The sequence below is a fragment of the Mustela erminea genome, chromosome 6 (genome assembly GCF_009829155.1).
Source record: "Mustela erminea isolate mMusErm1 chromosome 6, mMusErm1.Pri, whole genome shotgun sequence".
In the NCBI taxonomy this organism is placed as follows: domain Eukaryota; kingdom Metazoa; phylum Chordata; class Mammalia; order Carnivora; family Mustelidae; genus Mustela; species Mustela erminea.
The window spans coordinates 17,233,241-17,376,762 of record NC_045619.1 but is presented as its reverse complement, the minus strand read 5'-3'; the positions used below and the strand labels follow the sequence as shown (position 1 = coordinate 17,376,762).

The 143,522-nt window shown below is 42.4% G+C and overlaps 3 protein-coding genes across 3 annotated transcripts; all 3 read left to right on the top strand.

Moving 5' to 3' along the window:
• The first annotated feature begins 20,850 nt into the window (after positions 1-20,850).
• Positions 20,851-62,688, top strand: LOC116592908 (thioredoxin reductase 1, cytoplasmic-like). Its single transcript, XM_032346540.1, has 4 exons — positions 20,851-21,060; positions 52,008-52,180; positions 58,411-58,471; positions 62,486-62,688. The coding sequence occupies exons 1-4, from the start codon at positions 20,970-20,972 to the stop codon at positions 62,497-62,499; spliced, it is 339 nt and encodes a 112-aa protein (XP_032202431.1). The 5' UTR covers positions 20,851-20,969; the 3' UTR covers positions 62,500-62,688.
• A 16,680-nt stretch (positions 62,689-79,368) lies between these two features.
• On the top strand, positions 79,369-143,082 carry LOC116592906 (thioredoxin reductase 1, cytoplasmic). The gene is made up of 15 exons (XM_032346538.1): positions 79,369-79,700; positions 80,967-81,076; positions 99,719-99,841; positions 101,270-101,342; positions 103,522-103,641; positions 108,804-108,946; positions 109,323-109,438; positions 111,387-111,612; positions 116,114-116,206; positions 116,753-116,829; positions 118,970-119,126; positions 124,244-124,351; positions 127,240-127,335; positions 130,904-131,038; positions 141,420-143,082. The coding sequence occupies exons 3-15, from the start codon at positions 99,755-99,757 to the stop codon at positions 141,480-141,482; spliced, it is 1,494 nt and encodes a 497-aa protein (XP_032202429.1). The 5' UTR covers positions 79,369-79,700; positions 80,967-81,076; positions 99,719-99,754; the 3' UTR covers positions 141,483-143,082.
• EID3 (EP300 interacting inhibitor of differentiation 3) lies at positions 89,864-92,460 on the top strand. The gene has a single exon (XM_032346539.1). It carries the CDS (start codon positions 91,193-91,195, stop codon positions 92,300-92,302), a length of 1,110 nt encoding a protein of 369 aa, XP_032202430.1. The 5' UTR covers positions 89,864-91,192; the 3' UTR covers positions 92,303-92,460.
• Positions 143,083-143,522: the final 440 nt, after the last annotated feature.

Genomic DNA, 143,522 nt, shown 5'->3' with positions numbered 1-143,522 from the left:
TTTGTTTCCATCTCTATGATTTATAATCTGTAATCTTGAGCAAGTAATTTAACATCTTCAAGTCTTTATTATTAAAAAGTTGAAAGTAATTCTCGAGTTGGAAAAAAGAAGGACAAGAAACATGAAAGAGATACGGGTTTCTCTTATGTCCTGAAAGGCAAATTATTTCCTATCTGTAAAGATTTAGAAACATATGTGTTAGATTATACTACTTGAGGTTTGGTATAGTTTGGGTATTTTAAAGAACTGGGAAAATGCAGTCCTTCTTCAGGCACATTAAAGAAAGTCACAGTGATTTCTTTTTAACAAGTTGAATAGTGTTCTGTTTCCTCTCAACTAGTTTGTTGTTTAGAATGATGAAGTAATATATTTCCCCAAAAGTTATGATGTTTGATTATGACGTTGCGTGGCTATTTGTTTTAGATTGATTGATTGATGTAAATTCAATTTAAGTAACATATAGTGTATTATTAGTTTCAGAGGTAGAATTTAGTGATTCATCTGTTACATATAATACCCAATGTACATTACATCAAATATCCTCCTTAAGGTCCATCACCCACTTACCCCACCCTCCCCCACACCTCCCCCCCAGTAACCCTCGGTTTGTTTCCTATGATTAAGAGTCTCTTATGGTTTGTCTCCCTCTCTGTTTTCATCTTATATATCCTACCCTTTGCCTATGTTCATCTGTTTTGTTTCTTAAATTCCACATATGAGTGAAATCATATGATATTTGTCTTTCTCTGACTTACTTTGCTTAGCCTAATACCCTTATCCACACCACTGCAAATGGCAAGATTTCATTCTTTTTGATGGCTGCATAGTATTCCTGTGTGTGTGTGTGTGTGTGTGTGTGTGACTTCTTCTTTATCCATTTATCTTTCGATGGACATCTGGGCTCTTTCCAAATTTGGGCTATTGTTGATAATGCTGCTATAAACATTGGGGTGGTTGTATGGTTATTTTGAGAATGATCAATTCAGTTCTAGTTATTCATATACTTATATCTAATCTTGGTTCTTAATCATTTAAGACTGAATCAAAGCCCACTCTCTTAATATCACTTTGAGTTGCCTGCTAAGAATACTGGTAAGTGGGAGAACCATCATTAAGTAGTAGATTAAGGTTTGGGTATTTTCTGAGAGCTACTGGAAGTTGGAGGGATGAAGTGGTCTTTAGAATCTAGGAAGTAACCTAAGAATTACAATCCACCCCCAACTTGTGGTGAGATCTTAGGAGTCATTTACCTTTGAGGCTTTTTTGTTTTGTTTTGTTTTAATTAAGGTTATTTATTTATTTGACAGAAACACAGTGAGAGAGGGAACACCAACAGGAGGAGTGGGAGAGAGAGAAGCAGGCTTCCCGCTGAGCGGAGAGCCCAACTCAGGACTCAATCCCAGGACTCTGGGATCATGACCTGAGCTGAAGGCAGATGTTTAACCAACTGAGCCACCCAGGCCCTCCTACCTTTGTGGCTTTTGTTCCTTGTTTACAAAACAAAAATAATTAAGCTTTTTGAAGATTATACCCTATCAGTTATCCATTGCTGCATTAAAAAAAAAAATTACCCTAAAATGTAGTGGCTTATGACAATAATCCTTTAATTTGGTCAGAGTTTCTTTGGGTTAGGAGTTTGGACTGAATGCAGCTAGATAGATGTTCTGAGCTAGGTAGTTTTTCTGCAGGGTTCCTCTGAGGTCACTCATGTAACTTGGCCGAGGGCTGATTGACCTAGGAGACTCTGTGGGAATTCTAATCTCTGCTCTTTAATTTCCAGGAAATGAGCTTAGGCTTCCTCACATGCCATTCTCTGAGAACAAGAGAAGAGAGAGTAAACCCAGGGGTCAAGCACTGTATCACGCCTCCCAATGTCCATTGGTCAAAGCAAGTCACACGGCCATACCAAACACCAGCGTGGGAGGGGTCTACTCAAAAGGTTGACTACAGGAAAACCTCACGGAGTGGGAGACACTGTTGTAGCCATCTACCACCGGAACATCCCATAAATCAATCAGCAGATATGAAGAGGCGTACTGTAAAGTTTGAAATACCAAGTGAGTTACAGTCATAAACCCTTGAGGGCAAAACAAGTGTTGTTACTCAGGGTGCATTTAAATCTGCAAGATACTTGGGGGAAAGAGGGCTTTGTGGACTCAAAATGAAGTTTACCAATATATCAAGATTTGTCTTATTTCTTTTTTTTAAACACTTATATATATTTTTAAATTTATTTGATGGACAGAAATCACAAATAGGCAGAGAGGCAGGCAGAAAGGAGGAAGCAGGCTTCCTGCTGAGCAGAGAGCCTAATGCTGGGCTCCATCCCAGGACCCTGGGATCATGACCTAACCTGAAGGCAGAGGCTTTAACCCACTGAGCCACCCAGGCACTCCCAAATTTGTCTTATTTCAAAAATGCCCTCGCCTGGGAACCTGGGTGGCTCAGTTGGTTAAGCAGCTGCCTTTGCTTCAGGTCATGATCCTGGAGTTCCAGTTTCAAGTCCCGCATCGGGCTTCCTGCTTGGTGGGGAGTCTGCTGCTCCCTCTGACCCTCTCCCTTCTCATGCGTGCTCTCTCTCTCTCCCTCCCTCTCTCTCTCTCCCTCTCTCTCTCTCCAATAATGAAGAAAAAAAGAAAAAAGAAAAAAGAAAAGCAATGCCCTCACCAGATAAGGGAGCTGTGAACCATGACACATAGAGCCCAGCTTCCGTTTGGGTCCTCATCCCGGGACGTCCTCTGCTCCCTAACTCTCCATGCACCCAGAACCAACTGCCTCCAAACACTTCACACAGTTTGCCAATTTCAGTTATGCACGCATTTGTTTGTTGTCCTTCTCCCCCAGGACAGTACGTAGAAAGCTCCGTGATGACAGGATCGATGTCTGTTTCATCCCCCAGCTTATACCCAGAGTCCAGCACAGAAACTGGCACAGAATAGCAGCCTCATAAATATTTGTTGAGAAGTGAATGAAATGAAAAGCTGCACTTACACAACAAGCACCTCCTGATGTTGTTTCTCAGCGACAGGCATCTTCCATCCTGAGAACACAATGAACTTTGTCTCTTACCGATGATTCATTCGATCGATAATTTGCCAGGGGAGGGCACCAGCTCCTTGCTTCAAACTCTTGTCTCCACATACCTCTTCTGTAAATCAGTTCTTCCCTGAACTGTGGCAGAACCACATCCTGTGGATTCTATCTGAGCTCTGCCTCTGGAACCCCACATTTCCTTCTACTGCTGCCTTAGGGGTCTTTGTTACTTCTTGCCGGGATTCCCAGCCTGGATTTCTAACTGGGCTCCTTGCCAACAGTCTTGCCCAATTCTGCCCCACCTCCCCCTCCGCTGCCAGGGAGATCATCACCAAAATATTTGAAAAACGAATTCTAGGGTTAAAGACCTCCCCAGCTCTCTAGAGATAAGATGTTCAAACATTTTGGCATGAGGTTTGAGTCTCCCATTGGTGTCCCCCTCCCAGCTGGTCTCCCAAGGCTCCTACCCCGCCATGCAGCCTCTATCCAGCCATAGGGAAGGTTCCAGTACGGAATGAACTTGCCTCTCTTGCTGCAAGGCCGTAATTTGATGCTGGGCATCTCCTTTACCTGACCTGTCTTGACTGGGCCCTGTGCAGCCAGAAATCTCCCTCCTGACTCAAAACGTCCTTCTCCCAGAGCCGGTTCAATCTCCATTGTTCCTATCTCTATTAAAATCCTCCTCTTAATGTGTCTCAAGTCCAAGGTCACAGCTCCTGCTGCTGTTTCTGCAAGGGAGGGGCATTGTTGGAAGAGATGAAGGAAGGGAGGAGGAAGAAAAAATTGGGTCGCACAGTTGACACTCATCCCTGAGTTCCTTCCACCCCTCTCTTCCACGAAGTTGCTCTGAAAGGCATTTTGTGGAAATTATCTCTTGTGTTTTTCTGCCTGACATCCCTTCTCTCTCTAGAAATGGCATTCTTTGGGGGGAGGGGGAGCTTGCTTTCTTTCGCTCTTTCTTTCTTTCTCTTATTATGTTCAATTAGCCAACATCTAGTACATCAGTAGTTTGTTTTTAGTTTATTTTTTATTGTGTTATGTTAGTCACCACACATCATTAGTTTTTGATGCAGTGTTCCAAGATTCATTGTTTATGCACCACACCCAGTGCTCCATGCAATATGTACCCTCCTTAATACCCACCACCGGGCTCACCCATTCCCCCATCCCCTTCCCCTCTAAAACCCTCAGTTTGTTTCTCAGAGTCCACCTTTTCTCATGGTTCATCTCCCCCTGCCAATTTCCGCCCCCTTCACTTTTCCTTTCCTTTTTCTAATGGCCTCTGTGTTATTCCTTATAGTCTAACAGCATTAGTTTTTGATGTAGTTTTTTTAAAAATTTTATTTATTTATTTGACAAAGAGAGAGAGATCACAAGCAGGCAGAGACAGAGGAGGAAGCAGGCTCCCCACCGAGCAGAGAGCCCGATGTGGGGCTCGATCCCAGGACCCTGGGACCATGACCCGAGCCGAAGGCAGAGGCTTAACCCACTGAGCCACCCAGGCACCTTGATGTAGTTTTGATGTAGTGTTCAATTCTTTACTTGCATACAACACCCAGTGCTCATCACAAAATGGAAATGGCATTCTTCTTCCATGGGAAAATCTGCCCTGTGTGGTTTGAGTGGCTTTGATCATAGCCACCTCCCAAGGAACTCCATGTCGTTGGACATAATGAATGGAAAATTGGGCACATGACCCAAACGATACCATTCAAAATCCTCCTTGAGACATTTTTGCCAAAGAAATCTGGGGAGATGCTCTTTTTTCTGAGGATGCTAAGCTGATAGGATTTAAGTCTGGGCTTCTAGTGATCATTATGATCTTCAGTAGAGAAGACCTATTTAAGAGAAAGGGAGTCCTGATGACATCACTTGAGCTCCTGGATCAAGCTGTGCCTGAGGCCAAATGACTTTCCTTTCCATGACTCAATAAATTGTCTTTTCATTTTAATCTAGTTAGTTTGGAGTTTCTTCCAATTGCATCATAAGGGGTCCCCAACTACTATACTTCTAAAACAAAAAAATGCTTCATTATTATCTCAGGTTTACTCAGAGGAAGTGTGAATTAGACATGAAAACTAAGACCCTGGCCTCACAGCAAAGGGTAGGAAACCTGACTGAGGCAGAATCTTTGGGTGAGGAAACTGCAACTCTCTGGACCTTCTTGAGTCAGGCTGTCACAGAGCAGCCTTATTCTTGTCTTGATATGTGGCAAGGAAATTGCCAGAAATCAGGCAAACCCATTTCCAAATATAAATACCAAAATGCATTCCTCTGGCCAAGATAAGCTCTTTGGTGGAGTTCTCTTTTGCATCACTAACACCTTAATTATTACTGTTGTTACAAATGTTATGTGTGCAGCTATTTCAAAGAGCTGGATTAAGAAGCCTGGAGCTCATTTTCCAAGTACTAAAGCCAGGGGCAATTGCACTCCCCAGTCCCAAGAATTTCAGTGAACCACTGAGTTCATTCTTACGTATGCCCAGACAAAAATCTAAAATGAACACTTACTTTCTAGATCTTTCTGTTAAAGCCCATCTCAAGCACAAAAGGTGTTTCATGGCTACCGAATAGAAATAAAATGAATGTTGAGAAAAGCCACACACATTTTGGGAAGCCAGTTGGTATTTAAGGAAGATCAAAGGAGAGAAGCCCAAGAAATGATGGAACTTTAAAATCTCTTTCTATATAGGACTTCAAAGGACATTTTTTTAAGTGGAGAATTTCTCTATTTAGAGGTTTTTAGGGCAAAGCAAAATTATGGACCATTTTGGGAAAAGGGAAATTGTTAAAAAAAAAAAAAAAAAGCAGGACTGACAAGAATAAACCAGTAGGAAAAAAATCTGTTTTTAAACCATTATTGACAGTTCAAAAAAGGCCAGTGAACCCATACGGTGATGCTGAGAAAGGAGCATGGGTGAAATGTCTGTGAGAATAAAATCAGCTGGACCCTCTCACTGAGTGTCAACTTCGGGACAAGTTAAGTTCAGAACAACTTGTCTAAAAGGATCCATGAGAAGCTGTCATTAGAAATGTGTGTCCAGGAGTGCCTGGATGGCTCAGTGGATTAAAGCCTCTGCCTTTAGCTCAGGTCATGATCTCAAGGTCCTGGGATCGAGCCCCGCATCAGGCTCTCTGCTCAGCGGGGAACCTGCTTCCTCCTCTCCTCTTTGCCTGCCTCTCTGCCTACTTGTAATCTCTGTCTGTCAAATAAATAAATAAGATTAAAAAAAAAAAAGAAATGTGTGTCCAGGGGGCACCTGGGTGGCTCAGTTGCTTAAGATTTTTGACTTGGGTTATGATCAGACTCTTGATTTTGGCTTGGGTTATGATCTCAAGGTCGTGGAATTGAGCGCTGTATGGGGCTCTTTGTTGAGCTTGGAGCCTGCCTGAGATTCTTTCTCTCCTTCTCCCTGTAGCCTGCCCCCCCACCCAACCCTCCAGTGCTCGTGCATGCTTGTGCGTACTCTCTCTCTCTTAAAAGAAAAAAAAAAGGAAAGAAAGATATGTCCAGGAGGTCTGGAGAGAGACAATGTGGCCTGCTCATTGACCTTCCTTTCTTTTTCTCTGTAGCACCTTGAAATCACTGCAGAGTCCAAGTAAATAGCACATTTATTTCTTCTTACATTTACTTACTCATTTGAGAAGTGTTATTTCTGTTGCGGATGAGGCATTGACGAGCAGGCTTGCGTGACTCGGTGGGGAACAGAAGGAGCTGGACCGTAGAGCTCCTGTCTCCACTCCCCACTCCTCACCACCTCTGACCTGGACTAGTCGACAACTGTTTATGACACAGGCATGTTTTGCCGGGCCCCGGGAAACCACAGAACCTGTCATTCCCCTTTGGCGTCATGGTGGCAGTGAGGCAGGAGTTGATCCCTACAGAAGCCTAATAGGACCCCTCAGGACGACGCTGCAGGAAAAGGCTAAGATACAGCAATAGCACATGCTTAGGGAGTAGCCGAAGTCTGCATCAGAACAAGGGGTCTGGCATGTGGGCACCACTGTCCTCTCTTTGAAGGACTGAACACGTGTGCTTTCTCTTTCAGATCAGGAACTACCAACGTGTGCGCTTGACATCTTAGAATCAACGTCCAAACTGGATATGGAGTCTGGCTTCTTCTTCTTCTTCTTCTTCTTCTTCTTTTTATTTTAGTTATTTATTTGAGAGAGTGAGTGAGAGAGAGGACAAGCTGGGGGAGGGGCGGAGGGAGAGGGAGGAGCAGATTTCCCGCTGAGCAAGGAGCCCACCACCGCCACCATGGGACTCGATCCCGGGACTCTGGGATCATGACCTGAACTGAACGCAGGCGCTTAACTGACTGAGCTACCCAGGCGCACCTCCCCCCTTTGAAAAAAATAATAATATGCTATGTATATGGCTACCTGCTGTGCTCTGGCTTTATTGTACTTAAAGACTATTTTGGAGAACTGCATATCACTGCATAAGAGCTTGCTTGTTCTCCTTATGGGGTCTTAGCCTTCCATTTCATGGATATGTCATAATTTATTTAACCCATCCCCGCTTGCTGGATGCTATACACCGAGTGTTTGTGTATCCCTCCCCCGCCCCAAATTCACATGTTAAATCCTGATGCCCAACTGTGATGGTCAGGAGGTGGGCCTTTGGGAGGTGATTAGGCCATGAGGGCCGAGCCTCCATGAATGGCATTAGTGCCCTCATAAAAGAGACCCCAGAGCTCCCTTGCCCCCTTCACCCGGTGAGGGCACAGCGAGAAGATGGCTCTCTATGAACCAGAAAGCAGACCTACACCAGACACCAAATTTGCTGGCCCCCTGATCTGGAACTTCCAGCCCTCAGAAATGTGAAAAATGAATTTACATTGTTTATAAACTGCCCAGGCTCTGGTGTTTTGCCACAGAAGCCCCAACAGGATGAAGACACTGGACATTTAGATTGTTTCTAATCTTGTGTTACCAAAAAACTCATTACCACTTTGCACCTGTGGGACCAAACCTACAGGACATGAGTTTTAGGGACACACTAGGCAAAAAGCCATGAAACCCCCAGGCAGGTGGAGCTGGGGGGAGGGTGGTTTCTAAGCTGCAGAGCTCAGTGCTGGTAGTGAGCGGCCAGGGGAGCCGGGAAAGCAACAAACCATGCCCAGGTAGGGATGGCGACTCGATGCACAGAGATGCTGGAGACAGGGCGGCCTCAGAGACTCCATTCTAAGGAGGTAATTTACATATTGAAAAACCTTTATGCGCTGTCTTGGTTGGCTTGGGCCAAACAAAATACCCCAGGCTGGGTGGTTTAAACAGAAACTAATTTCCTTATAGCTCTGGAGGCTGGAGTTCTGAGGTCAGGGTGCCAGCAATCAATTTTCTGGTGAGGACCCCGTTCCTGGCTTGTAGATAGTTGGCCCTCTCACTGCGGGCTCACGTGGCCCAGAAAGAGACAGACACAGGGAGAGAGGTTGGTTGAGGGATCTACGGTGTCTAGAAAGGCACTAATCCCATGAGAGTCTCACCCTCAATTACCTCCCCAAAGCCCCATCTCCAAGTACAATCCCATTGGTGTGCGATCAACAGGTGAGTTTTGGCGTCTACAATCATTCAGCCCAAAACATGTACAAAGCTGCTTATGTAACCCAAATGTCTAGCAAAACGGACCTGGCTAAGCGCATCGTGGGGATTGCCCTGAAATGGAAGATCATGTAGCCATCGAAAACCCAATTTCCAAAAAAATTGATGGCTTAGATTTATCAGTTAATGTTCGTTGGTTGTCTTTGGCCCATTTAAGTAAGAGAGGACTTGTGGAAAGATGTTGGTGGGCTGAGGCCACCCCAAAGCAGACGAAGCTAGAGACCCGGGTGGAAAGAGGGCAGGAATAAAGAAGTTTCCAGAGTCATGGGCAGCAGGGGTTTACCTGCCCAATGGTCTGGTAACAGGAGCGGCTTCTGAAAGCTTTGACATGGCAACAAATAACCTGAGAATATTCCTTCCCTCCTTGTCTGCGTCCCTGGGATACTCCAGTCTGCAGGGCAAGACACCAAATTGCTCTTAGTGCTTGTCACCGGGAGGTGCAATAGGGCTGCTTTTTTCTTCTTCCGCTTTTCCGTGTTGTCCACTTTTTTCTAACGCACAAAATCCCTACTTATTTATCTTTAAATAGCTGTGTGAACAGTTTAAGTGCACTGCTTCCAGGGAAAAATACAATTTAGCACTGGCCCTAGGGAACACCTCGAGGGGGCTTTCTGGAAAGCTAATGCTGCTTCTTTTTCTTCTTCTTCATGGTCCTCATGAGGCAACCAAAGACTTTACCTTTTCTTCCACTGACCTGCCACTTTCTCTCTACCAAACCTGCTCTCAAAAAGTGGTATGATGTCAGTTACCCTCAGGAAATTCAATAGGAATGACATTTACAATAACAATCAAACCAGCTGCCCCTTACTTCTAAGGACTGAATTGTGTGCCCTCCACCCCCCCCCAACCCCGCCCCCCCCCCCCCCCCCCCCCCCCCCGCTATTCACTCCATGAAGCTCCAGCCCCCTATGTGACAGGGTGATATCCTAATCTGGCAGGATTGCTGGCTTTCTAAGAAAAGGAAGTGAGATCTTTCTCTCCCTGTCTATCTGCCTCCCCCTCTTTCTGTCCCTCTCTCTCCCTCCCTCTGCCCCCCTCCTCTCTCTCTCTCTCTGTCTCTGCTTCTGTCTCCCTCTCTCCCTACACCCAGAGAAAGGCCATATGAGCAGAGTGAGAGGCGGTCCTCTAGCTCCAGAATCTAGCCCTGCTGGCATCCTGATCTCTCGCTTTCGGCCTCCAGATCTATGAGAATGTAAATTTCTGTTGTTAAAGCCGTCCATTTTATGTTATTTTTTATGGCAGCCCAAGCAGACTAATATACTTACTATATTCTATTCTAAGCGTTTACATGTGTTAATTATTCAGTCTCATAAACACCCTAGGAAGTAAGTGCTGTTATTATTACCCGCATTCTTCAAATGAGGAAAATTGATGCCCGGAGATACCACAAAGCTCACCTTGCAGTGAGCTACAGTCAACACAGCCCATCCTTGCCGGCACAGGACTGAGGATCTGAGACAGAGAAATAGAACCAAATAGGTAGGATGTGTATGTGCGTGTATGTATGTGTGTGTGTAATATATGTGTGTATGCATATATAGATAAATACATATATGTATTTATATGGAGTGAAAGAGAGAGAGAGAGATTTAAGAATTTATAAAGACTTGGCTTATGCAGTTATAAAGGCCGGCAAGTCCAAAATCAGCAGTGTGGGCCGGTGGGCTCAAGACCTAGGAGAGCTGATAATGCAGATGAAGTTCAAAAGTTTTGTAAAATGAAAAAAAAGTCCTGGAGATGGACGAGGGTGATAGCTGCCCAGCAATGTGGATGTATTTAATGCCACTGAATTGTAAATGTTATGTGCATTTTACTATAATTAAAAATAAATTTAAAAAATAAAAAAAAAAAGAACCTTCAATGATCTCACTATTTCTGTGGGTCAGAAATTTAGGAGCAGCTTAGCTAGATGGTTCTGGCTCAGGGCCTCATAAAGTTGTAGTTGGATGTTGGCTGGGGTCATAGTCATCTGAACATCCAAAGGCTTAACTGGGGCTGGAGGGTCTGTTTCCAAGATGGCTCCTCCCATGGCTGTTGGTTGGAGGTCTTCGTTCCATTCCAGTTGTTGGCAGGAAGCCTAAATTTCTCAGCACATGGATCTTTCCTCAGGGCTGCTTGAGTGTTCTCAAAACATGGCAGCTGGCATCCCCTGGAACAAGTCAAGTTGGTGGCGGGAGGGCGGGGAGAGCCTCATATCTTTTATGATCTAGCCACACACCCATCATGATGACACAAGTTCATTTTTTATGCAACATTTTCTTTGTTAGAAGTGAGTCACTGAGTCTAGCTCATACTCAGGGCAGGTATATTAGTCTGCACCTTTCAGAGGGACTAGTATTCAAGAATTTGTAGACATGTTTTAAAAACACTCTAGCATTTGAACTTACATAGGAACAATTTCTAATAAAAACTACTTAATTTTTCCAAGCTTCTGTTTGCCCAAATGACCAGAAGAGTGGTGTATGTGACTGACCTGGTCTGGGTTTCCTTGAACGTCATGGTGTGGTTTCTTCCACCACAAAGAAGGATTCTGTTTTCAGAAGGAAGGACAAGGTGATGCCCGCCCATCAGTTGTGTCCAGGTGCTGGCTGCCCACATCATTGTGGTATCAGCAAGTGTCAACATGAACACACTCGAGCAGAGGCATTGCCCTTTGTTGTGTCCGACTTAGTTGGAAACGAGTCTCAGCATGTTTTCACTTGAACTGTTTTCTCAATTTTTTAAAAATTGCGGTGAAATACACATAACAAACTTCGCTATTTTAACCATTTTCTAGAAAGGATTTTATGTATTGATTTGAGACAGAGTGTGAGAAAGAGAGCATGTGCAGCGGAGGGGCAGAGAATCCTCCAGCAGACTCCAAGCTGTGCACAGAGCCTGACCTGGGGCTCAATCCCAGGACCCCAAGATCATGACCTGAGCTAAAGGCAGATGCTTAACTGACAGAGCCACGCAGGTGCTCCAATTTTAACTATTTTTTAAAGCGTACATTTCAGTGCCTTAAGCGTGTTTACATTGTTGCACAACCCGCAGCATCCATCCATCCATGGAACTCATCTTCCCAGACTGAAATTCTGTATCCACAGAGCAGTACCTCCCCATCTCCATCTCCCTGCTGCGCCTCCTAACCACCCTTCTGCCCCATGTCTCTATGAGTTTGTCTACTGTAGATACTTCCTGTAGGTGGAATCCTACTGTATTTGACCTTCTAGGACTGGCTTATTTCACCTGTCATAGTGTCCTCAGTGTTCATCCATGTTGTACCAGGTGTCAGAATTTTCTTCCTTTTTGAGCCAATAATAGTCCCCATATGTATGTACCACATTGTGTTTATTCCGCCGTCCAGGAAAGAACACGGTTGTCTCCACCATCTGGCCATTGTGAATCGTGCTGTAATGAACATAAGTGTAGAGTCTCAGCATTATATCCGTAATTCCCTCAGAGCAATCAAAGACTTTGTTCTAGAATCTAGATCTGGGGCTTGAAGAGTTGCAGTCACGTCAGGAGAAGGACACACTGGTGTCCCGGCAGAAGACGTGGGTTGAGCTCATGGCTTGGCCACGTATCAGCTACATGGTCTCGGAACCTCAGGGCTTCTGGGAAGCTCGGATGAAATAATAAAAATGAAGTAGCTGGAAAGACAGATAAAGAGGGAGGCAGAAACAACAATTGTGGGGCTGCTGAAGTCCTTTTCCCAGCTCCTGGCTTCCTCTGTTCCTGAAGATTCCTCGGGATGGTATTCTTCAGAGGGCACACAGGGCTGGTTTTATATAGAAGCTAGTCACAGGAGCATCTTTCCTTGGGACACCTGGGTCCAGAAGCTCAGAGCTGAAAGCCCACTTTAATGAAATAGAGATCCAATCTGTTCCCAAAATGGTAGGACTTTGGTTATCCTTAATCCTTAGTATTCTTTCAGACTAATCTGATTCCCCCCACCCCCAGAAGCTGACAGATTTGCAATAACATTGACACTAATTCCTCATTTGCCAACACAGGAAAACTCCTTTCCCACCTTAGCAGCTGTGCCCTGATCATAAATGTGAAGATTCTTTCTGGAAGGAACCACAAGAACCTAACTGTAGTTGCCTTGAAGCAGGAAGATTTGGGGCTTGGGCTAATATGAAAGAGAGCCTATGTTTTAGTGTAAACTTTTCTGAAAATTTTCAGGGGAAAATATTATATTGTGTTTTATTTTAAAAAATAAAACCCCTCTTGGGCGCCTGGGTGGCTCAGTGTGTTGAGCCTCTGCCTTCAGGTCATGATCTCAGGGTCCTGGGATCGAGCCTGGCATCAGGCTCTCTGCTCAGCGGGGAGCCTGCTTCTCTCCCTCTCTCTGCCTGCCTCTCTGCCTACTTGTGATCTCTCTCTCTGTGAAAAAAAATAAATAAAATCTTTTAAAAAATAAAATAAAAACTCTCTTCTTGAAGTGAGAACAGATAACTAACCATGTGTACAGTCAACTCTCAGTCATGGGGGCAGGGGGAGATGAAAATGGCGGAGGTGCTTGACTCAAAAATGAAAACCAGCCCAAAGAAAATTATAAAGCAGATGAAGTTGCTTTAGAGGTAACAATGTGCAAGATCTGTCAACAAACAAGGTGGGAATCAGGTAGAATTGGGAGTAAATTCTAGTTTTGCCACTTTGTAGCGGAGTAACCTGTCTGCAGGATTCAAGTTTCAGCTCCCTCTTGCACAAAGTGCCCATCTGTTATTACTAATGTTGTAGGGGTATTTGGTGTTTCCTCTCAGGAGAAGTTTGAAGAACACAGCTCCGAAAGGAAGACAGGAAGTTTCACCTGTCTGTTGCGAGTCGATGATCACTCTGTGGGTTCACTTGTATTTAATCTTCATAGTTATCATGCCAGGTAGACACTAGGATCATTCTCATTTAATAGAGAGGGTGGAAGCTCAGAGAAGGTCAGTAACTTGCTCAAAATCACACAGCCAAGAGTGACAGAGCAAGGTTTGAATGTGGGTCTGTCCCATAACAAAGCCCAGTTCTCTGCTCTGCTCACCTGGACTTCAACCCCCAGGACAGGCACTGTGGGAACTTTTTAAGGCAAGGAGCAATCCTGAGGAGGAGCAATTTGTAGCCACATCCCCCAACACCCTGCCCCAGGTAGGTTTTTTTTTTTTTTTTTTAAATTTTAAGATTTTATTTATTTATTTGACAGAGATCACAAGTAGGCAGAGAGGCAGGCAGAGAGAGAGGGGGAAGCAGGCTCCCTGCTGAGCAGAGAGCCCGATGCAGGGCTCAACCCCAAGACCCCAAGAGCAGAGCACTGAGCCACCCAGGTGCCCCTCCAGGTAGTTTTTGAGCCTACGTTTCCGTCAATAGCAAAACCAGCACACCTGGGCACCTGCGTGGCTCAGTAGGTTAAGCCTCTGCCTTGGGCTCAGGTCATGATCCCAAGGTCCTGGAATCGAGCCCCACATTAGCTCTCTGCTCAGCAGGGAGCCTGTTTCCCCCTCTCTCGCTGCCTGCCTCTTTGCCTACTTGTGATCCCTCTGTCAAATAAATAAAATCTTTACAAAAAATTAAAAATAAAAACAACTTTAAAAAAACAAGCAAACAAACAAACAAACAAAAAACCAGCATGCCTTTTTATCTCACCTGTCTTTTATCTTATCTGGCATACTTAGTTAATTGTCTTGGGTGAGCAGACAATCCTATGAGTGGGTGACCCACTGTTATGATCACCTTTCAAATGAACCATGTTTCTGTGTGTGACTGAAGCAAAACGTTCTAATAGTAGAGAAATTGAATTTAGGAAAATTGCTTTAAAATGTAAATTTTTTGCTAATCTGAACAACTGGAAAACTAAAAAAATTAGAATTTCTTTTTTAAGATTTTATTTATTTATTTGACAGACAGAGATCACAAGTAGACAGAGAGGCAGGCAGAGGCAGAGGGAGGCAGGCTTCCTGCTGAGCAGAGAGCCCGAAGGCAGAGGCTTAACCCACTGAGCCACCCAGGCGACCCTAGAATGTTTTTAAATGTATAATTGATGACTGATGATACGTTTTTCAATGCATAATTGACAGTGGGTGTTATATTATTTTCACATTAATTCTCTTAGACACGAGAGCCATGTACTGGGGACAAGAGAGGTAAATCAGACAAAGACCCAACTCCACACATTCACCCTGGTGTAGGGAAAATGGTGTGGGTGGGGTTGGGGTGGGCGACCCGGGCACCAGAGGTAGGGCTGGGAGCTGCAGAGGGACTTAGAGATTTTGCCACAGAGGGAGTAGAACCTGGTAGTGACCCCTAGCTGTGGGACCAGGAACAGGCTGGAGGGCAAGCCAGACAAGGCACACAGAGATAACTAGAAAAGGGAATCCCTCTCCTGGATGAGGAATGGACGAATGGACTGCATTCCAACACCTGGAGATTTAATTAATCAAATAATTGTAAAACCCTAATTGTTGGGACTTTAAGATTCTGTTCGTAAACTCTATTTATGGAGTGGCCCTCTGAGGGGGACTGATGGTTTAAAGTAAATGAACTGTTCTGACTTTGATGGGACAGCAGCGTTGACATCGGGCATCCCATAATGAAAATTACAAATATGGTAGCAGCGAGGGGATGAGGAAAAGTGAACATCCATAAATTATTATCCTGTAGTACAGAGATGATGCCCTGAGCACAGCAGGGGCTCCGTAAGTACTTTCTGTAGGAATGAATGACTACTGCCCCAAGATCACCAATTGGTAATCATGTTGATGTTCCTTCTTTCCGTCAGCAAATATTTAGTGATTGCCTTGCTAGAGCCAGATGCTGCTCTGGGTACCAAAAAAAAAAAAAGAGATGAAATTCCTCCCCTTGAGTTTACATCTTTTTGAGGGAGGCAGACAATAAACGAGATGATTAAGTAAAATGCATAGAATGTACTATATTAGTGTTACACAAGAATACTTTATGTCATATTATTCTCTTTCCTGTTATATTATTAAATGGTGATACTTTCTTTCTTTCTTTTATTAGAGAGAGAGAGCATGAGCAGGGACGGGCAGAGGGAAAGGAAAGGAGAGAATCTCGAGCAGGCTCCACGCTCAATGTGAAACCCAGTATGGGGGCTCCGTCTCACAACCCTGAAATCATGACCTGAGCCGAAACCAACTGAGCCAACCAGGCGCCTCCTATGGTGACAATTTCTGAGAAGAAAGTTGAGGCCTGGAAGAGGGAAAGGAGGTGTTGGGGTCAGCGGCAGAGCAAGGGGTACAAGAAAAAGGAAGTTTATGGCCAGGGAAGTCTTCACGGAGAAGGTGCGTTTGAAGTTCTGGGGAAGGCAGGGGAGCGAGCCACGTGGGTATGTGCGGGGAGCGTGGTTCCAGCAGAAGGAACAGCCAGGGCAAAGTCTTCAGATGGGAGCGGGCGTGGCGTATTTCAGGGAAAGAAGAAAACCAGTGTGGTCCGAGGGAGTGAGCAATGAGAAGGGCAGGAAGGGAGGTCATGTGTTGGGGATGCCTCACAAAGGACCTTTTAGGCTGCTTTCACTCTGAAGAGACTGGGAGCCACAGCAGTTTCTAACCTGAATGATTTTAAACTGAATGACATGATTTTTTCAAAAAGGATTTTTATTTATTTATTTGACAGAGAGAGATCACAAGTAGGCAGAGAGAGAGAGGGGAGGAAGCAGGCTCCCAGCAAAGCAGAGAGCCCCCATGAGGGACTTGATCCCAGGACCCTGGGATCATGACCTGGGCAGAAGGCTGAGGCTTAACCCACTGAGCCACCCAGGCACCCTGAATGACATGATTTTAACACGATGCTTCTGGTTGGCCTGTTGCAATAGCAGGAGGAGGGGGTGGGGCAGGGCAGAAGCTGGGGGACCATTAGGAGGCTGTTGTGATAATCCAGATGAGACGTAATCAATTTTTGGATTTTTAAAAATACCTTGACAAAAAATATTTTTAAAAACCTTTTTATTATGAGAAATTACAAACATACAAATCAGAGGCAATGTGGAGGGAATCCCCACATTCCCATCAGCCAGCTTCAACCATGCACACCTGACCAACGGTGTTTTATCTACTTGCTATCCAATACACTAGATTATTTCATTTGAGTGACTCTTTAAAAAATATTTTATTTATTTATTTAGAGTGCACACTCGAGCAGGGGGAGGGGCAGAGGGAGAAGGAACGAGAGAGAATCTCCAGCAGGCACCATGCTGACTGTGGAGCATGACTTGGGGTGCGATCTCACGACCCTGAGATCATGACCTGATCTGGAATCAAGAGGATCTGGAGGCTAAACAGACTGAGCCGCCCAGGCACCCCATGCCTGGGATTATTTTAAAGAAAACCCCAGATATATAATTTCAGTTGTAAATATTTCAGAGTATATCTCTAAAAGATAAGAACTTTTGAAAAAATTGCTACAATAACAGAATCACAGTTAAAACACTGACAGTATGTAAATACCTAGTCTGTATTTTATACACATAAAGGTTTTTACAACTGATTTGTTCAAATAGGGATGCAAAGTCTACATGCGCCTCATACTAAAATATACATAACATGAGAAATTTACCATTTGGAACACTTTAAAGTGTACAGTTTGGTGTTATGAAGTACATTCACATTGTTGGGTAACCATTGTCCATCTCCAGAACTTTATCATCTTCCCAAACTGATACTTTGTCTCCATTAAACACTAACTCCGCCTCCCATGGCCCCTGGCAACCACCACCCTACTCTGTCTTTATGAGTTTGACTCCTCTTAATACCTCACATAGCCTAAGTTTCTCAGAAATGATCATTTATCACTTTTTCCTTTTCTTCTTTTGTCATTATTTGCTGATGGAATCAGTACATTGTGGATATTGCTGATCACATCATCTGTATGCATTTAACTTGTTCCTTTGTCCTTGGTTTCCTATAAACTGGTAGTTAGAGGGATTTTTTGTTTGTTCTTTGGGGAGAGTTGTTTGTTTATTTGTTTTGAAATAATCACTTGAAGGTAGAATGGACAGGCTTTTCTGGCAAACTGAACGTGGTGTATGTGAGAAAGGGGTCCAGGATAACAGCAAGGGGCTCAATCCAAGCTCCTGGAAGAACGGAGTTGCCTTTTTTGAGCAGGGAAGACCAAACGACATACAGGTTTGGGGAGGGGAGCATGTCTTTGGACACTTTAGGTTTGAGAGGTTTATTAGACACTCAGGTGCATCTCGATGATAGTAAAGGCAGGAGATGTGAACTTGGCAGATGGCCCGGGACACTGTGGACCTCTGGATGAGGTCATGGAGGGAGCAAATGCAGATTGGGGATGGGGGAGAAGGGCAGACGAAGTTTAAGGACCAAGCCGGGGGCACTTACATACCAAGTACCAGGGAGATTGGGAAGGAACCAGCAAAGAAGACCCACAGGGGGAGTCAGAAAGAGGAGGAAATGGGAGAGCATGGTATCCTAGAAGCCACCTCTTCCCAAGGAGAGCAATGATAAATGGGGGTCACATGGGATGGGCAGGTCAGATAAGCCGAGGACTGAACATTGACTATTACTGGGTGAAAGAGAGACGCCCTTTCTTTTGATGTGCTTTGAACAGACCATATATAATTAAATCAAGACTCAAAACATCTTCCAAAGATGAGTCCTTCCATGTATAGTGATTAGTGGATTGCAGTGTCACAATGATTACATAAGCTAGTGGTTAAGAGCAGAGAGGCCTTGGAATAAGGAGACTTGGGTTTGTACATCAGGCTCTGGGAATCTGGCCAATTAACCCACCAGCCTCAGGATTCTTGCTGTAAAACTTGAATAATGATCGTCCCTGCCACATAGGGCTCCTGTGTAGAAAACACGAGATGATTTGAGAAAAGCTGTAAGCAGGTGCCCAGCTCCTCTTCAGTGTCCAACAAATTGTTGATATATGGTAAGATGACGCGGGCAAGCACATGACTCTCAGCTACCTTTGCCTAGCTATTAAAAAAAAAAAAAAAAGAAAAGCCATCATCTTCGTTTAATGTGTGCTTTAAATAGGGAAAAAGAAAAGACACCACAATTGAGATTTTGCTGACAAAATATGTAGTTATTTTAGCAATAAGTTGAACAGCATGTTAAAAAATATATATATCTGAAATAATCGTTCCAGCCAAAGGAATTACAGACCTGGCTCACAGAGGTAGGGAACTTTGCCTTTAAAAGTTCCTGCCTAACTTTAAAAGTTAGATTACTTACCATCCTAACAGATTGCAAATGCCTTGATGAGACTGTTCAACTTCACCTTGGCTTTGTGCGGTGTCTATGTTTAAAAGGTTTTTGTTCAGCCTTCGCTTTCTGTATTTAAGCAAATAAACACCCAAATGCTCTTCCAAGAGCATTTGACTCTGGGTTGCTCCCAAGAAAAGCAGGAATAAAATTGCCCACAAATTCAGATGAAAACAGAGGCCTGCCTCACAGCCACACATCTGGTGACCAGACAAGGTCACTAAATCTCAGCTGAGATGGAAGTTCCTCAAGAGCAGGAAACTTGCTTTAGACACCCTGTAACCCTAGAACACAGCCGGATGTGGGCTGGATGCTTCACATATGTTAATTTATCCAAAGAAGGAAAAACCAAGCATTGCCTGAGAACAGTGACCCCATCTGATGGGGCACAATGTGGCTTGGGTGTTAAAAATCACTCTTGGGTAGCATGGAGGTTTCATTCCCGACTGGTGGGAGTACACATGGGGACCCCCATTTTGAAAAGCAACCACCCAGGAGCCCTTCACCATAGTCTTATTCCTAACATTTAAAAATAAGAAACAAATCAAATGTCTATCAATAGAAGACAAGGTAAGCCTAATATAGTAGCTCTAGTGAGAGGACTTTTTAAAAAGATTTTATTTATTTATTTTACACGGAGAGAGAGACAATGAGTGAGAGGGAACACAAGCATGGGGAGTCGGAGAGGGAGAAGCAGGCTTCCCGCTGAGCAGGGAGCCCAATGTGGGGCTTGATCCCAGGACTCTGGGATCCTGACCTGAGCTGAAGGCAGGCACTTAACCGACTGAGCCACCCAGGTACCCCTTGGGATAATGTTCCCTTCCTCTTCACCTCAATATTCAATTCCTACAGTGTCCCAGTCACTGTTCTAAGCTTTTAGGACACACAAAAGGGAAACAAAATGCCAAGATGTTATTCTGGTGGGAGGAGGGACGTGAGAGCAGGAGACAGAAAACAGGGTAAGTTAGAAGCTCTTAGTGCCGCATAAAAGGAAAGAGTATGGTATGTAGTGCAGGAGAGGTGAGGATGGGGTGAGCAAGCTTCTGTTTAAAATAAAATGATCAGGGGTACCTTGGTGGCTCAGTCAGTTGAGTGACGGACTCTTGACTTCCCTTCTGGTCACGATCTCAGGGTCAAGATCGAGCCAGGGGTGGGCTAGGTGCTCAGCCAGGAGTCTGCTTGAGAGTCTCTCTCTCCCTCATGGGCACTCTCTCTCTCTCAAGAAACAAATTCTTCGGAGTAAAATGGTCATTGTCACTCTAATCCACTGGCAAAGCCTGAGATAAGAGTGGGAGCCAGCAAGTTATCTGCAGGGCTTACAGGACTATGAACAGAAAATGCTAGTATGAAGTGAAAACCTGGGTGCAAAACTCGGAATTGAGGGCAGAAAAACTGGAAAGAAATAGTATATGCGGCAACAGTAATTTGGAAGATAAGACGGTGGAGAATGCCTTTTCCCCACTTCTTTCCACTTTACATTTTCCTACTTATCTTTAGCAAGCGTATTTTATTTTATTTATTTTTTTTAAAGATTTTATTCATTTATTTGACAGGCAGAGATCACAAGTAGGCAGAGAGGCAGGCAGAGAGAGGAGGCAGCAGGCTCCCTGCTAAGCAGAGAACCCGATGCCGGGCTTGATCTCAGGCCCCTGGAATCATGACCTGAGCAGAAGGCAGAGGCTTTCACCCACTGAACCAACCAGGTGCCCCTAGTGAGTGTAATTTTTTAAAAAAATATTTTATTTATTTATTTATTTGAGAGAGAGACAGTGAGAGAGAGTATGAGCGAGAAGGTCAGAGAGAGAAGTAGACTCACCGTGGAGCTGGGAGCCCGATGTGGGACTCGATCCTGCGATTCCAGGATCATGACCTGAGCTGGAAGCAGTCGCTTAACCAACTGAACCACCCACGCACCCTAGTGAGTGTAATTTAATGTGAAAAAAATCCACCTGCTTGAAAGAGGAGGCGTGGGCGTCAGGGCGTGGCCGCCCGCCGCCCCGCCTCCCTCGCCCCGCCCACCGCCCCGCCATCCCGCCAACCGCCGGCAGGGGGCGCGCGGCCCCCGCTCGGCTGCGGCGTCGGTCCGCCGGGAACTCCCACCCGGCCCTGCGCGCCATGGGCTGCGGGAAGAGCAAGAAGTTGAAGGCGGCCGCCCGCTCGCGTTCGGAAGTCAGCAGCCGCAGCCGCCCTGGCATCCCATCGCCAGGTACGAGCGAGGGCAAAGGCACGGCCCCAGAGCGCGGGGCCGGGCGGGCCTGGGGCGTGCGGTGACCGGGAAGCGCCCTCCGGACGGGCTGCGTCGCCCCCGGAGCCCCAGGCCTCGGCCGACGCGCGCCACGCGGGGGAGCCGAGAGGCGCCGGGGGTGCCCCGCGGCCTGCGCCGAGCGGCCTCCCCAAGTTTGCCCCGCGAAGGGGCGGCCCGGCCGGTATCTTTCTGAGAGGTAGGCGGCGGAAGGAGGAGCGTGCCGGCCGCAGGACCTGCCCGAAGACGCCCGGCTCCGGAGCGAGCGAGCCCGGAGGCGGTTTTGGTCGCGGGCTGCTGCTGCGCCCTTGTTCCAAGCACCGTGTCTCGTCCGCGAAGTCCCCTTCACCTCTCAAGGAGCCGGGACCCCGGGGGGCAGGGGGACGGACACCAAGAGCAAAGGAGCTTAGGCGCCGAGAGGCAACTTGGGCCTTTGTAACGGGAGATTCGGACTTGCTAGGTCTTGGGAGGGGCGCGCGTCCCCCCGTTGCCCAGACACACCCTCCGCCTTCAAGACTCCTCAGATCCTCCTGTCCTCCCGCGTCTTCTCTCCCTCGAGTCTTTCCCCCTCCCGAGTCTTAGGCACATTCCAACAGCGCCCGCCCACGCTGTCCTTTCAGTGCCTCCGGCGGGAAAGGCGCTTGTATTTTCTCCACGTGGCAGGAATGGCGATAATGGCTAACGGTTACCAACTCTGTCTCCAGCACTCCCCAGCACTCCCCACGGATCGTCTCGTTTCCCTTCACCCACACCACTAGAAGTTAGGCGTATCCTAACCCCGACTTTGCAGTTGAAGCGGCTAAGGCACAAGACGACGACGATGAAACGTGCCCAAAGTTGGGCGGCACTAAGTGGTAGAACTGGGAGGGATGCCCGCCGCTGTTGATCCAAACCCCAGATCGTAATCTTGATACCGCCCCCCTCCTCACCCCCTGGATCTACACGCGTTGAAAGCGGGACCCAGAAAAGTAACTTGCCCAAGAGATGGACTTGTTAAATGCTGAAGGACCAATCCGTGTCTTTCCGTGGGTTACAATTTAGTTACAAGGCAGCATATGGCGAAGGGCTTAGAGGAATGGTAAAAAAGCAGCCAAGTGGGGAAGGCAATTAACTCCCTTGGAAGAGTTGGATTTGGCAGGGGCGTCTGAGCGGGGAGCAGCGGATAAAACCATCGTGGAGACAGAGCGCATATCCTGCTGGAATTGAGGACGTGCCGTGGGGGGGGGGGGGCGTGGAGGGAGAAGGGGCAGAAGATTGGGTGGAGGCAGCCCCTGCTCCAGACCAAGCAGCTCCTTTGTGGCAGTCACTTGAGTTTTGTTTTCATCCACACAATGGAATTTGAGTCTGTGTGTCCCAAATTTTCCTTTCCTTTTCCACCTTCAGGATTTTTCCAGTGTCCATGTGCTATCATTTATTTACTATTTACATCCACTTAAAAGAGTACTTTTGGGTTGAAATATACTGTACAGGCAGAAAAGAGCAGTTGCCGTAATACAGCTTTATAACCGACCGTCCCTGTGCAGCCAGCACCCAGCTAAAGAAACATTTCCTGTACCCCAAAAGCCCCCTCATGCCTCTTACTCTCATACCAAGGGCAACCACTAGGATTTCTAAAAGCATAAAAGTTCACCTGTTCAACATTTATTTTTGAAATAAATTAAGCACTGTTTTAAGCATTAATCTATGAAAAGTACTGCTTTGTTCTAGATATTTTCTATCTACACACAGATATGCCTCCTACTGAAATTAAAAAATTTTTTTCATATATCACCCATAAACACTCTAGAAGCTATCTTCCTTGAGTACCACCAATGATCTGCACACCAAATTTAGTGACATGCTGAACCACATTTTCTTAAGTTCCCTCCAAATGTGAAGTTACATGGTTAGGTTTCAAGGAACTGACTTCCTAAATGAGCAGCCAGATTCTAATGTGAAGTTTCTGACAATCTGGGTCAAGTTGTAATGATGAAGAATGTCTTGATTAAATGACTCTTCAACCCAGCATTTATTACTTATCAGTTACTAACAACTCAGGAGTGAGCAAGGCATGATCTCAGCCCTTGAACATACAGTCTCGTGGACAGCGAAAGCACGGAAAACGCTGTGTCATCATGTGTAATCAAAAAGACGTATGGGTACAAGATGCTGGCAGAGAATGGTAGTGCTTAGAGTTTATATTCCTGCCATGACACATATTCCATTCTATTTTAATTAACTTGTAAACATTTATTTTTCCTGCCGGATTTGTGAGAGTTAGGAATACGTTTTGTTCATTATCTTATCTGCCACAGTCCTTGACACACTGCCTTACAGATGGTTGGGACTCGGTAAGTGTATCCATATGGTCCATATGGCAAAGGACAACTTTTTGTAAGCAAGAAAGTTTCCAAAAGCCAGTGTTACTAACATTGACTGGTGTCCCAAGCACACTGCGGAGGTGCACACATGAGTTGTGTCTTTCTGCAATGTCAGCTTTATTCAGTCATAAAGCAGGCTTAACAATTATAAAGCAGGTTCAGGATTCCAAGCTCAATAACATGTCACGATATGATAAACTTGGCCTCTCACAGGGCACACAACAAACAAGATAACAGAATGGGTAGAAGTTAACAAACCAAATGTGAAGTCCGCCTGCGGGCGCAAGCCTTCTCCCGGCCAGGTCCGCTCTCACACTTAGTGCTTACGAGGTAAGCCGTGAAGGAGATCAATCAGGCAGAGCCTTGGGTGCCTTCTTATTTTTTTATTTTTTTTTAAGATTTTATTTATTTATTTGACAGAGAGAGATCACAGGTAGGTAGAGAGGCTGGCAGAGAGAGAGAGAGAGAGAGAAGCAGGCTCCCTGCCGAGCAGAGAGCCCCACGTGGGACTCGATCCCAGGACCCTGAGATCATGACCTGAGCAGAAGGCAGCGGCTTAACCCACTGAGCCACCCAGGCGCCCCCTTGGGTGCCTTTTTAAAGTCAGATGTAGAGGGGTCACGTCTGAGGAGTCTGACAGTTTGCTGCAAAAATCCTCCCTTTTTAGAGTGATTTAATCAGTTTGGGCCCCTGCGGACCTCCTCTGCTTCTGCTTGTTACCAGTTCTGGGGTGTCAGCTGCTACTGGTCTCAGTGCTATCTCTTAGCTGCAGTACCCTTAAGTACTTGGGTCATCACTTGACACAGGCCCCTGCTTGACGTGAGTGACTCCATTTTGCTCTCCACAGCCAGCTTCTCCAGTGAGGCGAGGAGACAGTGTTTGTTAGTGTGTATCCTAAGACCACCTGCAAGAGAATTAATTACTTAAAGGGTGGGTATGTGTAGGTTAAAAGTTTGTTTTCCTGACCTCCATCCCAGACCCACTAAATCAGGTCTCCGGGTATTGGGCCAGGAATCGCCATGTTTGATGCTGCAGGTGGTTTGAACTAAGGTCTGAGAACACGGGAGTGAGGTGTCTGAGCCAGAGTGAACCCACCTTTTCCTGGGGAGAGGCTCCTGTCCTCAGGGGTGGGGTTGAGGTTTGAGTGGAGGATGTAATAAGAGAAAATTGAAATCTGTGGTCATCCTGATTGACATGCTAGGAATACGCAGTTAGAAGATAATATTGCATAATTTGCTAGATAATTCAAGGGAAAACTTGCTCTTAGCCCACATTAGCCTGATAATTTAAATAAAAGTCTTTGGTCATTGTTTGAATCTTCACACTTGAAAGTTCACCTCTTTGTATTAATGTTTTCTGAGTAATTAAAGCTTTTAAAATTGTCTTTCTTTTTAAAAAGTGTATTTTGGATTTGCAGTTGGATTAGGCCCTTGAAAGAAGGGACTAACATGTAAGGTTTTGGGGGGGGGTTAACCTTCATACAGTATCACTGAACATTTCATGAATGCTCCTTATAACCTGTTTTTAAGTTCTGAACTTTACTTTGCTGGTAGAAACTAGTCTACTGTTGGGTCCCCCCAAAATTGGGTACCCCAAAAATGGGTCCGTGATTAAAGGAGCGAGACTGATACAAAGCAAAGGTCAAGCAAAGCTTTATTTTGCGCCAAGCATCAGGAATCAGACCGACCGTCAAACAGACCGGTCAGGGCCGCCCCTACAGAGAGGATGACCCCCTCCCCCAACTTTCCAGACTAACTTTTATAGAGCAAAGGCCATGTGTTTGGGCCTGGCCACACACAGGTGGCCAATGATTGTAACACACACAGGAAACTCCACAGTGATGCTAGGTGACCAATTGAATTACAATTTACCCTAGTAGACATTTGATTCAGCCTATCACACCTTCGTTAGGATTGGCGCCAAAAGGCTCCCAAAGGGTGGGGGCCCATACTTCTTGGTAGCTAGGAGACAGTATGTGCCCCCACTGACTGAATGTCTCCACCTGTCCTGACCCACCCTTGTATTTGGACTTTGTTATGTGGGACTGGTTTCCCGGATTTGCTTTTAAATAAATTCCCCTGGGCGGGGGTCAAGGTCAATTTAAGCTTTACAGCAAAATGGCAGTTCAACTGGGGTGGGGCTGCTCTGGCTGAATAGGCCCTTACACTACACCTGGGTGGCTCAGTCAGTTAAACATCTGCCTTCAGCTCAGGTCATAATCCCAGGGTCCTGGGATCCAGTCCTGTGTCCATAGGGCCTCTTGCTCAGCAGGAACATTGCTTCTCTTTCTGTCTGCCCCTCCCCCTGCTTGTGCGCGCGCTCTCTCTCTCTCTCCCTCTCTCTCTCACACACACACGCACACACATAAATAAATAAAATCTTAATAAAAAAGAAACTAGTGTACATTGTACCGCAGTACATCGCTATCATGAATCTCTCTTTGAGATTCATGAAATGTAATGAAATGTAATGTTTTCATGTAATGAAAACCAGTTTGTTACCTGTTGGTCTAAATGACATGGTTTTAGCTCTGAACTGTCAGGTGTGTTGAGAATGACTTAAAAATGTGCTACCAACTTTCGGTCAATATTTAAAAGTTATTTTTTGGTCACAATTGAATATGCGTGTGTAAGGTACGTATACACAGACCCATACACTTCAGATGTCAGTGTCTACTGGATGAAAAGCTGAGCTGAGCAGGTGGTGAGATGTGGGCTAGACTGAGGATCAGCTTTCAAGGAGAAGAATGAGCAGGCCACCGTTGTGGGATTAAAGGTTTACGTTCACTGCAAGGACAGGCAGGTAACAATAGAGAGCAGAGGAGACTGGCATGAACAGGGGACAGAATGTGCTCAAAGGGGCCCAGCTCTCCTTTGTGGGGTGGGAGGATGACTCTCAGGTTGCCAGAACTTCAGATTTTTTTCCAGAGAAACTAGAAATCCATATTTATGTATTGTTTTTGTGACTTCTTCCCATTCGTAAATGTCAGCAATAATTCAGTCAAATAAAACACTGAGGGCCAAACAAGATCGGGTCGCAGGTCATTATGGTCTGAGAATCTGTAGTGTGAAGCTGGCATACATCAAGGAAAAAAAGGAGGGGGCCTTTTGAATGTGTGGAGAAGTAGCCAGGGCAGAACACAGCTTTTCGTACATAGCAACACAACGCAGAGAATGACTGAATGAACAATGTAATGACCGAAGTATGACTTTTCAAAAAGTTAAAAACATGATTCTTGCAAAAAATAAGATGAACATACATAAAAAATTTATTAAACAATGTATGAAGGAATCAGTAGGTGGTAAAGCTACTGATTTGAAGGAAAAACCAAGGAATAGAGACTCAATCAGTAAAAGAATTTATGAATTGAATTTCCTAGGAGTTCCAAAACTGGTTAATGTCCTACAGGGCAACAAAACTATCACCTCTGGTATTACTGGACAGATGCATATAAGTTATCATAAAACGCCCCTGGGGGCACCCGGCTGGCTTAGTGGGTAGAGCATGTGACTCTTGATCTCACGGTTGTGAGTTTGAGCCCACACTGGGTGTAGAGATTACTTAAAAATAATATCTTTAGGGCACCTGGGTGGCTCAGTAGGTTAAAGCCTCTGCCTTCAGCTCAGAGTCCTGGAATCAAGCCTGGCATGGGCTCTCTGCTCAGCAGGGAGCCTGCTTCCTCCTCTCTCTCTGACTGCCTCGCCACCTACTTGTGATCTCTGTCTGTCAAATAAATAAATAAAATCTTTAAAAAAATAAACAACATAACTTCAGTGTCTGGACACTAATGAAATAGTAAATAACAAAGTCAAGAACAGGTACATTCTCTTAAAGGACTGAATGATCCTTCAGTGGGCTAGTTAAACAATGTCCCAGTATGACATTGAAATGCCATTGTCGTCCTCTTCGTATTTCCAAGTCTTGGATACTTTTTTTCTTTTTCTTTCTTTTTTGTTTTTTTTTTTAAGATTTTATTTATTTATTTGACAGAGAGAGATACAGCGAGAGAGGGAACACAAGCAGGGGAGGTGGGAGAGGGAGAAGCAGCCGAGCAGGGGTCCCGATGTGGGGCTCCATCCCCGGACCCTGAGATCATGACCTGAGCCAAAGGCAGACACTTAACTACTGAGCCACCCAGGCGCCCCTTGGGTACTTTTTCTTAAGATTGTGGATATTATACCATAGCTATGATTACTGTGGAGTTACCGCTCACTTACTTTATGGTATTTTAAGCCGCTCATTTCTCCCTCCTCAATGGGCTGCCCAAATTCAACTAACTTTTCAGCTATGTGCCGCAGCCTGCAAAAAAGCCCGCACTGGGAGCATAGTGAGCACTTGCGCCCCTGTCTCTCCAGTTAACGTTTGTTTCATCGAGTGCTTTATCACAAGGATTATCTCTGAAGTGGATACCGCGCGCTTGGTTATGGTGTTTGCTTTAGGTTTATTGAAGTAATTGTATGCATTTGACGAATGGCTAGGGTTGGGTTTTTTTTTCTTTTCTTTTCTTTTATGTATGCTGTGAGATCAAAGAAGAAATTGGGGTGGGGGTAGTAGAAGGAACTAGAACTTGGTAAGCGGCTCTCTATCCCATCCGGTTTAGTCGGAAATATAATGCTGGGCTAAGCAGTCTTGATGTTGGGAGAGCAGGAAGCGAGGTTTCCTTGTACCTGTTTGTAGCAGGGTTCCATGGGATCTTTCTGGGTGTGCTTTGATCTGCTAGACTGGTGGTATGATGCTCAGGGTTTGATCTGGCTGATCTGGCTGGAAAACGGGGTTGGGGTGTCCAGGCCAGCGTGGAACGAGACAGAAGCCGAACAGGGATCTGGTCCTCAGCCGGCAGAGGAATAGCAGGAATAGCTCTCTGGTATCACTAAGAGGCAGCTGAGGGTAGGGATGGCAAGGAGGGAGGAGAAAGCTCGGGCCATGTGTGTCTGGCAGCTGGTTTTCAGGCACAACTACCGAAACACACTTGCTGAAGAATGCTAATTGTATTTATTAAAGCAACACAACAAAACAAAGTTAAATCAACATCTTTGGCTCTGGGTGTGGGTGGACTAGTATGGAAAGGAGAGGGAGAAGATTCTTTTTTATTTTTTTTTTTTAAGATTTTATTTATTTATTTATTTGGCAGACAGAGATCACAAGTAGACAGTGAGGCAGTCAGAGAGAGAGGAGGAAGCAGACTCCCTGCTGAGCAGAGCCGAGAGCCAGATGCGGGCTCAATCCCAGGACTCCAGGATCAAGTCCTGAGCCGAAGGCAGAGGCTTTCACCCATTGAATCACCCAGGCGCCCCAGAAGATTCTTTTTTTTAGGATTGATTTATTTTTACTTTATTTATAAAAGACTTTATTTATTTTTTTGACACAGAGACAGCAAGAGAGGCAATACAAGCATGGGGAGTGGGAGAGGGAGAAGCAGGTTTCCCACTGAGCAGGGAGCTGGTTTCGGGGCTCAATCCCAGGACTCTGGGATCATGACCCAAGCCGAAGGCAGACGCCTAACAACTGAGCCAACCCAGGCGCCCCTGATTTATTTTTAGAGAGAAATAGCACATGAACCGGGGAGGGGGGTTCTGGAGCCAATTCCTCCGCTGAGTGGGGAGCCTGATGCAGGGCTTGATCCCATAATACAAGAGATGATAACCTGCGCTGAAACTAAGAGTCGGATGCTCAACTGACTGAGCCACCCAGGTGCCCCAGGAAGGGATACATTTTTAAAAAAATTGTGTGTCAAAAAAAAGTTGTATGTCAAATCTTTTCCTTTTTCATAGGTACTGATTAATAATAATTCTTACCAGATTAGACCAATGCTGGAACTCCTAGTGAAGTTTCTTTTAAGAACAAAAGACCTTTGACAGGGTAGGCCTCTTTTAAGCCCTTCTCTCTTGCATTTGGGTCTTTTTTTTTTTTTTTTTTTTTTTTTTTTTTTCCTGTTCCCTGACCTTGCCAAGCTCCCTTATTCATCTGTTCTTGAACATTTGGTTTTCTGCCTGGAATACTCTCCCATCAAGACCCATTCCAAATGACAATTCTGTGATTCCCCAAGTAGAGTTAGTGTTGCCCTTTGTGGTCTCCTATGGCCCTTTCCATTCCTGTTCTCGGACATCTGGTGCATTGTTTAGTGTGTTCTACGAGACTGACTTCCCAGGGCAAGGAAGTCTTGCTCAGAGTTGAAGTCCCTGTTTGGGATGGTGTATCATGGCACATAGTAGATGCTCAATAAATGCTTGAATGAAGTGAGACAAGTTATTCCCTTCTATCTGATATTTTCCTCCTTCCTTCCTTCCTTCCTTCTTGAGGGAGAGGGAGAGAGAGCCCATGCACCCGTACAAACATGGGAGGAGCAGAGGGAGAGGGAGAGAGAGAATCTTAAGCAAGCTCCATGCTAAGAATGGAGCCTAAGGCAGAGCTTGGTCTCATGACCCCGAGGTCATGACCTGAGCAGAAACCAAGAGTTGGATGTCTAACCAACTAAGCCAACCAGGCACCCTAACTGTCTGATTTTTCTATCCCAGTAACAGTCAACCCAGGACCATCTTTTTTTTCCCTTGGAAACTTCTTTTATCTAATTCTCTTTTCCCAACTCTTTGGAATCCTACAAATGGGACATCTCAGGCAGGTAGAATTACCAATGTCATGTCCACAAGATCAATTGTGTCCCTGGAGTATAACCTTGAACTGATTGGAAGAACTTGATATAAAACAACTTGGCTTCCAAGGTGGGTCTACAGTTTAGTCACCATCATTACAATGATGGTGTATTTGAGGGCTGCTTATTGAGAGTATGGCTCCACAAGTCACTTGAGGGGCAATGGGAAGAGAATTAGAGTCAAGAAGACAAAGTTCTAGTTCTTCTTGTACCATCAAGTAGCTGTATGATCTTAGAGAAGTTCCATAGCATTTCTGGGCCTTGATTTCCTTTCTAAAATGAAGTCCTTTCCAGTTCCAATATTCTGCCTATCTGTCTCCCAGGAACGTTAATCATCGAGTCCCCAAATACATAGGAAAGGTAATAATTCCAAATAAAAATACCTAGCATTTTATAGGATTCCACAATAGACAAGGTAATTTCACATGTATTATCTAAGACTTGTCTTTTTTCCGGTCTTGGCTGCTAGAATGCATGCCTGAATAACTACTAAGATTTTAACTCATTCACTTCATTTTATGTGGGCAAGTCAGTAACTTCTGACATAGCAGGAAAGAACTTGCTTTAAAGTAATAAATACACTAAGATCCAAATAATGTCTTCATTGCATTTTTAAAAGATTGGAGGAGAGGAGTGTGCATAAATTCAAGTATATTTCTGGAACCCATTCTCTGAAAGGAACGATCCTTAAATTCATGTCCCTCTTCTACATAGTAAGATCTCTGTTGAGTCTTGTTGTTGTGTTTTTTGTTTTTTGTATTTTAAAGATTTTATTTATTTATTTGACAGAGACACAGCGAGAGAGGGAGCACAAGCAGGGGGAGTGGGAGAGGAAGAAGCAGGCTTCCCACTGAGCAGGGAACCTGATGCGGGCTGTCCTTTTGTGGACACAGCCAACCCCCACTTCTAATTTCTGAGAACCACTATCTGTTCTCCATCAATATAGTTTTGCATTTTTAGGAATGCCATTTAAAGGATGCCTTCGGATTAGAAGCATCTTTTTTTTTTTTTTAAAGATTTTATTTATTTATTTGACAGAGAGAAATCACAAGTAGATGGAGAGGCAGGCAGAGAGAGAGAGAGAGAGGGAAGCAGGCTCCCTGCCGAACAGAGAGCCCGATGCGGGACTCGATCCCAGGACCCTGAGATCATGACCTGAGCCGAAGGCAGCGGCCCAATCCACTGAGCCACCCAGGCACCCCTTTAGGAATGTCATTTAAATAGAATTACACAATAGGAAACCTTTTGAGATTTTTTTCCCCACATGGTATAATGCCTTAGAGGTTCATCCAATTTGCTGTGTGCAACTACAGTTTATTCCAGTTTATTGCATTTTTTAAAAATATTTTATTTATTTATTGACAGACAGAGATTACAAGTAGGCAGAGAGGCAGGCAGAGAGAGGAGGAAGCAGGCTCCCTGCTTAGCAGAGAGCCCGATGTGGGGCTTGATCCCAGGCCCCTGGGATCATGACCCGAGCTGAAGGCAGAGGCTTTAACCCACTGAGCCACCCAGGCACCCTCATTTTATTGCATTTATTAACGTTGTGTGAATGTACCATAATTTACCTTTCATTCATTGAAGGTTATTTCGGTTGTTTTCATTTTTAAATTATAAATAAAACTACTATAAATATTTGTAAAATTGTTTTTAAAACTTGAGATATAACTAGCATACCATAAAAATCACGTTTAAAATTACATAGTTCAGTGTGCAACCATGTAATAATTTTCACTACCCTCAGAAGAAACCCTGTACCCATTGCCAGTAAATACTAGCCACCCCCACCCTACCAGCCCTGTCAACCGCCAGTCTACCTTCTGCCTCTATAGATTTGCATCTTCTGACATTTCAAAGAAACTGCATCATGTACTGTATATTCTTTTGTGACTGGCTTCTTTCACTTAGTATTTTTCAAGCTTTATCATGCTATAGCATGTTATCAGTACTTCATCTCCTTTTGTTGCCAAATAATACTCCCTTGTAGGATACACCACATTTTATTTATTCATCAGTTGATGGACACTTGGGTTGTTTTTACTTTTTAGCAGTTATGTATAATGCTGCTATAAACATTGTCAAGTTTTGTGGGGGCACGTTTTCTTTTTGGGGGGTTATATACTTAAAATTTGAATTGCTGAATCATAAGATAACTGCATTTAACTTTTGGAACAATTGCCAAGCTGTTTTCCAAAGGGTCCACACCATTTTACATTCTCACCAGTGATGTATGAGAGCTCCAAATTCTCCACATCGTTGCTAACACTTGTTATTATCTGGCTTTTTTATTATAGCTATGCAAGTGGTTGTGAAGTGGCAGCTCACTGTGGTTTTGATCTGCATTTCCCTAATGACTAGATGTTGAATATCATTTTATGTGCTTATCGATTATTTATATATCTTCTTTGAAACAATTTCTATTCAAACCCTCTTCCCATTTTGTGATGGGCTATTTGTCTTCTTATTGCTGAGTTCCAAGAGTTTTTTTTTTTTAAGATTTTATTTATTTATTTGACAGAGAGAAATCACAAGTAGATGGAGAGGCAGGCAGAGAGAGAGAGAGGGAAGCAGGCTCCCTGCTGAGCAGAGAGCCCGACGTGGGACTCGATCCCAGGACCCTGAGATCATGACCTGAGCCGAAGGCAGCGGCTTAACCCACTGAGCCACCCAGGCGCCCCAAGAGTTTTTTTTTTTTTTAATGTATTTTAGATACAAGTCCCATATCAGATATTTGATTTACAAATATTTTCTCCTATTCTGGAGGTTGTTTTTTTAATTACTCAATGGTATCTTTTGAAGCAGAAAACTTTTAAAATTTTGATAAAGCCCAATGTGTTATTTTCTTTTGTTGCTTGTGCTTTTGATGTTGTATCTAAGAAACCACCCAAGGTCACAAAGATTTACTATCATGTTTATTCCTAAGAGCCTTATAGTTTTGTAAAAAAAAAAGAGTGACTTACTTATTTAGAGAGAGCCCAAGTGAGAAGAGCAAAGGGAGAGGGAGAGAGAATCTCAAGCAGAGTCCACACTAAGGGTGGAGCCCGACACAGGGCTCAGTCTCACGACCCTGGACCATAACCTGAGCTGAAACCAAGAGTTGAGCTGTTAGCACCTGGGTGGCTCAGTCCTTAAGTGTCTGCCTTCAGCTCAGGTCATGATCCCAGGGTCCTGGGATTAAGTCCCACGTAGGGCTTTCTGCTCAATGGGAAGCCTGCTTCTCCCTCTCCCACTCCCCCTGCTTGTGTCACCCCTGCTCTGCCAAATTAAAAGAAAAAAAAAAAAAGATTTGGGCACTTAACCATCTATGCCACCCAGGTGCCCCAAGATTTTTATAGTTTTAAGTCTTATATTGTATGAGATATCTTGAGTTAATTTTTTATGTATGGTATGAGGAAAGGGTCCAAGTTCATTCTTTTGTATGTGGATATCGAGTTATGTCAATGCCATTTGCTGAAAAGACAACTCTTTCCCCATTGGATTGTCTTGACACCCTTGTCCAAGATCAATACAATAGTTTATTTCTGGAATCTCAATTCTATTGCATTGATCTGTATGTAGACGTATGCTAGTCTCACACTATCTTGATTACTATTGATTTATAGTGAGTTTTGAAATTAGGGAAATTAGAGAGTGTGAGTACCACTTTGTTCTTTTTCAAGTTTGTTTTGGCATTTCTGGTTCCCTTGTACTTCCATATGAATTTTAGTATCAGCTTGTCAATTTCTACAAAAAGACATCTAGGATGTTGATAAGGACTGCATTGAGTCTATATACTGCCATCTTAACAATGCTAAGTCTTACAGTGAACTTGAGATGTGTTTCATTTAGTTAGTTCTTTAAATTCTTTCAGTGATGTTTTATACTTTTCAAAGTGCAGGTTTTGCACTCTTATTAAACTTTTAACTAAGTAGTTTATTCTTTTTGAGGTTGTTGTAAATGGAAAAAAATGCTTGCCTAATTTCATTTTCAGGTTGTTCATATATAAGAATATAATTGATTTTCCTGTTTCAAGTTTATATCTTACAACCTTGCAGAACTTGCTTATTTATTCTGAGAGGGGTGTGTGTGTGTGTGTGTGTGTGTGTGTGTGTGTTTGTTTTCCTGAGGATTTTCTACATAGAGGGTTGTATTATCTGTGACTATAGATAGTCTTATTCTTTCTTTTCAACTTGGATACTTTTTATTTCTTTGCCTAATTGCCCTGGCTATAACTCCGAGTACAGTGTTGAATAGAAGTGACGGCGATCATCCTTATCTTGTTCCTGATACTGGGGGAAAGCATTCCATCTTTCACCATTAAGTATGATGTTAGCTGTGTTTTTTCATAGGTGGCCTTTATCAGGTTGAGAAAGTTTCTTTCTATGCTTAGTGTATTGAGTATTTTTTTAATCATGAAAGGTTATTAGATTTTGTCAAATGTTTTTCCTGCATCTATTGAAATGATCATGGGGTTTTTGTCTTTTATTCTATTAATATAAGGTTACATCAACTGATATTTTTCATATGTTAAATCAACCTGTGCAAAGTTAATACTGGGATAAATGCCACTTGGTCATTGATAAATAATTATTTCTATGTTGCTGGATTTGTTTTGCTAATATTTTGTGGAGGATTTTTGTGTTGATAGGGAATATTGTTCTTTGTTTTTCTTTTCATGTAATGTCCTTTTTTGGTTTTCAGGGTAATAGCGGTCTCATACATTGAGTTGGGAAGTGTTCCTTCCTTTTCTGTTTTTTTGGAAGTTTATGACAATTTGGTATTAATTCTCCTCTGGATGTTTGTTAGATTCACTAATGAGGGATGCCTGGGTGGTTCAGTTGGTTAAGCATCCATATTCGGCTCAGATCATAATCCCAGCGTCCTGGGATGGAGTCCTGCATTGGGCTCCTTGCTCAGCAGGGAGCCTGCTTCTCCCTCTCTCTCTCTGCCTGAGGCTTCCCCTGCTTCTGCACTCTTACTCTCTCTCTCTCACTCTCTCAAATAAATAAATAAAATATTGAAAAGATATTTGATGGGGCACCTGGGAGGCTGAAATGGTTGAGTCTCTGCCTTCCATTCAGGTCATGACTTCAGGATCCTGGAATCAAGTCGCTTATCAGGCTCCCTGCTTAGTGGAGAGTCTGCCTCTCCCCCAGCTCATGCTGTCTCTTGTGCTCTCTCTTCCTCTCTCAAATAAATAAATACAATCTTAAAAGAAAAAAAAATTCACTAATGAAGTAATCTGAGCCTAGGCTTTTCTTTGTGGAAAGATTTCTTTCTTTCTTTCTTTCTTTCTTAAATATTTATTTATTTGACAGACAGAGATCACAAGTAGGCAGGGGAGCGGGGAGCAGGCTCCCTGTTGAGCAGAGAGCTGGATGTGGGGCTCCATCCCAGGTCCTGAGATCATGACCCAAGCTGAAGGCAGAGGCTTTAACCCACTGAGCCACCCAGGTGCCCCAATGTGGAAAGATTTCTTGATTATTGACTCAACTCTTCACTTGTTATAGGTCTATTCAGATTTGCATTTCTTCTTGAGTCAGTTTGGGTAACACAACTTTCTAGGACTTTGTCTATTTCATGAAGATATGTTGGCATACAATTGATCGTAGGTTTTTTTTAAAAAAAATTAACATATAATATATTATTAGCCCGAGGGGTACAGGTCTGTGAATTGCCAGGCTTACACACTTCACAGCAGTCCCTATAGCACATACCCTCCCCAATGTCCATAACCCAGCCACCCTCTCCCTATCCCCCTCCCCCGGCAACCCTCAGTTTGTCTTGTGAAGTTAACAGTATCTTATGGTTTGTCTCCCTCCTGATCCCATCTTGTTTCATTTTTTCCTTCCCTAACCCCCCAACCCCCTACTTTGCCTCTCAAATTCCTCAAATCAGGGAGATCATAAGATAATTGTCTTTCTCTGTTTGACTTATTTCGCTCAGCATAATATCCTCTAGTTCCATCCACATTGTTGCAAATGGCAAATTTCATTTCTTTTGATGGCTGCATAGTATTCCATAGTATAGGTATACCACATCTCCTTTATCCATTCGTCTGCTGATGGACATCTAGGTTCTTTCCATAGTTTGGCTATTGTGGACATTGCTGCTATAAACATTCAGGTGCACGTGCCCCTTCGGATCACTACAATTGTATCTTTAGGGTAAATACCCAGTAGTGCTATTGCTGGGTCATAGGGTAGCTCTATTTTCAACTTTTTGAGGAACCTCCGTGCTGTTTTCCAGAGTGGCTGCAACAGCTTGCATTCCCACCAACAGTGTAGGAGGGTTCCCCTTTCTCGGCATCCTCGCCAGCATCTGTCATTTCCTGACTTGTTAATTTTAGTCATTCTGACTGGCGTGAGGTGATATCTCATTGTGGTTTTGATTTGTATTTCCCTGATGCCGAGTGATGTGGAGCACTTTTTTCATGTGTCTGTTGGCCATCTGGATGTCTTCTTTGCAGAAATATCTGTTCATGTCCTCTGCCCATTTTTTGATTGGATTATTTGTTCTTTGGGTGTTGAGTTTGGTATGTTCTTTATAGATTGTGGATACTAGCCCTTTATCTGATATGTTGTTTGCAAATATCTTTTCCCATTCTTGTCAGTTCTCTTTGATTTTGTTGACTGTTTCCTTTGCTGTACAAAAGCTTTTGATCTTGATGAAGTCCCAGTAGTTCATTTTTGCCCTTGCTTCTCTTGCCTTTCCTAATATTTCTAGGAAGAAGTTGCTGCAGCTGAGGTCAAAGAGGTTGCTGCCTGTGTTCTCCTCAAGGATTTTGATAGGTTCCTTTCTCATGTTGAGGTCTCTCCTCCATTTTGAGTCTATTTTTGTGCATGGTGTAAGGAAATTGTCCAGTTTCATTTTTGTGCATGTGGCTGTCCAATTTTCCCAACACCATTTGTTGAAGAGACTGTCTTTTTTCCATTGGATATTCTTTCCTGCTTTATGAAGCATTAGTTGAACAAAACAAAATGAAACAAAACAAAACAAAACATTAGTTGAACATAGAGTTGAGGGTCTATTTCCGGGCTCTCTATTCAGTCCCATTGATCTATGTGTCTGTTTTTGTGCTATAACCATACTGTCTTGATGATGATAAGACATCATCATTATAAGATTGTTCCCTATTATTGTTCCCTATAAATTTTAGGATTCTTTGTTCCATCTCTTTGAAAAACATTGAGGGTATTTTGATAGGGATTGCATTAAATGTGTAGATAGCTTTAGGTAGCATAGACATTTTCACAATATTTGTTCTTCTAATCCATGAGCATGGAACATTTTCCCATTTCTTTGTGTCTTTCTTAATTTCTTTCATGAGTGCTTTATAGTTTTCTGAGCATGGATTCTTTGCCTCTTTGGTTAGGTTTATTCCTAGGTATCTTGTGGTTTTGGGTGAAATTGTAAATGGGATTAACTCCTGAATTTTTCTTTCTTCTGTCTTATTGTTGGTGTATAAAAATGCAACTGATTTCTGTGCATTGGTTTTATATCCTGACACTTTACTGAATTCCTGTACAAGTTCTAGCAGATGTGGAGTGGAGTCTTTTGGGTTTTCCACATGAAGTATCATATTGTCTTCAAAGAATGATAGTTTGACTTCTTCTTTGCCAATTTGGATACCTTTAATTTCTTTCTGTTGTCTGATTGCTGAGGCTAGGACTTCTAGTACTATGTTGAATAGCAGTGGTGATAATGGACATCCCTGCTCTGTTCCTGACCTTATGGAAAAGCTCTCAGTTTTTCTCCATCAAGAATTATACTTGCTGTGGGTTTTTCATAGATGGCTTTGATGATATTGAGGTATGTACCCTCTATCCCTACACTTTGAAGAGTTTTGATCAAGAAAGGATGCTGTCAAATGCTTTTTGGATCTTCTTTGTCAAATGCTTTTTCAGCATCTATTGAGAGTATCATATGGTTCTTGTTCTTTCTTTTATTAATGTATTATATCACATTGATTGTTTGTGGATGTTGAACCAACCTTGCAGTCCTGGAATAAATCCCACTAGGTCGTGGTAAATAATCCTTTTAATGTACTGTTGAATCCTATTGGCTAGTATTTTGGTGAGAATTTTCACATCTGTGTTCATCAAGGATATTGGCCTGTAATTATCTTTTTTTGATGGGGTCTTTGTCTGGTTTTGGGATCAAGGTAATGCTGGCCTCATAAAATGAGTTTGAAGTTTTCCTTCCATTTCTATTTTTTGGAACAGTTTCAGGAGAATAGGTATTAATTCTTCTTAAATGTTTGGTAGAATTCCCCTGGGAAGCTGTCTGGCCCTGGGCTCTTGTTTGTTGGGAGATTTTTGGTGACTTCTTCAATCTCCTTACTGGTTATGGATCTGTTCAGGCTTTCTGTTTCTTCCTGGTTCAGGTTCGGCGTTTATAAGTCTCTAGGAATGCATCCATTTCTTCCAGATTGTCAAATTTGCTGGTGTATAGTTGCTCATAATATGTTCTTATAATTGTTTTTATTTCTTTGGTGTTGGTTGTGATCTTTCCTCTTTCATTTGTGATTTTATTTATTTGGGTCCTTTTTCTTTTCTTTTTGATAAGTCTGGCCAGGGGGTTATCAATCTTATTAATTCTTTCAAAGAACCGGCTCCTACTTTTGTTGATTTGTTCTACTGTTTTTTTGGTTTCTATTTCATTGACTTCTGCTCTGATCTTTATTATTTCTCTTCTCCTTCTGGGTTTAGGCTTTCTTTCTTGTTCTTTCTCCAGCTCCCTTAGGTGTAGGGTTAGGTTGTGTATTTGAGACCTTTCTTGTTTCTGGAGAAAGGCTTGTATCACTATATATTTTCCTCTCAGGACTGCCTTTGCTGTGTCCCACAAATTTTGAACAGTTGTGTTGTCATTATCATTTGTTTCCATGAATTTGTTCAATTCTTCTTTAATTTCCTTGTTGACCCATTCATTCTTCAGTAGAATGCCCTTTAGCATCCATGTATTTGGGTTCTTTCCAACTTTCCTCTTGTGATTGAGTTCTAGCTTCAGAGCACTGTGGTTTGAAAATATGCAGGAAATGATCCCAATCTCTGCGTATCGGTTGAGACCTGATTTGTGACCCAGGATGTGATCTATTCTGGAGACTGTTCCATGTGCACTAGAGAAGAATGTGTATTCTGTTGCTTTGGGATGGAATGTTCTGAATATATCTGTGATGTTCTTCTAGTCCAGTGTGTCATTTAAGGCCCTTATTTCCTTGTTGATCTTTTGCTTGGATGATCTGTCCATTTTAGTGAGGAGGGTGTTAAAGTCCCCTACTATTGTTGTATTATTGACAATGTGTTTCTTTGATTTTTTTGTTAATTGGTTTATATAGTTGGCTGCTCCCATGTTAGGGGCATAGAAATTTAAAACTGTTAGATTTTCTTGTTGGAAAGACCCTTTGAATATGATATAGTGTCCTTCCTCCTCTCTTATTATAGTCTTTGGTTTAAAATCTAATTGATCTGCTATAAGGATTGCCACATGTGCTTTCTTTTGGTGTCTATTAGCATGGTAAATTGTTTTCCACCCCCTCACTTTAAATCTAGAGGTGTCTTTGGGTCTAAAATGAGTATTTATAGACAGCATATTGATGGATTTTTTTTTTTTTTATCCATTCTGATACCCTGTGTTTTTTGATTGGGGCATTTAGCCCATTAACATTCATAGTAACTATTGAAAGAAATGAATTTAGTTTCATTGTATTGCCTTTAAGGTGACTGTTACTTTATATTGTCTCTATTCCTTTCTGGTCTACTACTTTTAGGCTCTCTCTTTGCTTAGAGGACCACTTTCAATATTTCCTGTAGGGCTGGTTTGGTGTTTACAAATTCTTTTAGTTTTTGTTTGTCCTGGAAGCTTTTCATCTCTCCTTCTATTTTCAGTGATAATATTCTTGGCTGCATGTTTTTCTCATTTAGTGCTTTGAATATATTCATGCCAGTTCTCCCTGGCCTGCCAGGTCTCTGTGGATAAGTCTGCTGCCAATCTAATATTTTTACCATTGTATGTTACAGGCTTCTTGTCCCAGGCTGCTTTCAGGATTTTATCTTTATCACTAAGACTTGTAAGTTTTACTATATTAGATGATGGGGTGTGGACCTATTTTTGATTTTGAGGGGGGTTCTCTGTGCTTCCTGGATTTTGATGCTTGTTCCCTTTGCCATATTAGGGAAATTCTCTACAATAATTCACTCCAATATACCTTCTGCCTCTCTCTGTCTTTCTTCTTCTTCTGGGATCTCAATTATTCTAATATTGTTTTGTCTTATGGTATCACTTATCTCTCGAATTCTCCCCTCGTAGTCCAGTAGTTGTTTGTCTCTCTTTTGCTCAATGTCTTTATTCTCTGTCATTTGGCCCTCTATATCACTAATTCTCTCTTCTGCCTCATTTATCCTGGCAGTAAGAGCCTCCATTTTTTATTGCACCTCATTAATAGCTTTTTAAAATTTCATCTTGGTTAGATTTTAGTTCCTTTATTTCTCCAGAAAGGGCTTTTGTTTCTCCAGACAGGGTTTCTCTAATATCTTCCATGCCTTTTTCGAGCCCAGCTAGAACCTAAAGAATCATCATTCTGAACTCTAGACCTGACATTACCAATGTCCATGTTGATTAGGTCCCTAGCCTTCAGTACTGCCTCTTGTTCTTTTTTTTTGTGGTGAGTTTTTGTGCCTTGTCATTTTATCCAGATAAGAACATATGAACAAGAGAATAAAATACTATAAGGGTGGCAGACTCCAGAAAAATGTATGCTAACCAAATCAGAAGAGACCCCAAATCAGGGGGAGAAGGAAGGGGGTAAAAAGAAGTTAAGGGGCGCCTGGGTGGCTCAGTGGGTTAAAGCCTCTGCCTTCGGCTCGGGTCATTATCCCAGGGTCCTGGGATCGAGCCCCGCATCCGGCTCTCTGCTCAGCCGGGAGTCTGCTTCCCTTCCTCTCTCTCTGCCTGCCTCTCCGCCTACTTGTGATCTCTCTCTGTCAAATAAATAAATAAAATCTTTAAAAAAAAAAAAAAAAGAAGTTAAAAAAAATTTTTTTAATTTAAAAAATACATGTTTATTAGACTGGTGAATAGAACAGAGCCACCCACTTGATTTTGGGTATATTTTGGTCTCTTAGAAGAAACTACCTCCCAACATTTTAGAAAAAGAAAAACTTATATATATACAATAATAAGGATAAACATGATGAAGGGATGAAATATGACTGTAAGGATAAAAATTTTTTAAAATTCTAAAAAAGTAATTGATAAGATAAATTGGTTGGAAAAAGAAAGAAAATGAAAGTAGAGAGGATTTGCTAAGGTTAGATACTAGAACAAAGCCCTGTGCTAGATTTAGGGTATATTTTGATCTATTAGAAGAAATTGTATCCCAGAAATTTTTTAGAAGACAAAACCCTATATGTATACAAAAATTAAAGTTAGATACAATGAAGGATAAAATATGATTATAATAATGAATGTTTAAAAAATTTTTTTAAAGAAAGGTATTATTAAGAAAAAATAGTTAAAAATGTTAAAAGAGGAAATAGGAAAAGTTAAAAAAATTAGAATAAGAAAAAAATAAAATTAAAAAAATTTAATTAACTTAGTCTTATTAACAAGACTAAATAACCATGGGGAGAAAGCCATGAATTCCATGCTTTGCTTTCCCCTCGTATGGAATGATCATTGTTTTTTTTGTTTGTTTGTTTTTGTTGTTTTGTTTTTTAAGACCATTAATATGGTAGATTACACTGATTGAATTTTTAATATTAGATCAGCCTTGTACCCCTAGGATAAATGCCATTAGCTCATGACATATATTTTTTTTATATGTTGCTGGACTTAATTTGCCATTATTTTGTTGAGGAATTTTGTATCTTTGTTTATGAGGGATATTGGTCAATATTTTTCTTAACTTGTAATATCCTTATCTAATTTGGGTATCAGGGTAATACTGGCCTCATAAAATGAGTCGGAAAATAATTCTTCCTCTTGTATTTTCTGGACAAGATTGTTTAGATTAGTAGAGTGTCTTTTATTAATTTTTTTGTCCTCCTGGTATGCTTTGATGTGTGTGTGTGTGTGTGTGTGTGTGTGTGTGTATACATGTGAAAATGTTGCTGAATCAGAGGGAATACTAAATATATCTGCTTTCTGTAGTTTTCTCTTAAGCTCTGGGGTTAGAAAAAAATCTGCTTAAATAGAATACAACCTTATCTCTTGTTTCTAAACCTTTTTGAGGGAATTGGAAAGATTGAGACAGTCTTTTTCAAAATCCTAGTGTTGGTCACATTGACTGGACATTTATGATTACATCATTCATTGTCTGTTTTAACACTCATTAGGTAACAAAGAATATGGAAAATGCAAAATATTTTCTATATAAATGTTTGAAGCATGTTTATTGGAATTATGAGAATTAATGTGGAATTAATGTAGAATTAAGCTACTAGTGTAGCTGAGAGCTTTTTAGCTAGCTCTTACGTGGAATTTAGTAGGAGTGTGTGTGTGCGTGCACATACATGCATGTGAGGGATCAGTTGTGTCATTCTCCGCAGATTCTTCTTATATTTTAATGACTGTAATTCATATTTCCTAGTGGGTATGTTATACAATCAAAGGTAGCATCAATATTTTTGTTCACAAAGGGCGTATTTGCCCAAGTTTGGTATGTATCTAGACCATCTCGTATCACAGCTGAAGAAATTGAAATCCAGAAGGCATTATTAAATCAAAGATATATCTCTCAAGTCATTGAAGATCATTTTTTAAAAGAACATATTAAGGAAGACTTCTCAATTTTATTCTTTCATGCAACATCTTTTATGTTTTTACACTTCTGATTTTTAAAAATTTTACAGTATTTCCTTTAAAATGATTTTCTTACTAATAGCATCCATATGAAATTTAACAACTAGGTAAAAGGAAGTTGGATTTTCTTCTTCTTCCATTTGGTCCTTTAGAGGGCCTGCTAAGATCCCTGTAGTAGATCCTAACCCTGACAGGATAATCTCAGGGCTGAGTGATCCAGTAAGTAAGACTCATCTCACTCCTATCCCACAGGAAGAGTCAGTTTCCAGTGACAACACACTTGAGCTTCTGGCATATTTTTTCCCACCATAAATCATTCCAGAATCTAGTCCTTTAGGGAAGAGATAATTTCCTTTCAAATGTGTATTCTCAGGCTCATATAGCTATGGGATCTTGGACATGGCCTATAATCACATTAGCGTACAACTGTGGGGTAAGGCAAGTGGGAAATTCTTAGTAGGTAGGACTCTCAACACAACCCAGGTTTAATTTGAACCTTCCAGTGAGACTCCTCTGAAGGAGATAAAGAAGAAGAGCTATCATCAGGATGTTGTAGGCCTGTTTGCAGTAGCTTGCCTAGAACATAGTAAGTACTTCACATGACAAGTTCTTTGTGAGAACTAAAAATCCCTCTGAGGCTTAAAAAAGCATCCTAGGGTTTTGCTTTAATTTGTCAAATAAATAGCACTAAAAACTAAGATGTATTTATCATATTCATATGATATATATGAATATATCATATATGTATGATATTTATATCATATATATGAATATATAATAGCATCAGAGAAGTCATCATCATGTCTTATTAAGGAGTCTTTAGTCTTCCTTATGTTCTCATGTTTTATTTTTCTAGCATGTCTCATACCCTGTAGACTTTAAAAAGCACCCATAATTTTCTTGCCTTCTCACTTTATAGATCATGTCATGCTTCCCCATTAAAGCTTCCCCACTCTTAGGTTTTTTATGGAATAACTTGTTATTTCATGGAGTCTTGTTAGACCCAAGTGTGATAATATTCTGTGTATCTTGTGGGTTGAATAAAATACTGTTAATATTGTCAATTTGTTAAAAGATATCTAAGAGTAGTGGTGTGTTTGCAAAACTCTTGAGCCAAATAAAAAGTTGAAGAGCTCTAGGATTTGTAGAAATCCTTGATTTCTTCTGACGTCTTACAGTCCAGATGCTTTTAACTGCAGGCAACAGGGTAGAGACACGCATGTGACATCTACAAACCAGAAAGTGATGACAGCAGGCAGAGTGGAGCGCTATAAAAATTTTATCATCGCATTTGAAGGGCTCATGTTGCTTATTAATGGTAGAAATTCAAGTTCTAACAAGTGGCAGTTTTAGTCTGTGTTTAACTTTGCCATTTTGCTTTCTTTTGCTGGGTTCCTCTTTGCTTTCCCCCTTGTTTGTCTGCTCTGACATTTATGAGCTACTTCTCTCATCTCTTGACAGCCTTGACCTGGGCTCTCAGAAGTGTAAGCAGTCCACTCCAGTAGTGATCTGCTGCTGGGGTTTTTTGTCCTTATAACCAGAGCATAGAAAGGCAGGCTTCTGGAACCTCAAGCAATGGGTAAGGATCCAGAAAGGGGGGGAATGTTGAATCTGTTTGTTCTTTAGTAGGAGTCAAGCCCTCCTCCTCCTCCTGCTCCTCCTCCTCCTCCTGCTCCTCCCCCTTCTCCCCTCTCCCCTTCCTCTCCCTCGTCTTTCTCCTCCCTCTCCTCCTCCTCTTCCTCCTCCTCCTTCCCCTTTCTCCTCCTCTTCCTCTGGCTACATTTAATTTAAGTGGTATGGAATTAGAACCAGCGACAACAACAAAAGCATCTTAAAAGGTTTTTTGTATTTTTTTTTTTTTTAAAGAGAAGCCTAGATTGAAGAACCACCGCCTCTAATTAGCTTTGGAGGCTTTGGAAGAGAAGCAAATTGTGTTCACTTCATTTAGTTTTAAGAGAAGATTTTTTTTTCCCCCTTTTTTTGGTCCTAGATAAAAAATTTAGCTTCTATGGAAACTATACTTTTCTTTTTTTCTTCCTTTCAAATTTTTCAGAATATCAAGGTTGGTCATTTTCCAACTTTTGGTCTTGGTGTACCCCTTCACATTATCAAAGATGCCAACAGTGAAAAAGGCAAATATATCTTATTATTCTGAAAGTAGTATTGACCTCAGGAATTCCAGAGGTATGCCTGCCACATCTTGAGGGCCACTGGTCAAGGAGATGTTTATGTTGCCTGCGCAAAGGAAATCAAGAAATCAGTTTCAGAGACTCCTTATTAGCTACAGATTGATGCACCCAAAGTAGGCTAACTTAGAACTTCCCGACTTTTCCAAACTCAAACCAGCCATATGCAAAGACATGACGGAAGGTTATAGAATGAAGATGAATGAGCCAGACTTTCCCCACAAATCTGAACAGGAATATACTGTTGTGGGCTCTGTAGAAGAGCTTTGAAGTCTATTAGTCCAGCAATTCCCTCAGTAAACAGAAAGGTTGAAAGACTAATATAATGAATAGCCTTATTCTTGTCTTAAGATTCACATTTTGCTACATTTGTTTTATTTTTCTTCCTTACATCCTCTTTTCTCTCCCAATCTCTCTGTCTCTCTCTCTACACACACACACACACACACACACACACACACACACACACACTCACTTTATCCTGAATCATTTGAAATAAATTATAGACATCATGACTTTCAGCCCTAAGAATTTCGGTACGTGTCTCCTAACAACAAATACTTTTCCACATGAACCAGGTGGACTGGACACAATAATTCCATCCTCTGTAAGTTCTTATGAAAGTTTACTCAGTTGTGGGGTACCGGCTGACTCAGTCCATGGAGCATGCATGTGACTCTTGATCTTGAGGATGTGAGTTGGAGGCTTAAGTTAAGGATCATATATTGTAATTTGTGGCCAATTATTATGTCTTGCAAAAAAATTGTTTAGGTTTGAGAAATACAAGAAAGGAAAAGTCATGCATAATTCTATCATGCCCATGTAACTTCTCTGACCATATTGCATATCCCTTTTCAGGATTCCTGTATACGAAGTTTCACATAATTATAAAACTGTGGTACAGAGGATTTGGTATTCTGTTTCCTTGCATATAACATGCTAAACCATTTCCATATTGTTTTGAATCTTGCACAGAATAGAACCATTAGAATTACTGAAGAACAAGAAAGCTACTATAATTTAGCCATTCTCCTAATGTCGGACATGTGTTGTTTTCCAATTTTTTACTATAATCGATGATGCTGTGTTGGTAATATGTAGATAAAAAGAGTGGATTGAGGGTGCCTGGGTGGCTCTGTCGGTTAAGCTTCTGCCTTTGGCTCAGGTCATGATGTCAGGGTCCTGGAATGGAGTCCCTCATCAGGCTCCCTGCTCAGTGGAGAGTCTGCTTCTCCCTTTGCCCCTCCTCACTTGTGTTCTCTCTCTCTCTCGCCCCCCCAAAATAAATAAATAAAATCTTAAAAAAAAAAAAAGAAAAAGTAGATTGAGGATGGGAATAGAAAGGGGTAAAGGAGCCTGGAGAGTAGGAATACAATCTGTTTGCAATTTAGCCTTTGGAGAGAGAAAGGCAGCAGAGACAAGATATAACTTTGTCCCTGTCCTAGGAAGGTGATATGCCTATTCAGGAGGCAGGGAGTGGAGAATGTCGATAAGGTCCCTGGCCTATTTTGTTCTGTTGAATTTCACAGGAAGTTAACATGATTATTTCTAAAGATATAGAACTCATATTGAAAAGAGATTTGGGGATTTTCCCATTAACTAGATGATGCTAATTATATTAATACAAATTACTAGATGCTTTTCCTAGGAGAAGATGACGAGGTGAAGGTCATTTTTATAAATATACAGTTTTCTTTGTTTAATTTTTTTGTTTTTAAGATAAATTCATATAATAATCCTTGGTTAAGGGGCACCTGGGTGGCTCAGTGGGTTAAAGCCTCTGCCTTCGGCTCAGGCCATGATCTCAGGGTTCTGGGATCGAGCCCCGCATAGGGCTCTCTGCTTGGCAGGGAGCCTGCTTCTTCCCTTCTCTCTCTGCCTGCCTCTCTGCCTACTTGTGGTCTCTGTCTGTCAAATAAATAAATAAAATCTTAAAAATAAATAAGTAAATAAATAAATAATAATCCTTGGTTAAAAGGTATGGCTATTTCAGTGGTTTTTGATCCACACTGTCAAATTGTTTTCAAGAAGAACAGTAATAGCTTTTACACCCCCTTATGCTCATGGATTGGCTTCAGTGTCCATTTACCAGCACTGGGAGTTTCCATTTATATTATAACAGAAATGATACATCATTGCTTTAATTGGCATTTCTGATTTTGAAAGAAGAGTAAAATAGACATTTTATTCTAGTTTTGCTCTTTTCTTTCTAATGAATTGGTTGTTCCTATTCTTTATTCACTTTATCATCTGTGTCTTGCTGTTTCTTTACCAATTGTCTTGAGTTCTTTTTGTTCTTTAGTTCTTTTTTTAAAATGTAGGTCATGATCTCAGGGTCCTGGGATCAAGTCCCGCATCGGGCTCTCTGCTCAGCAGGGAGCCTGCTTCCCTCTCTCTCTGCCTGCCTCTCCATCTACTTGTGATTTCTCTCTGTCAAATAAATAAATAAAATCTTAAAAAAAAATGTAGGTATTTTTTCTTAAAGATTTTGTTTATTTATTTGATAGAGAGAGACACAGTGAGAGAGGGAACACAAGCAGGGAAAGTGGGAGAGGGAGAAGCAGGCTTCCCACTGAGCAGGGAGCCCGATGTGGGGCTTGATCCCAGGACCCTGGAATCATGACCTGAGCCGAAGGCAGACGCTTAACAACTGAGCCACCCAGGCACCCCATATGTAGGTATTTTCTTTAGGCTGTTCTTTTGCCTTAAAAAAATTATTATTATTACTACTATTATTTTGCAATATAATTTGTTGCTCTTTTCCTTTGTATTTATTTCTAAGTTTAGGAAGTTATCACCTCATTAGAGATCTGGTAACAAGTCCATTTCACATGCTTTATTATATAGTAAGAGATAAGTGAAAATATTTTTTTCCAAATTTGCAAGCCATCATTACTATGCTACTTTAATTTTTTGGTGGGGGCGTGGGATGGAGGGAGAGGAAGAGAGAGAATCCCATGTAGGCTTCATGTCCAGGGCAGAGCCTGACACAGGGCTCGATCTCATGACCCTGAGATCATGACCTGAGCATAAATCAAGAGTAGGATGCTTAATCAGCTGAGCTACCCAGATGATCCATTACCATACTATTTTTAAAAATATGGGTTTTTTTTCCTTTATTGCTTTGTTTGATGTCTTTTTATCATAAATTCTCTTATATTTGTCTATTTTGGGGCTCTCCAGTATCTTCCATTGACTTACATAATTTTTATGAGTGTTAAGTATGGAGCACTTTTATTATTAACTTTTGGTATGAGTTTTTACAAGGGGACAGTAGGTATTTCATTGACCCAAACATTAGGAACTGATCTTAGGCATAAGATTTGGGGCAAAATAAAGAAACTCATAATTAGAACTTTATCTGAGTTTTTCCGACCACATGGTTATGTGCTGTTCTTGTCACATTTCCTTAATATATTTCTTTGGATGCTGATTCAAATTTTATTTCAAAACGAGGGGAAACATTTAAAAATAAAATTTGCCATTTTGTTAGAGGCAGAGTTTAAGGAGAAGTTCTAATGATTTTGATTAGTGGGGCAATCTTTTATATATCTATTCATTTGTTTATTTTTCATTTATTTTGGGTGAAGAGTCTCTCCCCAGTAATACTGCTGCTCTTTTTGATAACAGAAGATACCCCTTTCCCTGTAATGGCCTTGATTTCTGTGCTCCGTGTGCTGGTAGCTATCTGAGCTTAATAGGTGGGTGATGACCTTAGCAGAGATGTTATGTAAGGAATTGTCACCTTCCTTTAGAGTCAGTCATCCCATGAAGTCAGAGGAGTCAGTAAGACATAATGGAATCAAGAGGCTTGTGTGGCAGCCCTGACTCTGACACCAATTAATTACCTGTCTGGAGCTCAGTTTCCTCATTAGTTGAATGAATATGTTGGCCTACTGACCCCCAGTTTCTTTCCCTCGCTGCAATTCTGCGATTCTCTTTCCATGCACTGTTACCACTAAGAATCCTCATTTCCATGTTGTCTTCTAAAATAAGCAACATGGAAAAGAGAATATGAAAACCAGAGTTTAATTTAAAAACTTCGAAGTGTCATTGGTGAGGCTGGAGGGTATTGGTGAAGCTTTTGGGTAGCTGGTATGAAAGGTCCGGTATGGTCTGGAACATTCTGCAGCAAATACCAAGCCCCATTGCTCTTTTGGGATCCTATAATTAATTGGCATAGATTTTAGTTTTTCTTTAAGATGTTCCCATTCTTCATATTAGATATGGGCATTTCTTTTTTTTTTTAAGATTTTATTTATTTATTTGACAGAGAGAGATCACAAGTAGACGGAGAAGTAGGCAGAGAGAGAGAGAGAGAGAAGCAGGCCCCCTGCTGAGCAGAGAGCCTGATGCGGGACTCCATCCCAGGACCCTGAAATCATGACCGAGCCAAAGGCAGTGGCTTAACCCACTGAGCCACCCAGGCGCCCTGATATGGGCATTTCTATATCCCTTTTTACTTTACCTATATTTCAGGTATTAGTAATATTTGAATGTTTAGCATATGAAAAAGTAGTCACTTACTTTTTGACCCTGCCTTGACCATGTATAGTAGGGGTTAGTTTTAAAAAATTTATAATTAACTAGCTTAAAAATACTTTCTATAGGGCCACCTGGGTGGCTCAGTTGGTTAAGCCACTTCTTTCAGCTCAGGTCATGATTCCAGTGTTCTGGGATGAGCCCCCCATCAGGCTCCCTGCCCAGCAAGAAGCCTGATTCTCCGTCCCTCTCGGCCTGCTGCTCCACATGCTTGTGCTGCCATTCTCTCTGCGTCAAAATAAATTCAAAAAATTAATTAAAAAAAGGAACTTTTACAATTTAGCAGTAAAAAGACAAATAGCGAATTAAAAATGGGAAGAGGATCTGAACAGACATTTCTCCAAAGAAGATATATATACAAATAATCAATAAGCACATGAGAAGTTGCTCAGCATTATTGGCCATTAGAGGAGCACACATCAAACTACAGTGAGACACTATCCACTAGGAGACTAGAATCAAAAAGCAGATCATAAGTGTTGGCAAGGATGTGGAGAAATGGGGGCCCTCATACACTGCTGGTAGGAATGTAGAATGGTGTTGATGCTTTGGAAAACAGTTAGGTTGTTCCTCAGAAGATATAGCATTTTCCGATTCTACTCCTAGGTATTCACTCAAAAGCATTAAAAATAGGTATTTAAAACACAAACCTGTGCACAAATGTTCCTAGCAGCTCTGTTCACAAAAGCCAAAAAGTGGAAACAGCCCAAATAGGAAACAACCCAAAGGTCTATCAACTGATGAACACATTTAAAAATGTGTTATATTCATACAGTGGATTATTTTCTGGCAATAAAAAAGACATGAAGCACTGATACATGCTATAGCACAGATTAACCTTAAAAAATATAATGCTAAGTGAAAGAACTCAGTTACAGAAGACTGCATATTGTATGACTCCATAAATAAAGGGAGTGGTTGCCTAGATGTAGGGAAGGGGGAAGGGCTGGCTGGGGGAAAATGGGGGCCAACTTCTAATGGCCGAAGGGCTTCTTTTTGGGGTGATGAAAATGTAAATTTGATAGTGGTGATGGTTGCACAACTCTGACTAAAAACCATTGAATTGTATATTCTCCATTTCCATTTTAAAAAGGAAAAGATTTTATTTATTTATTTCTTTGAGAGAGAGAGCACAAGTGGGGGAGTGGCGGGGGCCATGAGAGAAGCAGGCTGCCCATAGAGCAGGGAGTCTGACACAGGGCTTGATCCCAGGACCCTGGGCTCATGACCTGAGCCAAAGGCAGATAGATTCTTAACCGACTGAGCCACCTTGGTGCCCCTCCATTGGTGAATTTTATGGCATATGAATTATAAGTCGTAAAGCTGTTTTAAAAAAATATATATGGGTTCTAGAGAATTAGAATGTACATTTGAACCCAGTTCTATCACTTACTGTAAGCTGTGCAACCTTGGAGAAGTTGCTTCACCTCTCTGAGTCTGTTTCCTTATTTGCAAAAGAGGGATGATGGTAGCAGTGTTTGTATAATGATATCCTTGTAAAGATTAAATGAGATGATGCATACAAATATTAACTCCCGTCTAGTTCTGAGTAAACATTAGTATCAACTATGCAGATGATGAGGAGGTTGAGGAAGAATGGGTAGGTCTTAGACAAGCAGAAAAAAGAGGAAATAACTTGTGGAGCAGGTAATAAGGGTAGGATTGAGCTGGCTTTGTTTGTGGCCCTGGAGAAGATAGCTAGTTTAAAATATTTACAAGCCAGAGGTAGCAATCTCTGTGGTTTTGGCTGGTGATGATGCCCAGGACAATAGTGATGTCATGTGGGGTAACATACCACTGAGCTGGGTCACATTTGTTATGGGGCCAGATTCAGCTGCAGAAAAATCTTGGAGAGGAAAGCAGAATCTGAAGAAAGTTGTTTTTTAAAATCTTGCTGTGCCTGTGGCCTGAAGAGCCTGTGTCTGCTTGTCCAGAAGTTCACTGGAGAAAAAGGAGTAAGCCTTGGCTTGATTGCCCAATCCTGTATCTCTGGGAAGGGTTGTGTGAGAAGCGGGGGCAGTCTCTGACCTCTGGCCCCTCTGCATTTAAACCATGGGTAGGGTGGGGTGGAGGAATGTGTGGCCCTTGGTGGCAGAACCTGTGACTTAGTCTCTTACTTCAGGGAGGTTCAGGCTCCTGCTGTCATTTTCAGGGCCCCTGAGAACTGACCTTGAATGAAGCAAAAACAAATTGGAGATGCCCAAAGCATTGCCAGGAGTCTGCAGTCAGATGACAGAACTTCATCTGTAATCCATTTTTGAGTCCTTCCTCAGACTTCTTATTTTGGTGGTTGGGGCTAAAATTGTAAGGCTTGCCGAGTGAATCTAATATTAGGGAATGCGTCATCATGTTTTCCTTTCTGATAATTACCGTCTTTGCTTCCATTACTTCTAGCTAAGGATCATCTCCCTAGTCAACCCTTGCCAGCAAACCCAGCCACTGGTGTGAGTGGCCCCTCAGGGTCCAGCGGCCCAGGCGTCTCGGACCCCAGAGCCCGGCTTAGGGCCTATATAGACAGCCACCCTGTAGTCATCTTCAGCAAGTCCACGTGCAAGCGCTGTGCTGAGGTAAGGCTTCAGCCTCCAGGGGCGGGGACACATTGTTGGCTTCCAGAAAGTCAAGACTTCTGAGCTCTGCTATAAGCAGTTGGATTTCACCTGAGGAAGGGGTTTGTGTGGGTGTAAATTTCTTCAGAGTCTTTAGAGAGTGATGCTTTGAGAACAAAATGTTGCTTGAGTAATCTTCTCCTGAGCTTTTGTAAAACACTAGATGTTTTCTCAAGTTCAGGCAGATTAGGGTGGGCGAGCTCCCAAAGCAGTTGATTGGCTGCTCTTTCAGGCACTTCTATAGAGAGTATTTTCTGAGCAGCTGTTACTTAAGGTACTCCTAAATTTTGATAAGTACCTCTTCATGCTCATTATGGGAAAAATGACTTCCCAAAGAAAAAACTGTGCTTTCCACTGGGTTCTTAGTCTTAGATTTTCTGAGAGGAAAGGTCAGTGATCACAGCTATGGAGAGGGGTGGTTTAGTCCACCCGATTTCACCACAGAATGATGTGGAGAATTGAAAGACAAACCTGATCAGGTGCTTTATGGGAAGGTTGAGGATGTTTGAATGTCACTGAAGCTTAGCTTTAAATTTTACTCAGGGTAGCTCTAGGACTAGACATGTGGATTCTTAAGTCAACATAACTGGCCTTCAGTCAGGGTTCACCTATGTAGGGTAATTTATTAAGTTCAATTTTCTCTCAGTTTCTTGACTGATTTTGCAGCTCTCAGAGAGATTGACCTCAGAAGACTTTTATTCTGGAAGGGTTACGCAGAGACATGCTTCTTAGACTCTGTGTGTGCGTATGTGTGTGTATGTTCCCTTGTTCTTTTTAAGATTTTTAAAAAAATGTTTTTATTTGACAGAGAGAGAGAGATCACAAGTAGGCAGAGAGGCAGGCAGAGAGATAGGGGGAAGCAGGGTCGACCACGACCCAAGCCAAAGGCAGATGCTCAACCCTCTGAGCCACCCAGGCGCCCCTCCCTGGTTCTAAATAAGGAAAATTGGAAGGTGGGCAAGCAGTGGAAACACTGAAAGTAGGCAGAAATTTTCATCTTTGTTTCTTTGTTTCTTTCTTTTTTTTTTTTTTTAAAGATTTTTATTTATTTATTTGACAGAGAGAGATCACAAGTAGGCAGAGAGTTAGGCAGAGAGAGAAGGGGAAGCAGGCTCCCCGCTGAGCAGAGAGCCCGATGCAGGGCTCGATCCCAGGACCCTGGGATCATCTTTGTTTCTCACCCAACATATAGTCTGCTTCATCCCTGTCAAAGCCATCATGGAGCCTTTTGTTCAGGACATTATGTTGGGAACAGGGTTGCTAAGAGGTAGGAGACACCAGTCCCATCCCCAGGAGGTTTAGTCAAACTGAGAAGGCAGACCTTTGGCTTAAAAAGAAAAATGATCGGGGCGCCTGGGTGGCTCAGTGGGTTAAAGCCTCTGCCTTCGGCTCAGGTCATGATCCCAGGGTCCTGGGATCGAGCCCTGCATCGGGCTGTCTGCTCCTCGGAGAGCCTGCTTCCTCCTCTCTCTCTCTGCCTGCCTCTCTGCCTACTTGTGATCTCTGTCTGTTAAATGAATGAATGGAATCTTTAAAAAAAAAAAAAAAATGATCAGGAGCACCTGGTGGCTCAGTCAGTTCATGGTTCAGGTCATGATCTCTGGGTCCTGGGATAGAGCCCCAAGTTGGGCTCTGCCCTCAGTGGGGAGTCTGTTTCTCCCTCTCCCTCTGCCTCACTCCCTGCCTGTGTTCTATCTCTCTCACATAAATAAATCTTTTTAAAAAAAAGAAAAATGACCTAAGGTAACCCATGCTAAATTCTAAGTAATTAGCATCAGCAGTAAACATTAGAGAATTTGGAAGAGGGTTGGGTATTAGAAATCCACTGCAGGGGTGCCTGGGTGGCTCAGTCGTTAAACGTCTGCCTTCCGCTCATGTTATGATCCCAGGGTCCTGGATCAAGCCCCACATCAGGCTCCTTGCTCAGCAGGGAGTCTGCTTCCTCCTCTGCCTGCTGCTCCCCCTCCTTATGCTTTCTCTCTCTTGCTGTCTCTCTCTCTGTCAAATCAATCAATCAATCTTTAAAAAAAAAAAAAAGAAAAAGAAAAAGAAAAACACTGAATAATTCTTGGCCTCTGGGAGCTTCATTATATAGCCCTAGTGGTCTTTTAAGGCTCTTCTCCCTCATTTGTGTAATCTGTAAAATGAAGGGCTTGGACTGGTTGACCATTGAGATTCCTTTTAGTTCTGAAATCATGGAGTTGTCTAGTCATTTCTGTTTCCAAATAATGGTGAGGAGCCTGAACTCAAAGTCAGAGTTTCGACCTTGTCATGTGAACTTGGTTAAGTTTTTTACCAGTTGTGTCTCAGTTTTACCTGTTATGTCTCATTTTACCTGTTGTGTCTCAGTTTTCTCATAAAATGTGGTTAATAATACACATATCTCGTAAGTTTGTCATGACGATCACATTAGCTAATATTTATAGAAGCCACAGAACATGCCTGGCACATAGTCAATGCTCCCTAATGGTTTTTTTTTTTTTAATTAAAGAACTCCCTGCCCTTCCTGTTTCCCTATCAGGACTTCACACGTTGGATGGTGATCTTCCTTCATCAGTACTGAGCCTCAGTCGAGTGGAAATCAACAGATATCTCACTCTAGTCCCAGTATAGTTATTCCTATTAAAAAGTGGCTGGTTTGTTTGTTTGTTTGTTTCTTTCTTTCTTTCTTTCTTTTTTTTCTAAACTAACCTCTCCCTTCGAAACTCTGTGGACATGGTGGTATAATGGAGGGAACATTCGCAGCTGCAAGGGCTCAGATCTTTTCTGTAAATCCGTTTTCTCAACAATAAGGTTGACAATGCCGCCTTTACTGCTATACTTGGTAATACACAGCTTCCTCAAGCTGTGTATTACCAAAGAATTTCAGGTCTTTGTGAAAGCACGTGGAAGCCTCCAGTGTAGGCTTGTGTTAGGAGCCACCATTGAGAGCCTACTATATGCCAGGTGGTGTTTGGTCAATCTCCTCATTTTTAAAAAAAATATTTATTTATTTTTATTAATTTTTAATTAAATAAATTAATTTTAATTTAAATTTAATAAATAAATTTTTATTTATTTGAGAGAGAGAGGGAGATTGCGTGCACGTGTGTGTATGTGTGTGTGTGTGTGTGTGTTGGGCCGGCAGGGAGAGGCAGCAGGACCGGGAAAGAGAGAATCTCAAGCAGACTCTGAGCGGATGTCTCCTTGACATTCAGATCTCCGAATGGAGCCTGACACGGGACTCCATCTCCTGACCCTGAGATCATGACCTGAGCTGAAATCAAGAGTAGGACTCTTAACCAGCTGAGCTACCCAGGTGCTCCAACATTGCTAAAGAATTGGAAAACTGCAGTTTTGACTCTGCTGTAGGCCTGAAGTGAAGGACAGGGCCAGCGTGGTCAAGATTGCTAGTGGTGGCCGGCAGTTTCAATGCTTGCTTTCTGCGGTCTCCTATCTCTTTGACTTGTAGTCGCTCTTATTTCTCTTATCTTCTCCCTGAATTCAACTAACTTCTTCATTTCCTGACTCTCCTCCCTGACTCTAAAAAGGCAAAGCGTTTTTTTTTTTTTCCCCCTCAATTAAGTATACTCTAGGAATGATGAACATTTCCTGTAAAATTTGTGGTAGGTATTTGCATATCTGTTGTATTAAAATGTATATTAATTCTGGAAACTTTATTTAATGTCATTATCTGAGTAATTCCTGGGTGTGCCGGGTCTTTTGGACAAATATCCCCTGGTTTTACCTTGACAAATACCAGTTCTTAAGCTTTGCTGAATAGGTAATATATAAGCTGTTTTCAGATTTGTGCCAATTAATATGGAAATTAACTTTCAATGTCTTTGGCTGTGAAGGATGGTGAAGTGTCTCTTCTGGTAAAAATAGTGATTTTCTTCTGTGAGGGTACAACTTACAGACTTGACTGTTCATGGTTTTTTATTTTATTTTAATTTTTAATTTTATTATTTTTAAAAACTACCTTGAAGTAGCATTTCCCCAGGTTACTTCCTTCAGTTTTGATCTTATCTTTTAACAGTTGTGATGTGAGTAAATCAGGATGGAGAAACTTCATTTTTATATCTGTACTTGGCCTGATGAATTTATATTTCTCTCTGGGATGAGTAATATAATTTGCATTGATTCAAGCTGGGAAATGCCCACAAAGAAATGAGCTTCTACGTAAGTTAGTTTCCTGTTTGTTGCATAACACATTACAGTGTGTGATTTGCTGCATCCTGCTGTGAAGACTGGGTTTTTTTTTTTTTTTTATTTTTTTTTAAAAGATTTTATTTATTTATTTGACAGAGAGAAATTACAAGTACACTGAGAGGCAGGCAGAGAGAGAGAGAAGGAAGCAGGCTCCCCGCTGAGCAGAGAGCCCGATGCGGGACTCGATCCCAGGACCCTGAGACCATGACCTGAGCCGAAGGCAGCGGCTTAACCCACTGAGCCACCCAGGCGCCCGAAGACTGGGTTTTAAAATGCAAAGACAACTTTCTACCTTTTCAGAAAATGTGATTATTTGTTTCTTACAGGTTTTGAATGGGAAGTTAGAAGTAGGAAGTTGGAATTAGCAAATGACGTCTCATATAGCTTATGGGTTGCCTGACACCCAGATCCACTGCCATTTCCCCATAGTGTGTGTATGTTACAGGCAACATTGACCATCCTCTGTTTTTATCAATTAGAATATTCTGGAAACCGGTGCTAATGAAATTTAATACAGATCTTTAATCTTGTACTGTGGAGCAGTATGAAAGTTTCATCAGAGCTAAAATTACCTACCAAAGAGTTTCTTGAAGTGGGGTCACGTGTATTCTAGAATCTAGAGCTGATATTTTCTACATTTCACATATTGTCAAATTTTGATACTTTCAGGAGCTGTTTTTAGGATTACTCTCTAAATCTGGGAAACTTGTTTTTTGTAACAAACTGCAAATGGTTTATTTCTAAAATTAAGTGGCTGAGGAAGCCTTAAGACTCCATGATTTTATATGTGTTTGAACTTTTTTTATTTTTAGTCTTAGGAAATGAGCATTGGAAGATGAGTTGACTTTTGTCCAGATGGTCTCCCAGCTGTAGCTTTCCCTGCCCTTTCCTTAAAGTCCTTCTTACTCACCCCATCACTCTTCAAAAGGATTCTTATCTTTTTAACTGTATGTTGCCGGGGAGCTAAATTCCGACCGGGGCACAGATATTGCTCAGTGAATATAAGAGGAGGGCCCCCAGAGCGGTGTGAATGAATCTATTTTCCCATTTTTATCAAAATCTTGTCTTTGGCCCTATACAATTGATAGAAATCTTTTAATCTACCGTTTTAATAGTTAAATTAGAATGGGAAAAGAACACATTCTCCGATTGTTAATTTTTGTGAACTCCAGGCTATAGTTCTGAACTTTTTCCTTTTATTGTAGAAGCTGGAGGAAATGTGGGTCTTAGCTGTCCTAAGGCATTAATGACAGGCTATTGTGTCTTACATATAAATGTCATTTTAAAGTTTTTTTTCTAATCAATAATTTATGTGTTATTTAGTGGTGCAAATTTGGCAAAAGTAACTCTTATCCTTTCAGTAAATTTTTTTTTACAATTTTTGTGTAATCTTGGGGTGCCTGGGTGGCTCAGTTGGTTAAGCGTCTGCCTTGGGCTCAAGTCATGACCCCAACGTCCTGGGATTGAGTCTCACATTGGACTTCTTGCCTAGGGGAGGTGCCTGCTTCTCCCCCCGCCTGCCACTCCCCCTGCTTATGCTCTCTCTAACACATAAATAAAATCTTTAAAAAAATAAGTTGTGTGATCTTGAATGTATGACTTTTGTTGATTTGTTGGTTGAGGTTTTTTACTCAGCTAAAAAATAAATAATACTACTGTAGAATATAGTTTTTTTCTTAGAGTTTCCACATATGTTTTGGAAATATTACATATTCCAGTGCCTTTGAAAACATGGTTAGTATTAATCCCATTTATAGTGGGGTAGACGGAGTCACTAAACAGTCAAAATGTATTTTATGAAGCTATATAGGTGAATCATTGAACATAGAGTAGAACCAACAGACTTCAGATACCTATTAATTATCATTACTGTCGACAGGGAGAGTCTTGTGGGTTGTTTAAAAATGGGCTGGTAAGTTTGCAAAGGAAAAGCTGATGAAAGAGGAAAGTAAAAAGCTGGAGAGAAGGCTTAAAAAAAATTCTCCCCCTTGTTTTTCCAGGTGAAGAAGTTATTTAAGTCGATGTGTGTTCCTTATTTTTTGCTCGAACTTGATCAAGCAGGTAAGATTCTGCTTAATATGTGAATTATATCTGCTGACTATACATTTTATTTAATCTACTTTGGGTTTTTTTGTGAGTTTTTTTTTTTTTTTTTGGTGAGATTTTTATTGTTTAGTGAGCTTTTTCCTCTTTTTGACCCTTCGGCGGGGCCATTCCCTGGGACTAATGATCATATGTGGCTTTAGTCTACCTCGTTTATAGCCTTGTTAGGAGCTTCCTGTTGTTGAAATTATTCTTCCTATAAGCCTTGAGTCTAGTTACAGTATTTGCTGCCTTCATAATAACTTTATTATTTTTGTAAATTTGCCACCTTTCTGGTAAGTCATACCAAATAGTATTTGAAAGTAAAAGAGAAGAGACTTGGCTAGAAAGATATGGTAATTGGGATAGAAAGCTCATTTCTAGGGTCAGGAAGAAGGAGGTAGTTGTGGGTCAGGAAACTCTTATTTGATGCTTCTAAAGGCATGTTCCTGAGCGTAGAGAGTCAGGTAATAGCTGCCACCTATTGAGGGCCGGTGGTTCCTAGAGACTGTGCTGGGCTTGTATGCAAAGCCCTTAATCCTCACCAGAACTCTGCAAGGAACTTATCCCCATTTTACAGATGAGGAAATTGAGTTCCAGGAAAATCAAATTTCCTAAAGTCATGTAAGTAGTGGATCTGTAGTTTGGACCCAGGCTTGTTTAATTCCAAAGTCTGCGTTCTTCCTATAATACTGTGCTATCTCCCCTAGCATGACATCATGAACTTCCTGTTTCTCTGTCAAGGAATGTTCTTGCTCCCAACACTCCATAGTATATGGAAGGAAAGCCCAATAACTAAAATTTCACCTGGGCCTAAAAGTAGGCTTTTAAAAATGTATGTTTTCCTGGGAGAGGTTAAGTCAACTTGCAGCTTGGTGTGAATCAGAAAACTCGCAACAAGCTAATTAAACTAACAAGATAAAGCAAATGAACGTATCTGTTAAGGATGGGAGAATGACAGGACGTAATAATGGAAGAGTTTGGGCACTACAGAGGTACCAGGTGCTTTGGGGGCATGAGTAAGAAGGCAAAGACTATGACCAAAGTGCCAAAAGTGGATGGGAGACCAGGAAAGGTGAGTGTCGTCTACTCTGACGTTTTAACTCTTGGCAACACTAATCAGACCGGAAGCTCTTTCCCTTTACTGTGGAAGTGGCTGTGGATCTGCAGATCTCAGCTGAGAGCTCCCACTCACCCCTTGGTGAAGTCCTAGCTAAGAAAACCTGAAGTATGTGAGCTGGGATAGGTTTGACCCAAACCAGCTTCTGTAGCTGAAAGTGGGGAGCCTCTGGCGTCCTCTTTGTCCTCACTTGCTGCTTCTTCCCCCCAAAAAGCTGTCTTCTGTCTCATGCTTACTTAGAGGTTGGACTCAAGGCTAATAGGAAGAGCTTGTAGGAACAGATCAGGATTTATAGAGGAAGGTAGTGGTTCTCAAAACGTCTGCACACCCCTGGGCGGGGGGCTGCAACTTTTTGGGGGGTCCTCAAACTCAAAACTGTTATCTGATAATGTTTAAGATGTTATTTACTGTTTTGACATTTCCACTGATGGTGCGAAAGCAGTTGTGGGCAAAATTCCCAAGGCTTAGTGTGAACCAAACTAGGGGTGCCAGATGGTGCTAGGTTATATTATAGTCTTCACCATCAAGCTGATAAAAAAAGAAAATAGCGATTTTACCTAAGATTATTCTGGAGGCAGAAGTAAAATCATTACCTTTATTAAGTCTCGACCCTTTGAGTGTACATCTTTTCATATTCTGTGTGATGAGAAATTGCACATCAAGTATTTTTGTTGCATGAAGCACGATGGTTCTCTCAAGGAAAAGTTAATATAGTTAATAGTTTGCTTTGCAAACTGAACTAGCTACTTTTCTCATGGATACCATATATACTTGGAAGAATGAGTGACAGTCAGATTATTCAAATGATTTGGATTATTCAGACTTTGGTATCTGGCAGACATTTCCCCTCAAATGAACATAGCAAGTCTGTCACTTCAAGGAAAACTACTGACAGTGTTCGTTGCCCATGATAAAATTTGAGCTTTCAGGTGAAAATAAGAATTTTGGAAGTTGTACCTGGCATGTGAGCTCAATAGTTTTTCAGTACTTAAAGATTTTTCTGATGAGGCTGGATATAATATTTATGAATGTAATTTTTTGATGTTGTGGATTAAAATATGTCAATGTTTGAAAGATCTGTATAACTCAGGAAATGCATATTTTCTGAATGATCAATGTATGATCTTACAAAGTTGTTCATGGGTAAAAGAGCCATTCAAAGTAGAAGATAGACCACATGTGACAGAGTATGAAAAGCTCATTGATGTGGTTTCAGATTCTACATTGCAGCTTACCTTAATCAGCTATTACTTGTGGAGTTTTGGTGTAGTATCAAGAAATATCTGCAGTTACCTGAAAATATACTACTAAGTATTTCTCCTTTTTCCAACTACTTATGTTTGTGAGAATGGGTTTTTTTCATATACTTCTACTAAAACAACATATATTGCAATATATTGAATGCACAAGCAGATATGGGAATCTGTCTTCTATTGGGGCATGTGGGTGGCTCAGTGGGTTAAAACCTCTGCCTTCAGCTCCGGTCATGATCCCAGGGTCCTGGGATCGAGCCCCGCAGTGGGCTTTCTGCTCCGTGGGGAGCCTGCTTCCTTTCCTCTCTGTCTGCCTCCCTCTCTGCCTACTTGGGATCTCTGTCTGTCAAATAAATAAATAAATAAATCTTTAAAAAAAAACCCAAAACAAAAAAAAAAGCCAAAAAATTGCAAAAATGTAAAATAGTGCTAACCTTCTCATTACTTTTTTTTGTCTTAGAAAATATAGTTATTTTTAATTAAAGCATGTTATTTATGTTAACACATAATGGGTTTACTATTATTAATTTTAAGAGGATAAAAATATTTCTAAGATGTCTCAGTTTTAATTTTTAATGTGTATTAATATTAATAGCTATAACCCATATAAAAAAATTCTTTGGGGTCCTCAATAATTATTTAAGAGTGTAAAGGGGTACCGACACCAGAAGTTTGACATCTTGAGAGTCAAGGCAAGTAGGAAGTGTGAGTGTTACTCTAAGTACTTTGGGGGCAGCTGGCTGGCTCAGTGGGAAGAGTGTGCAACTCTGCACCTCAGATTGTGAGTTCAAGCCCGATGTTGGGTGTAGAGAGTGCTTAAAAAAAAAAAACAAAACTTTAAAAAAATCTGAGAAATTTGGATTCTGTGTGATTTACCGGTCTCCAGCACTGGAGGCTTACTGTACAACATGTGCTGGGCCTCAGCCAGTCACACAGGAGAGATGCGGGATCAGGGATGAGGTAGGTAGTGACGTCTGCAGGCAGCTCGTCATTACAGAGCTGGAATTGCTGCTGCGGTCTCTACCTGCTGGTTTTTGTTTTTGTTTTTGTTTTTTTAATTTTAATTTTATTTTATTTTATTATTATTATTTTTTTTCTACCTGCTGGCTTTGTCAATGAACAGCCCCTTACTGTTTCGGCCTGGCTCCACGGAGAATGCTCCACAGGCATTACTTTGTCACCAGTCTTGGCTACCGAATCTCCCCAGTGCTTGGATCTTGGTAGGTTCTCATGGAGCCAGAGCGTCATTTGGTAGGTGGGGGTGTTCGGGATAGAGTCAAGCGGGTGCATTTTTTCATCCAGCGTGTTTACTGAGTACTTGCTGAGTGCTAGGCTCAGTATGAAGCATGGGAAAGAGAGTAGGGAACTGTGCTCTTGTGAAGTGAGACTCGCCATCCCCCGCCCCCCCAGAAAATCCCTGTCCTCTTCTTCTAGAGCTGAGCATCTGTGGCGGCCGGCCGGTGCAGCGGGCCACCTGACTGCACTGGTAAGGGAGCGGCCGCGCACGGAGTTCCCTGGGGCAGTAGTATCTTAAGGAAAGGAGGGAATCTGTGCTGCCAGGAACCTCCCCTCTCACCCTGACAGTTTCTTCTTCCTTATTTTGGGCTGTACTTGGACCAGTCTCTATACATTAAGGTTATTATTTGAGAACAACCGTCAAGATCAACTCAGATCAACCAGGACTGGTATTGGAGAGAAGAGCGCTGCACCCGAAGGCATGGCCTTAGAATCTGTGCGTGGGCAGCGGTAATGGGCACGCACGCCCTCCTCCCTGCGCCAGAGGCTTATGCGTGTCCTGGTCCTTAATCTTCAGAATACCATCAGGGAGGTAGGTAGTGATGTCACCTTCTTATGATGAGGAAACAAAATGTGGAAAAGTATTCATGCAGAGGGAGGTTGGCTCGCTAGTGAGCCCACGGGTAATTCCTGATGCCTCCCCTCGGTGTCCTCTGATTACCTCCTCAGAGGCTTTCATGACTCACCCGATCTGCCTCATGTGTGATGTTCGTGGTATTGATACTATGATGGCTGTTCCTGTTTGGGCCCGTGGCTTCTTGTGCCCGGAGGTGGTGCTAGCTACCGCCGTGCTAGCTGCACCTCAGGTAGCCCTGTGGAAGGGCCATCACTCACAGAGCTCATTGGTCTAGGAAGCCTCACTCTTGGCTTTGATCTTGAGAAACGGACAACAGCGGTGTAGTCATCTTCATTTGGTCGGGTAGCTGCTTGCCGCTCTTCAGCTGTCCATGTGGAAAACAGATACGAGGTCGGAGAGGACTCGTGTGACCATTGCCAGAAGTGTATCTGGATGCCATATGTCACTCACTGGCTTGGGGGTGCTGGTGGGTGTCAGCTTGTCCCCAGCTTGCTTACAGAGGGCACGGCTTTAATGCCTTCAGCAAGAGGAACAGGAACTGGCCTTAACTTACTCACATTTAAAGTTATAGTGATGAGCATTTTTTAAAAATGCCTGTTTCACATCTCTCTGACTTAATCCTCACAATGACCTTGTGAGCTTGCCGAATGCAATTCTGCTTTTTAAGCAAGGAAGCAGATACTCAGCATTTTAGTAACTTGCTCGGTGTTGCTGGGCCAAGCCCAGGTCTGTCTGGTTCCCTAGCTGCCTCTTCAGGGACCGCTTTCTTTAAACAAACAAAACCCCCTCACATTCTGAAGTACCCTAGGCCAGCTCAGGGCTCAGCACATGGGTATCGATGTATATTCATGTGGCAGGTGTGTTTGGGGCACCTATTTATGGGCTAAGCACTGGTAGAAGCAAAAAGATAAAGAAGGCACAGCCTCGTTCTTTAAGGTCATTCTGTTTGTTGGCATCTGCCTCCCTTCTAATTTCAGTGTGATCTGGTACCCGGAGAGGCTGCAGGATCACAGAGTACTTGTGATCGCATGTTGCACAGGTGTTTTCCTGATAGAACAAAGTGGTGAGTAAGGAATTCACAGCTATAAACAAAACAAATCAGAGAACGTCCCGGCTTGTTCACTTAAAGCGACTCTAGTGAGCAGTGCCCGGCAGGGAGAATGATGAGAGACAAAAGTGGAAAAGTAAAGAGGCTTTATGCTACAGAAGTGGGGGTCTGTGGGAGATGGCTCTGTTTATTTCGATGAATGAGGCTCAAAATGTTCTTTAAACACTTGGACTTTGCCCGCAAAAATGTTCATTTTAGAGATTATGTAGAGTGCAAGAAAATGAAACACAAAAACCACATATAGTTACATCCAGAAAAGAACCACTATTAATATTTTTGTATGCCTTTTATGTAGCCTGTGTTCTGTTTTGTTACTTTAAGATATTTTGTATGTTATGAGATGTTCTTAATATTTTTCTCGGTTGCTGTAAAATATTCCATATAATATTTTTATTTAGCTATCCCTCTTTGGTGGACAAAGTCTTTGCCAGTGTTTTGCTATTATGGAATAATAGGTTAGAAATATTTTTCTTTGTACCTAAATTTTTTGTTGTATTTAAAATTCTTTTTTGTAGGATAGATTACTAGAATTGATACCTGGTTCAGAGTATTAACACTTCTAAATTTCTAAATCCTTTCACAATGAGTTTTCCCATACTTACTGAGTATTAAGAAATAAGAGGTTTTTATAAAAAAAATTATCGTTTGTCAATCTGAGAGGTTAAAAAAAAGTCTTTATTTTAATTTGTATTTCTTTGATTATTAATGAGGCAGTTTTTTCTATATGTTGTAGCACATTTTCTGAGTTTTATTTCATTATCTGAATTGTGTATTCATGTTCATCATGGAATAATAATAGTAACAGGAACCCCCCTTATTTAAAAGATTCATTTATTTATTTATTAGAGCACACGCACAAGCAGGGGGAGTGGCAGGCAGAGGGAGAAGCAGTCTCCTCGCCTGATGCAGGCCCAGGACCCTGGGATCATGACCTAAGCTGAAGGCAGACACTTAACCAACTGAGCCACCCAGGCGTCCCTCTGTGAATCTTTTTTTTAAAATTTTATTTATTTATTTGACAGAGAGAGAGATCACAAGCAGGCAGAGAGGCAGGCAGAGAGAGAGAGGAGGAAGCAGACTTCCTGCTGAGCAGAGAGCCCAATGTGGGACTCGATCCCAGGACCCTGGGATCACGACCTGAGCCGAAGGCAGATGCTTTAACCCACTGAGCCACCCAGGTGCCCCTCTGTGAATCTTTTTTAAAGGATACATATTACACGAGTTAGGGGCACCTGGGTGCCACAGTCGGTTGAGCATCTGCCTTCTGCTGGGGTCATGATCCCGGGGATCAAGGGATCGAGCCTTGTGTCAGGCTCCCTTCTTGGCAGGGGGCCTACTTCTCTCTCTCCCTCTGCCTGATGCTCTGCCTACTTGTGCTCTCTCTGTCAAATAAATAAATAAAATCTTAAAAAATATATATTACATGAGTTAGCAACTACTACTAAGCAGTGACTGTGTGCCAAGAACAGTGCTAGGCATTTTACATACATCCTCATTAGATTCCCCACTTTACAGGTGAGGAAGCAAAGGCTCAGAGAGGCAGAGTCCTCCACCTGTGGTGCCTATGACTAGCGACCTACAATGGATAATGAACCCATGAAAGGTGGACTCTTATAATTTATGTGTAAGAGGAGGCCCTCCAACATTTGTTCCAAGAACGAAAAGAATCAACAGTTCACTAGAATGTATATCTGGCAGTTAAAGAGAGCTTTATCTTGCTTCATAAAAAGTTTAATATAATCTGGCTTTTTTGGAACACCTGGGTGGCTCAGTCGGTTAATCTTCTGCCTTCAGCTCAGGTCATGATTCCAAGGTCCTGGAATCGAGTCCTGAGTTGGAATCCCTGCTGAGCAGGAAACCTGCTTCTCCCTCTGTCTGCCTCTCCCCCACTTGTACTCTCTTTCTCTCTCGGACAAATGAATAAAGAAAATCTTTTTAAAAAATTATAAATCTTGGGGCGCCTGGGTGGTTCAGTGGGTTAAGCCACTGCCTTCGGCTCGGGTCGTGATCTCAGGATCCTGGGATCAAGTCCCGTGTTGGGCTTTCTGCTCAGCGGGGAGCCTGCTTCCCTCTCTCTCTCTCTGTCTGCCTCTCCATCTACTTGTGATTTCTCTCTGTCAAATAAATAAATAAAATCTTAAAAAAAATTATAAATCTAGCTTTTTCATATGCAAGTACATTGGGAAGAAGATATTAATTAAACACTATGTTAGATGCATTATATACATTATCCTGTTTATTTTTTATTTTTCTAAATTTATTTTTATTGAAGTAAAATTTTTTTTTAAAGATTTATTTATTTATTTATTTGACAGAGAGATCACAAGTAGACAGAGAGGCAGGCAGAGAGAGAGAGAGAGAGAGAGAGAGAAGCAGGCTCCCTGCTGAGCAGAGAGCCTGACATGGGACTCGATCCCAGGACCCCGAGATCATGACCTGAGCTGAAGGCAGCGGCTTAACCCACTGAGCCACCCAGGCGCCCCATATTGAAGTAAAATTAATTGAAGTGTTATATTAGTGTCAAGTGTGCAATATAATTATTCAACAATTCTATACATTACTCAGTACAGTTTTAATCCCCTTCATCTTCATTTCATCCATCCCCCCCTCTTCTCTTTGGCAACTACCAGTCTGTTCTCTGTACTTAAGAGGCAAACATTATCCTATTTGATCCTTCCAACTGAAACAGAGGGACAGCATTATCCCACCTAGCATGGATTTGAACCTAGGTCTGAGTGATACCAAAATATATTTTCTACTTTTTACTTAAGAGAAACCCTTTCATAAAAGGTATGAGTCGTTTTCTTAAATAATCAGCTTCCCCACCCACCTTGCATTCATTCCAAAACAGAAATGTACTTGAATAGAAGTGTATATGCACAGATTCTTACGTGAATGCTACATAATCATTGGTCTCTGTGCTCTCGGTGCTCTTTATATAAGAGCAAAGCATGCACAAGCAGTTCAGTCAGTGCAGTGGATATCTCCACAGACAGCACCAAAACAGGTGTAGAGGGCGCCTGGGTGGCTCAGTGGGTTAAGCCGCTGCCTTCGGCTCAGGTCATGATCTCAGGGTCCTGGGATTGAGTCCAGCATCGGGCTGTCTGCTCAGCAGGGAGCCTGCTTCCTTTTCTCTCTCTCTGCCTGCCTCTCAGTGTACTTATAATTTCTCTCTGTCAAATAAATAAATAAAATCTTAAAAAAAAGAAGCAGGTGTAGAAAGCAGTCTTGGGGTTGGGGGCTGTATGTATGTAAGTTAGTGAGGAGCACTAGGACCTGTAAGGTCATTAGAGTGGGTCAGATCAGAGTTCAGCAGGAAGAGCCTGCTTGTATGACCTTGAGCAAGTTGTCTGACCTCTTTGTGCCTTCATTTCCTCATGTGTGAAATGGAGATAATAGAAATATCTGCCTCACAGAACTGTGTGGTTAAACTGGTTAACACCGGCCGTGCTTAGGACAGTGGCTCATGGATACTGCCATAAAGGGCTTCCTGCTGGGGTGCCCAGGTGGCTTGGTTGGTTAAGAGGCTGCCTTCTGCTCAGGTCATGATCCCAGGGTCTTGGGGTCGAGTTCTTCCTCTGCTTGCCACTCCCCCTGCTTGTGCTCTCTCTCTCTCTCTGACAGATATATAAATAAATAAAACTTTAAAAAAAGGATGCACAGAGTTTTTAATAGCATGGGGAAATTTTCTGTACTATAATGTTTAATGAAACAAAGTGGAGAGTTTAAAATGTTTTTTTTTTTTAAAGATTTTATTTATTTATTTGTCAGAGAGAGATCACAAGTAGATGGAGAGGCAGGCAGAGAGAGAGAGGGAAGCAGGCTCCCTGCTGAGCAGAGAGCCTGATGCAGGACTCGATCCCAGGACCCGGAGATCATGACCTGAGCTGAAGGCAGCAGCTTAACCCACTGAGCCACCCTGGCACCCTAAAATAGTTTTTATAGAATAGTCCTATCTTGTTTCTAAAAGGAAAAGGACTAGAGAGAAATATACAAGATATGAATAATCCCTCAAATATTTGTGTCTCTACCTTGCTAGTGCAATAGGCACTGAGGAAATAGAGATAAGTAGGATCTGATTCTTCGTCAGGGAAAAGTTGTCGTTTTTTAAAGATTTTATTTATATATTTATTTATTTGAGAGAGAGAGAGAGAGAGAGTAGAGGGAGCACAGAGGGAGAGAGAGGGAGAGAGAATCTCAAGCTGACTCCATGTGAGCGTGGGACTAAGACCCTGCCATCATGACCTGAGCCGAAATCAAGAGTTGGACGCTTAGCCAACTGAGTTATCCAGGTGCCCCAGGGAAAAGGCTTTTCTTCTTCTTCTTCTTCTTTTCTTTTTTTTAGTTTAAATAAGGGAGACAGTCACAATTCAGTGTAGGATGAAGTAGAGGGAGAAGTCAAACATGCTGCTTTACTTTCCGTTAGGAAGAATGGAGGATGCTGGTAGCAGTCACTGAGGAAGGAGGCAGGAGTTAGTCTAGGGGAGATGGTGAATTTGGTTTTGGACATGTTACGATTGTCTAACATGGATTATAGGCCAGTAGGTACATAGGTCAGGATGAGTGGGAGATACAGATCTCTGAAGGTTGACTCTAGGGGAGGTGCGGAAGAGCACTCAGGGAAAGTCTGTGGACTGAAACAGGAGACTTAGATTATGATTGCATCCAGATGCTGAGATTCTGAATGACTTTTTTTTCTTCCTTTGCTTTATATATGTATTTTTAAAAATTCCTATAATGTCAACATGTTTCCTGTAATGTAATAAAAGTGTTTTTTTTTTAAGATTTTATTTATTTATTTGACAGAGAGAGATCACAAGTAGGCAGAGAGGGAGGCAGAGAGGAGAGAGGGAAGCAGGCTCCCCACTGAGCAGAGAAGCCCGATGCAGGACTCGATCCCAGGACCCTGAGATCATGACCTGAGCCGAAGGCAGCGGCTCAACCCACTGAGCCACCCAGGCGCCCCATAAAAACGTTTTAGTTAGGATTTGGTTTGCCCACGTGTGGCAGCAAACCCCAAATAACAGTGGCTTATACTAGATATAAGCTTATTTCTCCAAGTGGCTCAGTCAGTTAAGCATCTGCCTTCGGTTCAGGTCATGATCCTGGGGTCCTGTGATTGAGTCCCTCTTCGGGCTCCCTGCTCAGTGGGGAGTCTACTTCTCCCTCGCCCTCTGCCCCTCCCCATTGCTGGCTCTCTTTCCTGGACTCTATCTAAAAACAAACAAACAAACAAAAAAAGCTTATTATTTCTCTCTCACCTAAAAGAAGTCTAGATGGTATGGTCTGTCCAGGGCTTTTGTGGTACTCCACAGTGCTGGATCCAATGTTGAATCCTGTGTTCATGTTCCACACTCCTCAGCATTTGTCTTCCATCTTGTGTTCCAAAAAGGAGGGTCCCAACTTCAGCTATCAATTGAAAGAAGAGCTGAAGTTGTTCTTTCCGTTTAAGAGCATTTCCTGAAAGTTGCGCTTGATAGTTTGCTTATGTCTTATTGGTCAGAATTGAGTCCCTTAGCCATATATATGCTGAAGGGAGACAGAGAAATGAAACCCTTATTTTGGGAGTCAAGTGCACAGGTAAAAATCAAGAGTCCGGTTAGTGATGCTAATAACATCCTGGTTTGCCAGCAGAATTTGCCAGCTGAGGTTGGTTCATTTGCAGATTAGTTTAATAATTTCCATATGAGCCGTACATTTGTCTCCTATTTAAATCATAAGTATAGAGGCACCCTGCTATGGTCATTACATGATGGTAGCTGGAAAATATTCTGCGGTCTTAGAAAGGCCAGTGACTGAACAATGACTGAACTAGAGGTCTAGTTATCTCACTTAATGGCTAACACTGAACCTGACTTTTCAAGGAGGAGTAGGAGGTAGTCCAACCTTGTCCACTGCAATACAGCCTCAAAAGAGTTTCTGAAAGATTATTACAGATATTGTAAATCCATAGATAAAGAAGTTCAGAAATCTTTTGGTGGAGAGCTACAATGTTCTCATTTGTCTTTATAGTGGAAAAAGTTGGTCTTAGTACATCTACGGTTTTAAATGAGACATAGATCACTCTCAGCTCAAATCAGAGTCTGGATGATCAGTTGCCATCCAGAAAGATCCAAGGCCACTTCATGAGGTGACAGTAGTCTTCCATATAACTTGTAGTCATCAACTGTCTAGGGATTCTGGAATTTGGGCTCCTGGGATAATTAGAGGCAGACATTCCTTTTCTTATTTTTTTATAAAGATTTTATTTATTTATTTATTTGTCAGAGAGAGAGAGAGCACAAGCAGGGGGAACAGCAGCAGGCAGGGGGAGAGGCAGGATCCCCACCGAGCAAGGAGCCCGATGCAGGACTTGGTCCCAGGACCCTGGGATCATGACCTGAGCCTATAGCAGATGCTCAACTGACTGAGCCATCCAGGCGTCCCAGAGGCGGACGTTCTTAATATCAGCTACCTAATAGGGTTCAAGAAGTTAGAGGTTAACAATGGTAATAAACTGTATGGCTCTTCTTTCATCTGTAGGATCTAAAAACTATTTCCCACTATTAATTAGTACTCATACCACCCTTTGGCTGCTGGTAAGGGTGGCTGATCTCCAGTTTTTTTCAGATGAGACATCTAAGAGTTGACTTCAAGAGAGCCTGTGTCTCCTGAGGTTCTGCTGGCCAGTGGTTTTCTGTATTAAAAACATTTTCTTTACAAATCAAAACCACAGTGAGATACCACTTCACACCAGTCAGAATGGCTAAAATTAACAAGTCCGGAAATGACAGGTGTTGGTGAGGATGCAGAGAAAGGGGAACCCTCCTACACTGTTGGTAGGAATGCAAACTGACATATATATACATGTATGTATATATATGTATATATATGAAATGCTAAACAAAATAAGTCAATCAGAGAAAGACAATTATTTTATGATCTCATTGATATAAGGGATTTGAAAAACAAGACAGAGAATGATAGGGGAAGGGAGGGGAAAATGAAACAAGATGAAACCAGAGAGGGAAACAAACCATAAGAGACTCTTAATCTCAGGAAACAAACTGAGGGTTGCCATAGGGGAGGGATGTGGGAGGGAGGGAGGGTGATGGGCATTGGGGAGGGCATGTGCTATGGCCAGTGCTATGAATTGTGTAAGCCTGATGACTCACAGACCTGTACCCCTGAAACAAATAATACATTATATGTTAATAAAAAATAAAAACCAGAAAACAAAAAAAAAACATTTTCTTTCCTCGAGAATTGGGATGCGACACCAAGAGACCTAAAACAAAGGGAGTGCAGGGGGGGACTCTTTCCACGTGCTCCAGTGTGTGTATACTTTGTGTACATGGACGTGCAATTCGAGATCCACGTACTGATTCCTTGAGAAGTTCCTCACGTCTTTTCCATTTTTTTTAGCAAGTTGTTTAAGGAAATTGCATTTGTCTTCCTGCAGGTAAAGAACAAGTTCTGAGTAATGGGGATAGATAACTGGGGGAAAATGGCATGCTTAGCCATAGATTGCTAATTAAAAGAAAGATGAATAGGTTGCCCTTGGATTAAGTTTGGAAGATGAATAGCTTCCCCCTGAATTAAGTGTTGAATAGCGTCTCAGGTAACACGTTTTTGATGGTTACTGTGAATAATTTGTCAAAGGAGGAAATCCAATCTCTTAACCACTCTGTGGTCTTCCTAGATTTACACTGTGTGTAAGCACATAATGATGATAATAACTCGGATATTGAACACCTACCACATTCCGAGCGCTTTACATCTCCTCACTCATCTAATTCCTGCTGCTACCCCATGAGGTGGGGGTGCTAGATTTATCACCATTTTATAGATGAGTAAACAGAGAGGGAACAGAACTTGCCTAAGGGCATGCATCTTGCGCAGAAAAGCCTGATTCTGTGACTTCAGAGGAGGTTTCCCAACTACTGGGCCAACTACTATCACTAGAAAGCTGGATGATGCTGTGGGGTCAGTCAGATATTTACAAAAGAGGAGACCTGGACAGGTTTGAAGGTAGGAGGGCTTGAACAGTCTTGGACAGAAGATAGGGAGAGGATGTGTAAAGGATGTGGGTTCCCCTAACACCGCCTGGAATTGGAATAGCAATAGGTTGTGGGGCTCTGGTAAGGGGGTGCTTAAACAGAGGTAGAATGATCTATAGTCTTCTGAGATTGAGATTGCAGTCAAGTGTGAGGAGGTGTAGGAGGGGAAGGAGCTAGTACCTGATGACCTTGAGCCCTTAGGGGTTGTGCTGGATGGCATTGCTCCATTGTTAAACACGGAGGAATTCTGCAAGCAGGTTGACAGCTGGAAATCAGCCAAAGTGGGAGTATTTATACCACAGAAATTGGCAAAGGCTACAAATTCTGCCCCCAGCCTCCCAAGCCGGTTGACCAGAACACTCTGGACTTCTTCACTTCATTAACATTTGAAAGCCTGCTGTAGTGCCAGTTGAATTCAAACCCCAAGTGTGAGCTACTGTGGGTAAGGCGTTGTGCCAGGTACTGGAGCAATGAAGACCGGGCCCTCAGGTGAAAAATACCGTAGTGGAGAGGGGAGAGTATGCAGTGGAAATCCTGCCCTAGCTGTCAGACCTTGCTTGGCCCACTCCCTTAAACTTGCTTTCCTCGTCTGCGAATGGAAATAGTAATACACATCTCAAAGGGTTATTGCCGTGATTAACGAGAACACGTAAAGCTCCTGACCCAGACATGCTCCGTAAGTGACTCTTCTCAGCACAGCAGACATGTAAACAGTTTTAATGTAGGTTGATGTAAGAAATTAAAGAGTGACTGGTTCTGTGTTTGATCAGAGAAGGCAGCACAGAGATCGTGATCCCCCAGGCAGGATTTTGACATTTTCATAGAGGATGTTTCATGGATGAAGTCTGCCCTGGTCTTTGTCAGGAAGTTAATGGGTTTTTTGCTTGTGTGTTTGTTTTATTTTGTTTTTGTCCCTACAGCATGTTGCTTTTGCCTCTTTTTGGCTACTACCTCATTAGATATTGTTGAATTGTAAGACAATGTATTTGGAGATAGGCACACCTGGGTTTTTGGGTTTTTTTAAAGATTTGTTTGTTTATCTGTTAGAGAGAGATCGAGAGAGCAAAATCAGGGGGAGCAGCAGGCAGAGGGAGAAGCAGACTCCCCACTGAGCAAGGATCCTTCTGTAAGACTAGATTCCAGGACCCTGGAATCATGACCTAAGCCCAACACAGACGCTTAACTGACTGAGCCACCCAGCTGTCCCAGGCACACCCGGATTTATATCCTAACTCCAGCACACCTGTTTTGTGACCTTTGGCAAGATTCTTAAGTTCCTGAAATTTCAGTTTCTAATTTTTTTTTAAAGATTTTACTTACTTATTCATTTATTTGACAGAGATCACAGGTAGGCAGAGAGGCAGGCAGAGAGAGAAGGAGGGGAAGCAGGCTCCTTGCTGAGCAGAGAGCCCGATGCGGGGCTCGATCCCAATCATGACCTGAGCCGAAGGCAGAGGCTTTAACCCACTGAGCCACCCAGGTGGCCCTCAGTTTCTAAGTTTTAATTTGGTGTAATGCTTAGATGATTTTTGAGGATTAACTGAGAATGTAGGGGAAAGAACCAGACGCTTAGCTGCCTTGTGAACCCCAAAGTGAGCTCAACATATATTTATAGTTTCATCTCCCATTATGCGGAAACGCACCATTTCTTTCCTATGGCTGTGTCTTTGTATGCACTGCTCTCTCCCTAGAACAAATTCTGTTGAAGAGCTAGAATAGCATCATGATGATTGCCAAGGACCAAGGGTCAGTCTCAGCTCTGCCAATTGTTATTTAGGCCGCAGTGGGCGAGATAATTATCCTTTTTATACCTCAGGGGTTTTTTTGGCAAGCACTGAAACATTCTCCGGCATTTCTCCCACTCCTATTACTTTTACCTTCATTATTCCTCAAGATATGTTTCAACTATCACTTGCTTTGTGAGGCCTTCTCCAATTTTCTCATACCATTATTTGCTTTCCCTACTTGAAGTTGATGGACCACCACATTTTGGTGAACACTGTGGTGAGCATAAATAATCCTGGAACCTGCCTACATGGGGCAACCTACGTTTAGACAAATTAAACTTAGATAAAATAAAAGCATCAGATGCGCAATTGCACTAGCCATATTTTAAGTGCTCAGTAGTCACATGTGCTTAGTGGGACAGTGCTGGCTGGACAGTGGTTGGGTTGGACCATGCTGATACAGAACATTTCCGTCATCATAGAAAATTCTGTTGAACTGTGCTGTCCTGGGAGGAGGCTGACTTTGATCAATAATCATCAATAAAAATATAATTGCAGTTATGATAAGTAGCAAGCAGAAAGCATACATGGCGACCCGAGCATTTCACTGGGGGATGTGACCTGTGTGATGGCTTCCTCAAGGACTACTTGCTTGAACTCAGATCTGCTGAACGACTGGCAGTTGGCACAGACCCATGGTTAGGTAATTAAAGAGACTGAGAAAAAGGCCAGTGGCTGGGGTCTAGAGATGGACGGCAGGTTTGGGTGTGGTAGAGAGGTACAAGTACCGCAGAGGATCTTGTTAGAAAGGACATGAAGGAGCTGAGAGGCTGAGTAACTGGACAGTCTAGTCACTGATAGATGCTGGGTTTGATTGAAGTCCGTGCTGCATCACAGATGCATAGTCAGAGGACTTTGCCTCTGTAGTGACCTCCTCGCACTCCTTTCTTCTTAGAAAACTGCCAGATTTCCCTCTACTAGGTTGGCTTTTCAGCATAAATGTATTATATTTCATATTTATATCATATTATATTCATTGTATTTAATGTTTGTTGTATTTATATATATAATATTATAGATTTTCAGCTCTAATAATTTCCTTCCTGGACAAAACTAAACGACACACCTTCCTTGATCCTACATCCTTCTTCAGCTACTTTCCCAGTTTTCTGTTTTTTGTTTTTTAAGATTTTATTATTTATTTGATAGAGACAGAGAGAGCACAAGTAGGCAGAGCAGCAGGCAGAGGGAGAGGGAGAAGCAGACTCCCTGCTGAGTAGGGAGCCCAATGCTGGCCTTGATCCCAGGACCCTGGGATCATGACCTGAGCCGAAGGCAGAGGCTTAACGTACAGAGCCATCCAGGTGTCCCCCACCCCTACCTTTCTGTTTTTATAGAAAAAAAAAAAAAAAAGAATATATGGCTATACTCACTCCCTCTGTGTCCTTTTTTCCTGTTTCTTGTTGAACCTCCTCTAATCAGGCTTTGTTTCCTCCCTCATTTTCACAAAAATCAGTAATGACATCCATGACTCAGTTTGTATCTTGGACTATTTCTCAGCAGTACTTGACATAGTTGGTCTCCCTCCTTTGGGGAGCGCTTCTTCACTGGCTTCTGAGACCCCACATTCTCTTGGTTTTCCTCCCACCTCCCTCGAGTTTCTTCTCAGGCTCCTTTAATGGACCCTTCTCCTCCTCTGCACTCTGCCAGGGCTCAGTCCCGACTGTCTTCCACTTCTTCACTATATTCACTCCCTGCGTCATTCCATCTAGTCTGATGTGTGATGGTTAATCTTAATCTGGTTGTTTAGCCAGACACCAGGGCAGATGTTGCTGTGAAGGTATTCTCTGATGTGATTAATATGGAAAACAGTAGACTTTGAACGGGGCAGATTGCTCTCCCTTAATGCCAGTGGGGTTCGTTCAGTCAGTTGAAGGCCTTAAGAGATGGAGGTCTCTTGAAGAGGAAGGAATTGAGGCCGCCTTGAGACTCAAGACCACAACATTAAGACTGCTGTCATTTCCAGCCTGTTGGCCTGTCCTGTAGGTTTGGGACTTGCCAACCCCCACAATCCTGAGGACCAATTTGTTTCCCTCTCTCTCTCTGCATGCTGTTGGCTCTGTTTCTCTGGTGAACCCTGACTAATATACACAGTATTACAAATCTTTTATATTTGACTCCCAGATTATTATTTCTAGCACTCACCCCCCCCACCCCCCCTGCTCCCCACCGACTCCAGGTTTGCACACCAGCTGCCTACCCACATCTCCATTTGGATAACAACAGGTCTCTCAAAACCATACTGTGGATTTGTCCCAAACCCTATTTACCCAGTTGCCAAGGCTAAAACTCTGGAGTCATCGAATCTTCTCCTTCTTTTATGTCCCTCATTTCACCCACCTGCAAAATTTATGAGCTTTACCTTCAAATATCTCTTCTCACCCCTCAACCCAAGCCTTGCTCATCTTTAGCTTGGACCACCATAACAACTTTCTAGCTGGTCTGTGCTCCTCCATTCCAAGTCCCTACTGCCTTAATCTGTTCACACAGCAGAACAAACCTTCTGAGATACAAACTAGATTACTTCCCTGTCCTATCTTGTGATTCTTTGGCTTCTTTTCACATTTAGAATGAAATCCAAAGTCCTATGGCCTTTGCGTTCTGGCCTCTGGCTACTCCTCTGGCTTTATTATCTACCACTTTCTTCCTTGTTCACTGGGTTTTAGACACACTGATTCCCTTGTGGACCTTTGGACAAGTCAAGCAGGCTCCCAGTTTAGGACTTGAGCACTTCTTGTTTTCTCTTAGGAAGATCTCCCCCCTCATAAGTCTTGCTCCCTCCTTTCACTCTGGTCTCTGTTCAAGTGCCATATTCTTGGATCTTTCCTAACTTCTGTACCCTACTTCTTCTTCAGGGTACAAAGAATTCTTTCAAAACAGGTTCCCCCCCTCCCGTGAAGGGGAACAATGAAATGGGGTGGTAACTGTGGGGGTGGGTACATGGGCTCATGGGAGACTTTTTTTTTTTTTTTTAATGGGAAAACTACAGTATCTATATGATGAGAGAATGATCAGGCAGAGAACATGAAATTGATGATGCCGGAGAGGGAAGCTAATTTCAGGGGTGAAGTTATTGAAGACTGAGAAGGCAGGAAGAAAGGAGAATCTGTACACAAGTGGAGGAGTCGGCCTTCGTTAAAACAGGGGTGAAGGTTGAGAATATGGCAGCTTGGTGATTGAGAGGAAAATGGGAGGGAGTTCTAGACAGAACAATCAGTCAGGCAATTGATTCTATTTTCTTAAGATAGAAAGCAGGTCATGAGTTAATGGCAAGGTATAGGTGTATGAGAGGTTTGAGAAAATAGGAGTTAAGTATGAAGTATTTACTTTGGAAACTAAGAAAACAAATCTACCAGAGACACAAAGGACTGCTGGGCAGCTTTGGGGACACATTGAAGTTTGGGATCTTGACTTTGAAGTGACATCACTTTTCATTTCTGTATTTTCTCCAGCAATGTTTCGTTGTATTAGTAAGGTATGGAGTTTGTGGAGAGCTAGGTTTAACAAGGGTGGGCCTTGTCAGTACAATTGAGGAGTTTGGAGTTTGAGGGTCTTGGAGAGCTACAAGTTTTGAGCAGAGAAGATTTGAAGGTCAGGAAGATTGTTCTAGCTCAGTATGGTGTATATGTGTGTGAGAGAAACTTATTATAGGAGGAATGGTAGTTTAATACAATAGGGCCCTCAATCAGATACCTGCCCACTTCTGTTTACAGTGTGCTTACAGGAGAGCTCCGGAACATTGAGGATCTTTTCCAGCCTTTCCCGAGTAACTTACTGTATATAGCAGGTTCTGGGACAAGAGTTGGCCTCCCCAAAACCCGCTTGGATTTACATGATTTATAATTATTTTTAGGTATTTGGGACCCCCAGAATAGGGAACAAGCTATCAGCATTGGGTGGGAATCAGAGGTTTCCCAGAAGACATGACATTTCAGATGAGCTTTGAAGGAGTAGGCCTTAGGGAGGAAGCTTATTTTAGGCAGTGTAATAACATGAGCTCAGTCAAGAGATGTTAGAGTTAGGTCTAGACCAAATGCAGTGTGATGAGAAATGGTGGGAGATGAGGTACTTCTCCCATTACCCAGAAACTAAGTAGCTAAGGAGTTCTCTGTATTTTGTGACAAGCATAAGGCATCTGAGCCCTTAACTGCAGCAAGAAAGGTCTGAAAGAAAAGTGAAGATTTTTGAAAATGATTTTTGAAAGTGATTTTTGTTAACTTAAAAAACAAGCTATATGGAGCAACTCTAAGTATTTGTGTTATAATTTGCTCACTTAAGAACGCTGAAGTTAGAAATGCCTTTTTTGTTACGCTGTTATAAGATGTGAACTATTGCAACTCTGACCTATGATAAGAGGCTCACAGAAATCAATCCTTATCATTTGCTTTCAGTATATTATTTCCAGTTAAGTGATTTTACAGTCCCTCTCTATCTTGAGACATACCTTTGAAGGAAGCTGTAGTTTCTGTATATTTTAGGAACAAGGAGTTTATGACCCTGGTTCATAGGTCATTACTGTGCACATTAAATGAGTTAAGGCATATAAAAATGGTTAACAGAGCTGGGCCCAGCAGCCAGGAGGAAATGTTTTCCACCCTGGAGTCCTGGCTTTCTTGCCCTCTCATTGTTCATCCTTTGCTTCTTAAATCTCGTTGTTTCCTGAACACCTGTTCTAGACCCATACTCTGTTCAAAGGACCCCAGAGGAGGTGAGGCATGCATTTTGGGGTATACAATCAACCTGCAAGGAGAGTGACCATTACGGTATGCTGTGTGTGTGTGTGTGTGTGTTTGCACAAGTGCATGTGTGTTCAGAAGCTGACAGGCATTATACGAAACCTCTAGCCTGGGCTTATGAATGGACCCACAGGTGTGAACTGTGGTTCACCTGCCACTTCAGAAAAGGCAAGGCTGCCCTGAAGCCTTAAGAAGCCAACAGTCCTTTCACCCCCGCCTGCTTCCCTGGGCCGGCACCCAGACAAAGAAGTGGGAGAGACATTCATGCACTCATTTATTTACTCAGCAAATATTCGCAGCTACCTACTGATGCAAGGTGCTGAGTAAGAGTCTGAGTAAGAGCAGGAAGTGTGAGGGAGCGCGGCTCACTCGGGCGGCGGCAGGTGGTTTGGCACGGCTGGAATCAAAGACAGTTTTCCCTAAAACAAACATAACAAACCCAAACCTGAGTGGGTTAAGGAGGAAGGAGGTGAAGGGGAAGTCCTGTGTTGGTGAGAATTTGTCACTTTTCGGGATTACCCAGCATGAGTTAGGTGTTTCTTTTGAAAGCCTGATAATTTCCTTTAGAGAATCGCCAGACTGACTAATCCATTACCTAGGGGCAGTGGGTCCCCAACTTTGCTGTTCACTAGAATCACCCAGGGAGTTTAAAAAAACAAAAACAAAAAAAAACCCCCAAAACTTCAGATGCCTTGGTCGCACCCAATACCCATTACCGCAGAATGCCTGGGAGTGGGAACGAAGGCGTCAGGATCTTTAATAAAGAGCCTCTCGTGATTACAGGGGGCGGCCAAGTTCCGGAGTCCCTGCCTCAGGGCAGAGTCCAGTTTTGTTCGCTAAAACCCTCGGCTTTGGGTTCTGGTTCCAAACATTCTTCGCATTGTTTTTGCTCCTTCCTCGGGTTGGGGGCGCTCCGAGCAGGAAGAGGATGTGGTGTGTCACCCAATTAGGAGGTCCCACTTCGCTAAGCCCGTCGGCGTAGTCGGCAGCGCCGCACGGGAGTGGATTTCTGCTTTGTCATTCTGACTCTGGCGACCGGCCCGCCCGTTCCGAGCAGGGCGTGGCCTGCGGGGGCCGCGGGGATCCCGCCGCCCTTTCCCCTCGCTCCGCCGCAGTCCGCCGTGCCTGGGAGCCGCCGGCGCGCACAGCCTGCTGCCCGGAGCTCGGGTCCACGCCAGCGGTGGGTTCGCGGACAGCCGGCAGAGCGCCGAGCCTCTGGGCTGTGAGGCCGCGGACGGGGGCCGCCGCCGGCCGCGTGCGCTCCGGGTCGCGGAAAGCGGAGCTGTTTTGAGGTGTGTTTGAGTCCGGGTGAAGCTCTTCCAAGGCGGCGAGCTTCTTGGCCGCGTTCGCGGTTGCGCGTGCGTCGGTGGGACCGGCCGGCCCCGGTCCGCCGCGGTCGGCCCCGCTCGGCTGGTGGCTTCCTTCCGCTAGCTCTCTGTGGAGACCGGGTGCAGAAATGGGGAAAAAAAAAAAAAAATGAGTGTGTGTGTCGTTCGCTACTGCGCGACTGTGGGAACGCGGATGATAATGTGACGAGGAGACGGACAGATCCTCGACAGCGCTAAGGGAGGAGAGCGATTTAAAGAGGTCTCTTGGGAAATTTTCCCATTGCATCCCCGGAAATCCTGAGCTGGCAAATCGTCCCAGTTTACAGCTGGGGAAACCGAGGCTCGGAACCACGTGACTTGCCCCAGCCTCCGAGCGGGGACCGCAGCGAGGGGACCCCGCGCGTGTTTCGCTCGGATCGGGCAGTGCCGGGTGGCGGGGAACGGGGCGCCCGGCCCCTTGTGGACTTTCTGGCCGCTTGAACTCGGGAGAAAAGGACCCGCTGGGACCTCCTTCCGAAGAGCAGCTGCGGGGGTGAAGCGCCGGTGGGGGCAAAGGCCCGGAGGAGCGCTCGCTGCCATTACTGTTGTCAGACAGCCGCCCTTGGGAGAGTTGGTGTGATTTCTGGCTCATGAATGGGCCCGAGGATGTTCGAGTAACTGGAGTCTATTTTTAATTCCATCACTGACTCACTGCTTACCTGAGTTCACCCGTTTGTAAAATTGGGCCATTACCTGCCGGTCTGTCAAGCAGGGTGTTGCTCTGGCTTCAAGCTTCTGAAATGAAAGCGCTCTAAGAGCGCCGGCTGTTCCTAATTTTGCCTCGTGGTTTCAAATTTCAAAGAAACCTGGGAAGTCGGCTTCTGGCGTCCCGTGTGGAGGCAGAGTTCAAAGGCAGCTTACAGGGGGAGGCGTCTGCTGGAAGCGGGGATGCCGGCGCGCGCGGGGGGCTGAGCCGCGTCCGCAGCGCCTGCTCCCGCGAGGCGGCCGGCATTACAGCGCGGCGGCCCCCCGCCCCCCCCGCGTCGGGAGCCGGCCCGGGGCGCTGCGGCCAGCGCGCAGGTGTGCGGGAGCCGGGCGCGAGCGCGGGGACGGCGTGCGGGCGGGGGGCGGCGCGCGGGAGCCCCGGGCCGCGTGGTTGGGCACACGGAAGCCCCGCCCCTGCCGCGCACTTCCCGCGGCGGCCGGGCCGGCGGGGCTGACCCCGCGCCCCTCTTTGCTTTTGTGCGGCAGACGACGCCAGCGGCCTGGAGAGAGCGCTCTCGGAGCTGACCTCGGAAGCCGAAGTGCCCGTGGTGTTCGTGAAGCGGCGGAAGATAGGCGGTCATGGTCCAACCCTGAAGGTAGGTGGGGGGCAATAACGTTCTTTACCCGCCGGCGCTGCGAGGGAGCCCGTGGAGCCGGCTGCACTCGCGGCCCTCCTCGCAAGGCCGCGGTGGCTGCGAACGGACCTTCGCACGGAGCATGTCCTGAAAAACGACCAAGAAGCCCCCAGGGGCCAGCTCACGATCGAGGGGTGGAAATGGATGAGTCGGCGGGTAGATTCAGAACTGGGGAGGCTTGGATGGGAATGTGGAACTTTCCATCTGTTAAAACACGCGTTCAGAAAATTGGTTTTCCTCCTATTTCGCCTTCCTTTGCCCCTCCTGGTCAATCTAGATAACTCAGAAATTGCCAGCAGCAGTGTAAACTGCCGAAAGTGAGTTGTTTGAAGTATTGAGAAAAGGGTATCAGGAAATGCCGATCTTCGTCCATCCCTATCATCTTCCTCTTTAATGCTCTGGGAGGGAAACCCAGAAGCCCCAGGCTCTGGGGAGCGCAGCCTGCAAGCTTCTGGAGTGAGTTCATTTCCCTTCAGGTATCTCTTTTCTAGCCCAGAGTTAACAGTTGGGTGGAGGGAAAGGAGAAAAAGAAATCTTTCCTTTGGCTTGTGGCAAGCGTGATGGCACTCCTTCCTTAGGACCATGCACTGCGAGGTCGGGTGGATGGGTCTGGCTATGGTAGGGGCAAAATGCTTGGAGGTGGGGTGCGTGTTTAGGAGGATACCCAACATCGACCAGGTGTGGCTGGCTACCAGGTTAGAAAGCCTCTAATCTCATCACTTTGATGCATTTGCTGTAATGTTCACTGATTATCTTTTTGTCCTAGTCTGTATTCATGTAATTTTTAAGAAATGGAACTCATACTTAAACATTGCCTTCTTAGAAGTAAACCTGAGGCCTTTGTTAAATGTAAAAATCTACTTACATATGTTCACATTGAGGAAGAATATTAATTAATTTGCATTTTTATTTGCGATTTTTCTTCTAAGGGAATCTTATTACCATTTTGAAGTGGACTAGGAAATGCAGATAGACTTCAGAAACAAAATAGCAACTTAATGTGAAATAATTAACGGATAAAAAGGCTTTTAGTTTGATTTAAAGAGTTTTGTATTAGTCAGACCTTGAGTTTGCAAGTCAGATGAGACAAAGGTCTATTAATACTACTTTCTGTCTGATTGTTCTGTTTTCTCTACCTGTGTCATAAATTTGCACTTAAAGACTTATGTGTGCATTTGACCTTTATATAAATTCTACAAATGGTTCTGGTTTTAGCATCAGTGGGAGTAAGAAGAATCAGTTTTTAGAAGTTTTGAATCCACTTTATTGGTATGGTCTGATGTTTTCAATCCATATGATGGTTAATTTCAGAAATTTAGTGGGGTGCAGTGCCAGGATTGAAAATATACCACCAAGTCATAATTTAAATTTAAAAAATAATTTCGCACATCTCTTTTAAGTAAGCTTACCATTTTACTTTGTATCATTTTTTTGTTGTTGTTTTCTAATGAGTAGTAAGGCATGGAAAAAGAGACACAAGGAAGTAAGGATGGATTTTTTTTTTTTTAAAGATTTTATTTATTTATTTATTTGACAGAAATCACAAGTAGATGGAGAGGCAGGCAGAGAGAGAGAGGGAAGCAGGCTCCCTGCCAAGCAGAGAGCCCGATGTGGGACTCCATCCCAGGACCCTGAGATCATGACCTGAGCTGAAGGCAGCGGCTTAACCTACTGAGCCGCCCAGGCGCCCAGTAAGGACGTATTTTTAAATATTTGTGGATTTCCAGCCAGCTGTTGCCCAAATTTGGGGCTAAATGGTGGGTTTTGAAAAATCTCTAGGGCATGTTGGATTTGAGTGGAGAAAGGCATTTATTTAGTGGAGAATTAAGTGTTTATAGGATTAGTGTTATAATCCTAAAGTCCACACCAAAAGAAAAGGTTCAGATTTTATACTTAAATGCAAGATAAAAAAGGGAGAGGGGGCTCCTTAAAATGCATGCTTTTCCTTTCTCCTCTTGTTTGTTCCTTCGTCTCCCTTTCCCTTCAGTAAACACAGTAGTAGCCGCAGCAGTAGTAGGAGCAGCAGCAAAACCTACCTTGCTTTAAGGAAGCGTCTTTTAAAAAAACTAGTGTATGGGCCACCTGCGCAGAATCCCCTGGAGTGCTTGTTAAATGTACATGCCTGGGCTTTACCTGAGGTCTTAAGTAAACCTTAAGTAAACCTTAAGGGCTAGGATCTGCCTTTTAATTTATTTTAAGCAAGTTCCCTCAGGTAATTCTTAGGATAAATATCACATTTGAGATTACTTTCACATATAAGGTAGTTTGGTCAAGATTGGTTGCTAAATAATTAGAATTGGTAAAATTGAGAGGAAAAGGGAAGAGAATGGAAAAGTATGTATTGACATTACTGAGTGCAGGACATAATTAAGACTAGCAGTTTGAGATAATAGTCTTGGGAGATAAGACTAAAACCAGCAACAGGGGACTTAATTTCTTCAGGTTAATAGTAGGACAGATGCCAGGCAGAAAGCAGTGCCTGACTGGCATCCAGGTGAATTCTGGGCTGTTGTGGGTGGAGCTCGGGTGTGATCCTGTTGCCGTTGAGGCTCCAGCCCCACAGTCGGTTGTTGTGGCGGTTGTTGTGGCCGTGTGGGTAGACATTTAAACAAAGGCAGGTCGTCTCCTTTCCGCCTGACTTCTACAGTTACCAGAAACCGGACACTTCACCGAATAAACACTGGGAAATTGGTGGTAATTTAATAACTCTTCAGCCATCCCCTTTCTTTCTTAATTCTCTACCAAAATTGGCAGAGAACTTTGTGTCTTTTGATTTTTCCTCCCGACATAATCCTTCAGGGGAGATTAGGGGTATTCTTGCTCTGGCAGAGAAGGCGGCCTGAGGAGGATGGGAAGGCTGCTTTGAAGACGGGGGATGTGGACAGGCTGGCTGACATAAGAAGGTAAGGGGTAAGCACAAGTAAATTTCTTTGGGGCTGGTTTATCTAGCAAAATTTTTAGTAGTTGTGAATCCGTGTTGAGACCCCATGCCTCGTCCTCCCACTTGAACTCAGGGACAACACAAACCTCCTTTTTGCTCTTCTTCTGTTGGTCCTGGCTTCAGATTGCCCCTGGGCTCTCCTGTCTATTCACTTGCCAGGGCTTGACTGTTTTCCACACATGCCCGCGGTCTTTATTAACTTTTGCCAGGCTCTTCCAGGTCCTCAGTTCCTCTTGCCTAAACCGCTTCAGCAGTCTCTCTAACAAGCCTCCCACTTTTGATCTCCCGCTCCTTCCAGCCCATGTGGACTGGATCTTGGAGGCATCTTCTGGTTGCTCCTTCCCTGCCCCTAGATCTGCATGCAGGGTGTAGGGCACACCCTTGAGCTAAGTATTCTGTTTTCTCCAGGGCCTGGCACCCACCTGCTTTTCTGGTTATTTCTTCCTCTGCTCCCTTACCTACTGGAAGTGGAACCACCCTTGCAGCTAGAGTTCCTGAAATTTCCTACCTTTGTTCAATTCTTTATTCCAGTTTCTGATTTATCTTCTTGCTCAAACTGACTTTTCCAATGGCCTACCTGTGTCACAGTACAAGACCCGATGTGTCCATTCTTTTTTTTTTTTTTTTTTAAAGATTTTATTTATTTATTTGACAGAGAGAAATCACAAGTAGTCGGAGAGGCAGGCAGAGAGAGAGAGAGGGAAGCAGGCTCCCTGCTGAGCAGAGAGCCCGATGCGGGACTCGATCCCAGGACCCTGAGATCATGACCTGAGCCGAAGGCAGCGGCTTAACCCACTGAGCCACCCAGGCGCCCCCGGATGTGTCCATTCTTAACCACAAATTCTTATCTCTGGAAAAGGGGGAATCCTGCCAATTACAGTTTTTTGGATTACGTATCAGAAGTGAAGAGTTAGCTTTATTCTTTGTGTCTGAGATCCCATGTCTCTTTTGGAGTTCAGCAAATACTTAAATGAGCATGCCTATTAATGACAGTAACTACCATTTATTGAATGTCTACTGTACATTAGACTAAATGCTGTAACACCTAGGTGATTAAATTTTCACAGTAGCCCTGTGCAGAAAGGGGTGTTACCTAGTTTTACAGGTGAGAAAATGGAGGCCTTGGGAATGTAAGGAACATGCCTAGATTACACAGCTACTTAAATGGCAGCACCAGGAATGGAATCCAGGACTGTCTGTGAAGTTCATGGTGTTGTACTCATACTTGCCAGCACTTGACTTTGTGTTACAGCTATTGGGATGCATGCCTGATCTCCCCAGTGTGATTGTGTATTCATGATTCAGGCCTGAGCCCATGCAGATCTTGGTATTTCTAACATAGCTCTGGCAAATAGCATTCATTAGTTACATGCTTGCTGAGAGGAACTGCATTCCTCTGTGCCTACTAAATTGTGTGTTCCTTTAGGACAAAAATGATTTATTTTTGTATCTTGTGTGTGTGTTTTAACACCTAGTTTGCATTAAGTATTTGTTGAATGAATGGATGATGGTAGGGCCAGAGGAAACTCAACTCCAAGTGAGGTATTTAGCTACAGGATATCTGATTTTGTGAATATCTCTATCTGAGGCCAGCCCCTAAGATATTCTGGAGAGATTCTAGGCAGCATATAAACAGTTCCGAATTTCAAGGAGCTGTATGACAGCAGCTTTGTCTGCCTTCGTTGTCGAATGCAAGTGTGTCCGGGTCAGTTGAGAAGGAAGTAACATTACATTTATTTAGCTACTATTTATTGAGTACCTGTGTTCTCAGCTTTGGGCTAGGCACTATCTTTGCTCTTTGTAGCACAAATCTGCAGGGCCAGTGTATATATTTAAGGTGTATTTGTCAACAAATGTTTGTATATGATTTTTTATAAAGAGTGACAACCACTCTTGTGTGGCAGAAAAGACATTCAATAGACTCATGTGACAAAGGAGGAAACTCAAACTCTGAAGAAAATAAGTGGAAACTAATACAGCACTAGTTTTGATCTGAGCCTAGGCCTCCAGAGTGAGTTCCTGCAAGGCTACTGCCTTAAAAACCACATAGCCAGTGCCGCCTTCCCCATAGTCTATCAAAATGATGCTCCTGGTCATTGCTGATTTCTGAGGTGTGTCCTAAAAGAGTTGGTAATTGCTCTTGTAATTGAAAGGTTCTATTCTCAACCCACACCCTTGTTTATGTTAGTTCTTGCGACTTGGTAAGTCGGCCAGCACTGGGTTTTCTGCTCTCGGTGAAGTGTTTGGCCACAAAGCAAGCGTGGCGGCTTTGTGTACTCTAAAGAATTTAAATGCTCAAGTCTGCATTATTTTGTGGGACTTGACAGTCATCTTTTACTTCACTACAGTAAAGCCATGTTATTTGGATAGAACAGTTATTTGAAGCCTCTTTTGGATACTGTGTTGCTGTTGTTTTTAAAGAATCTGCTGAAATCGAAGGAAATCACTCAATGAGAATAACCTCAGACTCTTAATAGACCCTGCTTCAGATAACGTAGCACAGAGTTTTACCTCTTCAAAATACTATATACACTTCCATTAGCTGAAACCTTAGTAGATGTTTAAATTGCATTATATGGCAAATTTTTTCCCACCGGTATTAGTTGTAGTTGGGTATATTCCTGTATTCCTCCTTACAGATAGATGGATATGGAATATGGAGTATTTTTCTGTCCTAAGAGTGAGGTTATGATTTGTATACTTTTTTCTGTTTGGTTTCTAATGTTTATTAATAAATATTTGCTATCTTTGGGATGGTTTTAGATTTACTAAGTATTTAGTAATTGAAAATATTATCTGATCTGTCACGCAATTCTCCTTCAATACTTACAGTAGCTTTATGGTGGGTAAGTAGTAGTATTCCCACATTACAGATGAGGAAACTGGAGGTTGAGCAGTTAAGCAACCCACCTAAGAGAACCTAAAAACTAGTAATAGGTCAAGATTAGAACCCAGGTTTGCCTCCTTCCCCTGTCCATGGTTATTTAAAAAAATGTGTATCTGCCTTGATCCTGGCAAAGTTTACCTTAAATATTAAAACACCAACCAAAGCAAAACCATATACACTCAAGCATAACCTTAAAGGAAATTCAGATGAAAGAGAAAACATACCTAACATCCTGCTAATCTGACAACTCAGACTAGCACTTTTATCAGTGAGACTCTTTTCAGCTAAGTATTAAATAGATACCCTGGCAGGATGAGGGGAGAGAAAACTGCTGTGAAAGAAGGAACAGAAAAGTTCAGGGAGGAAGCTCATAGCAGGATAAGCATATCTGCTTGAGTGTTGGACCCAAACCTGATTGGCCCCGGTTTTGGCCCAGAGGTTTCTTCTGTGCCCGTTTGTTACAGATTAATCCTATGGTTAAAACTCCACGGACCCAGAGGCTCCTGGGTGGCTCAGTGGGTTAAAGCCTCTGCCTTCGGCTCAGGTCATGATCTCAGGGTCCTGGGATTGAGCTCCACTTTGGGCTCTCTGCTCAGTAGGGAGCCTGCTTCCCCTTCTCTCTGCCTGCCTCACTGCCTACTTGTGATCTCTGTCAAATAAATAAATAAAATCTTAAAAAAACCCAGGGACCCTAGGTAAGTTCTTTTTTTTGTTTGGCTGCAGAGAGGCTTTTAACCTGTGACATCCATCTCATGTTCGTGTTGCGCACTGGGGGTTGTGGGAGAGAGCCTAGGAGCTGGGAATGAATGAGTCTGAACTTGGAGCAAAGGGAACGGAAAATATAAAAAACTGAAGAAAAGAAGAAAGGAAATGTAGGGCCATGTTGAGCTCTTGACAGCAACTCCTGAAACAGGAAAAGGGGAGGAGAAGAGCTGAGTTATCTTGGAGGCCAAGCTGTGTGTCGTGGTTGCCTGAACTAGCCTTACTGAATGGGGATGGTAGACGTTAGTGATGTCTTTGAAGAGCTAGTGCACTTTTGCTCTCTGTTAACAATCCAAAGAGAAGTTTACCAGCATAACTGAAATTATTTATTGCTGTTCCTTCTTTTTAAGGTACATTTACATAATTATTATGAGTAATTGGACTTCAAGGTAGAAAATTGCTATTTAGTGATTTCAGGATTCATGAGTGTAGAAATCCCATTTTTTTAAATGATTAAGGAAAATCATTAGACTTGAGATTTTTAGTTTATAGCAACATTAAAACCTTGTGCTCTAAATGCAGAATTAAAAAGGCAGAATATTATGCAAGTATGACTTTTTGAGGGTGAGCTAAGTTACATGTTACCAAGGTTCTTAGGGACAGGGATCTAGCTAGTATAGAATGAATGAATTTGGCACTGGAAATACTACTTAATAATATGATGCCTGCCTTGATGTGTTCTGTTGCTCCGAGCAAGTTGTGTGGGTTGTTATCTCCTGAGAAATCCCTGTAAATGGTATTATTAATACTTTATAAGTAGGTTGGGAGAATTCATTTATTTTTCTAAACCATTTTGAAATTCTTGGATGAAAGGCTCTGTATAGAGCAAATTGGTATCTGCCTGTTTTCCCTCCTCTGAGACAGGAGAAAATAGGTACCTTAGGGTGGGAAGGTTGGTTTATTTTTTGGAATTCTTTTATAAATTGCTTTTACTGAATTTGAAAAGGATATTAGAAGCTCCTCAAGAATATGGTCAACTATAAAAGGGAATGTTTTTGTTTTTGGAACTCGGAATTAGCTGGTTGTTTTCATCTAAGATTTAAAACATACTTAAATGGTTTGTAAATGGTCAAACTTGGGGAGGAAAATATGGTCCTGTGGTGATCCTGGGGGGCGCACTTTTGTTTTTCTTTTCTCTTGCTTCTTTATTTCAGAGAAGAGTTAAGGTTGACTTTCTGAAAAGCATTAAACTTTTATTTTCAGTGTGTTGGATCTACTTTTTTCCCACTAATCTGTGAAATCAGTCTTGTGCCAAATAGCTTGCAGTAGGTGCTGGAACAAAGTTTCTCATGTATATTCATTTATATATTGCAGTGTGCGTACTCAAATGTATCCTTGTGAAAACAGCTTTGCTTTGAAGATTTAAGACCAGATTCTTGATTCAGAGAGGTTCAGTCTGGTAGAGCAGGATAATATATATGCATGAATAGCCATAATGTCTGGTGTTCTTGGAAAATAAATGTTTTTTTCCTCTGAATTTTACCTCTATTTAAAATTATGATGGGGGCCCCTGGGTTGGCTCAGTCATATGAGCTTCCAGCTCTTGATTTGGGCTCAGGTTGTGATCTCAGGCTTGTGGGATGGAGCCCTGCATGGGGCTCAGTGTGGAGTCTGGTTGTCCCTCTCCCTCTGCTCCTCTCTCTCTCTCTCTCTCAAATAAATAATCTTTTTTTTTTTTTTTAGGATTTTATTTATTTATTTGACAGATAGAGATCACAAGTAGGCAGAAAGGCAGGCAGAGAGAGAGGAGGAAGCAGGCTTCCCGCTGAGCAGGGAGCCGGATGTGGGGCTCCATCCCAGGACACTGGGATCATGACCTGAGCAGAAGGCAGAGGCTTTAACCCACTGAGCCACCCAGGTGCCCCTCAAATAAATAAATAATTTTAAAAAACAAAAAAGAAAAGAAAAGAAAAGAAAAATTGTGGTAGATGAAGAATAATATAAAAAGTTTAGAGAAATTGAGGGGCGCCTGGGTGGCTCAGTGGGTTAAGCCGCTGCCTTCGGCTCAGGTCATAATCTCAGGGTCCTGGGATCGAGTCCTGCATCGGGCTCTCTGCTCAGCAGGGAGCCTGCTTCCTGCTCTCTCTCTCTCTCTCTGCCAGTCTCTCTACCTACCTGTGATCTCTCTCTGTCAAATAAATAAATAAAATCTAAAAAAAAAAAAAGTTTAGAGAAATTGAATATTAGGTTGTGCTGTTCATGCATTTGTAAGAGACTTTCTGCTACAGACAAGGAAAAATGAACTAGTTTAGATTCATAAGAAGCAATATAGAGCTAATTTACTTCCTGGTGCCTTGAAACCCAGGTTGACAGGTACAGTGTGGTATTCTGGCTGTGGTGTCCTCTGCCCTATTAAAGGGGCACCTGTTGAAGTGAAAAGCTTGTGGGTTGAGAGTGCATTTTTTTTGTTTTCTTTAAAAACAAAATGTATTCCTTATTGTTACATATACTTTGCTGCTTTTGAGACTGATGAGGTAAGCCCTTTGTTCCAACTGTACTGAATTTCCAGTGAACTAGTGGGTGAATTTTCCAATGTAGTCACTTGATTCACAGCATTTGCTTTCATATCTTTATATCAGATTGCTTTTAAAATCTTTGTAGCTTTAATCACCTTTCAGGGTTCAGATTTATCTCCATTGGGAGATTGTGGCCTTTACCCTTTGGCAGGTTTCCAGATAAACTGCTCTTTTGCAGAGGCTGAACCCACTTTATCCTTCCACTCTTGGGTGGTGGAGAACCTAGGTCACTTGGGTAATGCCGGACGGTCCCCCACCTTTGCCTTGGGCTGGCTCAGACGCTCACTTGCCCGGCGTCTGCCTCCTCTCTTGACTGGAAGGGGTCTGGCTTTTGAGGGCCCGGAAGGTATTTATTTACTAATGTGCATTTGCGTAATGAAGAATGTATTCCAGACAGCACCTTGCAACTGAGCGCTGAGAATTCGGCCTATTTGTGGTGGACGTTCTGCAACTCCTGATTTTTGGCTTAATAGGCAGTTTACAGCATAGCCAGACTTAGTTTTCAAAAAGACAGAACCCCAGAGACCCTACCTTTAAATCATAGTAAGAACAAAAAACCTTATTGACCTAACTGCATTATGTGACAGCAAATGGTTTAAAGTGCAGAACATGTAGCCTCCCGCCTCCCCCCATAGAGTTTTTGCATTTCTTTGAAAGCTAGAGAACACTGTCAGTAATTGCTAAAATAATGGCTAATGCTTGAGCAGGTATTATTCCAGCGTGGAGAGGGGGCCCATTATTGCGCGTGTTCTGTGCGCCACCGCGAGCTGGTTGCCAACGCACTGGGTCTGGGCTCCGCGGGGCGGGGCCGCCGGGAGGCGGAGCGAGCTGGGGCGGGGCCTCCGGGCCGTCGCCAGTGCGCATGGGCCGACATCCTCCGCTCGGATAGACCCCCTTCAGTTTCCGCTGTTGTAGGAAAAACGTTGTGAAGGCGGTTAGCAGAGTGTCCCCTGAGAGCGCCGGTCGCGGAAATGTCTGATGAGAAAGGTTCCCTCGGGGGAGGTGTAGAGAAAGGAGAGGAGCCGGTGGGGACCATCGCTGCTAGTGCGTACTCTGTGAAGCAGGCGGACGATGGGGAGGAACCGATGAAGGTGGGAGTGGCGCTGGGGGCTGGTGGCTGCTCTGACGACCTCAGCTATGGGGAGGCCAGCATAGACCCCAGCCTCCTAGGGCTTGCGGGGGACGAGGAGAAATGCCGGAAAATCCGCAAGAAGTACCGGCAGCTCATCTATAACGTCCAGCAGAACCGTGATGACCTAGTGAACACCGTGAGCGACTCGTTAACCTTGGCGCTGGAAGAAGCCGATGTCCTGTTTGATGGAGTGAGCCGAACAAGAGAAGCCGCTCTCGATGCCCAGTTTCTTGTTCTGGCTTCTGATTTGGGTAAAGAAAAAGCAAAGCAACTAAATTGCGATATGAGCTTTTTTAACCAAGTAGCGTTTTGTGACTTTCTGTTTATATTTGTGGGTCTAAACTGGATGGAAGAGGAACATGAGGAATTGAGTGGCTTTGATGATAATATAGTTCTTTCCTTCTGGGACACAGTACAGAAGGAGGCGTCGTCCTGGATTTTGCAAGCTGAGACATTCCACTTTATTTTTGGTTCATTCAAGTCCAAACCTGCACCAAGGCCCCGACTTGAACACCTCAAAAAAGCTCTCAAAATGGAAGAAAATGGGGATATGCCTACAAAGCTGAGGAAGTTGGACCTGAGTAATAATCAAGAAACAACGGAAAAAGAAGTAGAAAGAATCTTGGGATTGTTGCAAACTTACTTTCAGAAGTATCCTGATACTCCTGTGTCCTATTTTGAGTTTGTGATTGATCCAAACTCTTTTTCTCGTACTGTGGAGAATATATTTTATGTTTCTTTCATTATAAGGGATGGTTTTGCGAGACTAAGGCTTGACCAAGACAGGCTGCCAATATTAGAGCCAATTAATATTAACCAAGTGGGTGAGGGAAATGATCCCTGTTCTCATGGCAGGAAACAAGGAGTTATATCTTTGAGTTTACAGGACTGGAAAAATATTGTGGCAACTTTTGAAATTTCAGAGGCTATGATCACAAACTCCTACTAGGGATTTTTGTTCTTCATGTAGGATGCATTTTGTGGCTTTTCTAAAGTATCTCAAAATGGAGAGTAAAATCAAGCAGAAGCACATAACTGTTTCATGTAAAGTGAGAAAGTATTTTCAAAAATGCCAGAAATTGTTTTACTGTGCAGTGTATTTTTTTTTTTTTTGGTAGTTTATAATGTTGTCATGATCTTCTGTTATTAAAAAAATTATTCACTGGCATGTTTGTGGGAAGATTTTTTTAAAATGCCCTCTAAGACTTTATCAATAAAAATTAGTTCTGGAATTCATAAGAGGCATTTGATAGTTTACCAAAAAATCAATTTTATGATGCTATTTGATACTGCATTGCTTCCTCTGTTAGAGGGAACTTGATGGGGCACCTGACAAGGTTGGGGGAAGAGTGGGGGGAAAAAGTAGGCAAAAAGACTATCCGTAGGGCAGTGAATAAACAATGATAATACTGTAAAAAAATCTCAATGTCATGCTTCATTTCAAGGAGGACTCAGTTAAGATTAATGAGTGAGATCCGTAAGCTAAATAATTTCTCCTGTGATTTGTCTTATCTACTGTAGAGACATTCTACTTTTGTTAGGGGAGGCGTCAATTAAGTGCATGCTGAAAGGTGAGTAGGGATTGGTAAAAGATAGAAGAAAGGTATTCTAGGCAGGGGAATACGGAGGTCAAATACATGGAATTGTGAGAAATTATGGCACCAGAGATTCATGAGTTGTTTCTTTTTGATTCTAAACTATTCCATTTGAAGGGCACCGGGGTGGCTCAGTGGGTTGAGCCTCTGCCTTTGGCTCAGGTCATGATCCCAGAGTCCTGGAATCGAGCCCCACATCGGGCTCTTTGCTCAGTGGGGAGCCTGCTTCCCCCTCTCTCTTTGCCTCCTGCTCTGCCTACTTGTGATCTCTCTTTCTGTCAAATAAATAATAAAATCTTAAAAAAAAATAAACTATTCCATTTGAATGCTAAACTGGGTGACAGTTGGGTTACTTTATATATTAGTTTCCTCAGAAGTTGAAGATATTTTTGTCAGATTATTTCAAACACAAAACCAGTTATAGTCTTTACATGGGTAATTTCTTCCCTAGCCTCTGGTTTCCAGACACTTTGTAATCTCTGCTGGTGACCTTCAGAATCAGTGGTGTTTCATTGTGTAACACCCTTGAATATTCCCAGTTCAGTTTGTGTTTCTTGTTAGGGCTTTAAATGCCTGGAAATGATCTCTCTCTATACTGAAATATATAATTAACTTAACCTAAATGTTCTTTACTTAACCATATAAGCTTTTTTTTTTTTTTTTTTTTTCTTTTTGTTGATTGCAGTTGTTTTAAGGTTATGCCAGAAATTTGGGTCTTTAAGAAAACAAGTTCAAATATGGAGCATTCCTAAATAAGCTTCTTTTCTTTCTTCTTTTTTTCTTTTTTCAATAGGCTCCATGTCCTACGTGGGGCTCGAACTCAGGACTCAGAGATCTAGAGTCGCATACTGACTATGCAGCCAGTCCGGTGCCTGAAGGCTACTTTTCTTGATCCCTATAGGAACTTAATCTTTGATAGTAGTGGATTTTGCTGTTGGGCATGATTTGGGAAATGGATAAGTATCTGTTTTGCATAGAAGTAACAATAAACTTTTCTACTAAGTCAGCGTGATAGAGCGAAGGGAAGTCCAAAGACTAAATAAACGAAGTCAAGATTGACAGGAGCAATCTTAATGTATGTGTGCCCAAGTTTCTTAGTAATTAGTTGAGGGTTTCAGCCGAAATAGATATTTCTCATAAAGTTGTTCAGTTGTTTTCTGAAGGAGCCATTCCTTCCCTTCTTTCATGTGAAGGAATGCTACCCCTCCTGGTGTCTACCACCCTTTGATTTATTTAGCAGTCAAGCGAGTATCATTTGGTCTTGCTGATCCTCACTTGAGCCTGTCTTTCCCAACCAAGTTCTCTGGGTTTTCCAGAGCTTTGCTATTAGAGGAAAATTATCTGTTAGTAGCAACAGTATCCTGCCTCCCCCCACCCACCCCTTTTTTAAACTCCTCTCCAGGTTCCTCTGTTAAGTGCCATTCTCTTTATTGAGAGTATTGGAGACTTGACTAAAACCATTAATAGAGCATATAGAGGTTTAGGGGGAAGGTAGTTTGGGGAGCCTTCTCTGAAGTTGTAGCTTTTAAAATATATATATATATAAGATTTTATTTATTTGACAGAGACACTGAGAGAGGGATCACACAAGCAAGGGGAGTGGGAGAGGGAGAAGCAGGCTTCTCTCTGAGCAGGGAGCCCAACTTGGGGCTTGATCCCAGGACCCTGGGATCATAACCTGAGCTGAAGGCAGATGCTTAACATCTGAGCCACCCAGGCTCCCCAGCTTTTTAAAAATTTTTAAAAAGATTTTTATTTATTTGAGAGAGAGAGAGAATGAGAGAAAACAAGCAGGGAGAAAGGGCAGAGGGGGAGGGAGAAGCAGATTCCCTTCTCTTGACTTCCTCATGCTTTTGCCTTTGTTTGGGGAACTCCATTACCAAGCGATTAGAATCTTGGAATCTTGGAATGGCACTTGTTAATTTACTCAGCAATTGCTTGAGGGCTTACTGTACAGACACTGCTCTAGGAACTGGGAAAAAAGTGGTGGACAGAAAATTGACCATCTCTCATGGAATTTATATTTATTTCAGTGTGTGTATTGGTTTCCTTTTGCTACTGTAACAAATTACCAAACTTTGGGTGGCTTTGAAACAACAGAAACGTTTTCTCTGATAGCTCTAGAGGTTAAAAATCTCAAATATGTTTATCTGGGCTATAAATCAGGGTGTCAGTAGGGCTGGTTCTGCAGAGGCTCTGAGGGCAGAATCTGTTTTCTTGCCTGGTTCAGTTTTTGGAGACCACCTATAATTCCTCCATTGTTAAACATACCAGTGCAACTTCTTAAGTCTGTCCTCATGGTTGCGGTTACGACTGTAGTGAAGTCTCCTCTGCCTGCCTTGTATAAGGATATGATAATGTGTTAATGGAGTGGGGAGGAACAAAAGGAAAATGTTTGGGAACTTGAGGGAGACCTAATGGAAGAAACGGGCACTGTGTTGGAGTCTTAGAATGTTGGTAAAAGAACCTCCACCTCCAGCCCTAAAAGACTACTTTGGAAAGGATAATGTGTTTGTGTACAGTGAATAAAAATTATTTAACATTGTGGTTTATGTACTCTATCAGGATTTGATGGGAAGAGGGCATTTCAGAGGAGATGTGGTGCAGGGAGGTGTGGGGGAATCTGCTGGACTCTGCCAGATCTTTTTGACCCTGCAGGTTCCCTTCTTTAGGAAGGGGAGAGTTAATAACTTAAACAGGTTTTTCCGACTAGCCACTGGGCTGATAGTCATTATTTCACTTACATCCTGCAGGTTGGTGAAGTACAAGGGTATGTTAACTTCATTTTACAAAATGAAAAAGACTCCTAGGGGTTAGGTGATCAGCCCACATCACCTGGCTTAGAGAGTGGTAGAGCACATGTATTAAGCCAGCTCAGTTAACACAGGAGCTGACGTGTAATGGTAAAAACTAGTACACGTGGGTAAGATTCATGTTTGGGGGAAAGGAAACATAAAGATTACTCTAATTTTAAAGAGATCTGGTACACTAGAATTACTTCCTGTGTTATGCCTTTCCAAAGGTGAGTCTGCAGCAGTGTTTCGCTAGGGGTGGGGTGGGGGAGAGGCATTCCTGAGAGAGACAAATGGAAGAAAGGGAAGAATATCCAGTGTCTAAGGCTGGCAGACACCTGCAGGTATAAGGTGTTGTGTAATTACACTTAAGTCCTAAAGCAGTGGTTCTCAGAAGTGCGGTCTGCATTCTTCTGGGGCCTCCTGAGGCCCTAAGAGGAAGGCCTTGATGTCAGAATTATTTCTGTACTACTAAGATGCTTTTTCGTTGGGGCACCTGGGTGGCTTAGTGGTTTAAGCCTCTGCCTTTGGCTCCGGTCATGATCTCAGGGTCCTGGGATCGCGCCCCACATCGGGCTCTCTGCTCAGTGGGGAGCCTGCTCCCCCCCACCCCGCCACCTGCCACTCTGCCTGCTTGTCTCTCTCTCTCTCTCTCTGTCAGATTAATAAATAAAATCTTTAAAAAAGATGCTTTTTTTTGTTATAATACTACTATTATAATATTTGTTGTAATACTACTGTTAGAATACTACTATACCTGTTTTGTTATAATACTACTAAGATGCTTTTTTGTTTTGTTACAACTCTTTTGCAAGTCTACCATGGAATTTTCCAGACAGGTGATGTTGTAATAGACTGAGTGCAGAAAAGACAGGAGCGGTGTTTATCAAGACAAACATTAAAGAGAATTTCAAAGATATAAAATGCCACTCTTCCCACTAATTAAAAGATTATTGTTAATGTTCTGTTTAACAGTAATACTTAGGGTTTTTAATATTGTAATGATTTAAAATATTTTAATATTAAAATTTCTTTCTTAGTTTTAATTTCTAATATACTAAAATGTATAAATAAGCCTCACGTTAACCAAAGCTTTTTTGGGGCCCTAAATAATTTAAGGCTTGGAAGGGATCCTGAGACTAAAAAGTTTAAGAATTCCTGTTCTTTGTCAGCTACTACAGTTGGTGGTCACTATTTCTAACACTCATAATTCAGGAAAATAGGGGACATTTTTCTCCTCCTCTCCTTACTCATCTGTACACCCCTGGGGGAGCTGTTTTCTACAGTCCGTCTTAAGTATATATATTTCACGTGGGAAACCACTTAACTTGGACCTCATTGACACAATTTCAGTTTTAAGTTGGATTACAATTTTAAAACACCATGTTTAGTTCTGGGGTCAGTGGAATGCTTTAGTTTCCTGTATCTTACTGATTTTACTTTATAAAGTTCAGGCTCACTCAGCTTTCTTTGTAGAATCTGTACACTGGTTGATAGAGTTTTACTTCCAGCATGAACTGTGAGAATCCGGTGTGATCCAGAATTTCAGTATGGAACAGATTACACATTGGTAGAGGGAGTATGTGGCTTTTCAGCATGACAGTGCATTTTCTTTCTTCTAGTAGATATATTAAGTGGGGTGGTTATGAAATGGGTAGTTTCCCTTTAGACAGCCAATGACTGTGTTTTGGCACTGGCTGTGTCCTGTACTTGCAGATAAAATTGAGGCTGAGATTAAAAATGGTCATGTTATTTTTCCAGAAGAACATCTAGCTGCATTTATTAGTTAATTCTTTTAAGTCAGCAAGTCAGCCTGTGCTCTTTGAGAGCAATTAGGGAGTAATGCTTGTTATCTGAAGCTTATATTGATCCTTTGATCTGAATGGCTATTGTTATTACCAGATTGTTTTTCCCCCTACAGTGCCTTCTGTTGAAGGAGGAGCTTCTGCCATAATGCAAGTTCACGAATACTGGCTGTGTTTACCAGCCTCTCATGTTAGACCTTTTGTACAGACGGTCAGGGTGAGGTGGTCTGATCCCCATTGTTGCTGGTGTCCATGTGTGCTCCCTTCAGTCCCCAAGCCACCGTGTGGACCTGCCACTCTGCCAAGGGCCAGCCACAGTGCCGTGCCTCCTCCTTCACCTTCCTCTACTGCACCCCCTTCCGCATCCCAAGAACCCTGCTCTACTGACCCTAAGCTCTGCCTTTCACCCCCTACAGCTGATGGTAGGCAGGAGAAAAATTCGCAGTCTGGGCTGGTAAGTTTGGGGGGTCTTTTTGACTGTTGAGATTAAAATTGGATTTTTACAAAAACTTTTAGTGCCTGTTAACAGTGTTTCCAACCATTGTCTCACGTTACCACAGATTTTTGTTTTAATAAAAGGTAATATTAAATATATCACCAGAACAGTCTTCCAAGCTAATATGAAACGTGTATAAAAGCTAGTGGAATGAAATAGTTTTTAAAAAATTAAAAGTCTATAATATTTATATTACAAAGCTTGTTATGTGGCAAGTACATGGAAACTAAATCCTAAATAAATTACAGGAGGCCTCGTGCACAGGTAGATGAAAGAGGTAAGCCTGAGGGGCACCCAGCTGGCTCAGTCAGTAGAGTATCTTAGGTTCGTGAGTTCAAGCTGCATGTTGGATGAAGAGATTACTTAAAAAAACTAAGAATATATATATAATAAAAAATTAAATGTGTTCTTAAAAAAAGTAAGCTTTGTAGAGTCGTGTTTATTCATTTAGCCTCCTCCATCCTCCTCTTTACCTTTGCTTATTGAAAATGCCTTTGAGGGGTGCGTGGGTGGCTCAGTGGGTTAAGCCTCTGCCTTCAGCTCAGGTCATGATCTTGGGGTCCTGGGATCGAGCCCCGCATTGGGCTCTCTCCTCAGCCGGGAGCCTGCTTCCCCCTCTCTCTGCCTGCCTCTCTGCCTGCTTGTGATCTCTGTCAAATAAATAAAATCTTTAAAAAAGAAAAGAAAAGAAAAGAAAAGAAAAGAAAAGAAAATGCCTTTGAAAATCAGGGACTTTTATATTTAATTTCTCATGCAGTGCAATGTCAACTAATGATATTTTTCTGAATTTTTACTTAAACAGTGTAGAAAAGTCTCAAGTATTTGGCTGATCTGTTTCAGTTGCCATTTGCCAGGACCCTGTCTTAACTGAAGACCTCAGCCCACTCATTGTGGTACCTTTGACAGTAGAAAATAAAGATGCTGCTGACTGGTAGTGATAGTTTTTTTTAAGATTTTATTTATTTATTTGTCAGAGAGAGAGTGGCAGGCAGAGGGAGCCCTCTGGGCTGGATTCCAGGACTCTGGGATCATGAGCTGAAGGCAGATGCTTAACCGACCGAGCTACCCAGGCATTCCTGGAATTGATACTTTTATTAAAAACATACGGTACACATGTTTTAAAGATTTTTATTTATTTGGGAGAGAGACAGTGAGAGAGAGCATGAGCGAGGAGAAGGTCAGAGAGAGAAGCAGACTCCCCATGGAGCTGGGACTTGATCCCGGGACTCTGGGATCATGACCTGAGCTGAAGGCAGTCCTCCACCCAACTGAGCCACCCAGGCGTCCCCAGTACACATGTTTTAAGAACCTAGTTTGAATCCTGGTGTAATAATTCTAGGAAAAAAAGGACTGATTCTGAGACTTGATTAGGACTAGTTTGATTTTGTTGGAATGTCAGGCCCTAATGTACGTAGAAGTACTGTGGAAACGTCTCTGCCGCAGCTCTCCATCACGTGCAAAGGTACTTGTCCTAAGGCAAGTCCTAAGGAAAGCACATCGCTGCTTACCGCTTGAAAGGAGCGTTACACATTTTCTAGTTGGGTGCTGTAATATAAATTAGTATTCTTCCTTTGAAAATTCCTTTTGCTTTTCTTTAAAGAAAGGTTTTCTCACAGAACTTTTCAGACTTTGTTGTTTTTAAGTTCCATTATTTCCCCCACTGTTGTTTTTCTTTAGGCTTATCAGGAGGGCAGACTTCAAAAGCTACTGAAAATGAATGGCTCCGAGGATCTCCCTGAGGCCTATGACTACGACCTCATCATCATCGGAGGGGGCTCAGGAGGACTGGCAGCTGCTAAGGCAAGGCTCCTTGTGTGTTGTCTGGGTGTTGGTGGGAAGAGCCATATTCCTGACTGGAATTGGAGCCACTCTTGGGGCATTTTGCACATTAATTGGGCAGGACATATTTACAAAGGAACTGTTTTAAAAATCATTTTTCCAGGTTGAACTTTATCTTCTTTATGAAAGTAATTCTGTACACCAGTACCAGAGCCAATATTTTGGGACGCAGTTTGATTCATTTTAAGTTTGGCTGACTTTTCAAAGACTAATACAGGCATATAGAAGTGGTTTGAAATTACATATCTCATTCTTTATAAATACTAATATAGGTTTTCACTTTGATGATTTCCCTCATCCCCAATAGAAAAATGGAGAGCAGCTGGATTTCTTAAACTTAATCGTTAAAAATGCTTGCCTCCTTTGTATATGAACTGAACTACAAGAATAACCACTAACTCCAGCTTAGGAGTAGTGGGGGTGGAGGGTGTATATATAAGGGATGCTAAGGAGTGAGGCTTCTGGCCCTAAACTGAGATACATTTTCCGTGTGTGAGGGGCCTGGGGCCTTTCATCCTTCTCCAACAGGTACTTTTAAAAGATGAGTTGGTTATACTCCCCTGAGGTGTAGCTTGTGGATGAGTAAAAGTAGGTTCAAACGAAGCAGCCCAAATGAGGAGAGCAGGCCAGTGTCCGGCATGAAGCACTACTCTGTTGTAAATGATACAGGAGTAATAGCAGTTGTGTTTTACTCTAGTTCTGATGGTTTTAAAGGACTCGTAGGCTCAGTCCTTTCAAATAACCTGGAGGTCTCGTCGCCAATACACAAAGCTTATTTTCTGAGAAGGATAAAGGGTACTCTGTAAAATGAACTTAGGACTGTTGTTGTCACTTCTCTAAAATTGATTTGGAAACCTTATAGATATCGTCAACTTTTATTGGCTCTTCACATGAAATTTTAAGAAATCTGACAATTTTAGAAGAAAAATGTTTCCAGTATTCTGCCTAGATAATTGAATTAGATAAAACTTAAAAGTTCTTTAAAAAATGCTTATAGGATACAGATTGAATTAAGAGTTATATAGGCTATCATAAATCTTTTTAATTGGATACTCTACTTTTGCTTAGAAATGACCAGGTTTTTCAGATTATTTTCTAATGCATTATTGTGTGAGTGGAATTTTATAAGAGGATTTCTGGTGTTTCCAGCTGACGGTTTTACAACTGTACTCTGCATATTCTTTAAAACTACTCTTAGGACTATCTGAATATTGCTTAATTTTTATCTTGGAATCATGCTAATCATCTTGTATATGAAATTCCAAGGCAGTAATAACTGGTTATGCCTTAGGCACTATAATTTAGCAAGACTAGCTTAGAGTTTTAAAAGCCCATTTCTAGTCTATCATGTTCACCTTTCCAGTTGATTTTACTGCTTTTGTTTTCTAGGAGGCAGCCAAATATGACAAGAAGGTAATGGTCCTGGATTTTGTCACTCCAACCCCTCATGGAACTAGATGGGGTAAGCTTTAAAATATCTTAGAAGTGAATTTGTAAAAGCAGGGTTTTCCCTTGTATTGGCTTAAATGGCTCCTAAAACCCAATTAAAAATTTAAAAATTAAAATATGTATATATACATCTCTCTCACTTATGCTGCTAAAATGGACTCCAGTTAAATGTTGAAAATTTAGGGGTTTTTTGGCAGAGTCAAGATAATGTAAAACCTTATCCACAGCTACTATAATGATTTAAAGCTACATATTTGAGTAACCTTGTAAAATTAGGGGCTTTATGACTGAAAGTTTAAAAACTTATTCTGTTCTAAAACCAGTTCCTACATTCAGCAAGAACAGGAATTAGATATTTTAATGAATGCTGCTTCTGAGTCTTGGTGAATTAAATGGTCCTTATTCATTTATTCCACAAATATTAATTAAACACTTATTATGAACTCTAGGGTATTGGAGAATATAGCAGTGGACTCGGTAGACATGAAGTTCCTGCCCTTGTGGAGTTTATATGCTAGTGGGGAGACAAAAGATAAGCAAGAACTGTATGAATTATAGTAAGTGGTACTACAAAAAATTATATGGTGGAAGAGAGGAACTGGGTAGAGGAAAGAGTTTAATTCTGAGAGAATTATCAGAGAAGGCCTCTGAAGAGGTGGCCTTTAGATGAGGCCAAAAGAGTAAGAAAGAACCAACCAACTATGCCAAGAGCTGAGGAAGAACCTTTCAAGGGACTTTTTTCCGTTTCTGTCACAGAATAGAACATACAAAGGCCCTGAGGCAGTTGGGAGTCCTTCATGAATTTAGCACAGGTACTACGAGCTGGAGCTAAGAATGGAGAGGAGGGCAGTTGTCAGGCTGTACTGGTCCTGGTAGGTCAAGATGAGGAATCTGGATCTAACGAGCATAGTAGGAAGCCTTTGAGAAGGGGATTGGTATGATACATAAATCTTATCAAGACAGCTTAGCTTAAGAAGCAAGGAACAGGAACTCTGGATATGAGAGTGTCTTGAGTTTCTAATTGATTCAGCAAATATATATTAGGTGTCAGTTTGATATCAGTCACTGTTCTTGTATTGGGCATAGCTGCTCCCGCCTGCGGAGCTTACAGTCCCTAGTCGCAGTCCGGAAGCATTCTCTTCAGAGGCTTGTGTGAAGTCCACTACCATCTGGTCTGGCACTCCTTTACCATTTTCTCTTCCTCTCAGTCTGCCTATATTTTGTTTTAATGCAGACGGTCTATGACCATGTTCTTTAAGCTCAGAGATGCTAAACCTTTGTTTGTTTGTTTGTTTTGGTTGTCATGAATCCTTTTGTGAGAATGCACAAAAGCTGTAGGCCACCTTTTTTTTTTTTTTTTAAATTATTTATTTATTTGTCAGAGAGGGAGAGAGAGAGTGCAGAAGCAGAGGGAGAAGCAGACTCCCCACTAAGCAAGGAGCCTGATGGGGGACTTGATCCTTGGACCCCTGAAGATCATGACTTGAGCCGAAGGCAGATGCTTAACTGACTGAGCTACCAGGAGTTCTGACCACCTTCTTAAAAAAAAAAAAAAAAAAAAGCTTGCATACACCAGATTTTACTTGCAGTTCTAGACCCATGGCAGTCCAGCTATGGCCAGCTTAACAACCCCTTTACCATTTAGTTCTATTCATAGATGTGGTAGTGAGTATAGGATTGTGCACCAAGTAGAATTTCAGTTTCTGTCATCTTTATCAGTTAATTCTGAATCTTTGAAATATGTGGAAATTGTCGTAATCTCATTTTTCTAGTGTTTTAGGATGTGTTACTATGTTTGATATATAAGGCTCTCTGAGCTTAGAAATGCCATGAGTCTGGGGCGCCTGGGTGGCTTGGTGGGTTAAGCTGCTGCCTTCGGCTCAGGTCATGATCTCGGGGTCCTGGGATCGAGTCCCGCATCGGGCTCTCTGCTCGGCAGGGAGCCTGCTTCCTCCTCTCTCTCTCTCTCTGCCTGCCTCTCTGCCTACTTGTGATCTCTCTCTGTCAAATAAATAAATAAAATCTTAAAAAAAAAAAAAAGGAATGCCATGAGTCTTCGGAATAAACTTGTAAAAATAGTATTGGCTACATTAAGCAAATAAATTATGACCTTTCATAGCATAGTAATAATTACTGACCTCTTTGAAGGATTGTGATGCTCGATGTAAACTGATTTCTCGATGTTGTTGCAGGTCTCGGAGGAACGTGTGTGAATGTGGGGTGCATACCTAAAAAACTGATGCACCAAGCGGCTTTGTTAGGACAGGCCCTGCAAGACTCTCGCACTTATGGTTGGAACACCGAAGAGACAGGTATGGCGGGAGAAGCTGCTCTTCTGTCTGTGCTTTGAGGGGTTTGAGTTGTGATCTTGCAAAGTACCCATCCATCTTTATGGGACTACAAAATGACCTGGAGTTTTTGTTGTTGATGGTTTTTATGTATAAAATTACTGTAGTTACTCTGTCAGATAGCTGCATAGCGGTTGTGGTAAGAACAGATACTGTACTTGGAGTGCCTTTCTGTAATAGAAAACCAGAATGTTTCAGATAAATTCTTTATTTTTATTATTATTATTTTTAAGTAATCTCTTTGCCCAGTGTAGGGCTTGAACTCGTGACCCCAAGATCAAGAGTTGTACACTCTGCTGCCTGAGCCAGCCAGGTGCCCCTCAAATAAATTCTTATATAGAGAGTTTCATAAAGAGTGTAAGTATTTGCTTATCTCTGAAGTTTGCTTTTTCTCTCTCCAAAGAAATCCGTTCATGAGCTGATGTTTTGGGTGGGGGGGAACCATTTATCTGGAGAGAAAGAGATGGTTAGTCTTTGTTGTATAAAACATCTAGAGTACCCTGGCAACCCTAGGAAAGTTGAAGAGAAATTGCTGCCTTTGGAAAGTAGATTGCATTATCTGATAGAAGAAAATGAGGTTGACATGGCTGCATAGTTGATGAATATCCTAGATCACCATGTCCTTGGAGAGGGAAACTTCAGCCTTATCGGATATTAGTTTTTTGTTGTTGTTGTTAAAGGTTTTATTTATTCCTTCGAGAGAGAGAGAAAGCACAGGGAGAGAGAGAAGCAGGCTCGCCATTGAGCTGGGAGCCGGACGTGGGGCTGCATCCCAGTATGGTGCTCGATCCTGGGACCTGGAAATCATGACCTGAGCTGAAGGCAGATGCTCAACCAACTGAGCCACCCAGATGCCCCCTGATACTAGTTTTAAGATCTTCATGGGACATTTGCTAGCGTAATTTATTTTGTAGCTTTTCTGAGTTTTGATTAATAGTTTATTAAATACTAAAATAAGGCATAAATACATGCTTTGAAACATTTTGCCCCTACTCAGATTAGTTCCGCTTCCTCTGTTTCATACCTTTACTTCCTGTTTGAAATCAACAGTTCTTTTCTTTTTTAAGATTTTATCTATTTATTTGACAGATCACAAGTAGGCAGAGAGGCAGAGAGAAAGGAAAGGAAGCAGGCTCCCCACTGAGCCCGAAGCGGGGCCGATCCCAGGACCTGGGATCATGACCTGAGCTGAAGGCAGAGGCTTTAACCCACTGAGACACCCAGGTGCCCCAAAATCAACAGTACTTTTTTCTCCAAGTCTGGAGTCTTAGAGAATCAGTTACTTTAAAAGTGTTCTTACTCTGGGGTCATCTCTTTCCTCAAATCCTTACAAGGCTATTCTCTGTCCATGACCTTTGGGGTCTGAGGCTGGTACTAAGAGTGTCATCATTTATTTCTGAGGTGTCATGCCTCATGTCCTTTCTTCTTGCCAACAAAAAGGGCAGTGGAGGTGACACTTTTGACCTACGGAGTATGAATTTAACACATAATCTAGTCCACCTCTAGTCCCTCCTCTGCCCCCGCCAAGTTACTATTTACTCCTGTGTCTGCATGTCTCCCCACTGAGTCTGCCATTCATATACTCTGCCCTTCCTGGAGACCTACTTTTAGTGTACCTGGTTAACAAGAGGTCTCCCTTTAGTTAGTGTATTAGACTTCTTCATAGACGTTTTAGAAATTGTACTAGTGTAGTTACATAATATTGCTATTCAGCGGCCACTTTTTGCAGTGCAGCCTGTGCTGGGGAAATACAGAGATGAGTAATACAAATTGTATAAGTGCGCAGATTCCACTAATCACTGGTGCACTAATATCATTGATAGGCAGCCCACGTTCCCTGGAAGCCCAGAGGTAGAATTGGTGACGTTAATTAAGTGGGGACACACAGTCTTTGCCAGTATTCTGGGTCCCTTGGGTTAAGAGCTTGCTTCACCCAGCCCTCCTGGTACGTTAAAATGTAGGTTATTGTAGTAGGTAGGCATGGGCACAACCTGACTTGAGCCATTCACTGCGTGAGGATTGAGTACAGCAGTGTGATTCAGATAGCTGCGACTCATCACACAGTTTCTGTTCCTTCCTCTGGACTTGCTGCTTTTAACCCACTGAGCCACCCAGGCGCCCGGTTGGACTTGCTGCTTTTAATTCTTCCATTCAGTTTCTGTAAATTGGAGTAGACTCTGCCAAGCACTTGGTTCTTTGTTTAATGGGATGTAGAAAAATATTTACAGACATTATAGGAAGTTGTATATTTGAACCAAGTTAGTTCCCTCTTAAAGAGGACGTGTTAACAGGATATTCATCTGAAAAAGTCTAGAAGTTTTTGGAAGAGGTAAAGTTGTTCCAAGCAAATTTTGATTGATGCAGTTTTATTATTTCCATATACTGTCATCTGTAGTGAATGCATCTGTCTCTTAAATCTAGGTAAATAACAGTGCTATATAACTCAGTCACACAATTTTTATTCATATAGTGATCTAGTACTTAAATTTGGTGTGTTGTACTAATTGCTGTTAGCTTTAAGCTATTCATTCTCAGGAAAATAAAGTCAGGGAAACTGAATTGCTTAAATTAGAAACATAGAAGTGTATAGTGAGTCTTCAGAGTCTTAAAAAGAGTTAAATACAGGCCTCTGCTGAATGTGAAGTTGTATTAACAGGGCCAACTAAGTATAATTCTAATAAATTCAGTAATCAGGTGGGTGGTGAAATAGAATTTGGTGAATTGACTGCTCTTTCCAGCAGAAGAATATTTCTGTCACTGAAATAGTTGAATTTTTTGATGCTATTATTTAATCTCAGCTATGTCTTAAACTTAGAATATAGTATCTACTGATGAATTAGCAGAGTATAGTCCATTTAATAGTTCTGTGATTGTGAAATTTCAGAAGTGAATCAATCCTACCTGTGGTCTGGTTCATTATTTCTCCATGGGGGCATTATTGGCATGTTGGGCTGGACCCCTCCTAATTGTAAGAAACTGTAGTGAAGGATATTTAGCATTAGTGGCCTTTGGTCATTCCTAAATCACTATAACAGCCAAACACATCACCAATAAAGTGTTTGGGATTTGCTTAAAATAGTCTAGTAAAGAGGCACCTGGGTGGCTTCAGTGGGTCTGATTTTGGCTCAGATCATGATCTCAGGGTCCTGGGATTCAGCTCCATGTCAGCCTCTGTGCTCAGCTGGGAGTCTGTTTCTTCCTCTCCCTCTTTTTCTGCTCCTCCCCTTGCTCATGCACACACGTGCACACACTCAAGTAAAATCTTAAATATTCTAGTGAAAAGGAGGAGTATATGAAATGAAATTGGCAAAATGTTGGTAATTGTTTCAGCTAAGTGGTTGGCCTAGTGAGTTATACTATTCTATTCCATTCCTGGGGGAGGGAGCAAAAGTGAATCTTGTCTTTTCTCTTTTAGTGTTGATAGACGGAGGCCAGATGGGTGGGTTGGCAGGGCTCCCTCAGCACTCCCCAGCCCCGCCTTCCAGCACACCATCCTCTCAGCATTGCAACCACAGTGGGTTCTGTAGTCACTGTCTGTTTCATTGATGTCTCAAAGTCTAATGTTTTGATTCTGTGAATTGAATATCGACGATCTATTCTCTGGGAGGCCACAGACCAGTTTTGGTGTTGTCATTTCCAGATCTAGAGGCTGGCCATTGGGTAGCATAGACTTGGTTCACAGCTTCCTATGTGGCTAAGCTCTACTTACTAACCCTGAGTCTTAAGATTCAGACTTCTCATTTCCATGGCAGATCTTGCAATATATGTTGATTCTCTTTTCCTTCCTTGCAGACCACAGCTTTCCTAGGACCCGCCTTTGTCCTATCACTGAGTATATTTTATCTGTACCCTGTTTTTTTCTAGTCATTGATAAGTTACTAATGAGTGAGTGATTGATTTTTATCCATTGAAATTTAATACATTAGTGCCTGACTCAAAGGATTCATTTTTTTTAAAAAAGATTTATTTCAGAGAGAGAGAAAGCGTGTATGCACAAGGAGGGGCAAACAGAGAGAGAATCTGGAGCAGACTCGCCACTGAGTGTGGAGCCCGACCCAGGGCTCGATCTCATGGTCAGACCATGACCTGAGCCCAAATCATGAGTCGGATGCCCAACTGACTGAGTCACCCAGGTGCCCCTCAAAGGATTCATTTTATGATAGAATTAAAAAATCTTCCTCTCTTTGGTGAAAGGGGGGTTTGGGGGACAGTGAGGCAGTCTTAATACTCTGTCTAGATCGAGGGTCAGCAAACTTTTTATGTAAAGGGCCAGATAGTAAATCTTTCAGGTTTCACAGGCACAATGATCCCTGTCACAACTACTCAGCTCTGCTGTTGTGGCATGAAAGCAGCCCTAGATGGTGTGTGTAAGTAAGTGGTCGCAAGTGTATAAATTTTATTAAAAAGGTGATGGGCTACATTTGGCAGGGGGGCTTAGTTGGCCTTGGGGTTTTAAAAAAATATTTTTATTAATATATTTTTATAAATATTTTTAATAAATAATAAAAAGATTTTTATTTATTTATTTGTCAGAAGAATTGAGAGAGCACAAGCAGGGGAGCGGGCAGAGGGAGAAGCATGCTCCTTGCTGAGCAGGGAGCCCAATGTGAGACTCCATCCCAGAACCTTGGGGTCATGACCTGAGCCGAAGACAGATACCCAACCGACTGAGCCACCCAGGCGTCCCTTTAGTTGGCCTTTATTTGCTGGTCTTCTGGTCTAGACTGTTACCAGCTTACTAACGCCAAACCCGGCTATATCAGGATCCCTTGGGGATTGTTAAAATACAGAATCCCAGGCTTTACCATACCTCATTACCCCAGCAATCAGTATTTAACAATCAAAGTAAAATTCCTGTTCATTTCTAAAAAAGAGAAAAAGTTTGTGCCTAGTTATTTTAGTTTTAAGAATTGTCAGGAAGCCTTGCATGATGAATTATTTGGTAGTGTTCTAAAAAGGAAAGAATAACTGCGCATGAAAAAGTTGTTTATATGCTTGGAATGAAGGACCCTGCTCTTTTAGACTAAAAGCTCTGCTCTTTGTAGTCCACGTGAATAGTTACTGGATAATGGTCTTTGCCTGGCAGTTGAAAAGCTAAAAACATTTCTTCTTCTCTTCTTGTGCAGTTAAACATGACTGGAATAAAATGACAGAAGCCGTACAGAACCACATTGGCTCTCTGAACTGGGGCTACCGGGTAGCTCTGAGGGAGAAGAAAGTCACCTATGAGAATGCCTATGGGCAGTTTGTGGGTCCGCACAGGATTAAGGTAATTGTGTGGTAGGTTGGGGGTAGGGGAGGAAAAGAGAAAGTGATTCTCTTAATAGAAGGAAAAGCCATCATGACCCAGACTGTCTGGTTTGGTGATTTTGCAGTCCCGTTTTACAGGCCTTTCTCTTGTGGGGTGGTAGTGTGACCGTACTGGATTTGGGGCCAGATTACCTGAATTTGAGTCTTCGCTCTGCCATTTAATAGATTTTATGATTTTGAACTAGTCTGTTAACTACTCAGACCCTCAACATCTTACATATTACCAAATTTTTATGAAGATCAAATTGGATAATGTGAATGGCCTTTGTTAACTATCAAGTCTACAGTTCTGATGAGTAATAGCTTACTAAAAGTTGACATTGGTTTTTTTGTAGGCAACAAATAACAAAGGCAAAGAAAAAATTTATTCAGCGGAGCGATTTCTCATTGCTACCGGCGAGAGGCCACGTTACTTGGGCATCCCTGGTGACAGAGAGTACTGTATCAGCAGGTAAGAGAAGCCCATTGCAGATTTATGCTTTTCAGGTTTTTTTCTTCAAACCCATTCAGTCCATTGCTAGAACTTCAGAGTGTTTTGCTACATTTCTGCCCAAAGGGATAGGGCATTGGGAAAAAGAGAAGGGAAAAATTACTTTATGCAAGAGAACATTTAAGAATTCAGGACTGTAGACATTGGTCTTCTTACCACTCAGTTAACATCACTGCTGACATACAGATTTATGTTGGAATGTACACATGTGTGAGTGTGTATCAGACATGTCTAACAATTTTTTAAAAAGATTTTATTTATTTATTTGACAGAGATAACAAGTAGGTAGAGAGGCGGCAGAGAGAGGGAAGCAGGCTCCCTGTTGAGCAGAGAGCCTGATGCAGGGCTCAACCCCAGAACCCTGGGATCATGACCTGAGCGGAAGGCAGAGGCTTTAACCCACTGAGCCACCCAGGCACCCAGAAATGTCTAACATTTAAAACTAGATGGATATTCATGTGGATGCTAAAACAGTGACGGATGGCAGACCATGTAGAACCCTAGGCCCTCCTCCTTGCTGTTCCGCGTGGGCACAGTGTCAGTGTAGTTGGCCTTCTGAAATAAGTGAGTCAAGCAAGATTTGACTGTGTGATTTATTTTGCTCACCGGGTGATCATATGGTGACCTAACAATTCACATTAGGAATTGAATAAGGAATTTCACATTACAACAACGTTAAGACAGGTTGTTGATAAATATGTCCTCTTGTGTGCTTTTTGCCCAGGAGTTCCTGATTGTGTTACAAATTATTCTTTTTGGGCCCTTTTTTGGGGGGAGAAGATACAATTTTTTTCCTTTGTGCTTCATGTAGGGGCAGCTCCAATGGCAATAGTTCCCTTTGTTGTCTTAGATAGCTTCCTTTCTCATATTAAAAAAAAAAAAAACCCGGGACGCCTGGGTTGCTCAGTTGGTTTGGCAACTGCCTTCGGCTCAGGTCATGATCCCAGCATTCTGGAATCGAGTCCCACATCGGGCTCCTTGCTCGGCAGGGAGCCTGCTTCTCCCTCTGCCTCTGCCTGCCATTCTGTCTCCCTGTGCTCGCTCTCTCTCCCGCTCTCTCTCTCTCTGGTAAATAAAATCTTTGAGGAAAAAACAACAAAACAAAACTCATTTCCTAACAATGCCTTTCTGATCTCTCTCATGTCTTGTATATTCTTCACTTGACTAAAAGATTTTGTCAGGTTTTACTTTTTTTTTTTTTTTAACATAAGATTATTTATTTATTTATTTGACAGAGAGAGAGAGAGAGAGAGAGAGAGAGAGAGAGAGAGAGATCACAGGTAGGCAGAGAGAGAGGGGGAAGCAAGCTCCCTGCTGAGCAGAGAGCCCGATGCGGGGCTCGATCCCAGGACCCTGAGATTACGACCTGAGCGGAAGGCAGAGGCCTAACCCACTGATCCACCCGGCGCCCCTAGGTTTTACTTTTTATAGTTGGTTTTTATTTTATAAAACATTTATGTTGGAAGTTTTCTTCTACTCTTTTCTCTATTCTTGATAATTGGTGTTCCAGATAAAAACAAGTATCACAGATTTGCCGCATCAGAGAGAGCTTTGTGGTGTTGAGATGAGGGATGGGGGGTTGGGTTTGCAAATAAACATATTAAAACACGTTAGTGGAGAATTACTCTAAACAAGTTCAAAATTATTTTGTTTGACCATGAGTTATACAGTTTGCTTTGTTTGGCCATGGGCACTTGAGCTACTTTCAAAGCAGCTGAGTAGCAAGAGAGGGACAGTGTCTAAGGCCTTGTAAACACTTTTCATGTATTATATATGTAGCTGATTGAATGTTTTTAATCTTAAAAGTCTATTGTTCTTAAGAAACCAAAAATTTTACTTTGATTTAGTCATTACTCACATATGAACATTTTTAATTTTTTTCTTTTTTTTTTTTTTAATTGCTTTTCAGTGATGATCTTTTCTCCTTACCTTATTGCCCGGGTAAGACGCTGGTGGTTGGAGCATCCTATGTTGCCCTCGAATGCGCTGGATTTCTTGCTGGCATTGGCTTAGATGTTACTGTTATGGTCCGATCCATTCTTCTTAGAGGATTTGACCAGGACATGGCCAACAAAATTGGTGAACATATGGAAGAACATGGTGTCAAGTTTATCAAACAATTTGTACCAATAAAAGTAAGTGGAGTTGCTGGTAGGTTTGTTGGTTTTATAGTTGTGTTTAAAAGGCAGGACAGAGAATGTTGGGGTTGGTGATGGGAACTTTTCTTTCAGCATTATAAACCGTTGGGAATGCTGCAGTGCCTCACCCGTGGTATTGGTATATGAACTTGGACCTGCTACTGCCTAAACAGTTTTGTTCTTAGCTCCAAGTTAATAATGTCTGTTGTCTTCTCAGCTTTCTTACCTTTGGTTCTCTTTTGTTTAATGCTTCCCTTCAGGCATCCCTTTATGTTAATGGTTTTTGGTCTGTTATCCTTTATTTCTCCATACACACCAGTGATTTAAATAAGATTTCAAGACTGGACTGATTTTTAAATTTTTGTCATAAGACATTCGCTCTTGGTTTGCTGTGTCGTCTACAGATGCACACTGTATTATTCTGGCTTCTCTGAGAATGATTATCTGATTTTGTTATATGGGCTGGCCTTTCTTGCTCATTTAATCTTCTTTCGAAAAGATTGAAAAATACGCCAAGTTACACTGGGAGTTGTACCATGACCACAGCTATTTTGATATATAGAAGTGACAGAATTAGTCACTTCTTATATCCCAGACTGATAGATATGTTTCTTTTAGAGCAGGTAAAGATGAGACTGTTGTGTTGACACAAGTTAAGAAACTTGAGCTGTTGTTTGTTCAGGGGCTTAACTTAGATGCTTTGTAGGACCATTTTAAGGATCTCTTAATGTTGATGGGTAGAGTTTGAGCATTGGGATGAGCACGACCTGTTTTCAGTACTGTTCTGCCATTTTCTTGCCAGGTGACTTTGGGGGAATTCCTTAATCTCTCTGAGCTTCAGTTTCTTCTGTAAAATTAGGATGCTAAGAACACCCTTCTCAGGGTTCCAGTGAAGATTGCATTAGCTGACTCTTAGAAAGTAATTAGAACAGAACCTGGCACAGTAAATCTAAAATGAAATTATCTTCCAATATTATAATGAGGATTAAGTAGCAGATGTCCTTGAAGTAATCAGTACTTGATTACTAGAGTTGATTTTTAGGGAGTGGACGTAGATGAGCTATGTTTGCACTAGGACCGTGATCAGAAAGCAACAACTGGACGTACACATTCTGATAGAAGAGTAGCCTCTTCCTATAATGTCTTTTAAAAATTCCACTCTAGGGGTGCCTGGGTGGCTCAGTGGGTTAAAGCTTCTGCCTTCAGCTTGGGTCATGATCCCAGGGTCCTGGGATTGAGCCCCACATCAGGCTCTCTGCTCAGCAGGGAGCCTGCTTCCTCCTCTCTCTCGCTGCCTGCCTCTCTGCCTACTTGTGATCTCTGTCAAAAAAATAAATAAAATCTTAAAAAAAAAATAAAATTCCAGTGTAGTTAGCATGCAGTGTTATATTAGTTTCAGGTGTGCAATACAGTGATTCAGCAATTCTGTACATTAATCAGCACTCATCATAGTGCCCTCCTTAATCCCTGTCACCTACTTGACCCATCCCGCTACCCACCTGCCCTCTGGGAACCATCTGTTTGTTCTATGTAGTTAAGAGTCTGTTTTTTTTGGTTTGTGTCTCTTTTTCCTTTCATGTGTTTGTCGTGTTTCTTAAATTCCACATAGGAGTGAAATGGTACGGTATTTGTCTTTCTCTGACTTATTTTTCTTGGCATTATACTCTCTAGTTCCATCCATGTTGTTGCAAATGATAAGATTTCATTCTTTTTTTATGGCTGAGTGGTATTCCATTGTTTGTATAAACTACATCTTTATTCATCTGCTAATGGATACTTGGGGTGCTTCCGTAAGTTGGCTGTTGTAGACAGTGCTGCGATAAACATAGGGGTACCTATTTCCTTTTGATTTAATGTTTTCATGTTCTTTGGGTAAATACCTGGTAGTGCAATTACTAGATCATAGGGTAGTTCTAATTTTAACATTTTTTAAAAAGATTTTATTTATTCTAGAGAGAGTGTTTACACACAAGTGGGGATGGGGAAGGGCGGCAGAGAGGGAGGGAGAGGAATAAGCAGAATGTAGAGCCTGTCGAGGGGCTCTGTTCCTGGGACCCTGAGATCATGGCCTGAGCCGAAACCAAGAGGTGGACTGAGTCATCTAGGTGCCCCTCTATTTTTAATTTTTTTTTAAAGATTTTATTTATTTATTTGGCAGACGTAGATCAAGTAGGCAGACAGAGAGAGGGGGTGGGGGAAGCAGGCTCCTCACTGAGCAGAGAGCCTGATGTGGGGCCAATCCCAGGACCCTGAGATCATGACCCGAGCCGAAGGCAGAGGCTTTTTAACCCACTGAGCCACCAGGTGCCCCTATTTTTAATTTTTTAAGGAAGCTCCTTATTGTCTTCCGTAGTGGCTGCACTAGTTTGCATTTCCACTAGCAGTGCACAAGGGTTCCTATTTCTCCACATCCTCGCCAACACTTGTTTCTTGTATTTTTTTGTTTTAGCTATTCTGACAGGTGTAAAGTAATATCTCATTGTGGTTTTTTTTTTTTTTTTTTTAAAATTTTTGTTTATTTATTTGGGGGGTGGAGGGGGAAAGAGAAGCAGACTTTCGATGGAACAGGGAACGTTATAATGGGGCTGGATCCCACGACCCTGAGATCATGACCTGAACTGAAGGCTGACATTTAACTCATTAGGCCATCCAGGCGTTCCCCTCTCATTGTGGCTTTGATAAGCATTTCCTGATGATGAGTGCTATTGATCGTCTTTTCATGTGCCTGTTGGCCATCTGGATGCCTTCTTCAGAGAAATGTCTGTTCATGTCTTCTGCCCCTTTTAAGTGGGCTTTTCGGAGCTTGAATTCATGACTCTGAGATCAAGACCTGGTCTGAGTTCAAGAGTCAAGATGCCTAACCAACTGAGCCATTCAGGTGACCCACTTTCTGCCTATTTTTTAGTTGGATTATTTGGTTTTTTGGTGTCAAGTTGTATAATCCCTTCTTCTTTTTTTGGAAATTCTTTATATATTGGATACTAACTCTGTATCAGATATGTCATTTGCAAATATCCTCTTCCATTCAGTAAGTTGTCTTTTAGTTCTGTTGGTTGTTTCCTTCACTCTAGAGCTTTTTATTTTGATGTAGTCTCAATAGTTCATTTTTGCTTTTTTCCCCCTTGCCTCAGATGTGTCTAAAAAAATGTTGCTATGGCCAATGTCAGAGAAATTACTGCCTATGTTCTCTCCTAGGCTTTTTATGGTTTCAGATCTCACATTAGGCCTTAATCCATTTTAAGTTTATTTTTGTGTATTGTATAAGCAAGTGGCCACTTTCAGTTTTTTGCATGTAGCTGTCCAGTTTCCCAACACCATTTATTGAAGAGACTGTCTTTTTCCCATTGCATATTCTTGCCTCTTTTGTTGAAGATTAATTGACCATACCTTTGTAATGTCTTAATATTTGGAGAGTTCTGGGCATCTTTGAGAATCTTCTGAACTTTGCCCCAGTGAAATAAATACGTCTGTGCACCTGACATTTTACTTGGGTTCCCAGGGTCTCTCTGACCCCCAGGCACCTTGGTGAAGCTGTGTTTTGTTAGCCAGTGACCTCGTAGAAGCAGCCTTCTGCAGGGAGGAAGAAGAGAAAATGTTTGGAACAGACAATACAGTGTGATGTGCGGAGAGATGGCGGGGAATAAAATTGTTCTAAATGCAGAAATTGCATTAGATACAGGAAAAGCCTAATAACTTGGCAGTTTTCCCATAAAGAATGGTTGTACCTACAAGGTAGAGTAGAAATTGCACGTGATTTTATGAGTGTCTTTGAGTAAATATTTTGTAGAAATCCATGATTTGCTGTCAGTCAGAGACAAAGGTGAACTATAGACAGGCAGAAGCCTCCAGCTGATAAGGTTTTTCATCTGTTACTGTCTGGTCTGGAGGTCATGGTTGGCATCTTGGAGTAACGGGCTAGTGTGTTTGATCCCATCGGGCACAGCACAGACTCCAGAGTTTGCTCCTTCCTCCTTACATCCGTGCCCTGAAGACCACCCCTACTTAGGACACACCTACCTCCTGGCTCACTATACTATTTAGGGCTTTCTAGCTGTTACCTATATCATGTTTGATTTACTCCATTGTCTGTTCTTCGTTGACAAAGCCACACATTTGAGGTTGGAAGAGAATCTCTGAATTTGAGCAGTAGTGGCTCTCCAGGGGATTAATGGTTCTGGGTGAGTTGCAACATAGGAGCCTGGGAAGAACAGCAAGTCTTTAGTTGGATTTTAGGAATTGTAGTCCTCTCCTACCTTTCTCTTTGAATTTTATTCTGTTTAGGAACTCTTTGAAAGAAAGCCCCTCTAGCAAACATGAAGTAATAAGAAAGAAGGTGATAAAAGGCAAAAACCTCTTATTGTCCTAATGATGTTAAGGTGAGGGAGATGGGACATGAAAGACCTTTCCAGTCAGATTTTGTGTTTAACTTTGGGTTAACCTGATAGAAGAGGGTTGGTACCTGTCCTTATTATGGAGTAAAATTTTGTTACTTTTATAGGTTGAACAGATTGAAGCAGGGACACCAGGCCGACTCAGGGTGATAGCTAAGTCCACCAGTAGTGATGAAACCATTGAAGGAGAGTATAATACGGTAAGGAGTGGGCTCCCATCATTACTAAATTAGAAAGCAGATAATATGCTTATTGGATATTTGCTGGGTACATATAATGGCTGTTGGCTATTTCTAAAACCCTTGATGATATGCCCATTTTAAGACATCTTTATTGCTTGTGATACTATAATTTGTTTTATGTGTAACTTAAAAACATCGTTTGTCAGATACCTAAAATAGGCATCCAACTTTTTAAATGAGATAGAACTTCTCTGTCCTTAAAAATTTTAATCTATCTCACTACTTAAAAAAAAAATTCAGTTCTAGCCTATGCTGTTTTTGTCTTTAAGCTTGGCTAGATTTATTAAAGGGCTTGTTAACGTTCTTTTTCTTAATAAATGGACAAGGATTTCTGCTATATCATGTTCAGTGGATATATTTTAAAAATACTTTAATTTGTTTAAACTCTTGCATTACTTTCTTAATGAAATATTTCTTTCCAGGTCTCAAAAATGAAATCGGATTGGCTTAACGTGCAGCATTTTTGATAACAGTCACTGATTAAAAATTAATAATTTTTTTCAGGTATTGCTGGCGATAGGAAGAGATGCTTGCACGAGAAAAATTGGCTTAGAAACCGTGGGGGTAAAGATAAATGAAAAGTAAGAGAAAAAATTTTATTAATGTCTTACTGAATACTATCTCAGTTATTTGTAATACCGATCAATAGTGGAGTTTTAGAATTTTTTTTTTTTTTTTTTAAGATTTTATTTATTTATTTGACAGAGAGAGATCAGAAGCAGGCAGAGAGGCAGGCAGAGAGAGAGAGAAGGAAGCAGGCTCCCGGCCAAGCAGAGAGCCCGACGCGGGGCTCGATCCCAGGACCCTGGGATCATGACCTGAGCCGAAGGCAGCGGCTTAACCCACTGAGCCACCCAGGTGCCCCTAGATTTTTTTTTTTAAAGATTTTATTTATGTACTTATTTATTTATTTGACAGAGAGAGCAAGAGCACAAGAAGGTAGTGTGACAGGCATAGGGAGAGGGAGAAGCCGGCTCCCTGCTGAGCAGAGAGCCTGATGTGGGGCTCGATCCCAGGACCCTGAGATCATGACCTGAGCCGAAGGCAGAGCTGAGCCACCCAGGCGTCCCTGAGTTTTAGATTTTTCGCTTTAGTTTTTATTATAGCTGGAGAAAACTCAGTGCCAGTCACATTAATATTTCCTGTTTTGTTTTTTTTCCCTTTGCAAATCTAAATGGAAGATAGAGCAGCTTGCATTTTGTTTCTTTAATGTATAGTATCCAGAAAAGGAATCTAACCCCACAGTTAATTGCAGGTGTGTGCTTTGAGCTGCGTTAAATATGTAGATCTGAACTATGTTTAGAGCTACCAAGTTTTAGGATGATGGTCACTGTATTTCTAGTGATAGCTACAAGTATTGAAAAATTCTGTTTTCAGAGTTAAGCGTGAAAATCCTTTGGACTGTAGCATCGCAGGAGAGAACTGAGATGGGGGAGGTGGGGGGCGGCTGCTTATCTGCTGCCTGGGGCTGTTTCCCAACATTTCCTTCCTTACAGCCAAGTAAAAACAAGTGCTGTGAATGCTGAATGTCTGGGGAAGTAAAAATACAGGTTGCTTCTCCTCTTTCAGGAATATCCTGTATTTTGGAGAAGAGACTTCCTAATCTGATCATGATGATTTTTGTTTTACTCCTTTTTTTACTAAGATGAAAAGACAGAGTTGTTGAGGAGGTCACCAGTAAGATTTAGCAGACCAAATGTTACGATGACTTAATAAACATGCTAGCCTTGTTCCAGTGGGTCCAAAGCTTAGATTTTGTGTGATGTTAACAGTAAACACTTACTTTGTACACATTTTCATTCAGTCCTCACAGCCCCTTAAGGTAGAAGATGATATCCTTTTTCTTCTTGGTAGTTTTTCCGTTACTGTGTCTCCCATTTATAGGTAGGAAAACGAAGCTGAGAGATATTAGATAGCCCTTCCAACATCATAGAGGTGATAAGCAACAGACCTGGTTATTACTATTTAGGAGCCACACTTTTTTTTTTTTTTTTTTTTAAGACTTTATTTATTTATTTGAGAGACACAGAATGGGAGCACAAGAACCTGATGGGGAACTTGATCCTGTGACTCTAGGATCATGACCTGATATGAAGGCTGTTGCTTAACAAACTGAGCCACCCAGGAGCCCTCTTTTTTCTTTTTCTTTTTTTTAAATATTTGTTTATTTAAGTAATCTCTGTACCCAACATGGGGGTCACACAACCAACCCCAAGATCAAGAGTGGTATGTTCCTCTACCCAGCCAGCCTGTCACCTGTAGAGTCTACATATTCTTAACCACTGTTGTAGTTTTCCTCCAGGGTTCCTTACAGTTTTCTTATTCCAGAATTGTCTCTAAGATTTTTATGTATTTTTAAAAATTTTTATTTTATTTTATGTATGTATGTATTTTTTTTAGAGAGGGAGAGTGTGCATATTGGGGGTGTAGTGGTGTGGTGGGGAGAGGCGGAGGAAGATGGGATCTTAAACAGGCCCCGCACTGAGTGTGGAGCCTGTTGCAGGGCTTGACCGCATGCCCCTGAGACCACGACCCAGTCGAAATCAAGAGTCAGATACTTAACGGACTAAGCCACCTATGCACCCTGTATGCATGTATTTTTATTTTTAATGCATTTGAATGTTGCCCTTAGCTAGGATCACAGTTTTGGGCTGCTTTGGGAGAAAAGAGATTTTATTCTACATAATAGTGGTAATTGATTTTAACTGAATGAATTTTCAGGACTGGAAAAATACCTGTCACAGATGAAGAGCAGACCAATGTGCCTTACATCTATGCCATTGGGGATATACTGGAGGGGAAGCTGGAGCTCACGCCGGTAGCAATCCAGGCAGGAAGATTGCTGGCTCAGAGGCTTTATGCTGGCTCCAATGTGAAGGTGAGTTTGTGGCTGACACCTATTTATGGTATTTTTTTGTTTTGTTTTTAAAAAATATTTATTTATTTATTTATTTGAGAGAGAGAGAGAGAGAGAGAGCGTGCGTGCAACCTATGTGAGTGGGAAAGGGGCAGAGGGCGGGGGAGAATCTCAAGCGGACTCTGTATTGAGCGTGGAGCCATGCACCGGGCTCTAACTCACCACCCATGAGATCACGATCTGAGCCAAAACCAGGAGTTGGACACTTAATTGACTGAGCGCCCAGGCTCCCCAGTATTGATACTGTTACTAATAGTACTACCAGTTCCCTAGTTAGGGGTAGCTGTGAAGTTTTCCAGGTCTTGGATAATTTAGCTATCTTGCTGATGGCATCCTAGCTGTGCTCTATTAACTGTATTCCAACCAAGACATTGTTAAGTCTGCTGTACCTTTGTGACTTTATTATAAAAATTGTCATTCTGGGGACCACACTGGGAATAAATGACCTCGGTTAATCAAATTTCAGCACTATTGTGTTCCATATATGCATAATGGTTGCATTTTACATTAATTTCATTATTACCAATTTAAGTATAATTTTCTAAATCCTTTTATGGCACCTATCTAGACTTTAAAAGGATTTGGGGATCTAGGTAATAGTATCAATGTGCAAAGCTGTTAAACCAATATTTAGGCTTTATTACTCTGTCATTTTAAAAAATATGTCTTCCGCTCTTGGAATGTTTAATGTGTTATATTAATGTTCTAAAGTGATTTTTTTTTTTAGGGGCACCTCTGTGGCTCAGTCATTAAGCATCTGCCTTTGGCCCAGGTCATGATCCCCGGGTCCTGGGATCAAGCCCCACATTGGGCTCCCTTCTGAGTGGGAAGCCTGCTTCTCCCTCTCCCGCTCCCCTGCTTGTCTTCCCTCTCTTGCTGTTTTGTTGTTCTGTTTTATGGGTTTTTTTCCCCTTATTTTTAGTCTAACTCTAATAATAAGACAAATGCTTTTACCATTCAGGGAATTATATTATAAACAGGTGCTGTTCAGATCTCTGCGTTTGAAATCTCACTGGTCTCTCTGTCCTTTAGTATAGTAAATAAAATGGAAATGCCAGTAGATATCTAGGTTAAATGCCTTTGGGCAAATCACACACATTTTTTTTTTTTTAAGCAACTGCATAATCTCTTTAATCTTGCCCAACCTGTGTTAAGAATTTTACCGCATACCTGAGAAGGTGAGAGAATCCGTATCTGTCCTCCTCCTCAAGGAGCAGCTCTCAGAAAAGATCTCTTTTCTGTTGAAAAGTTTAGCTTACCATCAGCACCTGGCTGAGTTAAAACCATTATGGGATTTTAAGGGAGTCCAGACTGAACTGTGGGTGTTAGTGCCTTCCTCCAAAATTGCTGTCCTCTGTTCGTCAGCACTTCACAAGAGCTTTGGGAAGAAAGGGAAACAAAGTGCTACATGTGCGTGCTTGCCACGTGCTTGGCACTGAGCTCAGTGCTCCCTAAGCTTTATCTCATTCAGCCTCCGGGCATCCCAGGAGGTTGATGACGTGTACAGGGAAATTAGGTAACTGTAGGAGGTCACAAGGCTGGGCGGCAGCCCAGGCATAAATGAAGTCCAGTTCTGACTGTAAGAATTGCTGTCTTAATCATGGTGATTTATTGCCTAACAAAGATTTGCCAAGTATAGATTATAGAAGAATAGGGGATAGGAAAGATATCTCAAGAATTAAAGAATCCACCAAATTTGCAAACATCTATGTAACACATAATTTTCCTAAATAAAATGAAGTGGAAAACACATTGGGGAAATTTAAATAAAAATTTTTAACGTTTAATAATAATTAAACTTCTGAAACTTAAAAATATTCGCCATTAAATAAAATACTTGGTTCTTTTGGAAACACAAATGAAGGGAAGAAAAGTTTTTATCATTTCAAAAACTGAAAGAAAACAAACTATAAAGCTGAGTCAGCCTGAAATGATGGACATTCCACTAAGCCCTTTGTTTAAAAAGCCACATGATAAGACACACAGACCAGTTTAAAGCACAATATGACAGAACACGTCAGCAGAATGACCAGTTGTTGTTTCTTGGATCTTTTTAGAATTGCTCTCAAACACTTGAAATACTTTTGTTTTTACAAACAGTAAACATGAGCGACTTTATTATTAAGGCAGTACTTTATTTGTTAACTCAATTTTTTAGTATATATAGAATATTTTAGGGGTGCCTGGCTGGCTCAGTCGGTAGAGCATGCAACTCTTGATCTCAAGAGTTGTGAGTTCGAGCCCTGTGTTGGGTGTGGAGCCTACTTTAAAACTAAAAATAAACAATATACATATATTTTATATATATAATATTTTATGTGAAAACCATACAGAAGCCATAGTATATGTATCTTCAACTTCAGGATAGGTTGTATTCTGAAAGTTCATTAAGTTGATTGTTGTGAAAACTGTGTAGTGTATTCTCCAAATAGAGGTGTTGGAGACAAGGATTACATTTTCCAGGCTACGCCACAACAGTCCATCCATTTAAGTCCATTGGAACCTGCAGTTTGAAACCTGGGACAACTTGTCTTTTATATGGATCCAGATTTCCATTTGATACACTGTTTTCCTGCCTGAAGAATTTCCTTTTATAGTTATTTTAGTGCATGTCTGCTCCTGGTGAATTCCTTTTCTACTTGTTGTTTCTTTGTTTTTAAGTTTATTTTGCCTCCAGTTTTTTTGAAAGATATTTCTTGCTATATAGAGTTCTAGATTTACTGTGTTTCTTTAAATAGCTAGTGATTTGTCTGTTATCTTTTGGTTGCATGGATTCTGAACACAAGTAGGCTATCATTTTTATCTTTGTTCTTTGTTCTGATTTCCTTTTATCACTGTGTTTTAGCAATTACTGCTAAATTATTGTAAGTCAGGGCATTCTTTTCCTTACATTTATTCTGCTTAGGGCTTGTCAAGATTCTTAGATTTATCTATTTATCCTTTTCATCAGATTAGGAAAATATTCAGCCATTCATTTGTCTTCCCTCTTCCTTTCTTCCCCTCAGCCTCCAATTAATGAATATTGGTTCACTTCTGATGTACTTTTCATGTTCCTAACCCCGTTTCTGTTCTCTATTTTTTTCAAGAACTGTCGTGATGTCTTTAAGTTTGCTGATTGTCTGCACTAAGGCTATTAATTCCATATTGTGTAGTTTGCACTTCAAATAGTTTTTTTCGATCTCTACAAGTTTTATTTATTTAAAATGTTTTCCTTTTCTCCCCTCAGCGGGTTCATGTTTTTCTCTATTTGCTTGTCCTCTGGTGATTCCATCATCTCATTTTCAGTGTCTGTTTCTGTTCATTGATTTTCTTATTGGTATTGGCTCGCTTGTTTTTGCTTCTTCGCGTGTTTTGTTATTTTGGATGGATGTGAACATTGTACATTTTACATTGTCGGGTACTGGGTTTTATTGAATTCCTTTATACATTGTTGGATTTTGTTCTGGCAGCCCATTAAGTTACGTGGAATTAGTTTTATCCTTTTGTAAGACTTGCTTTTGTGCTTTTTTAGGGTCTGTCAATAGCCATCTTTATATCTAGGGCTGATTTAGTTCTACCACTACCCCATTCTCTTTACTTTATGAATTCTTTCTACTCTGACTTGAGGGACCAGGAGCTATTTCCAGTCCTGTAAGAGCTCTGGTCATTTGGGGGCCTCCTGCTCTCCAGTGGTTCTTTTTTTAAAAAAAAAAAAAAAAGTTAAATTAATTTATTTATTTGACAGAGAAAGACACAACAAGAGAGGGAACTTCCCACAAGCAGGGGAGTGGGAGATGGAGAAGCAGACTTCCCACTGAGCAGGGAGCCTGATGTGGGGCTTGATTCCAGGTGTCTCCATGACTCAAGACACTTATGGGCTCTGAGCTCCCTGCTCTTGCCCCCAGTTCTTAGTGCTCTGGACAGTAAACAAGAAACCACTGGCCTCGCCTCATCTGTTTCCCTTCTGTCAGGGATCACAGTCCTGCACTGCCTGTTGTCCAGTGTCTGAAAGTGTTGCCTGCTCTTTGTCTGGTTTTCTTGTTGTTGAGAGCTGGAGGGTAATTCTGGTCCCTGATACACCATGATGGCTGTCCATGGATGTCTGCCTGTGCTTTTGATTCAGAGTTCCAAGGGTTTATGTTCTGTTTAGAGAAAAAGGATTATATTTGTTATTTCTAGAGGGAGACAGGTTTTAAAGATTTTACCCTACCATTTTCAAGGGGAATTGAATATCTGATATTTTAAATGCAGAATGTTACTTAGGCTCCCCTCTATGTACAAATGTGATTGCAGGTTTTTACCAAATCACATTTACAAACACATTTGATATTTACATAATCTCTTCCTCACTTTGTATCAGTATACTGAAGACTGAGAAATCAATTGTAGAGAACCCGGTTTATTTATTTAATCCTGCATTTCACAAACTTGTTTGACTTCAGAATCTTTGTCATTTCTACCATTAACATCATTAAGATATGCTTTGGAAGTACTACCAGTGACTTTGTTTCTGTGGCCTTCCACTTCAGTGGCTGTAGTGTATACTGCAGAGCCACTTTCCTGTTTGCATCTGAAAGCTGCTCACGATGTTACCACTGTTGAGGAGAACTGGAGCCATCCCCATTAAAGCATGTAGCTTTTTCTGTACAGTAAATTACAGGTTTCCAGGAGTGGGGTTCTTAGCGAAGAAGGTTTTTATGGCTCTTAACTGGTATTCCCTAATTGATTTTCCAAAGAAGTCTGTCAATTCCTGTCACCAATATGAGACTGTGAGCATTGCATACCCTCATCTTGTTTTGGGCTGCTTTATAAAGGGAGAAAAAGTGTGTCCTTACTGTTGACATCAGTTGGTAGATGGATGGAGAAGGCAGATGAACCTGTTCAGGACTATCTTGCCAGATTTCAAACCTCTGTTACAACTGCCACACGAGTTAATGGTTCTCCGTGTAGTAGGTTTATACCTGGGGTTGCGACTTCCTTACTTTTTGGTAGAAATTTATTCGTCTGCTTTCCCCTCTTGATTTTGAACCTCTTTGATGTATACCCTTTTTTGAGTTCTAATTTCTCCTGTATTAACTCTTTTCTTCCTTCTCAAACAGTGTGACTATGAAAATGTTCCAACAACTGTGTTTACTCCATTGGAATATGGTTCCTGTGGTCTTTCTGAGGAGAAAGCTGTGGAGAGATTTGGGGAAGAAAATATTGAGGTAAGTTATATTCTTTACGCCTGTGTTAAGTTACTGCTGCTTTTTGTTAAAAGTAATTTCAAGCATACAGAAAAGGTGAAAAATTGTACAAAGACCTTTCATTAACCTGTAATCTAGATTCATGTATTGTCAAGATTTTGCCCATTTGTTTTATACTTTTCATATTCTCTTTTTATCTCTCTGTATGTTTTTTTTCCTTGCACCTTTTGAAAGGAAGTTAGATGCCCCTTTACTCCTTAATTCTTCAGTGTGTGTTTCCTGTGAACAGGGTATTTCTTAAGTAACCACATTATAGTTACCACTTTTAGGAAGTTTAATGTTGATAGAACACTTGGATATGATCTGCCTTCCGTTTTTGAGTCTTATCAGCTGACCCAGTAATACTTCCATTTTTTGAAACCGCTTTTACTGGTTCCTTTTATTGTTAAAACAATATTGTTGTAAATATGAAAAATAGAGGGAATTACAAAGAAGAAAACTGGAAATTAACAGCATTTCAACCATTCTATTAGTGACATTTGGGTTTTTTGGTACCATTACCCTCTTCTAACTTTGCCACAGTCAAGGAACCATACATGTGAAATACACTGTTTTTGTGTATACAATGCTACCCAAAGAGACTGGTGCTTTAAATCATTCAGGAGAAAAGGTTCCAGTAAAACCTTCCAGAAGACCAGATTTGTAAATCCAAGTAAATTTTGTGAAATAAAAACCTATTTTAAATCTCTTTATCTTTTTCTTATTATATGCGTTAGCAGTAGCATGTAACATCTTGATCTTATTAGTACAGCATGAGTAACATTTTCTGACTATAAAAATAGTATCTCCTCATTATAGGAAGTTCGGAAAATTAGGAAAATATAAAAAAGGAAATTGTAATTCATAAAGAGATCACTGCTGTTAATATTTTGGCATATTTCCTTCTGGTCTCTTTCTGTGTGTTTATATATTGTGTATATGTGTGTGTATGTATAATTGCAGGTACATAAGTCTTGTGTGCAATTTTCTGTTCTATTTTACAGTTAATGTTAGGTCATGAGCATTTCACCCTAAAAACAGCGTTATTTAAGAATGACATAAGTATTTTGGGATGTGCTAAAATAATTTGTTAAGCCATTGTTTGTAGTATAAATAGAACAATGAACATCTTCATAATTCACTGTATTTCTCTGGTTATTTTGTGAAGATAGATTCCTACCAAAAGATTCTTTTTTTTTTTTTTCCTACCAAAATATTCTTAGTTTTAAGGTTCTTTTAAGGATTTTTTAAAAAATTTATTCATTTGACAGAAAGAGAGATCACAAGTAGGCAGAGAGAAGGCGGGGGGGCGGGGGAGCAGGCTCCCTGGTGAGCAGAGAACCCGATGCGAGGCTCGATCCCAGGACCCTGAGATCGTGACCTGAGCCAAAAACAGAGGCTTAGCCCACTGAGCCACCCAGGCACCCCTGTTTTAAGGTTCTTAATATGTATTTCATTTTTCTTGACAGGCTTTGGCTTTCATTTTATTAGAATTTGCATTTTTCATTATAAAAGTAATGCCTTTGGGGCGCCTGGGTGGCTCAGTCGGTTAAGCATCAGGCTTCAGCTCAGGTCATGATCCCATAGTCCTGGGATTGAGCCCTGAGTTGGGCTCCCTGCTCCCTGGGGAGCCTGCTTCTCCCTCTCCTCCCTGCTCTGCTCACTCTGCATCTCTGACTCTCTCAAATAAAGAAACAACATCTTTAAGATAAATAAATAAAAGTAATGCATTTGAGTTGAAATTTTGAAAATGGAAATAGGAAACAGTTATCCATACATCTGTGTTGGTAACACAGCAGTTGTTAGCAATTTGGGGTAATTTCTTTAACCATCTTTTCCCTGTTTAATTATTGTGATACTATGACGCTATGTATTCAGTTTTGTAACCCACATTTTTTTTTTTTAAAGTTCACATTGTATTATAACATCAAAGAACACTTACTGTAATGGCTACATAATCGGTATGTTAAAAAAAAAATTTTTTTTTAAGATTTTATTTATTTATTTGACCGTCAGAAATCACAAGTAGGCAGAGAGGCAGGCAGAGACAGAGGGGGAAGCAGGCTCCCCGCCGAGCAGGGAGCCTGATGTGGGGTTCGATCCCAGGGTCATGGGATCGAGCCCCACATCATGCTCTCTACTCGGCGGGGAGCCTGCTTCCCCTCCCACACCCCCGCCTGCCTCTCTACCTACTTGTGATCTCTGTCAAATAAATAAACAAAATCTTTTTTAAAAGGGGGGGGTAGCCAACCATATATGTTTTGAATTAAGCCTGGCAGCTGAAGGTGGAAAAAAAAATCTCTGTAGTCACCAGATTTAAGTTCATGAAGCATCAGTCAAGATACCTGCGCCCTTCCGCCTCTCATCTTCCCTGCCTCCCTCCTTGTTGTCTTCATTGCTTTCGGTGAATTATAAATTCCTCCAAAGGAGGGAATGTCTTTGGAAGCATCAAGGAAGGAACTGGATAATTGCTGTAATTGCTCCTGGCGCCTTACTTGTGTCTTGCCCAAAGTTGTCATTCCTGTGCAAGATAGTGTTGGGTTATTTTTTTCTCTTGTTTTTTTGATGTAAGACAGCAAGTAATTACCTGGCTTCTTTCTCTCGTTTGCTTGCTTTCTGTTGTTATTATTACTTAAGGTTTACTTTTCTGAGATTGAGATATAATTAAGGGATGAGCCTGTAGCAAAGGGGCCTGATAACAAGTTTAAGGTCATTTACTATCTGACCAAATTCCTATTTATTGCATGGATCTTATTATTTAATGAAAGTCTGAGTATCAAAGAGCCTCCAGTATTTTTAATCCACAGCTGGTGTTTGACAAACATACTTCTTAAGATAATGGGTCTGAAATTGTTTGTTTATCTTCTCAGGTTTACCATAGTTACTTCTGGCCGTTGGAGTGGACAATTCCATCAAGAGATAACAACAAATGTTATGCAAAAGTAATCTGTAATATCAAAGACAATGTAAGTGAAATGCTCATTGAATCCTTTTTTTCAGTAACTTCATTTTGTTTTTAATATGTAATTCTATTTTAATCACATCATGGGCATGCATTCCTGTAGTAGTTTACTAGTTGGTCTTTCCAGCCGTGTGGACACTGAGGGCAAGGGCCACAGTGACACCACTTGGTCTGCTCTCAGCGTCCTCAACTGGGGTCCCTGCACAGGTTCAAGAGGCCCCCCAACCTTGCGAGCACAGACCACAGAAACGACTTAGAACTGTGTGTGTTCATAAAAAGCCATGAAGTCAGTGACTTCTAGGAATAATGAGAAAATGAAAAAGAACAGGAGTAACACATGTTTATATCCTAAGCAGCTGGCCCTAATGAGAAAGTGCAGCGGGAAGAGCTCTTTTTTTTTTTTTTAAAGATATTTTTTATTTATTTGACACACACAGAGAGAGAGAAGTTACAAGTGGGCAGAATGGCAGGCAGAGAGAGAGGGGGAAGCAGGCTCGATCCCAGGACCCTGGGATCATGACCTGAGTCGAAGGCAGAGGCTTTAACTCACGGAGCCACCCAGGTGCCCCTAGGAAGAGCTCTTAATTGGGTTCTGATTTAAGATTTCATTGGTGAGTGCTGAATGTAACAACCGGTAACAAAAAGCCTGTGGGCAAACTCCTTGACCTCACAGGACTTACTTCCATGCCTATAAAGTGATTGAAGACATGCTTGGATTTTCTGTCTTTTTTGGCTGCCGTTCCCATACTCAGAACACATGCATGTACACACACATACTTGTGGATTGTATCTGAAGAGAACTGGTATTTTTAACTTAGCTGGGATCTTACCTTTAAAAAGAAAAAAGTGTGAGTAAAAATGTAAATCATGCTAAAGAATCCATAGTTAAAAGCCAAATAAATTGACTTTTCTTATTTGGGGATTTGAATAATTTGAATATAATTATAATTGAACATATACCCTGTTGAGAAACTACTGCCTCAGAGAGCAGTATAGGAAAATCTGATTCTCCCATGAAAAGGATCATTCTAGATGCATTTAGTAAATGAAGGCACTAGGATGCTGTTGACATAAAGAACAATTTTATGCACTTATTTCCTTTGCACACATAGCTTTTATCATTTAAAGTGTTTTGAGTATACATTAACTATCAATCCTGCTTTAGACGAAAAGGGAAGGTGTGCGATGTTCTCTCCAGCTGTCTGGGGTCTCCCTCAAACAGGAGATCGTTCACTTGTTTGTTGCTTGGAGCAGTCGATGAAACCGCCACATTTTCCTTCAGACCAAGCAAATCTGTTTTCCCTGTATGTGGTCTGTTGTCTTTTTTTCACTGTTGTGTCATTTGTTCAAGTAACACTTTATTAAGATTTTATTTATTTGGGAGAGCATGTGAGAGAGAGTGCTAGCAGAGGAGTAACAGCAGCCTCGGGGCTCTATTTCTGGACCCTGGGGTTGTGACCTGAGCTGAAGGCAGATGCTCAACTGACTGATCCACCCAGGCACCCCTCAAATGACACTTTTTAAATATAATATGAAAAATAGTTTTCACTGCTAATGAGCCCATCTTAATTAAAATGGTCGAGGCGATAAGGAGGTTGATATTCTTTTCAGTTATTTTCAGACACAAAAATAGTATTAGAAAAGGTGAATACTTGTCATTCATCTGTAATGAGCAGTCTTAAACAAAAGCATGCTTCTAGAACTTGACCATCCTTGAGGCATATGCTTTGTTCATTTTGAGTCAGTCACTTCATAGTGTCTACCTGTGCTTGGTTTTTCCAGTGCTTATTTGCCAGGCTTTTATTCTTTTCTTACATGAAATACTAACATTTACAGGAAGATGGGGAAAGTACTGACCATCCAGATTCAAAGAATGGTCACACTCTGGTGTGTTTGCTTTAGAGCCTTTCTCTTATAAGAGAGAAACCTTCACAGAAGAAATTTGTAACAATGGATGTTACAGAGTACTTACTCTGTACCGTGTACTACTTGGAGGGCCACGTGTATGAACTTCTTTCTTATGTAGTCCTGTGAGGTAGTCCTGTGAGGCGTGTACTCTTGTTCCACCCTTTCTGTTCATGAGGAAGCCGAAGCACCGGGAGGTTAAGTGACTGTGCTCAGCTCACTTACCTCCTTCATAGCAGAGTTGGAACTAATCCCAGGCAGTGTAGATCCCATGCTCTTAAGCATTACCCTATGCGCGTGTAGTCTTTGGTATTCCTTCTCGATCCTGTACTCATCCCCAGCCCCCGAAGCAACACTGTTTTGATGTGAGTGCCTCACCTGTTCCTGTTTTTACGTTTGCTGCCCGTTATGTATCCGTAAGCATTATGCACTGTGGTATAAGAGTGGTCCCCTCAGAAGCCTGCAACTTTTTAAAAAAATCCTTTCTTTGAGATCTATCCATATTATTAAGCATAAATCTAGTATATTTTAAGTGCAGTGTGTTTAGTGCTTTATCCATATACTAAACCCACAATGGGCAGGATAAATAATGCAAGATTTCAAGGAGGAATGTTATTACAGTACTTTGGCAACAGGACAACCTTCCTGATTGTTTTCCAGGCCATGATTGAACCTTAGGTAAGGCTGTGAACCCAGCAGCCTGAGGTGCCTTATTTGTGGTGAGGAGGTGGAATCGCTCAGTCAGGAAGTCTGAACATTAGAATGCACCAGATTTCTCAGCCCTTTGGCAGAGGTATCTGGAGTTTGGGATTTAGAGTTTATTCAGAGTTGCCAACATTGTTCTCTGTTTGTTTCAGAAATGGTTTCAGATTGGAAGAGTTTTAAGTCTAACTATTCTTTCTACCTCCAAAGCCTTAGTTAAGATGATTTTTTAATTTAAACAACTGCTTTTACTTATTTTTTCCCAATTTTTAAAAAAAGACTTTTTGTTTTAGAGAGCAAAAGAGTGGGTGGGAGGTGAATAAGGGGAGGGCGAGAGAGAGACCTAAGCAGAGTCCATGCTGAGCATGGAGTTTAATGTGGGGCTTGACCTCACAACCCTGAGATCATGACCTAAGCCAAAACTGAGAGTCAGATGCCTTAACTGACTGCACCACCCAGGCCCCTGTAGATTTTTACTTTTTATAAAGTCATTTCTACACCTAGCATGGGGCTCAAACTCACAACCCCAAGATAAGAGTTGCATACTCTACCGACTGAGCCAGCCAGGCACCCGGAAATGACTGCTTTTAAATGTTACAGCTATCCCACGTAGTTTATCTGGAGCTTTGAGGCAGCCAGATAGAGGAGATGAGGACAGAACTGCCCTTTGAAAACATTTTCCAGAACATTTTGTTGCTTATGGAGTTGTAGATATGTTTGCTTTTAATGATTTCCTTTCTCATTGCTCAAGGCTGACTCTTTTTTCTCCCTTCTTGTTTGCTTATAACTACCACACTCTACTGGTCCCCTGTTGGAGTATCTCCAGCCTAAGTCACTTTTAGCAAGTATTAATACAAGTTTTTAATCATTTCTGATCAGGGTTTTTAGAATAGACCAGGTCCACATTCTAGGTTGTTAAGAGGGAAAGAATCAATGTAACTGTATTCCTTTATTTTACATCTTAGGAACGTGTTGTGGGCTTCCACATACTGGGTCCGAATGCTGGAGAAGTGACACAAGGCTTTGCAGCTGCCCTGAAGTGTGGGCTGACGAAAAAGCAGTTGGACAGTACCATCGGCATCCATCCTGTGTGCGCGGAGGTGGGTCTCCTGCACTTTGACAGCTCTGTTCAGAATGTACAATGGCACCGGCTTGCAAGGGGCAAGTCCAGGACTCTGAAGTTAGTGTCTTTCTGCTGTAGTTGAGCTACTGCTGTACCTCCTTTCAGTTTAATTCATAATGGAATACCTCAAAAGGAGCCCTGTCTCTAGAAAGGATTTTTCCTTTTTCAGATACTTTCGTTTCTTGTGTGAGCTGGATAGTAGTTTCATGCTAATGGTAAAAATGATGGCAGTGATTTATTTATAGAGATATGCCTTAAATTTTATCATGTCTCCTAAATTATTTTCATGGCATTCGAAAATAGTGACATTCATACCCAGAAAGAGCTTCAATCCTGTTACCCCAGAGCCACCTCAAGGCTAGATGATGTCTGCCTCTTTAGTTTTGGTATCAAAGGATGAGACTTGAAATGGATGCTTTTTTAAAAGATGGCAAATGACACGAGAAGTGGAACTTGACCGCTCTGGGCCTCTGACTCTCAGTGTATCTTATGCTTGTCTGGGATCATGCAAGAGTTGAATGTTGTCCTGCTTACTGTGAAGCCATCCTTGTAAACCAAAAGTGTGTCTACTTTGGAGGCCACGGCGGAGGCTGAGAGGAGGTAGCTTGTATTAGACCACCTCAGCTGTGGAGCTGAAAATCGTAGCTGTTAACTGGCCGCGGAGTCCACGGTTTCTGGGGTGGACGTGTGCTTTCACGCTCGTGTGCTCACTCGTGCCTGGTTTTGTTTTACAGCCTGTTACCTGGTTGATCTCTGCTCTTTTTGCCCTCACACAACTGAACTCTTTGCTGAGTGTGTGAAAGGCCAACTTTAAGACCTGGAAAAATGTTTTGGTTTCTTTCTGCTTTGCCCTTTCTATGATCAGGGATAGGATCCTCCTCTGTATTAATAGATGATTAATAGATGTATAAAATATTAATGCGTGTAGTGACCAGGGCATTATTCATAGAAAACTTCTGTTTGGGGGAAATAGAACTGATCTTTTAAAAATATGACCCCCAGATTGAAAGAGAGTCCAGATTGAAGTTCCTAAAGATTGTACAATGTATCTTTTTTGTTCAGTGAAATGACTGTCTGCCTCAGGAAGGAACCAACTAAGTTCATTTTTTTTCAAAAAACATGTTCTATGAGATAAATATTAGTATATAATATAATGCTTTAAAAAGACTTGTGGTAACCAAGTACCACACACTGGGTGGCCTAACACAACAGAAATTTATTCTTGCATAGTTCTGGAGGCAGGAAGTCTGAAATCAAGGTGTTAGCAGGCCCATGCTCCCTGGTGGGGCTCTTGAGAAGGGTCTTACCTGGCCTCTTCCAAACTTCTGGTGGTTGCTGGCGTCCTTGGCTGTCCTTGGCTCAGTCCTGCATCGTTGCAGTCTCCACTTCCGTCTTCATGTGCACGGCCTTGCCTCCTGTGTGTCTGTGTCAGGACGTTGGTCATTGGAGTAGCCGCTCAAGTCCAGCTGGTATTACCCAAATAAGGCCATGTTGACAGGGGTCAGAGGTTATGACTTGAGGATATCTTTCTGGGAGATTTAACCCACAACAGTGAGTGTATTTACACTTTAAAAACCAGTTCGAGATACTAAAAAATGACAGCAGTTATCTCTGACATGGATGAAAAGATGACTTCTCAGCTTGCATATGTGAGTGTCGAACTTTGTAAATCTGAGTTTAGCTCTCGCTGGGCTGATGAGAAGACCAATTCCCCTGTCTGTGTGGTGGCCCAGCAGCGGTGAGTGGGGGGGCATCTGGCAGGAGGACTGCGGGCTGGGCAGAGAGGTGTGCCAAAGAGGTAGGGTGTCTTTCTGAGGCCCCTGCCTGCAAGCAGGTCAGCCAAAGGCCTCTTCTCCCTGGTGGACCTGGCACATCTGGGGACCTCTGTAAGCATTTGCTGCTGTACATCTCCATCTGTTGGTTCTCCTGTGACTTTCAAGCTTGGAGGCTGCATTGATTTGATAGGGCTTAAAAAATGTTGACTAATGAGAGAAAAATTGGGTGGTCTGTCTGCGAACATACTTCATGTGCAGTTATGTGTGTGGCACCATACTGGGTGCTTGTGAGGCTAGAGCAGGGGTTTTAGATGAGATTAAGACAGAGCAGGAGGCAGCTGAGTAAGGGACTGGTTGCAGTTTAGGGGGTCGAGCCCCCAGATCAGGATCAGTCCAGAGTGGTGTCTGGGGTAGGGACGCGGCGGGCAGGACGGTTGAGGATTTAGTTCTTGTCTACCACGAGTGGGATGTGTTGTAGTTAGCTAGTCAGAGGGAGCACCAAAGACAAGGCTCTGTGAGAGAGGTCCTGTTCCTTCATGGAACTGGAAAGCCCTTAGTACTGCTGTAGTTTGCAGAGTCCAGAGAGAGGGGGAAATAATTATGCTAGGTCATAGCCTTGTAAACCAAGGTAGGGTGTTTTGGGGCTTTATACTTGGGGCATTGGGGTTCGGCCGAGAGAAGGTTAGCTCGGGGGGTAATGTGATGATTTGCATTGTGGAAAGAAATCAGTCCCTGGCTACGTTGTGGTCTTGGACCTACTGGACCAGAGCAGCATATTGGGAAGTAAGGGAGGAGGAGGGACTGGGCAGCGGGAGACCTTGATACGTTTGGGAAAGAAATAGGAAGTGGGCTTCGTGGTTCTTGCCAACTGACGGCAAGTGGGACAGGGAAGAGGTGGGAGTGATGGGCAGCTGTGGCTTGAAGCAGGTTCCGGGGAGTGATGCCGAACCTAGCGGCGGTGTTCGTCAGGCCTTCCTCTGTGTGTCAGGCAGTCTGCTCTCTGCGGGGTCCTTATAAGAATTCCCTGGGTGGGGGGCAGTCATTGCTCCATTTGACAGATGGGGAATGGAGGACAGGGAGGTTGAATAACTTGTCCCTGGTTCTCCAGCTCGGAACTGGGAGAACCCGGATTCACACCCAACCAGTCTGGCTTCAGAGACTGTGCAGATGGCTCTCCACTTCCTCATCCCTTCCACAGTGTTGGACATGGAATTCAAGAAATGGACATGATTTTCCTGGTGGCAACACGACTGTGTGGGAGACAGGCCTGGCCACAGCACCAAGCTTTTCAGCCACCTTAGTTTCCACAGTAGCTAAAACAGAGGTGGTGCTGCAGTCATAGGGTTGGTGAGCCGCGCTGTGCAGTTTGTCTAGGCTGGGTTCTCCCCGGAATTGCATTATTAGAAGATGTGGCTTCGGGGCGCCTGGGTGGCTCAGTGGGTTAAGCCTCTGCCTTGGCTCGGGTCATGATCTCAGGGTCCTGGGATCAAGCCCCGCATCGGGCTCTCTGCTCAGCAGGGAGCCTGCTTTCCCCTCTCTCTCTCTGCGTGCCTCTCTGCCTACTTAGGATCTCTGTCTGTCAAATAAATAAATCTAAAAAAAAAAAAAGAAGAAGAAGAAGATGTGGCTTCACTCAAGGTCATCCTTACAGCATTTCCTGAGGGGGCTGGGGGTGGGGTGGGGAGAGGTGCTTACTGGGAAAAAGCTTCTCTCCTGGGGCCCGGCTGCTCAGCAGAAGAGCATGTGACTCTTGATCTCAGGGCCATGAGTTCAAGCCACATGTTGGGTATAGAGATTACTTAAAAATAAAATCATAAAAAAACCTTTATTTAAAAACAGAAACAAGAAGAAAATAGTTCATCCCCATTTTTGCTGCCTACCAGCCCTGCCTCTTGCAACCACCAGTCTGTTTTCTCTGAGTTTTTATTGTTGTTGCTGTTGTTGTTTGTAAGATTTTATATATTTATTTGAGGGAGAGAGTAAGTGAGAGAGAGAGCATAAGTGACGGTGGGGGGTTGTGGGCAGAGGGAGAAGCAGACTCCCCCGCCACTGAGCGAAGAGCCTGATGCAGGACTCAATCCCAGGACCCTGGGATCATAACCTGAGCTGAAGGCGGTTGCTTAACTGACTGAGCCACCCAGGTGCCCTGGTGCAGATACCTTTTCAAATTGGTCTTTTTTGTTTTGGGGGGGGCACATACCCAATATTGGACTTCCTGGATCATATAGATAGTTCTCTTTTTAAGGAACCTCCGTATTGTTTTCCATAGTGGTTGCAACAACTTGTATTTCCCCCAGCAGTGCACATGGTTCCCTTTTCTCCACATCCTCGCCAACACTTAATTCTTTCCTTTTTGTTAATATCCTTACTAATAGGTGTGAGCTGGTGTCTCATTTTAGTTTTGATTTGCATTTCCCTGATGATTAATAACGTGGAACATTTTTTCATATACTTGTTGACCATTCGGATGTCTTTGGAAAAATGTCTGTGCAGACCTGCTTGTTTCTTAATTGTATTTGATTTTTTGCTATTGAATTGTATGAATTCTCTGTATTTTTTAGATACAAACTTCTTATTAGTTATATGATTTACAGTTATTTTCTTCCATTCAGGCCAGAGGGAAGTGTTTTTTTTTTTTTTTTTCCTCCTCCCTCAGTAAGTACTACTTGCTTGCAAATCAGATTTTGAGAAACCAAAGTTTTCTGTTCTCCCAACCATGGAAGTATTTTTTTACAGCATCTTGAACAAGGGAAAGTGAAATCTGATTTGTAGGGAGCTTTAAGGGATTACTTTTTCTGTGTTAGATGGTAGGTCTGACTTGGACAATCATTCAGTTAGCTACCAGATCCAGTACTTTCCCGTGTCTGGCTTTATGCTGTTGAGATGTGCCGCCCACAGTGTTACCCGTCCACGTGAGATCCGGGCAGAAGGGAACAAGGGTGGGGTAGGAACTTGACAAGCTCTCTGACCGTATCGGAGCTTGGCGTTTAATTTTACATGCCTTTTAAAATTTTATTTTCTAATACATTTTTATTGGATTTCACCAATGCCAGTCCATGGGTTGAATTAGAGGTAATAATAAGTTAAAAACTGGTCCCGAGCACTGTTTTAAAGTGTTGAGAACGAGCCACAGCTCTGGGCCAGTGGTGGGTGGTTTGCGGAGTGAGTCACTGAGTGCTCTTCATGGCGTTCTGATAACAGAACCCCCGCAGTTGAGCAACCAGCCTTTGGTTCTGAAGTGTCATTAGTGAGAAGAGTTGGCAGATTCCTCAGTTGAGGAACTGCTCTAGAAGGAGGGTATACTGTTGTTTTGACTGAGATCTCTTTGGTGTCAGTGTGGGTAGTGGGGAGGGAATCTTAACGCCTGGAGCATTGTCTGTGCATTAGCGTTATTCAGTGTGAAGATAGCGAGGTGCTGATTTATTCGGGATTTCTGAGCAGCAGTAATTGAGTAGGAAGATGACTGCACATCATTTAGAGTAGTAATTTCGACTAACCACGTTTATTTGTAGGGGAAAAATAATAGGCCATGAGGAGAGAGCATTAGGAAAGACCCCAGTGAAATGTTTTTAAGTCAGTCTTTGTGCTGAACATCAAAAATTTTAGTTTTCAACATGATCGCAGCCTGGAGTAGGGGGGCTTGTGAGATGGGGCGGCGGTGGCGGATCTGAAGGTGAGGGGCGTGCCTAACAGCAGCACTTGACCTTTGTACGTGTTCTTCGTGCTGGCACAGAGAAGCATGCAGGGGTGGCCTCTGTGTTCATTTTAAAAAGATGTGTTTTTATGAAAATTCTAAAGAGGCTACATGCACACAAAAATCTTGTAAAAATAAGGGCGCCCGGGTGGCTCAGTTGGTTGAGCAACTGCCTTCAGCTCAGGTCATGATAAGTCCCACATCGGGCTCTCTGCTCAGCTGGAAGCTGGCTCCCTCTTCCTTCAGCTTGTACGTGTGCCTGCGCGCTCGCTCTCTCCCACTCTCTGTCTCTCAAATAAATAAATAATCCTTAAAAAAATTTTTTTAAATCTTGCAAAAATTCACCTTATCTTTTTTTTTTTTTTCTCATTTAGACTGATCAGCAGTGTGGCACTTTGGCTTTTCCACATCTTTACCATGACCATGTTGTCAATACAAGACAAACAGATAAGCGCTTTTTAAAAATTCTTTAAAAAACATTCTGTATTTTTGATGGGTTTTCTTTTCTTTTCTTTTTTTTTAAGATTTTTAAATTTATTTATTTGACAGAGAGAGATCACAAGCAGGCAGAGAGGGAGGAAGGGAAGCAGACTCCCTGCTGAACAGGGAGCCCGATGTGGGGCTTGATTCCAGGACCCTGGGATCATGACCTGAGCCGAAGGCAGAGGCTTTAACCCACTGAGCCACCCAGACGCCCCCGGCTTCATATTTTTAATGTTTTAAAATACTGTCTATTATTACTTGGGTTTGAATTTTTTAAGATGCTTATAATATTGGTATATATATACCATATGTATACATACACACACCATATATATGTTACATATTGTACATAACAATATGTACCATATATTGGTATAAAAGAGGTTAAAAAGGCTTTTGTCACTACTTTTCTCAGTAATGTTCTGTTTTGTTTTGTTTGTTTTGTTTGTTTTTTGGTTTGTTCCTCTTTTACACAAAAGTTTTTCTCCTTTTATTCAAAAGTAGTTTGGGTGCTGATTCCTATTGCTTTGACCTGCATACGTCAAAGTGGCCTTGATTTCTTTGCTCTTTTGTCTTTATATTAAAAGCTGGGAAACCAGTTACTTCTCAGGAATCAAGGGGGTAGCTGACCAGAACGTTTGCCCAGGTGTGTCCAGGTGCGCCAGCGCAGACGTGGGTACTCGATGAGTACAGTTTCCTCACGGAACTCTCTCAAACGAGCCCTGGCCTCCCATCTCAGGAAGACTTAGTGGCTGGCGAGGGTCAGCCTGGGTGTAGGGGAGGCCAGTTGCACTCCACAGAAACTTAATGCTGTTCCCTCCAGCCTGCTTGGTGTGACCAGTAAGGTTTGGCTTGAAATCTTCATTGTTCTCAGTAACCAAATATGCTTCTATATTTATGAACTCAAAGCCCTCTACATTTTCATGACTGGGCAGTACAGATGGACAGTCTGGGTGGGGGTGGTGGTGTTTTGCTTATAAAAACAGGTCTTTCCCGTGCCGGTGCCCCGTGGTCGTCCTGGGTCAGCCGCACTCGCTCCCTTCCCTCCAGGGCCCAACTGGTAGGAGGAGCCCCTTCCCAGGGCGTCTCTGGCTAAGTCACAGAGGGGAAGGAGGTGTAGGTGAGCACACCTTGGTGCTCACATGGTTACGAAGCGATGCTTCCTGCTTCCATCCATGATCCCAGCCAAAGCAGGCCCTGGGCGCCTCATGTCTAATAGGGTGAAAGTGTATATTGTGTGATCCACACAACAGGTCTTCATGAGGCTGTTTTGGAAATGAGCAAAAACTTCCCGATAGTTTAATCAGAATTTTAAGATGTGAGTTAAGTGTCTGTGTTACCACAAAGAGCAACCAGATACGACAGAGAAGCAGCTATGTAAACCTCATAATTGCTTATCAGCAGGAATAGAGACAGGAGCAGCGTCCATTGCAGATGTGTGGCCTGGTGATGGCCGTCACTGAGAGCTGCTGGATGAAGGGAGAGGGAGGTGCGGGTCTGGGACAGGGTGGGTTGGAAGTGTCCAGGAAGAGGTGTTTGTTAGGTCTTACTGGTGGGTGGTTCAGGAGGGACACAGTGGCTGGAGAGATGGTGCCTAAAAGGGAGAGTGGACTGAATGAGATACAACGTGAGGGTGTCTGAGTTGGGGAGAGCTGGGGCGGAAGCCTGGGGCAGTGCCTCCCGGCCTCAGTGGCGGCATTGGTGCAGCATAGCTGGCCTGCGAGCTGGGCGAGATGGGAGTTCAGCGGGCCTCCGTGCCACGGCGGGAGAAGCCACGGTCATTCTCATGGGACGAGAGAGGAGTGACAAGAAGTGTTACAGAGGGCTGTGTGAAGGGAAGACTGCAAGGTGCCCTCTGGGTTTGGCAGTCAGAGGGTTCTTGATGACCCATGGGTGTGGCTGGGACCGAAGCCAGATTTCAGTGAAATGAGGAATCAAAATAGACTGTAAGTACCAACAGCTTAAGATTTAGTCTGTAAAGAGGATAAGAGACGGTGGTAGTAGAGATGATCACAAGGTCGAGGGAGAGGTGGTTTTGTTTTTGTTTTTGTTTTTGTTTTTTTTAATTAATGCAATGTGAGCCAGTTTAAAAGGCCAGAAGGAAGAACCAATGGAAAAGGCAAGGTCAAGAATAAAAAGGGGTGGGTTCAGGTGACACAGGAAATAAGAACTTGAGGACTGGGACCCAGAGCCCAGCCTGCTACAAGGAGGGGTGGGGCTTAGAAGAGTTGGGCTAGCCCGGGGTGGTGAGTTAGAGGCTTGTTACCCTCTGGTTGCATTTCCCTGAGCCAGAAGACCCTCCGGTAGCATTTTTGTAGGTCTAGGTAACATTTTTGTAACATTAGTGTAGGTCTGATAGTGACAAAGTCGCTTAGCTTTTGTTTGTCTGCAATGTCTCCATTTTGCTTTCTTCATGGAGGAGGGAAGTTTTTGTTGACCATAGAATTCTAGGTTGACAGGTTTCTTTCTTTTCTTTCCCCTCATCGTTTAGTACTTTGAGTCTATGCCAAGTACCTGGGTTTTGTTGTCTTTAAAGAGGACTGGGTTTTCTTGTCGTCAGTGGTTAACGTCCCAGTAGATCACTTGATCCTCTGGAAGCTTGTCTTTAAGCTTTTTTAGGGTAGTCTAGAGTAGCTTTTACTCTGGGGCTAGCCCTGTTTTTAGATGGGGCTTTCTGAGATCGCTCCTGATGGCTCCAGGGGCCCAGAGAAGTCTCTTGACTGCAATTGGTGCAAACTGGAACGTTTCCCAGCCCTGAGTGGGTTCTGTTGCTGGTTCAGTTTGCAGCTCTGGTGGTGCTTCTCTGGCTCCTGGGGTCCTGCCACCGGGATGTACATAGCTTGGTATTCAGGCAGAGATGAAGGGACAGTTCTTTCTCTGGGTAGCTGCCTCCTCTTGGGCATTTGGCCCCACAGATCCCAGCCACCTCGGCCTCCCCAGTCTCCACTCCGTTTCTCCAAGTCCCCGAGATGTCTGTGCTCTCTCTGGGCTGCACCAGTGTCTTTTAAATGCTTCTGGGTAGAAAGCTAGGACTGTTGAAGGCTCACCTTGTTCCCCCTTTTTGGGTGATTTCCTGTTGTCTGGTGTCTAAAGTAGTTCCATGAGATTTGTCCAGAGAGCTGGTTTGGTACCGATTACTCCATTCGACCACGAATGAAAATCTGTTTCTAAATATGTACGAGTATACGTTTTTAAAAATTTTGACCATAGGGTTCCTGTTTGGTAAAACTTAGGAAGATAAGCAACTGCTGGTTAGTTTACCATGCAGACGACTTCTAGACTTTGGATTTTGCCAGAAATTCCCAGTGCATTGCCTGCATTGGTGTTCCACAAGAAATTCTACTATAAAACAAGCCTGCATTAGAATGTATCTCTTGGGACTCATGCTAAAAATGAGATTCCTGGGTCTACTATAAGTCTGCTGTATTAAGATCAGTATAATTTCCGTGTATTTTAATCTGTGAGTAGACTTTGCTCACTGTAGAATCGTTGTTTTTGTGAATAGATGCTCTAGATCCACAAGCACCAGATGTTTTCAGGGATGTGACAGGAGACAGGCTCCTCTGTAGTATCAGTTGGCCTGGCACCTTGGGAATCCAGTCCCATAGAAGTGACCCTCCAACCCAGCAATTGTACCTTAGCTGTGGGTGCAGGGAGACTGCTAGAATGTCACAGAGTATATTGCAAATAACATATTAGTAATACAGGAGCCTGGATATGTAATTGGTAATATATTCACTGTTTGAATAATTGGGTTCTGTGGTATACAGTGTACATAGAATGCTGTAGTTAATTGAATACTGTTCAGTGCAGAGTAGAAGAATTAGAGCTCTTTGTACCCGTATGGGTGACTGAATTACAGAAATGCAGGTCAGAGCCAAGGAAGCAGGGGGCCGAAGAGTACATACGTCATTTTGCTATTTAGGGGTAAAGTCTTTAAAAACCCCCAGAAGATGTGCAGGAGATGTTAGAGGAGTGGTAAGCACTGACAGGGAAGGGGCGTGCACAGGGGCTCTAACCACGTTTGTAATCCCCAAGGTGAGCATGCACACGGGTGTTTGTAACCGAGTACGTTATGCCTTTCTGCGTATCCAGACTCTCCCACTATGCGTTTCTTTTAGAGAATTGACAAGCAACTTGGGGTGATGCGTTTCATTGCTTTAATCACGCCCATGGTAATATAAAGTTAATATAAGTTAAGTTTTTGTCTCTTTCACCTTGGTTTTAAATGTTTTTACCCTTTTATCTGGAGAAGTTGTGATATCCTTGGTCATGTTACTTTCCTGCTGTATTCATTTTAAGTAGTCCCTAAGTCACTCTTGACGGCTACGGTGTTACCTGCTCTGCTCCCTGTTAAGCTCGTGTGCTCCTGTGTCTGAAAATCTCCTGCTCTCTCCTCCCCGCAGGTGTTCACAACTCTGTCGGTGACCAAGCGCTCTGGGGGAAACATCCTACAGGCTGGCTGCTGAGGTTAAGCCCCAGTGAGGATGCTGCCGCTGACACTCCAGACCACCACCGTGTTTCCTTGCCCAAATCCAAGGGGAGGTTTTAGGAAGGGTCTTGGACTTTGGCACCTGCATGTCCTGTGCTCACAGCTCCCAAGGCCCCCTTGGATCTCCTGGGTAACAGGTGGTGTGTGGAAGACGGGCAGCGTCCCACTGGGGTCACCGTGATGGACTGGAACTGACACTCGGCAGGGCATCGGTGCGGTGCGTCCATGAAGTTGCTGACCTCAAGCCCGTGTGGTGGGCAGTGACGGAACAGCTGTCGAGCAGTTTCAGCATGACCTTCCCTTCGTGGGTTTGCTGATTCTCACTGTTAAGCTTTCTACTGTTGATTCTTTTTTTCTTTTTTCCTCCAAGGTGTGAATGATACTAGAAATGAGAAGTGTTAGTGGTCGATTTTTGTCCAAAAGCCAGTCTTGGCTGGAGTATGCAAGTAAGATGCCTTGTGCACGGGAGGCGCGATCTGGTCCTTTGGAAGCTGTGTAGGCTTGTCCCACACGAGAGAACTGCCCCAGGATTCCCGGGTCCTGTTCCCTGTGACCGACTGTTTAGCAGGGTCTCCCCTGATGAGTTCTGTGTCAGAACAAGTACAGTTAGGGTTGAATCTGGCCACGTTTGCTCCATGCCCTGTGTCACCGACTATTTTCAGTTCTGACTGTGTTTAGGAAAGGAGGTAGCCCCTTGGCCGGCCTGTTGGAAGTAATCTCCAGCATGTGAGCTGCCACTGGAGGGGGATTCCCACCAGGATTCAGCAGGGAGGCAGAGTTGCACCTTAAACAGGGAAAAACAATAAATGTTTTCCTTTATATAGTTTGTGTTGGTCTAAGTGAGCTCTTTTGCAGTAAGAAACATTTAACTTGTGTAATACTTTTTTGGGGTAACTTTAGCTTTAAGCTAAAAACACAGACTATCACGGCCTTACTTTTCACGTGTGCTTTGTATCTGTCCCTTCCTGTGAGCTGCATTCATAGGAAAATAGGTCTTCCCACACTTAATGATTTAACTCTTTTGTGGTAATTGCTTTTTTAAGGAAGCTCTTAATGTCATAAGTTATTATTTTTGACCACAGGTGGATGTGAAGGATTTTCATTTAAAAACCAAATGGTTTTGACTTTTTTCTGTTCAATGAATGACTGGTCCTGGCGGAATCGTGGCGGAAGTGTTTATGCTCCATTAGCTTTGCAGCTTGTAGGTGACGGAGAGGGATTAGCTCCGCAGCTCTAGATTTGTGCGTGAATGTGCGGACTCTTCCAGGACTACGTGTGGACCACCTTGTCCCTCTCGAAGTTGGATTTGAAACTTGTGCTGTGGCTATCAGGTCTCCCGCCAGCAGGTCACCCCTCCCCTCAGCCCGGATTCTTGGTGGCAACGCCAAGTGGCTGATCCACAGTACATTTCTTGGTCACCTCAGGGAACGTCTGCGTCTGCCTGGCACTTCGTCAGCAGAGTGCCTCACCCTGCCCCTGCGGCTCTGCCTCAGGCCCTCACCCATGCAGTTCTTTGTAGACCAGAAGGAGAATGGGGGGAAACTGAGGTAGTTGACTGTTCAGTTTTATTTATTTTTTTAATTTTTTTTTTTTTTCCCCTCCAAGCCTGCCAGTCTCAGAAGTTAGAACAATAGGCAGTATGATATGTTCGTGCCTAATCATGTTGTGATTCTCTCTTAGTGGAATGGAATGTTTGGCCCCCATAAGAAGGATTATACTTTATCGGCTTGTCTTATTTACATTCTATAATTGCCCACTGTACTGAGATTCATGATTCATATTAAATTCTATGTATTTTGTTATATATCTTCTGGAAAACAATGTGAAACATTAAAAGGTATTAATATCCCCCGCGTTGGCCTTCTTACTGCGTGCGGGACGGAGTTCGGGTTTGGTGTTGACGATGACGACAACTCACGATGACGACAACTCACGATGACGACAACTCACGATGACGACAACTCACTGCCGAAGAAGCTTCATGGAGGCCGTGGGGGTTTATGTTTTAGTGTTTCTG

Excerpts from the sequence above, each read along its gene's own strand:
- LOC116592908 (XM_032346540.1), top strand. The coding sequence starts at position 20,970 with ATGGGCTGCGGGAAGAGCAAGAAGTTGAAGGCGGCCGCCCGCTCGCGT. Across the intron at positions 21,061-52,007 it reads CCCTGGCATCCCATCGCCAG|CTAAGGATCATCTCCCTAGT; the intron begins GTACGAGCGAGG and ends CATTACTTCTAG. Across the intron at positions 52,181-58,410 it reads CGTGCAAGCGCTGTGCTGAG|GTGAAGAAGTTATTTAAGTC; the intron begins GTAAGGCTTCAG and ends TTGTTTTTCCAG.
- EID3 (XM_032346539.1), top strand. The coding sequence starts at position 91,193 with ATGTCTGATGAGAAAGGTTCCCTCGGGGGAGGTGTAGAGAAAGGAGAG.
- LOC116592906 (XM_032346538.1), top strand. The coding sequence starts at position 99,755 with ATGAATGGCTCCGAGGATCTCCCTGAGGCCTATGACTACGACCTCATC. Across the intron at positions 101,343-103,521 it reads CCCTCATGGAACTAGATGGG|GTCTCGGAGGAACGTGTGTG; the intron begins GTAAGCTTTAAA and ends ATGTTGTTGCAG. Across the intron at positions 116,207-116,752 it reads TTGAAGGAGAGTATAATACG|GTATTGCTGGCGATAGGAAG; the intron begins GTAAGGAGTGGG and ends AATTTTTTTCAG.